Below are 121896 nucleotides of genomic sequence, written 5' to 3'. Positions count from 1 at the left end.
GAGTACTTCTTGGGGCCTGGGCTTTGCTATCATTCTACCCTCAGTAGAGGCAGAGAAGAATAAATACACACACTGTTACGTTAATAATAATTATCTCATGTCCATTATTTAAGATAAGGAATCTCTTAATGTCAGCAACTTAGTTAGTGTTAGGCATACAAAAAAGAGATGAGGATGGAGAAAAGACGCTTGTCTGACATAGTAAAAGGCAATTTATATCTTTTCTAGAGTTATAGATGCCATTTTGAATATAGTTATTCATGATGACCAACTCGTTTAGGATTAAAGGGTATATTCCACAGGGGACATTAAACGTTTAATGTTCAAATCTCTTTAAAAGAACTTTTACAGGCAGTTTCACAAGGACATTATTCATGGCTGCAAAAGGAAAAAGAAAAAGACAAGATTTTTTTTTTTTGGTAAATGTTTTCAGCCTTGGCTTTATCTAAAAAGTTTCTTTCTACATGGATGTACTGTTGAGAAGTTTTGTTTCTGTACCTGCATCAGTAGCTCTTTCCTCTCTTAGCTTCCTTTTTCAAGGCACAGGCACGGAAACATTTTGTTTAGAACTGAGGAAGAAAGTTCAGGGCCTAACAAAACCTAACACTTAATAAAGGAATATGGAAAATAACAGATTTTAAAAAGAAGGGACGGCAAACCATATGATACTTTGCTTCTACAACAGTTACAGATTTCTTGAGGTTAAAGCAAAGAAGCAAGAGAATTCTTCTGGGTGTTTGCATAAGAGTTGAATAGTATAGATACATATAATGGACTTACGTATTAAGAGTAAAAAAAAAAACCCTGCAGTATAGAAAAACTTGCAGTTCCAGAGCTTTGTTTAAGGAAAACCACTTAGACAATTTAGTATGAAGTGAAAGTCTAAGCTCATTAGCGTTGAAGTAGGGCATGTCAAGTGTCCTGCGGGTTTTGGTGCACCGAATACATCTATTAGAATTAATACAATGGATTCTAACGATATTACTATTATTTACATCATCATCACCATAACCATCAAATATTTATTGAATGCCCAGAGTGAGTAGAGTATACTTAACAACACTATTTTACACTGAAGTTGGCTCCTGGGAACTTCAACTTAAAAAATTAAAAGCAACCAGGAAGTCTCCAACAGAGCGAGAGGCAGGGGCCGCTGGGCAGAGGACACTGGGAAATACCGAAAAGCGCGTGTTCATAAAAGAAGGCCGGGAAGGAAAGACAGTCTTTTGTAGAGAAGAACATCTAATCTGCAGAGGACCCTGCTCTACACGGCAGCTCCTGTCCTTCTCCATCCATGCCTGGACCCCTTTGCTGAGTGCCTTGGGAGCCTGTAAGAGCACCAAGGAAGAAGTTTTAGAGGGTTCAACTTAAAGAGAGGGGGAGGAAATCACTGAATGACAGGAAAGGTTTTGAGGAGATGGAGTCTCCTCACCTTTCAAGGGTCAACTTGAAAGGTGAGGGTCAACTCACCTTTCAAGAAGCTTTTTCCTCCTGCGTCTCTTTCATTTCATTTTGTTCTATTGACTCACATGCTTGTCACTCATGTAATCTCAAATGAAAACAAAACAAACTAGAACAAAATCCATCCCCAGGAAACAGTAGTGCAGGGTCTGGGGAAGTCCAGCCAGCTGGTTCTCAAGGGCTCTGATGTGAACCCTTAAGTGGCACTTACCCTGGTAACACCAGCCGCACTCAATGTCTTGCTCTCACTTTTGTAAGACTAGAAACCCAATTTCTGTGGCATCAGGAGTAGTTCTGTTACAAACAGACACACACAATTCAGCTCACGTATCTCATTTCAGCTGCGCCTTATGGGCATTGCACAGGGGAAATGGAGGTGTCAGATAGTTACTTGGTAACTGGGAATCAGAATAAAGAGAATTAGCTGATATACTGTGAAGCATTTCTACCCAATTAGTGATAGCTTTACTAAGGGCATCCCAATGCTCAGGTCTGGACTGCCCGTACCCTCCCCTCTGGGTGGCATTTGAATGGATATTGTCCACTCCTGGCTCTTGGGACTGGTTGTCCTGTTCTTTGCTACGTGTGACTGATTTCTTTCTGCTAACGAACGTTTTTACCATCCAGGACCCAGTAATCACCTAATACTGCAAAGGTAACCTGATAAACTACAGAATGCCCAGTTAAATTTGAATTTCAGATAAACAATAATTTTTAGCATGAGAATGTCCCAAACATTGAGTTGAGATTTTCTATTTTCATTTACTAAATCTGGTGACCCCCAACTAAACCTGCCTTCCTGAGCCTCTGTGCTTACCGTGATTGTAGTTTTTGGGTGTTTCCAACCTCCCCGATGCACGCACACAGTTTCTTGCTTTACCCGTAAAAGGCTGGTAGCTTTCACTACGTGTGGATTTACTGATATGGCTTACTTTTAAAGCACAACTGTCCTCGATTTACAATTTGGGTGGCGCAGTGTGGCGGAGTGGGTCTCATCGTCATTGCCCCGTACTGGCAGTAGCTGTTGAGACAAACGGCACTAATCAGAGTTGCTTAAAGCGATACAAACCATTTTGGGAAGGATAAAGGACTAGTATAAAGGAGCTCAAGTGAGATCACTTTACTTTTACTGCATAGCTAAAATAATGTGGATTGAGGAAAACAGATATAGGAATTCTGTTATGGGAGAAGGGTAATTTTGGGGAACGAAAAACTTTGTGTGTAAGGCAGGTGTGGGTAGTAGTCGAGTTCTGTAGTGGGGACCTCCAGGGTCACAGGTCTCTAAGAAGGAAGACACCAGGACGTTGTGGGGGTCTCATAACGAGAGGGAAAGGGATGTCAAAGAAACTTGGAATATTGCGTGTGGGAGCTGGAATTCTTTCCTCCTGCTGTCGTCTACTCTATTTGTTCCTCTGGCCCAACCTCACTGATCAGTTTTTTTTTATTAGTGCTGCTATTTGCTTTCATTTGTGTCAAATAGACCCAATTTTGTGGTCTAGCTAGGAATCTCACCATACTACTGAACATTGCTTTTACGAGATGTGGTCCGAGTTTCAAACAGCTGACATACAGATAAAATGTTGAAACACCTCTGCTCAGGCTGGGTGTGGCTTTCTCACCTGGTGGGTATTCAGTCCAGGTAGACCCACTGGTCACAGTACAATGCCTGACACTGTATTAAGTTGAATATGCATCATAAACAGATCTTACAGATACAATTCAGTTCAATCACATTCCATTCAGCAACTACTTGTTGACGCCCTTTCTAGAAATACAAAGGTAATATGCTCTAAAGATGGCTGGAATAGGTCACAGTGCACAGTTGTGCACTCTGTTAGGTGTGGGGGTTAAAGGTGAAGGAGAGCTTTCCCTGACTTCCAGGTGTTTACAAGTAACTATGAAACAGGACTGAGGACGCTATTAAAAAGAAGGGAGTTACTAAGTACAAGAGATAATGTACGTGGAAAATGCTTTGCAAATATGAAAATCCGTGGGGCTTGTTCGGGAATGGCGACCAGGTCACTGACAACCCTTTTTACCTGCAATGAGGGGTGATAGAAAAGGAACACAGTCCTGAGAGATTGAGAATGGAGGTCATGAATAACCTGTGGCCTCATTAGCTGTAAGACCTTGGGCAAGTTCCGCAGCCTTACGCCTCATCTTTCTCCCCTGATAAATGGGGAGAAATCTACCCAAATCTACCTTTCAGAGTTATTGGGTAGATTATGCAAGTAATGAGTGAAGCAAGCACCTAGCATTGTGCCCGGCAGGAGTAAAGGGTTCAATAAACCCTACGTCTTATTAGCACTTATTTCCAACTTTTCTGGGTGATCGAAAGGGAACACCTGTGTAGGGCTACTTTACAGGGTCTTATTTCGGGGCGCGCTACACCGTACAAATGCCACAAGTAACGCCCTTTAGCTTCTGACTTGCGCCCTTTTGCCCTAACCAAGGACCAGAGAAATTTGGGCTCTTCTAGCGAAAACTGAGCCTGGTTTCTTCTTCGTAGACTCTGAGGGAAAGCTGTCTTTGAAGCCCAGTCTTCAAACAAGGGCAGCAGGGCAGGGGGTCTCGGGACGGGTCTCAGGGGCAGGGTCCAGAGCAGGACCCACCCCCGCCCCTGGGTCCTAGAAGCTGGAGCACAAGCGGGGGAGTGGGAGACAAGGAGCGTGGGGCGACCGCATCGGGTGTCAGTGGCAGCGGAGCCTGGGCGGGCACATCATCCGTCCAATCCCCAGCCGTAACCTCGGCCTCATGAATAAGCAACAAAGCGAAGCTCCCTCCCCCTGGCAACCCAGACCGTGGAGCGGGCCGCCACCGCTGCAGGGGCCGCCGCGGGGATGCTGAGCGCGGGCGCCGCCGCTCTCCCGGCGCTGCTCTGCTGAAGGCGCACAGGTGAGGACGGGCCCGGCTCCGGCCACTCGGGCGGCTGCGGCTGCAGACCCGGGGCTGGGGAAGAGACGGAGTCGGAGGTGCGGGCGGCGCGGGGTGGACGCGGGACTGTGCAGTCCGGGAAGCGCGGCAGCCAGGGGCGCGCCAGGCGTGCGCCCTGCGCGCCCGTCGCCGAAAGAACAGGGGCAGCCCCGGGCGCGCTGGACGCGGCGCGCAGGCCTTGGAGGACTCGCCGCACTCTGCGCTCCAGCTCAGCCTCCGGGCTCCGCACCAGCGAGCGGGCCTTTGTGCTGGCGGAGCTTGCTGGGCTGGCTGCTTTTGTGTGGGCTTTCCTTTCTTCTCGCTCTCCCCTCCCAGCCTCACAGCAGTGATAGAGAAGTTCCCGAAGACCGCGATTTGCGCCTTTCGCAGCATCGATCGCGATGTTCCCTATGCCAAACAGCGCCCAGCAGCTGTGGAGCGAGTGGAGGCTGCGGTGGCCACCGAGATGTTTTGTTACTTTGCAGGAAACAAACAGCTGAGTGCCTGGCGCAGAGATGTCTCTGAACCTCCTTACTCAGACCCTGGCCAGTCCCCCAGGGCGCGGCAGGAGGACGCTCCTTGGAAAGGTCACTTAATTGGAAAGAGGGCCTGCGGATTAGGCGCGGAGGTCAGGCTCTGCCTGAGACTAGATGGGTTGTTGCGAGGTGCTGCCCGGAGGTGCCCAGATGTCTCCTGTGCGTCCTGGTCGCTGACAGACCCTGACCTGTGTAGATTGTGGACACGTAGAGTCCTGGCTGGTGAGGAAGCAACCAAAGACTGTTAAAAGTAGTTCTTAAAGATGAGGAATCTGCCCCCCCCAAGTTGATCCCAAGGGTGTCCTAGGACCTTGAAACCTCTTTTCAGGGCAGAGCTGTGGTGGAGGAGAGGAGGGAGGCTGCTTTGAAGTATCTGCTTTCATTGTTTGGAAGTTGCAGTTTGAACCTTAAGGGGGAGAGGAAGTGATTCACAAAACCCTCCATAGAGCTCTGAGCGATTTCTTCTATAGGGAGCAAAACGTGTGGCCAAAATTTGCATGCCTCCCCCTCCTTTTTGAGTATCCCCCCACCACACGTGATGCTCTTGGGCTCCAAGGAGTTTCCTTTAAGCCGAGAGCCTACAGAGCCACAAACCGGCTTGCTCCCTTGCCGTCAGAACCCTACTGTCCTTCTACTGGAAGAAACTCAAAACCGGGGTGAGGTTTCATAGGATCAGAACATTGCTAATTACTTTTATACACAGAAATCTAAGGGTAGACTTACTTTTATGAATAAGGCAGAGTTGTTATATTTGTCCTAAGAATGAACCAAGCACTTAGGCAGCAGCCTTGATATTGATTGCTTTTTTAAAAACACTTATTTTTCAGAGAGAGGGGAAGAAAGGGAGGGAGAGAAACATCAATATGTGGTTGTCTCCTGCATGTCCCCCACTGGGGACCTGGCCTGAAACCCAGGCATGTGCCCTGACCGGGAACCGAACCAGCGACCCTTTGGTTTGAAGGTTGGCACCCAGTCCACTGAGCCACACCAGCCAGGGCGATATTGATTGCTTTTATTCACAGAAGTCCCAAGTCTCAAGGAGTCCGATGTGACTGCAGCAACAGAGTTAATTAGGGAGATGTGGATTTATCTTTATTTTCATAGGGAGCTTCTTACCATTGTATTCTGGCATTTTATGCTAAACTTTTCGATATCATACTGTGGCATTACAGATATGGTTTGGAGCTAAATATAAGTATAGAATCAAAAGGAGGAAGGTGGGCTTACCTGTTTCTACTCTTCAACCAAAGATGTAGTTCACTGTTGATTTGCAGATGCTTGCCTGAAAAGTTGCATGTGGGATTTTAGTTGTGTTTGTTTAGTCTCACAGCATGGAAGCCAACTTGTTCCGAGGGAACCTGGGCTTAATCTCTATAAAATGAAAACTCATTCCCTAATTAAGGTCTGTGGTCAATCCTGTTTTTCCCTATTGTGTATTGTGTTTTCTTCGTGGTTATAAGAAAATTGTCTGAATCAAGTTTCAGCTTGAAATGTTAGGTCTTATGATTATTCCTTGAAATATCTACTTGGGGATGATTCTCCATCACTTTGTCTACATGAGAAGCTGGAAGGGGGAGGCTCTGGGAAAAGAGCTGGAGGAGAAAAAGGGTGTTATGGATGTTTTAGACTGCTCACATTTCTGTAGTTTGAAAGGAATGCATGTCAGGATCACAATAATATGTCTTAAATTGTATGGTACTTAAACCTTTTTCTTCAAACCATTTCAGGACTAGTATCACCTTCTGGTTTCTCTTCCACCTTTTGAAGAAAATAGAATGAGCATTATTATCTCCATTTTGCAACAAGGAAACCAAATTTCAGTGATTTTGCCCAAGGTAGAGCTGGAACTTCAAACCAGTGTTTTAATCTTCAAGTCTAGCTTCTTTTATTAGGGATAGGATGATGCACCAGGGGTGATAAACACGGACATCTTCATTTATCTACAGCACTAAATTGTGGAGACTTAAAGCCGTGGGCTCCATATGTAGAAAGAACAGTTTTGGTTTGCAGGGATGGTAAAACCCTGGGCAGGTATTAATAGTTGCCAGAGTAACCATCTAAATCCAGCCCTACTTATTCTCTTCCCTGTCAGCACTGATGCCGCTTTCCTCCTGGGGGACGACCGTGCTTTTCTTTGTGGTCAGTCTATTCTCCCTCCCTCCTCTGTGGTCTAGCACGCTGCTGAAAGGATCATCTGTCACGCCAGCCACTTACTTTACAGTGAAAAATGACGGGGACCAGATGATCTTGAAGCCAATATATCAGGCCACTAACAGCTGTCGGTAGCACAGTGCATCAGAAACGGGGTACCTCGGTGCTGGGTGCCACAGTCGGGTTAATAGGGTCAGAGCCTTGATGAGCTCAGCTCTAGGCAAATGAAATAGCATTGGCAATGAGGGCCTTCAGGATTAAAACAAGAAAAGATAGGACCCTGACAAATCAATCACTGAGGACTAGGAAAAACACAAAAGGGAAAGATGATAAAGATACAGACAAAGAGGGGAGTTTCCTTTTCCCTTCATCAACCACAGAAGCACTAATTGGATTTTTAAAGGTGAGATGGTAACAGGGAAGCCAGCCGACCTGAAGCTCTGAGACTTGTCACTTGTTACGCTGATTTATTTGTTTAAATGAAATAAATACGGAAAGCCTAAAATATAGCAGAGGTGAGAATACAGAAGTTATTAGTGTTATTCAAATGATACGTTGGCTAAGTCGCCCAAACTGGTTCTGTGATGAACACAACATGCAATTAGACATTGATAGACCGTGAAATGTCATCGAAAATTGTACAATATAAAATGGAGACGCTGCACATTCTTAAATGGTTATTTATATTCACATCGTGCCAGCAAATATTTATGGAGCACCTCCTCTATGTGCCTACCACTATTAACAAGTATATGGCAAACAGAGGGAGCTAAAAGATCAGTGTGTGTGCACATAGAACGTAACCTTATTTAAGGTGACCGCGCTTACAGGCATGATTATTGTACTAGAGAAGCTGGGAGAAGGTGGGAAGAGGATGAGTGAGGCAATTTTGTGACGGCAGTTGGTAAACAGGACGTGACCTGGGGGCCCAGGGTTGGGACACCTAGGGTAGGGAACAAGGAGGGAGCTCTGACTAGTGCAGTGTCATGAGCAAAACTTAGGAATCTGCAATGAGGATGACACAGAAGAGGGCAATATATCCTGCTGGTAGTGGTGTCTGTGCTGGGCACCAGTGCCGTGGGGTTGCATTACAGATATGGAATTTGGCAACCGCGCGTTTGGGAGCGTTAAGTTATGTTTTGGGAAAACAGAAGGATGTGGTGGCAAAGGCAGGGAACTTGAAGTCTTAACAGAATTTACAAGGTCAGAAATAGACACGATCCTACAGGCAAGTTGTTATCCTCTATAAGCCTGTGGTTTTCTCCTCTAACAAAGAAGTGAAGATAATGGTAATACCTATGTCATTAGGTCACTGTTAGGGTTAAATAGGACAAGTTACATAAGGCACTTACAACACTTGGTACCTGGGATTCTGGTACCTGGTACCAGATGGTAGTCTTTAAAAAAATTGACTATTGTAATTTTTAGTCTTAAGAATAAACCATCTGGATTGTATAAAATGGGTTGGAGAAGAGACAGTCCGAAAAAGATAATCAACTAAAAGTCAGTTAAAATATTAACAATTCATTGAAGTGAAAGGAAGGGATAATTCCAAGAGATATTGTGAGGAAAGAATCCACAGAGGTTGTGAATCTGAAATGTAGAGGAGGGAAGAGTTCAAGGTGAAAACCAGCTGCAGGTGAAGAAGACGGTATGTTTAAGGCGGCATCCAAGTGACTTCCAGTAGACAGTGAAAATCTAAGATTAGGCAGCTTCCTGAAACCCCACACTAGCTTCTTCTGGTATTTATGTTTATCCCAGGGGAAAAAATATCAGCCAGATTGTCAGCAGTTGTTTTTTTTTGGCAAACTCTATAGCCCTCCCATATCTTGAATACTCTCAAGGTAATGCTCACGTTCCTTATATATTGTACCTGGAACCCAATTTACTTTGGAAATAGTAGCCTCTTCATTGCGGAGGACGTTTTAACACGCTGGTCCCCTGTGTGTGTGCACTTGGGTAATACACTGAACAATAGTAGTATACATACACTTCAGTTGAAAAAATAATGACGAGGAGTTAAAAAAACTGAGTCTAACAAGATGGCTAAGAGTTTTTTTTTTTAATGTTGTCATTCATTTGTCTTTGAAACATGCATATGCCTAGAATGCCTAGACAAAGAAACAGATCCTGGACTGCATCTATTTAAGACTGTCAAAGATAATGCTTGATAGGACGACTTATCTGCCCGCTAGTGAAAGAAATGCAGTCAAGCTGCTAGAGGACTGCCCAGCCATTAGGATACCTTGATAGCACACAATGGACCAAGTGCGACTGACTTGCTCTGGAAGGGATGCTTTTTAAGCGATTAGAAGCGAATATCCACGCTCTGCAATTTGGTTAGCTTATGTATCTGAATTACTTGATCAGGATTTAGTGAAGGGAAAGCAGCATCCAAAGTCACGGCGTGAAGGAAAAGTTAGAGGAATCTTCGTTTGTTTATGAACTATTCCAATGATTGAGTTAGTTTAAGAGACTTGAGACGCAGAAGTCTAATAAGCGGCGAAGTCTCCCGCTCCCTCTTCCTCTCCCAGCGAAGTGAGCAGAGGCATTCGTCTGTTTGTTCAGCCAATATTTACTGAGCATTTCCTCTGTGCCAGGCACTTGCCAGGGAGAGGGTGGTTATTTAAGTTTAGAAATATTGTCACTGCATTGACAACGGACGGCCTTTTCTTATATATGGTCTAATGTCATGCATCTCCCAGTGCTGGGGGGTGGGGTGTCTCCAAGCTCGTGGGAGTGGCCTTGGGAACCTGTACAGTGCTTTGAAAAGACTGAGAGAGACCTGGAACTTGAAGGTCATCTACCAATTTATCTGAGTGGCAAACACGCCCTGCTGCCGTGACCGGCTGTCTTTTCTGCTTCTTTGGAAGTTCAGACATCATTTTGAATAGGAGAGAAGGAGCATATGGCTGCAACACAGACACGGGATAGGCTCGTAGCGCACCCCCCCTTTCCTGTCATAATTGGATTTAGAAAGCAGGTGGCCGACACTTAGTTACAGAAGGAAAGTCTTTTAGAGCCCGGGCAGAATTCCTTTCACACCAGTGTCCTGAAGCTCAAGATCTAGGTACAAATGCAACTTTCAACAAAAACTCTGCTGGGAAAGGCTGTTGAGATTATATTAAATCGTTATGGTTTGTGCCCTCTCATCTGGTTGGATCATAAAATTCTCTTGGTCCACATGACTCTGGAATATATTAAATAAAATGTGGAGCATTTGTTTAATCAGTTGGGTGCCTTGCCTGTTTGATGGCAAAATTGTGAGAAAATATTGTATTTTAAGTAGTACAGATAAAGCATAAAAACAGAATCATGGAGGAAGAAGGGATTTCAGAGATGATTTTAAGTCCTCCTATTATCAAAGGAGACACTGAAGCCATTTGCCCCGTCACTCAGCAAGTTTTAACAATGGTAAAGCTAGGATTCAGGAATCATTGTTCACACTTTAAACAAATTTTATTTTATTGTTTATGCTATTCCAATTGTCCCAGTTTTTCTCCCTTTGCCCCCGACTCCCTCAGGCCATGCCCACACCGTTGTCCATGTTCATGGGTCGTGCATACGTATCCGTTGGCCACTATATTCCCTGTGCATCTCCACGGGTTTCAGGAACCACCCGTCTGTTACTAGTGCATGACCCTCTGAATTTTACTGCCACCAGGATGGCCTGGTTTTCTTTCTTCAGGTTGTTATCCAGAAGTATAAGATCTTGTAGCTTAAGCTTTTAGGTCACACCCTGCATCTCCTGGAAAAACGTATTTGTTCAGTAAAGGACAGCTCTCTGAACTGTCAGAAATGAACCAGAGATCAGTAGCTTTTATGTATCTTCCACTATAGAGGGTTTCGTAGTTCAACTTCTCTGCAGAAATCTGAACGTGTCGTGTCATCAACCGTGAGCACGCATGCTTTCCGGCTGCCGCATAGTTTTGCATTAACCAAGGAAAATAGAGGTGACAGGGCAGCTGTTGGTGCTGGATCTGGTACCCGGCTATGAACTGGGATGCGTTCTGGCTCGTCTGTGATGGTAACTAATGTCCAGATCGCTGATATGCCTTGGCTCATGCAATTTCCTCCTTGTCAAGTATATTTCCCATATTCTCTCCTTCTAAAACAATGCTAGCTACCTGTATGAAATTTAATATTTAAATAAAATTGGTTCAAACCTTCATCCTACACATGAGAAAATCTAACATCTCTCTCATGATCTCTGAGGACTCCTGGCAGGGGGCAGGCGGGGGCTCGTATTTCTGCTAGTCACCTCTGGTTCCACGTTCTCCTGCTGCTCAGTTTGTGGCCTCTCACGTGCTGTTGCTCCTCCACACTTGGCACTGCGACCCTTCATGACATCAGCCCATTGCTGAATGTTTCCCAAACTACTGTGGATTCGAGCTTTTAGGTAACAAATTACCTCCCAACTTGGTGGCAGTGAATGTTTATGATTTCATCGCATTTCTGTGCAATAGGAATTTGGGAATAGCTCAACTGGGTGGTTCTGCCTCAAGGTGTTTTAAGAAGCCGGAGTCAGGGTGTCAGCTGGGGCAGTAGTTGTCTGAAGGCTGGAGCGGGGCTGGAGGATCTGCCTCAACCCCGGTTCCTTCCCGCGGTGCTGGGAGCTCGGCAAGATGCCTCAGCTCTGAATTCCTGGATTCCTCTTTCCTTGGGTAGAAAAATTCAGCCTTTTTTTTTCTTCAGCAGCTACCTAGGGCCAAGGACTTGACTTTCACTCTGTCTCAAAGGGATCTGGAGGACTAGATGAGATAAAAATGTGAAAGCTTTGAACATCCTAAAGGAGAAAGGCCTTATGAAAATGCAGATTTTTACACTTTATGTGCACGCATCACATGCTTAAACCAGACAGTTGAATGATTAGACATGAAAGAAAGAAAAGGTATAACTTTTATAAAGATAAGTTTTTTATTTTAGAATTTTCCTTTCTAGGTGGTTTGATGTCCTGGAAAATCTGCTGCATCTGAGAAATTTCTGATGGTGGGAAAAGGAAGGGCCTTACTTAGCCAAATAGATAATAAGAACTAAAACCCTTAAGTTTTGGGTAAAATGATCAATTTTGATATAGTTTTAATAGTGATGAGAGTGTGCGTAGTTCTTTAAAAAATGCAATGAAGCCTAATATTACAATAACGTGTATTCAGTAAAAACCACTAATTTAAAATGTGTTTTGGTTCTCTTGAAATGTTGTTTCTTTTAATAAATACTTGCATTAATTCTTTTAACTTTTCTAATCCCATTTTGAACATGAAGGTTTCACTTATAATTTTTATGTTTGATGCAGAGAAAAGAAATAAGTTAAGCATTTTAAAGACAACTTAATTGAAAATAATTTATATATATTTTAAAAGTTTTGAATATTTCAGTATTCAGTATCTTATGATGACAGATCTTATGATGACACTTAATAGTTTTTAAATATACTTAAAAAATAAATTATACTTAAAAGGTTTTTTGAATGTAATGTAAGTAAATGCTGTCTTGGCCATTCTGCAGTCATTTAACTACATGACTATTAGAGGAATTTGGGGAGAATATTGCAAATGTGACTTTAAGGGTAGTTTATTTCAGGTAGGTATTTAGGAAACAATGAAGTGAGTACTTGAACTATGTGTGCCTTTGTCTAGAGAGCATCGAGTTAAATCAGCTGCAGAATTCAGCAGGGAGAAATGAACCGGGTTATCCCTGTCTCAAAGGTACAAGGAAATAGAACGGTTCTCTTTTACGTACCATTTCTGAGCATGAAGTCAGGAAGATTCTTTTACTCACGGTTTAATTCAAAGGGAGCTTATTTACAAAATATATTTGTATGACAGTGTGACGTGCTTTGCTTTTCTACAGGACTCGGTTACCGCCTTCGTCAGCATTGCCATTTTGTGTGCACCTTTCCCTTCCACTATGAGGAGACCAGCCGTGTTGCACGTCTGTCTGGCTTTCTGTGGCCTTCTGCTTCTCCACTGCGCCGCGCGCTGTTTGGCCTTCCCCAAAATGGAAAGAAGGGAGGCAACACGTGTTAATGAAAAAGGAGTGCCATCTGAGAAGATAAACGTGAATGACCTAGAAAATGACTCCATCACTTCCAAGGGCACTTTCCAACCAGTGGTCTCCGAAGACCCAGTGATAGTGTTAGCGGGACCATCAGCAGTGCCCTTAGGTAAAGCATCCACTACGAACAAAGACACCCCTTCTGCAGGCGCTGGGCTCCTGCAGCCTAATAGCCTTGGTATCGAGGCTACTACTGAGCCAGTGGTCCGAGCAGGGGAAGAAGCGTTTGGTTCCAGCCAGCTGGAGAGAATGCCTCCTGAAACCCTGCTTTCCAAGGCCATGGTAACCAACCCTGTCACAGCCACTGCCTCTCGGAATATCGATGAGGAGGAACCATTTGGTAGCACCAACATTCAGCCCATTGTAGAAGGGACCACAAAAGCAACACGAGGTTTTTTGAAGTATGTGGATAGTCAGTTGTTTACAACAGCAAGTCAGGGAAGCATTAGTCTGGGATATTCATCTTCATCCTATGTGAACACTAACCAGAAACTAACCGCCGATCCAAGGACTGAGAAATTTGAAGCAGACACAGATCCTAGGACAACTTCTTTTCCTGGTGCTGAGCCCGTAGCAGGCACAGAGCCTGGAAGCCGCACGTCTGATAGGGAGAAGCCTTCGCAGATGACAGCTGATAATACCCAGGCTACTGCTACCAGGCACGGGCTTGCCATCTCCGAGTATACCCTGAGTGTCAAGCTGGAGACTGACAGCCTGCCGGGGGCTCCAGAAGTCACAGTGAGTGTCAGCACAGCTGTTCCAGCTGCCTCTGCCCCGAGTGATGAGTGGGATGACACCAAATTAGAGAGTGTGAGCCAGATAAAGACCCCAAAGCTGGGAGACCGCACAGAGCCTCAGATGGGAATGGGAAGGTCTCCGACAGCCCAAGTAACCGATAGTGGCGTGGAAGGCATGGAAGGCGTGGAAGGCGTGGAAAGGGATGAACCTCTCACAGAAGCGGCACATACGGGGCTTGGGCTGCCCGAAGGGGAAACACACAAGGGGACAACCCTGCTCACAGCCCAAGGGGATGGGAGACCATCCACCTTCACTGGTCATGTTTCCTTTACTCCCACAAGTCCGATGGAAGATACGAAAGCCTCTGCTGTCAACCTGTTTCCAAACACTGCAGACTTCGTGGAATCCACCAAGGAACACAGTGCCATGTTTTTCTTAGAGACCACTGTTGCCATCTCGGAACGTGAGTCTGAGGCTCATCAACCACTGAGAAATACATTTAAAGGTAAAAGAAACAAAGCAAGCTTTCTTTAGTTTGCAATGCTTTAATTTGGTTTTATTATTTTCAAAAATTGAAATATAATTGACATATAACATTGTATGGGTTTCAGGTGTTGTTTTGTTTTTTTAAAGTGACAATTCGTAAGTCACTTATCTGTGTCACCTCCTGCCTCCATGGGAACCTGCCGCAGGGTGGGCGGGAGTGGGAGTCCTGCCCCAGGCGTCACAGGATGCTAGGGCGCCCCTGGAGGAAGGTGGGCCTAACATGCTCCAAGCTTTCTATCCGGATGGGTTTTCTATAGTTTCCTGGTGGCCACAATGGAAACTAACAATCCTCAGAACTGGAAATCTGGGAATCCTAATCCCCAAGCAATGTGTCAATTTCCTTCCTTAAAACATCGGGGTCTTGTGAGAATCTGAAATGACCCCATGTGTTGTCCTGGCTGGTGGCCACACGTGTGTGGGATTTGGTGCCCACCTCCATCTGCCATGCCAAGGTTTCGTGAAACAGGAGAGCAGCCATTCCCCCTGGGGTGTGATACTCAGTGGGGAGGTGGGGAGGAGGTGCTGGCGGGAGGATAAAATATCTGGCCTCCTTCCCCATGGGCCCTCGCCTGGTGCTTGTTATCAGTTATCCAAGAACAACAACGACAAAGAAAATCTGCCCAGACAGCTGGGAAGAATCGTTAGAACCAAATAGATTACTGATAACCACTGTATCTGAAGGAACTGTATTTTGTGCATTTTAAGGACATTTTTAGAAAGTACTGTAATTCTTTCATTGAGAGGCTATGGATGGAGACAGATGAACTCCTTTTGTTATTTGCATTAAAATTACTTTGGGTCTGCTCAAAAAAATAAGTCATCTAAATTTTAATGGCAAGCAAAATTAAATTAAAATACATTTTAAATAAATATTACATCGAAATATAACTCCTGCCTATAGACCAGTGGTATTTAACTGCGAACAGTGTGTGTCCCTCACCTCATCCTTGAGCAGTGTTTAGAGACATTTTTGGTTGTCGCCACTGAGAGGAGCTACCACTGGCATCCAGGGGGAGAGGCCAAGGCCACTGCCAAAGACACTGCAACGCACAGGGCAGCCTCTCAACCACCGAGGTCTGTCTGAGCCACAATGTCAACTGTGCTTAGAAACCCTCACATAGAGTTACTATTTTTTCAAACATCTTATTATGAAAACATGTAAGTAAGTATATACATTAGCTGTATGTTTAAGTGGTATAATAAACAATGTAAGATACTTATTTACATATGGTTGTAAAAAATACTCCTATCCCTGATATTTCGTACCAAAAAGCTTTAGGTAAATACTTATCTCATAGTATTGGTCATGTAAGGTTTCTGACTTTGTTTACCAAAGAGAAGTTCATCTATAAATAAAAGCGGGGGAAACCAATACAGAAAAACCTTCTCTGCTGTCTTGATTCTGCACTTTATGCTTCCTCTTGGCCTTTACATCTATGAATGTTGTGAGCTGACAAGGCTTACATTTGTTGCTGATGGATAATATTTTTCTTTTATTACGTGTGTTTGGTTAGATGACAGCTGTGGAGGAAGAGACAGTGCATATGCTCATTCTGAACTGTTTTGGAACCCACACAGCTTGCTACTTCTGCTAAGTAGATTAATTAATAGAAAAATATCAAATTAGTAATATGTTTTATAAAGTGTCATTGGGATTGAATTAAAGTGATAAAAGATTGAATTTAACATGTCCAGTTCATTCTTTAAGGACTGAAAGACCTAGTATAATGTAACTCTTCATAGAAGCTTCCAGAAAAATTTTTATAAGTTGGTTTTTAAGTTCTGTGGAGAGAGTTGGGTTCACATGACCATGAAGATATTGGATGTGACAGAACAAGAAGTTTACTTCAATTCTCTGTGACACCTGAGATATTCCGGGAGCATGAAGTCACAGAGTTCCAGATTATTCATTGCGCAATCGAATCCACGATTTTCATGTAATAGACTTACTTTAGCTTCTATTAATAAAGCCTGAAAAGTAAAGTGAGTTTGGTAATTGTCTGATGATTATTTTGATTATTGAATATGCTCCAAACATAGTTTTAGTTGCCTCACTTAAATAGTCTTTTAACAGGCAACTACTTTTTATTTCTAGAATATAGCATCATATCTGGCGCCTAATAGGTGCTCAATAAAAACTGGTTCAATGGATGAGTAAATGAAGGTAGAGAACTTTTCAGACTGGAATTATCCTATCTGACTGCCTGCATTGTCCAAATTAATCGAACAGCTTCTATGTGTTCTTCATAGAGGGAGGAACAGTTAAATAATTCCTTTCACTTTAATTTTTTGTGCCATAGTGTTAAAAAGAATGTGAAAAATTAAGATGATTGACAATAGCAGTTAGAGAGTAGCCAAAAAGATTTCTACCCATTTTCTGGTGGGTATAAGTATTTTTCAGAAGTAAGCAATTCATGCCAATCACTTTAGATCCTAGGGACTACTTCAGGATATACAATGATTTCTTGGTGTTTGGGGTATTATCAACAGATGAGTGAATTATCAGTCTCCTAAATTTATTTATTTTTAAAGAGAGGAGAAGGGAGGAAGAGAGAGATAGAGAAACATTGATTGGTTGCCACTCACACGCCCCCAACTGGGGGACCAAGCCCGCAACCCAGGCATGTGTCCTGACTGGGAATCAAACCTGTGACCTTTTGATTTGCAGGCTGGTGCTCAGTCCACTGAGCTGCACCAGCCAGGGAAGTTAACCAGTCTTCTGATTCAGCTTGTTCTTCAGCTGGTTCAGTTGAAGACCAGGTTTTAAAAGTAGTCTATAATAATTACCATATTTTATGCCTATAAGAAGTAGAAAAAATGAGAAATGTACAGAAACTTTGGACGTTATTTTCTTTTTTAAAGTTTATTTATTTGCTTTTAGAGAGAGGGGAAATGAGGGAGAAAGAGAGGGAGAGATAAATCAGTGCATAGTTGCCTCTCACACTCCCCTAACTGGGGACCTGGCCGGCAACCCAGGCGTGTGCCCCGACTGGGAATCAGACTGGTGACCGTTGGTTCTCAGGCTGGCACTCAATCCACTGAGCCACACCAGCCAGGGCTGAATGTTATTTTAAAAATTCCCATTACTCTTTCTGCTTCTTACTCTTCTTTCTCTAACAGCAGTCAGTTCTTCAAAGTACTATGTCATTTTGATATTTCTTCTTCTTTCATGAAACTGTGAGCATAGATAACATTTATTTTTACATATTTGTCCTCAAAAGTGTTCATTATGCTTTCAAAAATTAGGGCAACATAAAGAATGCTTACTGCTTAAAATAATACAACTATACATTACTATCTTTTTGTGGCAGAACATTGTCTTAGGTGCTGGAGATATAAAAAGGGCAGTGATTCCTGACTCTCAAAAGAGTTACGATCTCATTGGAGAAAGAAAAAAGAAACTAAAACTTAAACCATGGTACCAAGTGCAAATATGAAGCCTATGTAAGACCTTACTGTAACTCACATTGTCTTTTTACTAGGTATCCATCAAATGTAAAAATCTCTTCAATTCAAAAGAAAAAATAATCCGAGCTGAAGGGGTACCAAGAAAAGGAATTGTTCATATTGAAAAACATACAAACATAAAAAGTACCACAATGTCACTAATAAAAACTTAGGAAAATCTTTTCAGCTCTTCCTAGAATATGACCTTTTCATTGCATGACGTACTGAGCTTGCTAATAAGCTGTGGACCTAGAATTAGTATTTAAAAAAGAGAGGTAACAGGGTCTTCTAGAAATGAAGTTTTGAGAGTGGCTCAGTTTTTAAAATTTGCAGCATAGTTCCTCCCTAAAAAGGGGGCAAATATTGACCATTATAAATAATCTTTAGTAATTTATTTGAGGGGATTGTCATGTAAAGAAAGGGACCTTGGACAGACACATTTTCCCCATGGGTCTGTTTCATTCTCTTTCATGATCTAAAGGCAAATGCAAATCTACAGATTGTTCCTTGAGCAATGGCAGAGTGTCCTTCTTTCTCACAGCTGAGGAATATTTCATTGTGCATGCATGTGTATATAAACAGCTTCTTTAGCCATTCATCCGTCGGCTGGCATCGGCAGCCCCATGGCTGTGAGCACTGACTATATAGGCTGATGCAGGTTCCTTAGCTTCTTTAAACGTAAGTTGTTTTTAAAACAGGTAATAATAGCTGATATTTATTAAATACTTACCAAGTACCGGGCATGCTCCAAGGGTTTTACATGTGTTATGTAATTTAATCTTTGTAACATCTCTTATGTCAACAACTTTAATAGTATCTTTTGTGAGAAAGATACTCTTATTTACACTTTCCAGCTGAGGAAACTCAAGTCCCAGAGATGTTAAGTAATTTTTTCGTGGTCACACAGCTCCTAGGTGACTGAGTCAGAATTCAGACCCAGGCAAATTAGCTCTTGAACCTGCATTCTCGACCACTGTGATGGATGGCTTCCATGAATGGTATTAGTACTTACTTCCCCTTATTACATGTGGAAGGAGAAAATAAGATAATATCCATCTTGTACGAAGCTTCTTGTGTGTTCGGCCTGTAATGGAAACTCTGTAAATATTAGTTATTAGAATTATTATCCCTTTAATTCAAAACGCTAACTTTCAAAAATGCCAATGTGAAAATTTCTGCTTGTAACTTAGTTCTGTATAATTTGTTTCTTAGCAAACTGATTATGTTGATGTTCATTAAAGGGAGCTCAGCTGTTGATCTTCCTGTTTTGTTTAGATTTTATCTTATGTTTATTTTATAGTAGCTTTTTAATCGCTGTCTTAGATTGAATTACTACTCTTGAATGCAGCAATGCTGAGAACATTTCTTTACTGGTATTTTGTTTCTAAGTGATCCCTTTACCTTCCCATTCCCTGAAATAGCTTTCTGATTTTTTCTTCAATTTATGAATTACATAGTGACTTCTTAAAGCATAGGAACTTGACTTATTTTAAACTGTTGTCTCTCTTTTTTTAAGACACCATTACTCAAGAGATGACGACAGCTGCTCAAGAGGCAGAAGCCACTTTATCATTGGTGACACCAGAGCAGCAGGTTCCCACCCTCCAGGTTACCCGAGAACACGGCGAGGCTGCAGAAGAAAAAGGGTCCCCTTCTGCCACGTCTGATGTTCTGGGTGTCACTCAGCTGTCGAGAAGATGGGAGACTCTGGCCACTACAGTTTCACCAACAGCCGCACCTCTGTCTTTCGAAGTTACTCCCATCGTGGAAGGTCTGTAAGGGAGGGAATTGGACTCAGTGTTATGGGGGTGGGTCTTTTCTGTGTATGGATAAGAATAGAATGAGAGGCAGATGGCCCTGTCACCAGGGCACACACACACCCCTCCTCTGGAGAGTGAACAGCAAAGGTAAGCGAATTCTTCCTTGGAGATGTCACACAGTCTCAAAGAATGACGGGTTGGTGCCTAAGAAGAAACTCCTGGTGTCTCATCTCAGGGACGGGAGAAGGCCAGACCTCACCTATTGAGACCTCTGTCCTAGTCGGACAACTCCGGCTGCTAGGGGTGAGGTGACCAGAGCGAAGACACGGGCATGAATCCCAGCTCTGGCCCTCACTACTGTTGTGGCCTCCAGTAAGTGTCTTAATGTCTCCAAGCTGGGTTGTTCATCTCCAAATGATGCCCATCTGTCTTACAGGTTATTTTAAGTGTTTAAAATAATGTGTACAAATTGCTTTCTATATCGGAGGCCCTTAGATGCTCTGATATCGTACAGATAGTGAAGTCTTCAAATCGGGGTGATCATCAGCATGACAAAAACTATTGTCAATAACCTTTAACTTTTGTAACTTTTATTTATTTTTTAAAGACTTTATTTATTTAATTTAGAGAAGGGGAAGGAAGGGAGAAAGAAAGGAAGAGAAACATCAATGTGTGATTGCCTATTGTGCTCCCCCTACTGGGGACCTGGCCTGCAACCCAGGCATGTGTCCTGACTGGGAATCAAACCGGCAACGCTTTGCTTCACAGGCCCGTGCTCAATCCACTGAGCTACACCAGTTAGGGCTAATGGAATTATTTTTAACAATGTAATAAGCACCTTCTAATCCTGCTCCCCCCAAATACCCCAAGGGCCTTGTCAGTAACCTGCATGGAACCCAGGACCCTTCTCATCTCAACCTCTTCCTCCCGACTGTTAGCAGCATCCTCAGTCACCTGGTGTTCATCATCTCCTTGACTTCCCTTTCTTTTAGTTTTATTGCATTGATATTTGCTCCTAAAATCATACATTTAAAAATGTTAGTTGACTTTTAACTTTATAAAAGTGTTATTGTCCTGTATAAGTGGTATAGCCTTTTTTAGGACTTACTTGTTTTTCCTTAATATTTCATGGCTAAGATTTATTTACTCTAGCTCTTTTGTTTTGACTGTTTTTAATTCTCCATTAAATAGTGTGAAAATACATCACAGTTTCTTCATTCAGTCTTCATCCAGTCTCTCTGAGTGATTTGCATTTGGGTCATTCAGGCTTGGTCATTGCCATAAGTATTCTTTTTCACATCCTCTGTTGTGTGTGTGTAGGAGTCTCTCCTGGGTGTGACCCTGGGAACTGAATTGCTGGGACATAGTGTATATGAATTTTCGACTTTAGGAGGCAGCGCCTAACTGTTTTCCAAGGCTGATTGCACTGATTTATAATCTTGACAGCAATATATGAGGGACTCAGTGAATCCATAACCTGGGAGCTTTTAAAAATATTTTCTCAGGTGTCACCACTCAAGAGGTTCTGATTCAGTAAGTTGGGATATGTGGAAAGCATGAAATTACCATTAAAAAATTACCTCAGAAGGTTCTGATGATCAACCAGGCTCGCAAAATACCACCCTGGAGATTTGGGAAGACCTGGGGCTCAATTTGGCTGCTTCAAACTTAAGTATATTCCTGACACAGATCTAGGTTCTTACTCTGTGACCTGACTTTTTAAAAGTCATCGTTAGCATATGCTTTAATAAATTTTTGTTAAAATTTCTATCTTTGGTAATAAGTGAAATAAAATCCTGAAACATCCATAACATTGCCAATAGGATAAATGGGAAGTTAAAATTTAGAAACAAAGATCTGATGTGAGACAATATCTTTCCCTACAAGATAAAGCGTTTGCTTTGGGTGGCTGGGCTGATGCAGGGCAGGGAGGAGCACTGGTCTAAGAGTCATTAATGATTTCTTGCTTGAAAAATAAAAGCACAAGTACACATTTCCCCTGGTGATCATCCTTGCGTCAAGTCCTGTCTCTTGCGTTTGGCAGACCTAAAGGACACAGTCACAGGGCCCAAGGAGGAGTGGATCACACCAGTTTTTGGCTCTCCAGTGACACCCCCTGGAATAACGGAGGAGGCACCCAGCGTTTCTCCAGCGCTTTCTGATTCCGAGGCGTCCTCTGAGAGAAGAAGCCTTGTTCCATCCATCGGCTTTGTTAATACAGCTGCCCCGTATGGCCTGGACCAGCTCGAATCTGAAGGTACCTGTGCTTTAAAGGGAATCTCTCCTAGGACTGGTTGAATGTGTCACTGAGCAAATGTTCTTTTGAGAAAAGATTAAGAGTAGATTCAATCTGCAGAATAGGTCAGGGGTCAGAAAACTGTGGCTCAGCCAGATCTGGCCAGCCATCTGTCTTTGTGTGGCCTGTAGGCTGAGGACGGGCTTTGCATTTTTAAGTGATTGGAAAAAAATCAAAAGAAGGATATTTCGTGACATGGAAAAGTTATACAAAATTGAAATGTCAATGTTCCTAAAGAAAGCTGTATGGGAACACAGCCACACACGCTCATTTATGTCGTGTCTGTGGCTACATTTGTGCCAGCGCAGCAACTGAATAGTCAGGACAGACTAAATGCCCACAGAACCTAAAATATTTACAGTTCGGCCCTTTCCTGAAAAAGCTTGCTGACTCCTGGCCTATGTCATTTGTTTTCAACTACACTTGAACTTTAGAATCATCTTGGGGAGCTTTAAAAACCCTAATGCGTGAGTCCTTCTCCCCGTGATTCTGATTTATTTGGTGGGGGATGGGATCTGGCATGAACATTGTAAGAGTGCTCAAGATGAGTTCAATATGCAGGCTGGATTGAGAATACTGGTTACATGGAGAACTGGAGTTTCCCCACCAGAATTTCTTGGGTGGAAGTTTTAATGTGGATTGTATTTTCACAGCACTGTTCTGGTTGTTCGAGTTGGGTTATTCTCTTCTTGTTCATCACATCTCTGGGTTAGGATGTTTTGCTATTTGGAAACAGGCCATCTCCTCACCTGTTAAGACTGAGAAATCCAGGCCGATTTATACTTTCCAAGACATGGGCTTTGAGCATGAAAAGGATGCTTGGAGCACAGCTGCCCAAACAGGGAGACTGGACATATGGCAAAAGGCCATTTAGTTCATCAGCATTTGGCAGGTGAATGACTCCTGGCTGGAGGGGCAGGACATCCAGAGATTTGTAGTGCCGAGTTTCTCAAGCTAATCTGGGAGATGGGGAAGCTTTCAGGCACTAAAATAGCCACGTGCTTGGTGTGGTGAGGACACGGGATGGGCTCCTATTTTATATTTCATCTATTCTGCAGTAGGGAAGAGGGTTCGGCAGACTGTATTACAGACTTTCATTGTTGTTTTCTGACAGAGAAATGGGACATTTTACGAGTAGTGCAGAAAATTCCATAGGAGAATTGTGGTTTAAGAAATGGATCAAAGCCAGCTCAGAAGCTAACAGCTCTTGCACTTCACACTAAGATAAAAATCATGTGACTTTTGAGCTCGTATTAACTGCATGCTCTCAGTACCATCTGGAAAAATCAGGTTTCCCCACATTAACCTGAATTAGAGATGACAGCTTTACCCAGCAGGGCTCATTAAGTCAGAGAAAAATATATTTATGAATAATCTATACTTGTGAAACTGCAAAAGTTTTCTAAATTTAGTAGGTGATGACAGTTGTATCGAAATATGTGAGAAATTTCTTAACTTGCCTAAGACACCCTGGAGTAAGTTTTTCTATACAATTCAATTTCGACTTTCTTTTGAGAATATATTTTGTCAGTTTTTGATCTAAATTATGATCCTTGTCAAGGCTTACAAATGACAGTTTTTTGGTTTGAAAATATTCTTTCTACTATGTTGTTGGGTTTAAGATTTTGAATGAGCACACCTTTTCTCCTAAATACTAGGGAGTAGGATTTATCTTTAATTAGAATACATTAATAATTTCACAGTCAGTTTTATGCTGGTCTATCTAATCCTCTGAAAACTAAAGTGACTACACTGGTTTGAACTTGGAAACCTACTAGATTTCTGGATGCAGTGGAGGCCTCCACTTCCTCACGTTTTTCCATCTTGCCCAGGAATGTAAGTGCAGCTTGCGTCTTTGACGGGGGGAAGCATTTTAATTCCACCGTAGGATTATACCCACAGGAAGGTAATTTATTCTTACCTAGAACCGTGTGCTGTGCTATGTCAAGATAGCTCCCTTTTAAGTTTTAATCTCTGTGACGTGTTAACAAATGACATACAGTTCTCTAGTGTCAGATCTGTGTTTATTTAATTACATTATCGAACTCCTCGCATGTTATTTTGATACCTTCCCACTAGGGGCCAGGAGCAGGTCTCCAGAGTGCGCTGTTTTTCTCAATGGGGTGTGGACAAGTGACCTGCCCTTGTTAGACACCAGATACCCAAGGAGTGAGAACCTTTGTGGAAAGTTCTGAATACTTATTTTTTAAGAGATAACTAGTGGCCCCAAAGAGCCTGAAATTGTATCTACTTGGCACGCTGTCTTCTTGTTGCCTCCTTTGCGTCTCTACGATATAATGACTAAGGGAGTGTGTCAGTTTCCTAGGCTGCCGTAACGAGGCACCGTGAACCGGGTGACTTAAAACAGAAATTTATTCTCTTGAAGCTTTAGAGCCTAGAATCCAATCAAGGTGTAGGCCGGTGGGGCTCCCTCCAAAGCCTCTGGGGGAATATCAACCCTTGCCTCTTCCAGCTGGTGGCCTCAGGCATTTCTCGGTTTGTGGAACCGTAACTATAATTTGTCTTTCCCTTCATGTGGCCATCTTCCCTGCCTGTGTCTCTGGGCCCAAATTTCCCTTGTCTTATAAGGACACCAGCCATTAGATTAAGACTAACCTCAATAACTTCATCTTAACTTGATTACATATGCCAATGCCCTATTTCTAAATAAGGTTGTATTCACAAGTACCATGGTGTGGGGCTTGAACATATTTTTGGGGGGTGGTGGGGGTCAGAATTTAAAACATAACAGGGGTTTTCCAGCTGGCTGTGCAGACAGCTGTGCTTGGCCTCTGGGACACCCACCTGAGAGGTGTGCACTGGTGGAGGGGAGAAGTTTTGCTGTGTTTTACATTCTCAGTCACGGAAGAAAGCCTGCCTCAGTAAGTGCACTGTGCCCTGTGGGTATTTCGGTGTCTTTGACATTGTCAGCAAAAACATAGTCTACTTTATGAAGTCTGGGATAGTGGTTTATCTGTCACCTTGCCTGATACCCTTTACTTCTCTGTATATTTTTTTAATAAATAAATGTTTTCAGGGTGATAAAAATGCATTGTACTTATCTCAGACATGACTGTGCTAGGGCTGTATTTAGCATGTTTGAAATATAAACATGACACATGTGTTCTCATTTTTTATTCAAAATAGGATAATGGCAAGTTACATATACACATATAACTAACTACCTAAATAAATTTTTGGACATGACCTCTGTATAGATTGATATCCTTTTTTGTTGAATATTAATGTCTTTTTCTGTTCCAAAATGGTAAAGTAAAATTTCTAATTACTTATGAGTGGTACTGGCATAAAAATAGACATATAGATCAGTGGAACAGAATAGAGCGCCCAGAAATAAACTTATGGTTTTATAGTCAGTTAATATTTGACAGAAGAGGCAAAAACATACAATGGAGTAAAGACAGTCTATTCGATAAATGGTGTTGGGAAAATTGGTCAGATAAATGCAAAAAAATGAAACTAGACCACCAACTTACATCCTATACAAGAATAAACTCAAAATGGATTGAAGACTAAAATGTTAGACTCAAAACCATAAAAGTCCCAGAAGAAAACAGGCAGTAAAATCTCAGACATTTATCATAGCAATATTTCTTTTGATATATGTCCTCAGGCAAGGGAAACAAAATGCAAAAAAATAAATGAATGGACTACATTAAACTGAAAAGGTTTTATACAGCAAAGGAAACTATCAATGAAGGCAACCCACTGAATGGGAGAATACAGCTGATGAGGGGTAAATATCCAAAGTTTATAGAGCTTATAAAACTCAACACCCCCTAAAAAACCCAATTAAAAAATGGGCAAAGGACCTGAATACACAGTTCTCCAAAGAGGACATACAGATAGCCATCAGACTCTTGAAAAGATGTTCAATGCCACTAATTAATAGAAAAAATGCAAATTAAAACCACAGTGATGAGATATCACCTGACACCTGTCAGAATGGCCATCATCAATAAATCAACAAGCAGCAAGTGCTAGCGACGAGGTGAAGAAAAGGAACCCCTGTGCACTGTAGGTGGGAATGCAGATTGGTGCAGCTGCTGTGCAAAACAGTATGGAGTTTCCTCAAATAATTGATGGTGCCACTGCTTTATGACCCAGTGATTTCGTTTCTGGGACTATATCCAAAGAAACTTTAAACACTAATTTGAAAGAATATATATATCCTTGTGTTCATTGCAGCATTATTAACAATTGCCAGGATTTGAAAGCAGCTCAAGGGTCCATGAGTAGATGAGTAAATAAAAAAAGCTGTGGTACATTTACACAGTGGAATACTAGTCAGCTGTAAAAAAACCCCCACGAAAATCTTACCCTTTGCAACACATGAATGGACCTGGAGAGCATTGTGCTAAGTGAAATAAGCCAGTCAGAGAAAGACAAATACCATATGGTCTCTCTCATATGTGGGATCTAATGAACAAAATAAACAACAAATGAAATGGAAACAGACTCATAGATACAGAGAACAGACTGACAGCTGTCAGAAGGGAGGGGATTTGGGGGACAGGGTGAAAAATGTGAAGAGATTGAGAAAAAACAAACAACCTCATAGACACAGTTGCAGTACGGTGATTGTCAGAGGGAAAGGGGAGTGTGGGGAGGAAGGCGGGTAAAGGGGATATAAACGGTGTTAGAAGGAGACTTGACTTTGGGTAGTGAACACATAATAAAATATACAGATGATGTATTACAGAATTGCATACCTGAAACCTATATAGTTTTATTAACCAATGTCACTCCAGTAAATTCAATTTTTAAAAAAAGAATAGTTTTTAGTAACAGAAGCGGCTGTTTTTAGTGTAGTAGAGGCAACCAGGTACCTGGCCTCGAGCTAACAAATACCTCATTTATAGGAAGCTGCACCACCTCTGTGAGAGGGGTGTTCAGAATCTCAGGCAAAAGGGTTGGTTCTGAGTGGCTCATCTGGGCTCACACCCCAGGGCTGAGAATCCCTGTGAGCACTGGTCCAGGCAGGGCTTTCCACACGTGGTTTTACGCAGCTGTTGAAGTAAACATGTAGCTTGCAACTGTATTGTGGACTGTGGAGATTTCAAAGACATTTTAGATGTTTGCAGACAGTTAAGCCTTTTTTAAGACATGATTTTTTATTTATTAATTTGTTAAAATATGTTTTATTGATTATGCTATTACAGTTTTCCTACTTTCCCCCCATTACCTCCCCTCCATCCTGCACCCCCCTTAGTTCATGTCCATGGGCTGTACATATAAATTCTTTGAGTTCTCTGTTTCCTATACCTTTCTTAACCTCTCCCCATCTATTTTATGCCCACTAATTATGCTTCTTATTCCCTGTACCTCCCCCCATTCCTCCCCTCCCCCTCCTCACTGAAACCCCTCCCTGTGATCTCCATTTCTCTGATTCTGTTCCTGTTCTAGTTGTTTGCTTAGTTTTTGTTTTTGTTGTTTTTCTTTTTTTAGGTTCAGTTGTTGATAGGTGTGAGTTTGTTGGCATTTTACTATTCATAGTTTTTGATCTTCTTTTTCTTCATTAAGTCCCTTTAACATTTCATATAATAAGGGCTTGGTGATGATGAACTCCTTTAACTTGACCTTATCTGGGAAGCACTTTGTCTGCCCTTCCATTCTAAAGTATAGGTCTGCCCGATGGAGTAATCTTGCATGTAGGTCCTTGCCTTTCATGACTTGGAATACTTCTTTCCAGTCCCTTCTTGCCTGCAAGGTTTCTTTTAAGAAATCACCTGATAGCCTAGTGGAAGCTCCTTTGTAGGTAACTGTCTCCTTTTCTCTTGTTGCTTTTAAGATTCTCTTTTTATCTTTAATCTTGGGTAACTTAATGATGATATGCCTTGTTGTGTTCCTCTTTGCGTCCACCTTCTTTGGGACTCTCTGGGCTTCCTGGACTTCCTGGAAGTCTATTTCCTTCACCAGATTGGCAAGTTTTCCTTCATTATTTGTTCAAATAAGTTTTCAATTTCTTGCTGCTGTTCTCCTTCTGGCACCCCTATATTCAGATATTGGAATGTTTCGGGTTGTCCCAGAGGTTTGTGAGACTCTCTCCATTTTTTTTGAATTCTTGTTTCTTCATTCTGTTCCAGTTGGATGTTTCTTTCTTTCTTTTTTTCCAAATCATTGCTTTGAGTCCTGGTTTCCTTCCTATCACTGTTGGTTCCCTGAACATTTTGGTTTATTTCACTTTGGGTATCCTTTATTTGTTCTTTCATTTTTCAACCAAGCTCAATCAGTTCTGTGAGCATTTTGATGACCAGAGCTCTATATTTTCCATCAGATAGGTTGGCTACCTCCTCATCACTTAGCTCTCTTTTTGGAGTTTTGCTCTGTTCTTTCATTTCTGCCATATTTATTTGTCTTGGCACTCTTGTTAAATTGTAAGGGGGTGGGGCCTTAGGTATTCACCTGCGCAGGACAACCCTCTTTGCTGCATTGTGGAGCTAAGACATGATTTTAAAAATATACTGATAGATATAATTCTTTTATTGGCATAAACATGATAATTTTATTTCATTGGAGTATAAATAATTACAAACCCTAACAATGTAGGAAATAATATGAGGATATTATCAAGTTCACTTTCTCAGGCTGTATTCATAACCATGAAGTTGTTTTTGCATTGACATGTAATTGCATATATATCCCCAGAGGAAAAGATTGGAAGCAAAACATAATGCCTCAACTTGAATGGTCTTATAAAATTTTAAAAATGTTCACAGCTAGAGACATTAAGTTTGTCCCAAAAGATTTACGTTGATTCTGTCTGCATTTATTAGTGCCTTTCCTTTTCCAGCCATTCTGCCTCCTTCTACATTGTTTAAAACCTGCAAACAAAGTATTCTACAGAAATTTCTTTCATAAAGACAGCATAAGGAACTTCCAAAGGTTTAGCGTGAGAAGGAGATTTTCTAGGTGGGCAGAGGCCCTGCTCCCTGTGGATTTTCTCAAGGTATCTGCTGCACATCCTCTGAGTCCCACTTCCTACTAAAACTCTACCTGAAACATAAATGAAAACCCTTTCACTTGTTTCAGCTGAAATCAGTACAGAATTCAAAGTTACTTGGCTTAAACCTAAGGGAACAACAAAGCAATAAAATCAAGAAAATAAAAGAAACATCAAATGAATTAGACTCAAAAGATACAAATCCCTCTCTGACCTTACCTTAGCTAACAAGCTCCCAGGGCGCCCATGCCCTGATCCATTCCATGCTCTGAGAAAGTTTTTTATATTCTATACCCGAAACACTGGAACAATTTTTCAGGCGCTGTGCCGGGCTTTCTGGCTTGTCAGTGCTTGGTTTGTTTTCAGTACAGAGGGTCACGTATTTTCTCCTCCCCACCCTGCCTCCACATGGGAGAGCCAAGGTCAAGAGGTAAATTTCCTCCAGGGTCCCTCACTGAGCAGGGGACCTCCAACCCCCATACATGCCTCTGTACTGATTTCCCTGTTGAAGGACACATCTTCAATCCCTAGGCAATCGACAGCCAGAAGACTTCATGATTGACACCGTGTGTCAATACATCCTGCCTGCCAAAGGAAATCCCATTTCTGTTAAAACCGAGGTGTGATCCATGTCTAGGCAATATAGGAGATACAGCTGCATGATAATGGGATCATTCTGTCAGTCTATAGCAAACAATACCAAGAGCTACACTACTCTGTAAACAGAGGGCCATGAAGTTAAAGTTAAAAGGACGGGAAGGGGAAACAGACAGTTCAGCTCACACTCATTCTCCTTTATGAAGCCTCTGAGACCACCCAGCTCACACTGATGAGCTGTATAGGTAGTGGGAAATAGCTCTGAAAAAAGAGAAAAAAAGGAAGATAGGCCCTGGCTGGTGTAGCTCAGTGGATTGAGCACAGGCCTGCGAACAACACGATCACGGTTCAATTCCCAGTCAGGGCACATGCCTGGGTTGCAGGCCAGTTCCCAGCAGGGGACTTGCGAGAGGCAACCATACATTGATGTTTCTCTCCTTCTCTCCTTCCCTTCCCCTCTGAAGATAAATAAATAAAATCTTTTTTAAAAAAAGGAAGATAGCTCTGGCTGTGGTTCCAAATGGACATAACTGAGTTTGAGTTAGCTCCACGACAAATAAGCAATGTGATCTTGATGAAATCATGTAATTTCTTTAGACTTCAGTTTTTCCTTCTGTGTAAAGCAGGAATATTGTGTGAGAATAAGGTGACATCTTGCATAGTAAATACATGCATGGCATGGGGTAAATACATAATAAATATGAATATTTTGCATCATCTACCAATTAAAATTATGTATCATTTATGTACTACTATGTATTTATTGTTTTTAAAATTACCTGTTACCAGCCTTTAATTTCTGGGTAAAAGCAAAAGGAAAAAACTATTGGATTTTGATTTTCCGAAGAGAAAGGAATAAAAAAATAGTTGCCTGCCAAGGGCTGCTTTTTCCAAATGGTGATGGAGTTTAGTGCTCACCTTCCACTCCTCCAGCCTCTGCTGGCTCCGCTGAAGTTGTGTTTTCATCCTCTAACTTCTTTTTCTTCTTTGCTTTTCGTTCTGTGTTAAACTGAGTGATCTCTTTGTTTTCCTCTGTGATGTACTTTAGCAGTGAATTACTCCTCTTGGCTAAGAGCTTCACATCGTCTGTGTTCATTGTGCTGCTTTTTTTGAACATCCTGTGGGTGGGAGAATCTCTGCTGCTCCTCTGCCTCCCCTCCCCCCCTTGTAACAGAGGCCCTTTCAGGCAGGTGTGCGCTTGGCAAAGAGGGAGTTGGGTTAATTGTTAGAATGAAATATTCACAACTTCTCCATGCAGCTGTGAGTCGGGGGCTAGGTGGATAATGCAGGTAAGCAAAGAAGAAGTTACCTAAGACACTTGGGAGTGCTGAGTGTGATGCAACAGAGAGCACACACTCCCTCTGGTCCAGGCGTCTGCCATTGGCATTGTTGCCAGGAGGAGAAAGTGAGCTCAGTGATGCCAGATCGCAGATTTTTTCCAAGAGCAGCTGAAAAATCTGATTTCTACGTGAAATATTCTGATTTTTAAAGTGTTGGGAATGACTTCAAGTGTTTGCTGATCATTTCTATTTTTTAAAAACTTGTTGATTTAAGAGAGAGAAAAATATTGATTTGTTGTTACATTCATTTATGCATTTATTGAATGTGCCCTGACCAGGGATCAAATCCACAACCTTGGCTATTGGGATGATGTTCCAACCAACTAAGCTATCTGGCTAGGGCCTGCCTATCATTTCTTTTGATGAACATGCCCACCCAAAACAGATCTGTCTTCCCAAGCCATTGACCTTCAGTGTGTGCTCCCAACTGAATTTTCCAAAACCTCCTGAAGGGCAGAGTCATATCTTTCTGCCTTGTGTCCACAGTGGTCTGTAGGTGCCTGGTGCCGGGTGAAAGGTGATCAGTGATGGAGTGCATGGTTTTAGGGCCATTACCTTGTTTAACTGATGTGCTTCCTATTTGACTTGCCCTGTTTGTTGTTATTATTTTAAATCCAGTCTTATGTAGGGCCCCGAGCTGAGCACTTTTTATGTCACTGCAGTGGTGGTTCCCAGTCACATTCTGATAGAAATTCAGTGGAAATTAGCTTGGTTGGTTGCACGAAAATTATTTTCTTTCTTTCTTTTTTGGAATCCATACCAAACCTCTGCATTCAGGCAGGTAAGATAAGTCCATAAACTCAAGTAATTTTTTTATCCTCGCCTGAGGACATTTTTTCATTGTTTCTTTTAGAGAGAGAGGAAGGGAGACCGAGAAATATTGATGTGAGAGAGAAACATTGATTGGTTGCTCCCAGACTGGGGATTGAACCTACAACCTAGGCGTGTGCCCTGATGGGGAACTGGACCTGAAATCTTTCAGTTACAAGACAACACTCTAACCCCCTGAGCCACACCAATCAGGGCTAAGTGATTTTTCAAACCTTTGGGAAGCGAGAGTGTGAAGGAGGGAAAGAGGGAAAGGTGGACAGAGGGAGACCCTCGTCTGGAGGCATTATTGGAGTTAATTTGCACAAAGGTCATTTCTCCTTGTGGGGCCAGCCCCTCGCCCCAGTGTGACTAAAGTGGGTAGATCTTCCTTTAAAAAGTCGATATTATACTCATTTGAAGCATTACATAATATAAATTAAAACTTATCTTGGAGCCCTTACAGGAATTACTACTTATTTTGAAGATGAAGATAATTAAAGTGCTGTCTAGTTTATTTCTGTTCTATCAGCATATATTGAGGGCCTTATTTTGTGTAAGACACAGTGATTCTGGGAGGTGGGGGCCCCAAAATAACACAGCACCTCTGGCTTCCAGGAGCTAAATGCACACAGGTATGATTAAACAAACACGTTTCCACGAATTGACATGTACATCTCATTTTGGATTAGTTCAGTCATGTTTGAAAGTTTGAAAGGGAAATCTAATGGGATGGGAGTAATAGACAGAACACTGTACTTGAAAAATAATTAATTAAATAAATAAATTTTTAAAAATGAAAAAAAGAAAGGGAAATCTATGTTCATACATAGTTTTGAAAAATTGATAATGAACCTAACCAACCTACAGTTTATCTTTTGAGTATATGTGGGTTTTTATATACACATTCTGTATATGTTTGCTTAAAGCAAATATTCCTTTAAGACTGCTAAATTATTGAAGGGGAAGGCTTTATTTTGCATGGTTCAGAATTTATGGGTACAATATTAGTATAGCTTCTGTATTTCTCTTTATAGCACCCTTGAGGAATAGGATAGTATTGCTGTAGTCTTACTTTCCAGAGGGAAATACATGAAAGGCTGTCATCTGAAACCAAAGTGAGTTGTTTAATGAACAGGAGTTAGACTCTGGAACTTATAATTATTGCTCTAGGGCTGACTCCATTAAGAATGCAATTTAGTTTGGGGTAGGATTTATAGGAGATACTGGAGAGCACCGATTATTTGCAGCCAAGGCCGAACAGTGATAATGTCATGACCAGGAAATGCGAGGGCTGTCATGTACGCCGACTGATCTTTCTCACTCGCTAACCAGATAGAGGAGATGATGTTATCAATACCAGAATCCTCTAATCTAATGGGAGTAATATTAAACAAAGTGAGAAAATATTTAAACATCTATCTGAAACGTGCGTTGAATCTAAAAGATTTTGCTATGTGTATAAACTGTTTGAAGTGAACAAATTATCTTGTCACAGCTTTGTTTTCTCATGCAGGTACCTTTTCAATATTGTTAAGGTTAGAATGGAGGAAGTTTCTAATTATTATATTTATTACTATAGAGTTCATGGGAAGTTTAGGCTTTAGTAAGAAGTTCTCATAAAATTTGTATCTGTTAATATTGAGGGTTTTAAAAAACCACTGTGAGGAGGCATATAAAAAAGATAAATGAATAAGTTAACAGAAATGTTTAAAGCAGAATTTTTAATGAACAAGAACATTTGAGATTTTTATTTAATTTTACAATGCACCCCAGATTACAGATGCTCTTATGAGTGTTTGAAATTGGAGAATTCGAAAGTGGAGCTTGAAAAGCCAGTAAGAGCTCTTACTCAACTTTTTGGACACACTCCAAATGGAGAAGACTTGGCTGCTTTTGAGAGCATGCTACTGGGATTTCAGCTTCTGATGAAGGCTCTGAAGGGTCCTGCTGTAGCAAAATGATTAGATCTTGGGTAAAACAAATGCTTTGATGCATGACTGAGATTGCATGTGGTCAGAAAAATCTCCAAGAAGTGTACTTTTCAGCTTGACTCACATCACATGCGAGTGGAAAGCCGAGGAGTGCGCTCTAAGCAATAAGCGCCTGGGAATGTGAAGACGCTGGAGGACAGACAGCAGTCCCAGGAGTACACGGGGACGAGCAGCAGGAAGAGGGAATGAATGGATGGAAATCCCCACACTAAGCCTGGGTCTTTAAAAGGGGATAGAGTAGTTCCAGGTTTGTATCACCACCTGACTCCCTACTGAAGCAAATGTTAAGCCCTCTTTGGAAAAAAATATGCCCAACCGAGACCCATAGGTTTCCCACAGGTTAAAACCACGCAGATAGAAGCTTGTTATAAAAGGTCAACAAACAGCCACAACCGAGAGTCAGCAGAAAAGACCAACAACTGACCGTCCTGCTCCTTACCTAGAGCCTTAGATACGAAAACTATCAACACAGAATGCAAAATATCATGTATAAAAGGTTTAAAGAAATAAAAGATGAAATGACAAAAATGAGCAAGTAGTAAGAGGCTAATGAAAATGATCTAGCAGATTTTTAAAAAGCACCAAATAAAATGTGAAAATATAATCACTGGGCAAAAACCTTTGATAATAAAATGGTTAAATATGCAATGAGAGAGTGACCTGGAAGGTCAATAAAGAACCAGTAAAGGGACAAATTGCTATGTCAGTAATGACAGTAAATAAAAGGGGACTGAATGCGACTGTGGTTTTTTTGTAGATGTTTTTATCCACTTGAGGAAGCCTGCTCCTTTTCCTAGCTTGCTAAAATTTGGCTTTTGGTTATAAATGGATACCGGAGTTTTTTAAATGCTTTCATTGAATATACTTTACTGCACTTACGGAGATGCTGACATGGTTTTTCTGTAGATATGGTGAATTACAGTGATGGATTTTCAAATGACGAAGTCACTGTGTCTCTGGGATAAGCCCAGCTGGTCATGCTACATAATCTTTTTCATGCATTGAATTTAATTTGCTGAAATTTTCAAACAAAATAGAATTTAAGAAATGCATTCATGGATGTATATAAAATACTGTACCCAACTGTTAGAGAATACACATTATCTTCAAGTGCCATTGAATATTTACATGACATTGAATATTTATAACTGACTCTGTACTAGTCCATCAAGTGATCTTGATGAATTTCAAAGAACTGATACATGCAGGCCACCTTCCCTGATGGCTGTTCAATTCCATTAGAAATTAAAAAGAAAAAAGAAAAATTGTACCATACCTTTAAAAATTAAAAAAAAACACACTTCTAAATAACTTATGGCTCAAAGAAAAAAAAAACACCATGGAAAATAAAAATAATTAGGACTGAATCATAGTGAACTATTATATCAAACATTGTAATGAGATATTTAAAGGTATGCTATTTAGCCTTTAAAGCTTTTATTAGGAAAGAATAAAGCCTGAAAATTTAAGGAAGTAAACGGCTCCACCCTAAGCTATAAAAACAAAAGAACCCAAAGAAAATAGAAGGAGTGAAACAATAAAAATAAGATTTTATTATTTTATTTTTCCATTTCATTAATTCATAACAAGTTTACTAACTTTTTGTGAAATTTGTGTGGAAGAGCAAAAGCCCCCCAAATAGCCAGTGTGCCGCTAAAGAAGGATAAATTGGAGGAGGGGGCACTGGCCCGACCAGATATTTACACTTATGGAGTCTCACTCTTCCTGTCTGCGTTCAAGCTGTGTGGCCGTGGGCAGAAAGAACGGAAGTGACTGGTGGAGCCGCGCAGGGAGCAGTGAGGCAGGCACACTCCCCGGGTGTCCCTGATGTGCAATGGAGGTGGCAGTGCAGGGCAGAGGGCATGCAGTTTGTTTCCATAATAGTCTGGGACAGTTGGTTGTCCATATGGAAAATGCAGTCGAATCTATGGAATGTAACATGATACACAAAAATCAGTTCCATATGGTTTAAAAACAGTTGTAAAAGGTGAAACTTAAACATTGGAGAAAAATGATGGAGATTCTTTCTGAACTAATGATACAGAAGGATTTGAACATTTCTGACACAAAATTGCCTACCAGAAAAGAAAATATTGATAAATTCAGCTATATCAAAACTAAAGAGTTATAAACAGATTTGAGAAAGCCAGTGAAAATACAACTTCTAAAACTAGAGACGATACTGGTAATGCATGTATTAACTGATAAAGGATCAGTGTCTAGAATAGAAAGAATTCTGAAAACAAAAGTCAATAGGAAATGACAGACAACCCAAAAGTAAAAGGAGCAAACATATGAATAGACATTTTACTGAGATACACAAACATATGATTAAGATACTCAACTTCATAAGTAATTAGGGGAATGCAAATTACATCTCTGGTGACATATTTATATACACTGGATTAAAAATAATAACATTTGACAACACCACAGGTTGGCGAGGATGTGGAGCTAAGGATTTTTAGACATTATTTAGAGCATCAAACACTTAACCTAGCAGTTACACTTGTAGAAATACACCCTAGAGAAACCTGTGAATAGACACATTAGAAATCATGTATCAGAGTATATAGCAGCCCTATGCATAACAGGAAAAAACTGGCAACAACCAAATAACCTAAAGGTTTATTGACGGGAAGATGAGTAAATGAATAGCAACATATTTGCATAACGGAATACCATAAATCAGAGTGCAATAAACAAATCAGTGTTTTGTATGAGATGTGTGAAACGTAAAACTATAAATCCAAAAGAAAAAGAAGCCCCAGAAAATAACATCCAGTAATTTTTTATGGCACTAAAAGGGAGAAGTTGGATAAGATGACAGAGGAATGTGCAAGTCGATGCAATAGTTTTAACAATATTACAATTCTTAAGTTAAATGGTGAGTTTTCCAGGATTCTTTTCGGTGTTAAGCTTAGTAATAAATATTATATATCTTTTCTTATATTTATATTATATAATATCACATGGTAAAAATGTGAAAGCAGAGAGGGTATCATTTGGGCAAAGATTGACAGATGAGGGGGTGAGCCATGTGAATATCTAGGGGAAAAATGTTATAGGCAGAGGGAATAGCCATTGTGAAGGACTCAAGATGACTGGCCTGGAATGGTCCTGTTTGTGGAAAAGCAAGGAGTTCTTTTTACCAAGTCACAAATGTAACAAGTTAATCCTTGTCCCCGAAGGACTGAGGACCGTGGATTCTCATTGCCTTCATCTCGTGACTGCCCTGCTTCTCCAGAATGATCTCTCATGCTGGCTGCACATATGCGCTTTCAAGGCTAGGCAGACACTGAGAAACAATCTGGGAGCCCTCTGTTGGACCAGACTGTCAGCTGACCTGAAGGTGGTCCCATTGTATGTGAAAGATTCAAGCTTCCCCTGACTTCTCCAGGTGTTAAGAAACCCAACCTCCTGCTCAGTTTTAGTCCTTGGTAGTGTAGCTCCAACAGGAATAGGGGCGAGAGCCAGAGGTTGAGTTTTAGGACTTCTGGTCAAGATGGAAGCATACGTAGACATGGTGCACCTCCTCATACAACCACAAAAAGAAGTACAGCTAACTTCAAACACAAAAAACACCCAGAACTGCTAGAAAATCGAATTGTATGGAAGTCTGAAAACCAAGGATTTAAAGAAGCCACATTCATCCAGACGGGTAGGAGGGAGATGTGGAGTGGGGATGGAGAGGATGCGGTGTGTTGTGGAGAGGTGGTGATGGCAGTGGTGGAACGGGTGGTCCCACATTCGCATGTGGTAGATAAAAATCGGGAGGGATACTGTGGACATGAGCAATCCCAGCCCCAGGCCAGATCCCACAGCCCAGGATTCCAGTGTCAGGAAGATAAAGCCTCATAACTTCTGACTGTAAAAACCAGTGGGGGTCGGGGCAGTGGAAGAAACTGCCAGTTTCTCTGGAGAGTCCATTTAAAGGGCCCACATGGACACAAACCCACCCACTCTGGGAATCACCACCAGGGCAACAGATGGAAGGGTGCTGTCACATACAGGAAGTAGGTGAAGTGACTGGAAGTGGGGCGAGGGCCAGGGAAACCTCCAGAAGCCAGGCAGTGGCACTGTCCCCTCTCTGATCCCTTTCCCCACACAGAGCCACAAAATGGTGACGTCGGTTGGCCATGGCAAATACCTATGGCTCTGCCCCTTGAACTCCACAGGTGTGCTAAGGCAGGGAGTTGAAGCAGCTCTACCCAAAAAACAGAAACAAACACAGGAGGCTGCCACATTGAGGAGACAAAGAAACATGGCCCAAAAGAGGGAACACAACAACCCCCCCCTCCAAAAGAACTAAATTAGATGGAGATAAACAATCTATCAGATTCAGTTCAAAACACTGGTAATCAGGATGCTCAAAGAACTCACTGAGTATAGCAAAAACATATGGGAAGAAATGAAGTTTACACTAAGTGAAATAAAGAAAAATGCACAAGAAACCAACAGTTAAGGGAAGGAAGCCAGGACTTAAGTCAACAATTTGGAGTATAAGGAAAAAAATAAACATTTGACCAGAACAGAAAGAAGAAACAAGAATTTTAAAAAATGAGGAGACTATAAGACAACTCTGGGACATCTCCAAAAGGGCTAACATGTGAATCATAGGGGTGCCAGAAGGAGAAGAAAAAGAGCAAGAAATGGAAACTTATTTGAAAAAACAACGAAAGAAAACTTCCCTAATTTGGCGAAGGAAATAGACATACAAGTCCAGGAAGCACAGAGAGTTCCAAACAAGTTGGACCCAAAGAGAACCACATCAAGACACATTATAATGAAAATGCCAAAGGTTAAAGATAAAGAGAGACTCTTAAAAGCAGCAAGAGAGAAGCAGACAATCACCTACAAAGGAGTTCCCATAAGGCTATCAGCTGATCTCTCAAGAGAAACTTTGCAGGCAAGGAGGGACTGGCAAGAAGTATTGAAAGTGATTAAAAAAAAAAAAAAGCAAGGACCTACAACCAAGATTACTCTATCCAGCAAAGCTATCATTTAGAATGGAAGGGCAGATAAAGTCAAGTTAAAGGAGTTTATCATCACCAAGCCCTTGTTATATGAAATGTTAAAGGGACTTATCTAAGAAAAAGAAGATCAAAACTGTGAACGTTAAAATGATAACAAACTCACAACTATCAACAACTGAGTGTAAAAAACAAAAAACAAAAACAAACTAAAATACCAGAACAGGAACAGAATCATAGATAGGAAGATCATTTGGATGGTTATTAGTTGGGAGGGGGAAGTGGGTAATGGGGGAAAAGCTACAGGGAAGAAGCACAAGCGGTAGGTACAAAATAGACAGGGGGAGGTTAAGAACAGTATAGGAAATGGAGAAGCCAAAGAATTTATACGCACAACCCATGGACGTGAACTAAGGGGCACACTGCTGGAGGGAAGTGGATTACCGGGTGGAGGTGGGCAAAGGGGGAAAATGGGGCAACTGTGATAACACAATCAATAAAATATCTCAATGTAAGGTAAAAAAGTAAAATAAAAGACTGATTTTAAAAAATGTAAAAGCACTTAGCCAGAAGGGATATTTAAGATTTTAGAAATGTAACAAGAGCCTATAAAAGCCAAATCCACTTACCCTTGCAGGTTGCTGAGCTTTGTGTCCAGCAAACTCCTGGGATTCCTCCACCCCTTATGATCCCAGAGAGCCATCTGCTGGAGAATCCCTTCATGGCCTCAAAACAGGTTTAATTTTTTCTTCTCTGGCATTCAAGTCTTGTGCCCAATTTGATGCCCAAGTTTTAAAAAAATCTGGAAAATAAAAGCAGTGCCACTTCCAATGCTTCAGTCACTCTTTATGTGGGAAACCGTTTTTGCTCCACTGGCTTTTGTTTGTATTGGTACAGTCATGCCTCGGTACTCGTCAGCTTCGGAACTAGCCAAACCCCGTACATGTCGCATGTTGTTGAGGAAAAAATTTTCAGCACTGGGCATTTGCTCGGGACTTGTTGCACTTGCTAAAACTAGTATGAGTCATGACGCTGCCCTGAAAGAGAAAACTCCTTATCGTTTGGTACCTGTCGGTTTCGGTGCTCTCCATGAGTTCCGGAACAAATTACCACGAGCACCGAGGTGCCACTTGTACCACTTGTACAAGGTTCCTAAGAAAACGCGTTCCCACAAATGCTGCTTCTTCAGAGCGATGCCGCGGGGCTGTGTCAGAGCCAGTCCCTTCAGAGGGACGGCGGGAGAGAGACTAAAGCGTGCTCAGCCTCTGCCCAGAGAAGCCACCCTGCCTCTTTTCATGCTATCCTTCCTCTTCTTCCTGTGCTTTAATTTATTTACCTTAAAGTGAATTTGAAACTTTGTTAAGGAAAGAAAAGGGCCACTCAAAAGAGAGGTTTGATGCTTACAACCAGGGAATGAATAAGCAAAAGACAGGGATTCAAATTAATCACTGCAGTTCTAAAGAGACAGAGGGTAGGCGAGCTCCTTCTGGTCAGTCAAGGATAGAATGGACAGGTTATGATGGGGAACACGTATTGCTGCCGGGGTTCCTCCAGCCCCCGCTGTTGAGATGACAGGGTCTCAACCAGCGGTTTCCCTTTGACTCATCAGTAATACTGTGGGGATGCTAGCTATGTGTCTATCTTCTGGAAATCTAAACATATCTAAACTGTGTTAAGAATGGGAAGAGAAAAACCGAGCATCTTCGGTGGGCACTGCCTATTAAATGGCTGATGCCCATTTTACAATGTGATGATTTGATACATGTTGATATTACAAAATGATTGCCACAATAAGGTTTGGGAAGAGAAAAACCGAGCATTTTCGGTGGGCGCTGCCTATTAAATGGCTGATGCCCATTTTACAATGTGATGATTTGATACATGTTGATATTACAAAATGATTGCCACAATAAGGTTAGGTAAGTTCCATCTCTTTACATAATTACTTTTTTTGTGCTAATGACATTTAAGATAAACTCTCTTCACAACTTTCAAGTATATAATACGGTGTTGTTAACTGCAGCCACCGTGTTGTACGTTAGGACCCTCCCCCGCCCCCCGTTCTTCTTTTCTTACTGCTGAGAGTTTGTACCCCTTGCCTAGTCACTCGTTACAGGGGAAGGGAAAGAGAGAAATATCAATGTATGGTCGCTTTTCGTGAGTCCCCGGCTGGGAACTGGCCTGCAACCCAGGCATGTGCCCTGACTGGGAATCGAACCGCCGTCGTGTGGTTCGCAGGCCCACGCTCAATCCACTGAGCTACACCAGCCAGGGCCGCCCCCCCCCCCCCCTTTAAGTTTATGCGGGCACATCCTCAATGGGCCCGCGGGGCTGCCTGGCAGTCCCACCACATATTCCCGGGAAAGTCACTCACCCGTTTCTCAAGAGGACTGTTTCACACTTTCCCCTCTTGCCTAAAATCACCAATACTTCTCTTTCCCTTTTCAGCTTTTTAAAAATTTGACTGAGCAAATAAAAGAAATATGAAGATAACTTTCACCTACTCCGCGGAGTCCGCGGGGGCCCTCGGCCCCTCCCCCCGCGCGCACCTGAGCCCGCCGCCGCGGAGGAGGCACCGGAGCAGCCGGCGCCCCGGCTCCCATCCGCTGCAGCAGGAGCAAAGCTGCCAGCCTGGGAGAGCGGCCCCTGTGTGCCAGGCTTAGTTCCGAATACCTTGTGTGTTAACTGACGTAAGCCTCACCACAGCCCCGTGAGGTCGGAGCCATACCGGTTTTACAGGCCGCATCCTGTAACCTGTCCGGAGTCGGCGCACGTGCGTGACCGCGGTGCGGTACCTCGGCTCGCAGGACACTCCCCCTGCAGCTGCCTCCCCTTCCGCGTCCTCAGTTTCCTCCTCGCTCCCAGGTCTTCCGTCCACTGACAAGCGCATTCTAATGTCTTCTATGTTAACAACCTACCCTTGACCTCCTATCTCCCTTCAGCTGACCCCTAGCGGCCCTCCCTTTTTCAAATTTCTCATGAGAGTTATATTTGCTCTGCCCACTAACGTCTTTTCTAATTTTCTTTTCATCCATTCCAGTCCTGCTTTTGTCCCTTCCATTTCACGGAAACAACTTTTGTCAAGGTCACTAGTGACCTCCGAAATGTCAAAGGCAGAGGTCATGTCCATGCCAGACGGACATTCTCAGTTTCTCACTCAACCCCTCAGAGCTGCTTCATTCACTGGGCTCCCTCAAACCCGTATGCCTGGCTCTCGCTCCCCTGCGCCAGTGTCTTCCCGTCTCCTTTGCTGGGTCTCCCTCTACCGGCCAACTTCTAAAGGTGCGATTGCCCAGGACTTGGGCGGGGCCCCTTCTCTGTATCCCCACACTCTCTCTCACTCTCTTGGGGATCTCAGTCCGTCTGAAGGCTTGAATTATTATCATCAATTGTAAATTGATGACGCCTAGATTGTTGTCTGTAGCTTTGACCTTCCTCAGGCTGCCAACACTTTCATGTGGATGTCATAGGCATATCCATCACCCGAGTATTGTCTCCAATAAAATTCTTGATTTTGCTTTTTATCCTTTAGTTCCATTTTCGGGAAAGTGGGATTTTCCTCCCACACTCCACATTGTAATCATTGGCAGGGCTCTGCCTACGATTTACATCCCAGATCAGACCTCCTCTCCCCTCATCCAGGACGATGGCCGCACCCCAGCACCATCCTCTGTGCCCTAGGTTTTGAAACAGCCTCCAAAACGGATCTCCCGACTTGGTCTCTTGCTGTGATGTAGCCTGTTTTCCACCCTGCAGCTAGAATCATTTATTATAAATATGTCAGATCTGGGCTCTGCCTACCTCTTCCTCCTCATTTCCTAAGATGCTGTCTGCCCGCCCTCCCCCGCCCCCCCTCCCCCCCCCTTTCCCGTTCTTTGACTACAACATGGACTCATCTGCCTCCAGGCGTTTGTCCTTCCTGTTGCCTCTGTTTCCCACTGCTGGGAATGCTCTTCTTAAATTGACCACAATTAAGCAAGAGAGTTAATTATTTTGGTATGATTTCTGTTCAGACTTTCCCTTATCAGAAAAGCGTTGCTTGATTTCCCCATCGGAAATAGCAGCACCTGGCGTTTTCCCTCTGTTTGCCAGTTTTAATCACCGTATGATTTGTATCGTATTATCTGTCTGTCTTTTTGCTTGTCGCCTTGAGTGGCCTATCAGCTCCATGAAGGCAAAGACACTATTGCTCTATCTCTAGTGCTTGGAACTAGGTGCTGAATAAATATTGGTTGCATTTTTGGAATAGTGGCAAGTATTAGCCCTACAAAGTTATAGGATGAGAATGAAGAAGATTGGGTGTAATATCTTTTTGAAAGTAATAATAACTTGTAAATTATAGATGAAAAAGGGTATGTGTGAAGAAAATTGTCTCGAAGCAGCAAAGGAGAGTTTCAGAATTCCTCAGTGGCTGCAGGGGTCCATTCGTGGTGAGGGCGGGGCCTCACAGGAGTCTTAGAAAACTAAAATTGGTGAAACTAAATGAAATTGGGGATCTCACATTCCCTAAACGTGCTCTGCTTGGAGCATCGAAAGTCACAAATTGTGAATTTAACTCTTATGATGAGAGTAATGAAAATGATTTTTGCAACCCTTTTGAGTTGGGCTAGAACGTTGATATACCTAATTGTTTGCAGCGCCTTGGGTTGCTCCTCCCCCTGTAAAGAGAAGTGTCAGAGTGGACTTATGTCCCTCTCGACTTCACGTGGTTGTGAGTTCTGCTCACTGATGCAGGAGGATGAAAAGAAAATTGTGCTAACCTAAGGAATTCTCTTACTCATCGTTATGAGATATAAGGGGATTTACTCTCTTTAAATTCTGTTATTATTTCAGTGTGCTTTTCAAAGGATAAATCTTTAATGACCTCCAGAAAATGGGAAGGAGTTCTTTCCTACCCGTGTGCATATATATACAACTAAGAAAAATTCATGTTACCTGAACTTTGACTCCAAATAAACATGCTACATAATGATTATCTGACATAACTGTGATTTTAAAAGTTTCAAATGTAGGTGAGTGCTGGGTACACATAGTAGATAAGTGCAAAAAAGGCTGTGGTACATTTACACAATGAAATACTCCTCGGGTGTGAAAAAGAAGGAAATCTTACCCTTTGCAAAAGCATGGGTGGACCTGGAGAGTATTATGCTAAGTGAAATGAACCAGTCAAAGAAAGACAAATATTATGTGGTTTCACTTATATATAGAATCTAATGAACAAAATAAACTAAAAAAGTAGACACAATTGAGTTTTGGCCTGCAAACCAAAGAAACAGACTCATGGATGCAGAGAACAGACTGGCAGCTGTCAGAGGGGAGGGGTTTGTGGAGCTGGGTAAAATAGGTGAGGGGATTGAGCAGAAAGAACCCCTCACAGTGTGGTGATTACCAGAAGGCAAGGGGCATAGGGGAGGCAGAAGAGAGTGAAGGGAAGGTAGATGGTGATGGAAGGAGACCTGACTTTGGATAGTGAGTGCACAACATGATATGCAGATGATGTATTATAGAACTGTACACCTGAAACCTATCTAATTTTGTTAACTAACGTCACCCCATTAAATTCAATTAAAAATTTTTTTTAAATAGTGGGGACAAAATTCCACAAAACTCACATTGTCCAATTTGGCTATAAAATTTGTTTTAAAAGGCATGATTTACATGGTTATTTTGTAGTGTTTGGTTCATTTTATAAGATTCCTCTGCCATCGCTAGATTTCTTCATGTTTCTCATTGATTTCTTTTTATCCAGAGGGAGAAGAAGATGAGGATGAAGAGGATGAGGAGGAGGAAGATGAAGAAGAGGAAGATGAGGAAGAAGATGAAGAAGATAAATATGCAGAGCCCCTGGGTGAGAGCTTGGAGGATGACGCCGAGCCGCGTGGTTTTACTCTCCCTGGCATCACATCCCAGGAACCTGGCTTAGAGCCGGAAAATGTGGACCTTCTGGAGGGAGCCACCTACCAGGTGCCAGACACCCTCAAGTGGGAACAGCAGAACCAGGGCCTGGGTAAGAGCCATGAGTGCTTCCCTTCCCTTCCTCCCTCCCTCCCTTTTACTTTTCTAAGGTGACACTGATTATGGAGCAAAGTGGATGTTCTGTTTATGTTTATGGATGTTTCATTTAGGAGAAAGTTATCAGTTTTTTCTTCAATACGTTTGTATCAAGTGCACTTAAATAACCAGGCTCCAGTCTCCAGCTGCCTGCTGAGAGCATGGTCACCTCATCTTTGGAAGGAATTCCCTCTTCTTTCCCCGCTGGAGGAAAGAAAGCTATGGGCTTTGGGAAGACTTCCAAATGCAGAGGAAATGTGCGTAATGAGTATGCTTAACAAGTGGTGTGAGTGGTCTGGAATCAGAAAACAAGTGCATTTTGTCATCCTTTGTCCGTTTAGAATTTGCTCCTGAGGGGAGATTCTAGTCTGATGACTTGTCTGGTCATTCTCGTGGTTGCATTCCATTGTCAAATGCAGTCCCAGTTCAACAGGCAGCGCCCAGACTACCCCATGTCCACTCTCTCTCGTGCACGGCCCTCATTTCCCGTAGAGACTTGGTGGGTGCGGGCTGACCCTGACTCGGTGTCTCCTCCCTGTCGGCAGGGAGCTCCCCTGTCTGTCTCTTGGTTTTTTCGGAAGAGATGCTATCAAGCTCTCGGTGATTCCTTGAGGCCTCACTCTTTTGACCTGAGGTCAGGTGATATGTTCTCCATAGAAACCCCCCTCTCCAAATTCCCCTGCTCTTTAACAGGTAGGTCCATTTATAATCTTCAGTGTAGCAGAAGTTAGGTTTAAGAGTCATATCCCTGGTTTGGGGGGATTTCAGTGAAAACGTGGATTTTGGTCTGGGATCTCATTCTGGAATATCATACTAGTGTGTCTTGGTGCCTGATTGAAACTTTTAATTTATAATCCTGTTACAGCAGATTTCTTTTTAAAAAAATATTTCTATTTATTTATCTTTAGAGGGGAAGGGAAGGAGAGAGGGAGAGAAATATCAATGTATGGTTGCCTCTGGTGTGTCCCCTGCTGGGAACTGGCCTGCAACCCAGGCATGTGCCCTGATGGGGAGTCGAACTGCGATCATCTTGTTTGCAGGCCGGCGCTCAATCCACTGAGCTACACCAGCCAGGGCTACAGCAGATTTCTTAAAGATAGCTCTCTTCTCCCATGAAAAGTTTTTTTTTAGATCAGTGGTAAGAAAGTATGAGTACATTAGAATGAGCATGGAATGGAAACATCACAGTGTCTGCTTATCACAGGATTGGGTCGTTTAAACCAAGCCCTTTTCTTTAAGCTCAAACAGGAATTGGTAAAACCTTTAAAGGCTTGCGGTCTAAGGAAGAATTCTTGTGACAATCTGCACAGCTAAAGAAACATGAATGAGAATGTTTAAAGCCATTTTTTTTCTCCTTTATAGAAGTCTTTGATGAACGGTCTTTTAGATTTGGTTAATCAGTTTTTTCTAACCAACCAGTTTTGCACCTACCACATTCCTGGAACTGTGTGTGGCATTTGGAACACAGAGAAAAACAAGGCAGTGCCTTTTCTTGACTTGAGCAGAGCCCACTTCATAAAGGCCTCAGCGCAGGGAGGGTTTCAGCACTAAGTGTGGGCTGTAGGAGGGCAGAGTGCAGATGCAGAAGGGGGTTATTGTATGAGCTTGGAGTGTGCAGAGCTGGCCCTTGGAGGCTGTGTAGGTAGGAGATAGCCTGCAGGGGAAGGAGGAGCCCAAAGGCACTGGGGGGGATGGAAGCATGGCACGTAGGGACGGCATGTCACATATTTGCTTTATGTCAGATTTGTTATTATTATAATAATTGACCATTTCTCTAAACGTCTCTTACTGTTTAATGTCACTTCTTTTCCTGAAAAATTCATTTTTTCCACACAGCGTTAGCATTATGGGTTTCCTGGGAACCAAAACAAGGAACACATCTTGCAAGCTGTTCTTTTTCCCATTGTGGGAAGGCCATGGTTGAGTTGTGTTTGGGACTGAAATTGTATTAGCTCATCAAATTTTCCTTCAAGTGTCAAGAGTATCTCTTCATAAATCAAAGCCAGTGACAACTTCTGGATCAATATTAATTAACACGGTTTCCTAAATACTCTCAGATTAGATGGAATGAAGGAAAACCTCCCCTTTTTGTGATAAATTTTATGGTAGGTAGAATAACAGCCCCCCAAAGGTGTCTATATCCTAGTCCTTGGAATCAGTTACTGTGTTTACCTTACAGGGCAAAAAGGACTTTGCTGATGTGATTAAGTTAAGGATCTTGAGATGAGGACTTTATCCTGGATGATCTAGGTGGGCCCAGTATAGTCACAAGAGTCCTTAAAAAGGGGAGGTAGGAAGGTCAGAGTCAGAGAAGGGGATGTGATGGTAGGCAGAGGTCAGAGAGATGTGGCCACGAGCCAAGGAGTGCTGGTAGCCTCCCCAAACTGGAAAAGGCCAGGAGGTGGATTCTTTCCTTGAGCCTCTAGAAGGAACGCAACCCTGCTGACAGCTTGATTTCAGCCCCTCAAGACCTGTTTCAGATTTTGACCTGCAGAACTGTAAGGCAATGAACTTGTCACTGTGAATCACTAAGTTTGTGGTAATTTGTTACAGCAGAAATGAGAAACCAATACAGCTTCAATGAGTGTTTCATAAGTAGCATCATTTTAGAGAGTAGAATTGCATGGCAGCTGTAGTCAGAGTGTGAACATTGTAAAATTAAGTAATTTTTCTGTAATGAATCATTAAAAATGCAAACATTGAGATCCTTTAAAAAGCAAACCTATTTAGTATAATAACACTTCAATTTGCTATCTTCTTTATTCCTATTTTTAAGTGGGTTATTTTTATAGATTGTCACATTTTATTTTATAATATGGATAGTATTCTAAAGCAAATGCTAACATTCATATAAACTGAAGAGTGGACAGATTGAAGTGGGTAGATGGAATTGACTAAAAATAATGCAAACTCTTTGAATAGATTATAGTCTCGTTTCCTGTGAAGAGCAGAAAACTTAGATGACTTTCTAAGACAAAGTGGTAGATTCATGGACTGAAATTTTCATAGTCACATGCACATTGCCTCTAATGCTTTGGAAAGACACAGCTCAGCTTCTTGTCTGTGGAATGAACTGTCTTGTCAGGACAGAGAGAATCAGGAGTGGAAGTTCCGTGTTATAGGTGAGGTGGACTGATTGATTGGTAAAATGCCAGTACCGTACAAAAAGCTTTTTATTCACATGTGCAGAATCAATTTCTTTTCTGACCTAATAAGTTCATTTTCAGATTTACTGGCAAGAACCTGTACAAAGAACATATGCTTGACCCACATCACTTTTTATCCTGTTACTATGATAAATTACACGTTTACCTTTTTTGAAGTATAGAATCAACATCACCAAAGTTGACTCAACATACCATTTTACTGTTTAAATGTTTCCAGTGTAATTCATACCTGGAGAGTCTTTCCTTTTGGGTATTCTACAACTGTTAGGAGGCCTTGAGCTACAAGGAGCAGAAACCTTAACTTAAATTGGTTGAAAGAGTAAGGAAAAGCATTTCCTCTCAAAGCGAGAAGTCCAGATGTAGAGCTCCTGTGTTGTTGTCTGCTCCCGTGCGCTAACTTTGCCTCCAGGCTGGCCTCTTTCTACAGGGCTGGGCAACAGTAGGTTTACGGTTGTTTGTGTGGAAAATAATACTAATTAATAAACAATGAGCCCTGGCTGGTGTAGCTCAGTGAATTGAGCTCGGGCCTTTGAACCACACGATCGTGGTTCGATTCCCAGTCAGGGCACACACCTGGGTTGCAGGCCAGTTCCTGGTTCCTGGCAAGGGACACACGAGAGGCAACCATACATTGATATCTCTCTCCCTCTCTCCTTCCCCTCCTCTCTAAAGATAAATAAATAAAATATTTAAAAAAATAAATAAACAATGACACGAGAGTAAACTATGTTTCGTGTACACACAAATGTAAAGCTCCTTTTGCCCCACCCTGCAGTGATGATGTCACCCCCAGATAAGACACTACCCAGGGAAAGAAGACTGTCAGAATCTCTTCATCGTGTTTCTTTCTCAAGAGAGAGGAGGCTTTCTCAGAATTCCTCAGTGGAATTCTTCTTGCTTCTAATTGGCCAGGATGAGGTCACATGGAAATGACATTAGGTCATTTCTAAACAAACGCTGGCAAAGGGAATTTGATCACAGCATTGGCCGAGTTGGTGGGGCGGGTTTCAATCAGCATGCCTGTTGCCCATGATTTCTGTGTTTTTCTGTTTTCTTCTCTTATAGATGATACTTATGCATGCCTCTTCTATCCCCTAGGAATCCTATGAGCAATCCTGTGAAATGGATGTCTTTATTTTAAGTATGTTTGGAGATCGTGAATTCAGGGTTAGGGTCGGAGGGTGGCATTGTTCCCTTTTTTTCCTCAGGGAGAGACTACATTTGGACACTTTACAGATTGATGTTCTGAATGAATAACTTTTCCAAAAGCCATCAAGTAGTTAAGTACAGAATTATCATAGCTGCCTTTATTCTTTTTCAAAAGCCTGCATCTAACATTGGGATGAACTCTTAATTTAGAAAGTAAAATATTTTTCTCTGAAGTCTTTAAAAAACCTGATAAATATTCAATTGATGGCCCAAGGATGTTTGTGGAAAGCAAAAGAATGAAGAGCTCCCATGTATCTATTTTTTAAATCACACATTCATTGAGTACCTACCAGTGTGTGCTGTATGTTGTGGAAATACCGTGAGGCTGACCTGTACAGAGGTAAATTCCCACGGGGCAGAGTGTGGCCCATGGATGTGTGAGGTCAGGGGCCAAGCAAGTCCCCGGGAAGGAACTGAACCATCACTTATAACCAGGGGTTGCTTTGAGTGAGCAGCCCTCTATTAGGTGTGACTTCAGGGGTGCTTTGCCTAGTCCCCTAATATTATTACTCTTCCTGCCTTAACATGGTGCCTGCTTTTCAATATCAGAGGCTTCTTTGGATTGAGATAAGGCCATATTCAAAGATACATCCTTGAGATGTATCTTGAGAAGGCCTTAGAAAAATACAGATCTGCTAATAACCCACTAAGATATTGTTTATATATTATTATTAATTTATCAGATTCATTAGCTGGTGATTTAACTAATAATTTTAAGATTAAAGGGAGGAACTCAAGAGAAATGTGCTTTTGAATCGGTAGGAAGGTAGGATGAACTGCAGGCAAATGGTGCGCTGGTTGGGCCTTACGGAGACCGAGCACTTGACTGTGAGAAAGTCAGACTCTTAGCTCTAAAATGCGTCAGCTCTTTTCTTTCTCCTCCTCCTTCTTCTTAGTCTTTTAAAATACCATGTAACTAAGACTGAACTCTTAAATACAGTGCAACATGGGTGGTGGCAGTTAAAACCCACCCAGAAAACCAAAAGCGAAAACAAACAAAAAAGAGATGCTCTTCAGAGAGATAGCGGGAACTGTGAGACTTCAAAGAACTTTTCATTGCAACAAACGGCGGTGTATTTTGATGTATAACATATTAAGCTATGGATTAAAAGGTTGTTCAGGGCTAATGGAATGAAATATATATGAATGTATAGGAGAGGAGGGAATAAACCCTAATCCAATGTATGAACACGAAGGGAGTGGCAGATTGGCTAAAGCCTCCAGACCAGTGGTTCTCAGTCTTGGTGGCCCATTGGAGTCACCTAGAGAGCTATCGAAAGTACTGATGCTTGGGTTCTGCCCTAGAGGACAACTGTCCTAGACTGAAGCCACTGGTTGTTCCCTGGCATGAGGCAGCTTTTGTTTATGCAGGAGGTGGAGAAAGAGAATTTTAAGAAGTGTTTATATCTTCTATGAATCCCCAGTAGCAAAGATTTACATTGCTTTTCATAATCTTTGTATATTGGGTTAATGTGTCTTAAAAATATTAGCTTTTTATAGTCACATAGAGATTGAATTCAAAGTCAATATACACACTTTCATTTCCCCAGAAAGTCTACATTCACTGGGTTCCTTCTGGTCCCTAGAAGGCACCCTGGGTTTCTGGATTTGAGGATAATGCCATGTACTCTTTCTTTGGAAAGAATTCAATTATTTTTCTTAGGCAGGAGGAGCAGAAGATTCGGGTGCAGACCTCCTTTTTCATGCAGGCAAAATACCCTGGCATTGCAGTTTAAATGAGAGGTTGTGGTCCCTGCCTTTCGTTGCCGTGTGAGGATGAGTGTATAAGGGAAGTTAGGTCTGCAGAGAAGAGTGCTTTCCAAGTCCAAGATATTATTTTGTCACAGATCTTTCCATTTGAGCCATTGCTTGCTTGCAGATTTGTAGTAGCTGGAAATTTCTAAGGGAGAAAAATCTGTCTATATGCCTGTGGTGAAAGATATTGATCCTGTTATATTTTCAATATTTTTGTCAGAAGTCTTAAATTTTTTATATCGTGAAGTAGGTTATAAATAGCATAAATGCATAAATATAAATACACTTCCTTCCTACTGCTCATTTCCAACTGTGCTTGCAGGTGTGTACTGAGGATCACAAATACAGAAACTTATTTGAAGCAAAAGACAAAAAGCGATCTGGCCATGCCTAAAGAATATCAGGCGCTGGCCTAAAACACTTTATTTATTTATTTATTTATTTTATAAATTCTTTTTTTAAGATTTTATTTATTTATTTTATCTTTAGAGGGGAAGGAGAGAGGGAGAGAAACATCAATGTATGGTTGCCTTTTGTGCGTCCCCTGCTGGGAGTTGGCCTGCAGGGAACTGGACTACAACCTAGGCATGTGCCCTGACTGGAAATCGAACCGCGATCCTCTGGTTCGCAGGCCCGAGCTCAATCCACTGAGGTACACCAGGCAGGGCTAAAACACTTTATTTTTTATTGTATTTTATTTATTATGCTATGACAGTTGTCCTGATTTTTCCCCTTGCCCCTCTCCAACCAGCACCAACCCTACTCCCTCAGGCAATCCTCCCACCGTTGCTCGTGTCCACAGGTCATGTGTATAAGTTCTTCCACTACCCCATTTCCTATACTGCACTTTACATCCCCGTGGCTGTTCTGTAACTACCTATTTGTACTTTTAAATCCCTTCACCACTTCACCCATTACCACACACCCCCTCCAATCTGGAAACCGTCAAAACCGTCAAACTGTCAAACTGTCAATACTCTCAGTATTCATGGTTCTGTCTCTGTTCTTTTTTGCTTAGTTCGGTTTTTAGATTTAAGTGTTGATACCTATGTATTTATCACCATTTTATTGTTCATAGTTTTGGTCTTTTTCTTTTTCTTAAATAAGTCTCTTTAACATTTCATACAACAATGGTTTGGTGATGAACTCCTTTCGTTTTTTTCTTGTCAGGGAAACTTTTTATCTGCCCTTTGATTTTAAATGATAGTTTTGCTGGTTAGAGCAATCGGTCTTACAGGAACTCCCTCAGGTAACTAACTGCTTTTCTGTTGCTGCTTCTAAGATTCTCTCTTTATCTTTAACCTTTGGCATTTTAATTATGATATGTCTTGGAGTGGGCCTCTTTGTATCTTGTTGTTTGGGACTCTCTGTGCCACACTCTCTCACAGAGAGAGTCCAGGACTCTCTCTTCCTGGACTTGTATGTCTATTTTCTTCACCATGTTAGGGGAATTCTCCTTCATTATGTTTTCAAATAGATTCCAGTTTCTTGCTCTTTCTCTTTTCCTTCTAGCACTCCTATGATGCAAATGTGGTAGTGCTTGAAGTAGTTCCAGGGGCTGCTTACACTATCCTTAATATTTGGATTCTTTTTTCTTTTTGTTCTGATTGATGTTTTTGCTTACTTATGTTCCAAATCATTGATTTGATTCTCACTTCACCCACTCTGCTGTTGTTTTCCTGTAAATTGTTCTTTGTTTCACGTAGTGTATCCTTTGTTTTGACTGGATCTTTTCTATGCTGTTGAGGTTCACACTAAGTTCCTTGAGCAACTTTATAACCATTGCTCTGATCTCTACATCTGACGGGCTGCTTACCTCCACTTTGTCTAGTTCTTTTTCTGGAGTTTTGATCTGTTCTTTCATTTGGGCCGTGTTTCCCTGTCTCCTCATTTTGGCAGCCTCCCTGTGTTTGTTTCTGTGTATTAGGTAGAGCTGCTGTGACTCCCTGTCTTGGTAGAGTGGCCTAATGTAGTCAGTGTCCTAGCCTCCTCTATCACCCAAGCTGGGTTCTCGAAGTGCATCCTTTGTGTGAGCTGAATACATGCTTCTCTTGTTGAGCCTTGATTTCTGTTGGCAGGTCAATGGGAAGGATTTACCCAGGCCAGTTAGCTACAAGGACTGGCTGTGACCACTCACTACCAACCTCTGCCCTCCATGGAGAATCAGTGGTGTAGGGGCAGGGTGGTGGTGCTCCGATATGGTCTGTAGCTGTCCACTGGGTGCCCAGGCCCTGGGGGTCCCTGTGTGGTGCAAGCCAAGGTTGGCCCCCACTTGTGTTTTGCTCTGGGCCACCCCGTCTGAGCTATACAACAATCTGAGATGACTGCTCCTTGTGCTGGACTTGGAGATTCCCAGGTGAAGCCAAGCTGTGAATCCAGGCTGGTTGGTGCCAGTGCTGGGCCTTAGGTCCCTTAGCAAGAGGAATTGGGGCTGGAGACTCACAGAGGCTGGCTGTTGCTTGTTGGAGAGGATTTAGAAATGTGTGAAGCTAAGACCAGCCATTCATGTGGGAAAGCAGCTTGGTTTGGCTTATAAGTTGGGGGGAACCGAAGCCCAGGATCTCTAGGGTGTGGCAAACAGTATTAGCCATGTTGATGGAGTCTTAGATATGGCACCTGCCCGCCAGCTTTGTGGATCGGTGTGAGGAGGGTTGTGAAAAGGAACAATCACCTCTGCTCACCTTTCCGTCTGGGAAAAGGTTGCCCCCCAGCTCTCACCTTGATTCCAGATACTTCAGTTTCTCCCTGTGTGCTACCGGTGCCTTTTAAACTGCTAGTTGGGGCTGGAGCTCAAAGAGAGTGAATCTGATTAAGTCCATGTTTGGGCTCTTTAAAGGGAACTGCTTGGGACTCTAGAATTTTCTTCCACCACCTCAATCCCACTGGTTTTTGCAGCCAGAAGTTATGGGGGCTTATCTTCCTGGCATTAGCGTCCTGGGCTGGGGGGCCTGGTATGGGACTGGGACTCCTCACTCTTGAGATATTTTTCCTGAATTTTTATTTATTACATGTAGATGTGGGACCAGCCTATTCCACATCTCTGCCTCTCCTACCAGTCTGAATGGATGTGGTTTCTTTAATTCCATGTTGTTAGACCTCCATTCAACTTGATTTCTGACAGTTCTGAATGGTGGTTGTTCTGTATTTTAGTCGTAATTTTGATGTGGTTGAATGAGGGAGCATACCAGGTTTATCCCTGCCACCATCTTGACCAGAAGTCTTTAAAAACACTTTAATGTACTCTGTTTCTTTTCTTTTTTTTTGTTTAATCCCTTCACCTTTTCCACCTAGCCCCCCAAACCCTCTTCTCTGATATCTGTCAGTCTGTTCTCTGTATCTATGAGTTTGTTTCTACTTCGTTTATTAGATTCCATATATAAGTGAAATCATAAGGTATTTGTCTTTCTGTGACTGGGCTATTTCACTTAGCATAATACTCTCCAGGTCCATCCATGTTGTTGCAAAAGGTAAGATTTCTTTCTTTCACAGGGCTGAGTAGTAAGTACCACAGGTTTTTCATCCGCTCATCTGCTGATGGGCACTTGCTTCCAGATCTGAGCTATTTGTAAATAACGCTGCAATGATCTGAACGTAGGGTGCATATACTCTTTTTAATTCATGTTTTGTGTTTCTTCTGTGTTTTTTCATTTTGATATTTATGACACTTCTGATGAACAGTTCTGTATTTTGGGTGCAGTCAAATTTCGTGTTCCTTCGACATAGGAATTGTTAACTTTGGAAAAGGGAAGGACTGATGACCTGGATGATTTTATGTGTTTTAAAGACTGACACGTACTGATTTCCCACAGCTGTTTGTTGGCCTTTTGTATCAGGAATCTCAGGCAGACAGAACTGAGGCTTCAGAAATTCGTTAATTTCAAGAACATAAGCGGAACTTCGGTCTAATTCTCACTCTCTCTCCCCCACCCGCATACACACACCATTTACTTTTTCCCAAGTCCGTTATGGAAGACTGCAAATTCCCTTTTTCTCCTTATAATTTTTCTTTTGAGAAAATGAGTGAGAAGTCAAGTCTAAGTTCAAACACTAATGAGGGAAATCCATAAAATAGTAGAGAGTGTATCTGCAGCATAGTGGCCGCTACGATTTTGTGTGATTTTGTATGTGCGGAGCATGCAGCCAGCTCCCTCAGGCACACAGCCTCCTTGGGGAGTTCCTGTGTGGAGGGGGGGAAATCAGCCTTGGGTGTTAAAAAAACCCCTTTGCCCCAGCTGGGCGTCCCAGTACTGCAGTAGCCAGTTCTAGTGATTGACGAGAACTGCCAACCTCTCAAGCTGGCCTCCAAGGATTGGCGGTGAAAAGTAAAAAAACACAATGCAGCAGGAGTGAAGGAGGGATTAAATAGCAAAAGGAGGCATCAGAGATTTGGGTCAGGTAACTTGGGGATTCAACAGTTCATTTAAAATGTATTTGTCTCTTTTATACACCTACCACTGATATATTCCAGGATCTCCAGGATCTGTCTGGGGTCTGTGTTCCCATTCGTTTTTCCCAGGTGCTCTGTCCAAGGCCTGTGCCTTCTTCATTGGGCCATAGTCACTGTCACCAGAATGTGCATTTCTGCAGAAATACGTCTGTCACACCAAGCTCTTGCTGAAGCCTTTCCTAGTAACCCTAACTCGTACTGACTCCTTCCTGGGGAAAGTGCTCCAGCAGTTATTGTCCGTATTGCTCAATTGCTGTTCACTGTGCTCTCTCGCTTTGCTTATTACTTTCTTGAACCCCCACAGCCTCTAGCACACAGCACTGAGTGCTGTTGGTTACTTAAAAGGGGCTCTCTTCCAGCTGGTAGCCATTCTGGGCCTGAAACTGTCCAGCCCAGTTGGGAGGAGGGATGGGGAGGCTTTATTGCACTTTGCCGGTTAAACAGTAGTCCCTTATCTAACTATGCTGCAATGTGTGATAGAGTCAGGTTTGTAAATGGAGTCCGTGCCATTGATGGGGGAAATGCTAAATAATCAGGTACCCAGGGCTCTCCATGATGCTTGTAACTAACATGATACCACATGGCAGGTAGCACTTCATCTGATCTTAACTTTCTGATTCTCTCTCCTTAACCCAGATTTACATCTACGAATTCTTTAGTAGTGAACAAGTTATAGCATGCCTTCAGGTCATAAGTCATAGATAGTATTCTCAGGCTATGTTTTCTGGAACATCATCTAATATTTTATTTTATTCTTCAGCTTTATTGAGATATAATGTATAACATTGTATAAGTTGAAGGTGTACAATGTATTGATTTGACACACTTACATTGCAAAATGATTACCCCCATAGCATTAGCTAACACCTGCATCATGTCATATAATTGCCATTTCTTTTTTGTGGCAAGCAATCTAACATCTCAGAGTGACCCTTGAATGATCCTACACTGTAGAACTCACCAGGCCTTGGAAATGTTGGGCCACCTACCTTTGTAATCCTTAGCATCTGGATCAGGTGGGAGTCAGATGATCGTATTCTTACACTGATCGATCATTTAAAAGTTTTCCAAGTAGTTAACTAGATGATTTAATAGAGATCAGGCCTTTGATAGATTCTATTAAAGAGTAAAAACAGCCATAGCATCACCTAGATGCAAGAGAGAAGTTTATTAATCCTGATTCTCTCTGCTACTGGATTTTGCTGTCCTAAATCAGAGAATTGTATCTCACTCTTGTATCTCACATTTGGCTGCTGCGCAATTCAAACTATAATAGGTGGAAGGGGGTGGAGGAGAATGGGTGAAGAGGTGCAAGGATTGAGACATACGGATAGGTAGTTATAGAATAGCCACGGGGATGTACAGTACAGTATAGGAAATGGGGTAGCCACAGAGCTTATATGCATGACCCATGGACATGAACAGTGATGGGGGTTTGCCCGAGGGAGTGGGGGTGCTGGGTGGAAGGGGGCAAAGGGGAAAAATTAGGACAACTATAATAGCATAATTAATAAAATATAATTTAAAACGGTAATACAGTATTTTAAATATTTTAGAGTTCTGGCTTGAAAAAAATTCTTTTTTCTTGTCTTTAATGCCATGTAGGAGGTCCTAGATATTGGGTTCTTGCATCAAAGGTTCACTAAAAACAATTTGAATTTGTTGATTAGAGAATATTCTTCTGGAACCCTAAACCCAAATATTCATCTCCAAAGGGTTCATCTTTATTTCTTTTAATGATCTGTTGAGATAGTAGACTTAAAGCTTTCTAGAAGCTAACACGCTTATATGTATCTTCATAATTAAATTATGTTGACTTAGAGAGTTGAAAATAAATTCCCGTTTCCTTCACTAGGAATGAATTTCTTGTGTGAAAATCCAGCAGTCACTTTTCCTTTGGAGAGCGAGAAAAGGAGTCTTGGAACTGAGCCAGAAATAATCTCTGCATCGGCTACAGTTAATACAAACCTTAATAAGGCACATGACATCTGAGGAGAATGTTATGAACTAATTTCTTTGTCATCAAAATGCACTGGGGGGCTCAGCTGGGGAATTATTAACACGTGAAATCATCTAGCAGGTTCTCTGAGAATTAAACCAGAAGAAATACTGAGAGAGCTGGGAAGGTTTTCAGACAAGAAGAAACTAAGTGTAAATTGTCCTCTTTGAAGAACACAGAGGAAAGTAAGCAAAGATGATGTTTAAAAGCCTCTAATTATTTTAACACAAAATTGAGAAATCAGTGAAAAACAGTGTCTTTACCTCTTGATTTGAAGTTAGATGATGCTAAATTCAGGTTACTTAATTCGATTACTGAGAATGATGTTGGTGCTCCTGTAGTAAGAATCTGGAACATTTGAAGTCTGCCAACGTTTATTTGTCTTACTTAATCTGGATCAAAGAAAGAATGACAACTTTCGCATTTCAGAAACTAGAGCAGTTAAGTGATTTTTCCTCCCACCTGCAACTGAGGCTGTAGGAGAAGGATGTTCCAGCCTCAGAGCCAAGCTTAGTGACCAGATGAGGCTGAAGGCAGCCTGTGAACCTGTTCATTCATTTCAGCATTTTAGAATTAATGACCACAGGGTTCTGCTTTGCTAACTCAGGACTTTCCGCTTTTCTGTTGCACAGAAAGATTCTTTCACAGAACCTGGTACAAAATAGAGATATGTGTTCAACAGGGGTTCCAGTTTCAATTCGTGTGAAGAATCTTCAAAGTAAACTTTGCAAACATGCACACCACCAAGACCCAGGGAAGGAATCCAAAATGGAGGCGTGCTCCCAGCTAAGGGAATTTTGATTTACACCTTCCCTCTTTTCCTGCAGGGCTGAAACCTTCCTGAAATAATGGGTTTTAATCTCAAGCTGCTCCTCTTGAAAGAGAACAACAACTATTTGGGACAAGATGGATTTGGTGACACCTTGGGGATAAATACCCAGAGTAATGTTGGACACTTCCACCTGCCTCGGGTGTGCTGTGAAATCAGCCTTAGACACCTGGTGAACTCCCACGGGGCGGGGGGGGGGGTTGCTTATCACAAGCCTGATAAACTATCTCAGGACCCGAGGGACCAAGGCCTAGGGCTTCCCATCCCCTGCTGTGTTGGAAACTGATGGGTAATGGAGACTGTGCACATAAAGATAAGGTGAGAAGCTGTTGCCAGGGAGGCCTTGCTATTAGGGCTGAGCCACAGAAACCACAGAGAGACAGAAAGACAACCGAGGTACTTAGTCCACTGATGAACAGGAGGTGGGGGCAAACCGTGGGGAAATCCTGATGCAGGGAAGTTCATTTTCAGTGGAATCTTTTCTTCCTCCTTCTCCCTGGTCCTCATCCTCATCATCCTCACTTTCGCTCTTCCTTTGAGCCCTGGAGGCCCCACCTAGGGTCACCTGGCATTCAATGAGGCTCCAGTCTTCTCTTACCCTCTCACTGTATCGGTACATTCTTTCTTTAAGACCTTGGTTTAACAAGACTTTTTGAGGGGCCACAGATAATTCATAGTTGTTAAAAGATACATTTTCAAAGAAAATATCATCTTGATTTTCATTCAGACATAAAATGAATGTATGTCAAAGATTTTAAAAAACCCACTGATTAGTAAAGGACCCGGGCAGATGTCACAGCTAGTTCAAAGGAGGGATCAAAGGATTGCAAATTCAGCCTGTTCAAGTGAATTGACAAATGGAGGCGGGACTGACTCTTTCCCAGGAGTGAGGGTGGTCCCTCCACTGGACAGTCAATCTGTTTGTTTAGAGAAGAATCAGTTACCTGCTATTTAAAGAGCTTTAATAGAATCAAGTAATTCTAAGAGGCTCCAGCATTCCATTGGAAGGATAACGGATCATCTCTTCATCACTCCAGTTAAAATTTTTTCTTACATAACAATGTAAGAATACCTTGTAACCCTACTTTGTTTGCAAGCATTTACATCGGGAAAGAATTCTTGTTTTCTAGAAGAACTGAGTGGTGGACTTTGGATAAGTGGGATTGTATCTGTCAGGGAAAGGCAGTTGCTGTGACAAACAACCCCAGTGTTGGTGGCTTCGCACAGTCGATTTGTACTAGTCCTCCTCATAGCTTCCACTGCCACGCAGTTACACTTCCCCCGTGTATCTCCATCGTCTTCGTGGGCCTAAGCAACCTTACTGGATCCTCTGCATCCAGCTAGAGGCAAGAAGAAGGGAACTTAGGGAGGTGGCTCAGAACTCCTCAGGCTGGAATGGACTCATTTTCCTTGCTCAGATTCTGGTGGTGAGAACCAGTTACCTGACCCCCACCTGGGTGGAAGGTGGAGCAGGTGGTGGTAAATTCAGCTAAACTGAAGCAAAACCAGCGTGGCGAGCACTTTGCATTTTTCAGAGGCCTGCTTCCCGATGCACTCACCTAAAGAAGATAAACCCCAGAGAGCCGTTTGCTATTTATAAATTATTGCTAGATCATTAGTGATGGGCAGAACACACTGTCTGCTCTCCAGGAGCATATGAGTCATGAAAAGAAAAATCTATAATGTGAGGTGAGATGTGTCTGATGCTGCGGGGAAAAGAACTAAACAAACAATAGCTCTGAAAGTACCGAAGGGTGAAACAGTAATGTCAACCAAGGTCAACCATAGAAAGCATTTGAGACAACATGCAGGATGGCTGTGGTAGAATATTCTCGGCAGCCTAGAATTTGGAGGCAGGGGGTCCTGAATTCAAGCCTTCACTTTACCACCAATGACCTGACCCTGGATGAGTTTTAACTTGAGTTTCAGTTTCCCTAACTCTAAAAAAGGCGTAACAACTCTTAGCTCATAGGGTTGTTGTAACATTGCACGAGCAGGTATCGATTATATATATATAATCAAGTGAAATAGAAGCTCGCTTATATGAGACTTCAAAGGTTGGGTTGATTTCACTAAGCTCGGAAGGGCAGTGGGCCTGGTAAGTAAGGTTTCTAATTTCTAGTCCATTTCTTACTAGTTCCTCAAGGAGTTTTTGTGTCTGTTTGTTTTAACGCACTGGGAATTCCCAATATTTGAGAAAAGGGGATCCACCACCAAAAACAAATTTGAAAATCTAGATGTTCTTGAGGGTGCAATGGCTGAACTACTTAAAAATCTGACAAGGATTTCTAGTGGCTTTTGCTGATTCATTCTTTCCAACATGACCCAGTGGTTGCCCACCCAATATACAACTGAGCTCTTGGGTTTGACCAGTGTAGAATGAGGGTATTTAAAGTGATCACCTTAGAGACAACACAAAGAATTGGTTACAGCTTCTTTACTGTTAAGACATTACTTCTTCAAGCTATAGATGAAATTTCTGTGTCTTTTCTACATTTTTGTCTCTAAGGTTTTTTCCAGATTAATAATTTATTTTAATTTTCAGAACACATAGGATGATGATAGAATTCTGGTAAGAAAAAACGAATCATAACAAGGCTAGCTGGATATTTTAGCATAAAGGCAGTAGTAAGTGGCCTTAAGATATGAACTTGAAAATTGAGTGTTTTGTTCTACTTGGTAGCCTTGTGCAGGTTTATTTTCAAGTTCTCTGTACCATGAAAGTCTTAATAATTTTAAGCAGATGAGCATAATCCGTAGGAAAAAGCAAGTGCAGTGCTTCTTGAACATTAACGTGCGTATGCGTCACCTGATAAAGTGTGGGTTCTGACTCAGCCGGTCTGGCGTGGGGTGCTAGACGCAGCCATTGTACAAAGTGCCCGGGAGACGCCGATGCTGCCGGTCTGTGGGCCACACTGAGGGGCCAGGGGCCAGCGGAGTACTTTTTGTGTGGGAAATTGAAGAGGCCTCACTGAGGAGATTAAGGGGTCCAGAATGTGGTTTCTAAAAAGGAGTTAGAATTTTAGGGTGTCTGCCTTTATTAAAGCTGCGGCTGGGCGGCCCTCCCTACCTCCCCTTAAGGGCAGAAATCCCTTAGACCCTTAGACTAGCTAGTTTTGGCCTTGTTAAAAGTTTTCATTTGTGTTATGTTATATTTTTTACTCTTAATGATCGTGACAAGGGCATTTCATCTCTCTCTGCCTTCGTGCCTTCCAAAGCCGAACCACCTGGCCGCTAACCGCTGCGGGGGAGTGATGAGGGCGCCCCCCGCCTCTCGCCACTAGTCTGTCTAAGCTCACTGCTAAATCTTCTTACCATCAACCCAGCTACTCAGACACATCGTTTCCATGATTGTTATCTGTGCTCACAAGAATAAATTGAAGGTCCAGTTCCTATATCCAGTAAGTGACAGAGCCAGGCATTAAGTCTACATCAATTTGGTTGTAAAGATGCTGCTCTTAATATGCATAGGAAACGACATCTCTCTCACGGTTTTGTGAGCCTTTTCAATGCCCTACTGGAGCCGGCTTGTACTGAACTGCAAGGACTGGTTGTTAAAGTTTCAGGAATTTTGTAAGCCCTTAAAAAGATCAAACTATATACACTTAAATTTTAATGAATCATTTAAAAAATACAGGTAAACATCCTGAAAACGCTTCACTTCCTAATTGTTTTACTTCTGTCTGTGCTCTCGAGGCTGTTTACGCTGACCGTGTCTGTGCGGAGGGGACGGTAGCGGGCGGTGGTGTCCCCACGTGCATCTTTCCCACCCGTGTGCACTGTGGTGTCCTGTGGGCGGTGCCAGTTTGGCTCTGGTGGGACTGCTCACACCTCACAAATGGATAAAGGCTGCACATCGGGGCTTGAAGTATTGTGCTGTTGATTAGCTAGATGTCCAGTGATGGAAAAAATGTTAATAATGCAGAATAAACTTTTAAAAAGTGCGCTGTGCCTAGTGCCAAAGTTGAGAGCAGCTTCAGTCTTGTAAACATAGTTCATATTGAAGTGAGGAACAGTTGGCCAGTAAATGACACACATCAGGTTTAACGGCAGTAAATTTGTTGGGAGAAGAGTTACTGGGATGGGATGCAACTCCATCTGACCAATCATAGAGGAACTGTGCCGGCAGGTTAGTTACAGGTAGAAAAGTTGGCAGAAACCAATGAAAGCATTCCGTGAGATCCAGTTGGCTGTATGGGATCCACCATTAAAAATATTATGTCTGTAACTGTCTTTAATAGATTGTGTGCTACATATCCTTTATATCAGTAAAATTTATAACAAACACACACACACACCCCTTTCTTTTCTCAGTGGAGCTGGTCATGAAGCATTTACACCACCATCCGTGCTTGCTGGGTCCTCTGTAGAGCTGAAGACCATTACAAACACGCTACTGTGGTGTTCTTTCACAGCCTTCCCTTCTCCAGGAGGAATATCTGTCATTCATTTACCTTCCTCTATAGGTTTTATTTTCCAGATTTCCTCTGACCAGTCTGGGATTGGGCAGGAACCTTTCTCTACCTGAGGTGTGAGGAACAGGGCACATGGCAGTATTCCAGAAAGGAGAGGGTCCCTGCCAGGTAGGGTGGCAGACCGGCCTCCCAGAGGGCCCAGGACGGTGTCGGGAATGAACACGGACCTAGCAGTCAGGAGACCTCCTGAGTCATCACCTCCGTTACCTCATCTTAGGTAAAAGTTTGAATTAAGGTGAATTCAAGAGTTCTCTACTATCTTAAATTCTGCATTTCTATAGCTGCTTCTTGAACTTATGTTAAGTATTGTGCTTCTTGGTTTATCAAGGTACGTGCAAGTATAATAGAATCTCCTCAATGATTCAGTTAGAAGGTTTAAGAAATAATACTTCCTTAAATTTGGATGACTGTCTTAAAGTTTACTAAACATTTTAACATATATTTACCTTGTTTGTCCTAAAAATAAGATAAGCAGGGAGTTGTTAATGGCCCCATTTTATTGCTGAGAAACCTGAGGCACAAGGTAGTTCATAACTTATTCCAAGTGCATAGCCAGTTGGCAGATAAAGTAGGTCCAGGGCTTCCAGGTCATTTTCTTCATTTCCAGTGGCCTTTTGCTTCAATCACTTATGGAAAATCTCACTGAGCTGGTGGTATTCGTCACATCATCATGTGTCTTCTCAGCCCAAGTTGAGAATAAGTCTGTCTAAAGGTAGACTGCAGCTTTAAAAAGTCTCTTTAAAAAAGCTCTAATGAAACCAATACATCCATCCTTCCTGATACTCAAGGAGGTGAGGAGAAGTGACCGTGCAGTGCTTGCTGGGGTACCCCTTGCTTGGAAACTCCCAGCCTGAATGTGCGTGCTGCACCAGTGTGGGCGCCAGTCACAGAATGACCTGCTGCGGGGACAACAGCTGGGGGGTGGGTGGCATTCAACTTTTTACTTTATTTTGGGCAATACACATAGCCCTGTGTAAGATTTGGAATTTTGTAAGCACTTGAGTGTGCAGCTTGGGGCGTGTTCCTCTGTGGTCACAAGCTATCCTGCCTCCAGTATTGTTTATGCTTCTCACAGCCTAACCAGCAGATTGGCGTCAGTGATGAGCTAACACAGTGACTTCTTACGTGAACAAGGGGCACTAGAGAAATAGGACTATATTGTTTTTGCAAAATGGCAAAAGCCTGCTTTCCTTTACTCTTCTGGGTTTCTGATCCTGCCCCCCCCCCCCATTCACTTAGTTTGGAGCTGCCACATTTCTTGGGGGAAAATCCCTAAAGAGGTGAGAATTTCTCAAAGTGAAATATAAACATAGGCACGGTATTCAGATAAAGGGGAGCTATGCTAATGATGCATTTCCTCCAGCGAGGTGCTTACTGTGCTGTGGTTACTCCTTTCCCTCATTCGTCAGGGCTCCAATGAGGGGTATTGTAGCCCAGAGTTCCTATTGAGGGCTCTGTCCCTAATTTGCTGCCAGATATATCACTGAAACAGGAAGCCAGGGTTTCCGTCTGTGACATGGAGATAGCCGTCTGTAAGCATCATTATGCAGGGTGACAGGTGACTCCTGAGTGCTCTGGAGTTTAGTCTCAAGACACCACCTGCAATCAGCAAGTGCAAAGATGGAGCTTCCTCCAACTCAGCAGTAGATGTCGCTGCAGTCAACTAAAACCCAGGAAAGCTGTGGCCAAGAGGATTCTATTAGAGGAAAAAGGAAAGGAACATAGTAGCTATTAAACTTAACTGAGCACCCATGTTTTTCCCCACCCCAAACTCAAATCTTTTATATATTCTACTATTTATTATTTTCAGTAACTTATGTTATTGTATGGACAAGGCTCTTAGGGAAAAAGTTGATTTAGCAAATCATTCCATTTCATCTTGCATTCATTGACCCATTTGTTCATTTGAGAAATACTTACCGGCCACCTACAAAGTGTGAGATACTGTTCAGGCTCTGGGCTCATAATGATGAACAGTACAGATAGTCCAACTTCAGGGAGCTTCCTGTCTGGTCAGAAACACAGGCAACTAAAGAGAAAATAGCACAAAAAAAAAAAAAAAAAAAAAAGAGGAAGAAGAAGAGGAAGAGGAGGAGGAGGAAGAAGGAGAAGGAGAAGGAGAAATAATTACAGCCCCGAGAGGTTGGTGTAATCACAGGGCATGTGCTAGATGAGGTAGAATCCGGTGACCAGGGGTCCTGGCCGAGTCAAGGGGTCAGGGATGGTCTCTGGGGTAAAATGATGTTTCAGAAGGTGCGCAGACCATCTGTCAAGTCACAAGTGGGGAAGCCCGTGTCTGGATTTCTTCACTCCATTTAAGTTTCTCATGGGTCCAATGATTTAAGTTATCCAAGATAACTTAAATTCCTTCACTCCATGTAAGTTATCTCAAGGGAGGTAAATGATGGTTCAATTTATCTCCTTTGTCATTAGCACCATTTAATAATGTNGAGGAGGAGGAAGAAGGAGAAGGAGAAGGAGGAATAATTACAGCCCCGAGAGGTTGGTGTAATCACAGGGCATGTGCTAGATGAGGTAGAATCCCGTGACCAGGGGTCCTGGCCGAGTCGAGGGGTCAGGGATGGTCTCTGGGGTAAAATGATGTTTCAGAAGGTGCGCAGACCATCTGTCAAGTCACAAATGGGGGAGCCCGTGTCTGGATTTCTTCACTCCATTTAAGTTTCTCATGGGTCCAATGATTTAAGTTATCCAAGATAACTTAAATTCCTTCACTCCATGTAAGTTATCTCAAGGGAGGTAAATGATGGTTCAATTTATCTCCTTTGTCATTAGCACCATTTAATAATGTAAAAAGAGCCCTGACCTGAGGTGGCTCAGCTGATTGGGCATCACTCTGCAAAACGAAGCATTGCCCGTTGGGTTCTTGGTAGGGGCACGCGGCTGGGTTGCCGGTTCTGTCCCCAGCTGTGGCACGTGCAAGAGGCAACCAGTTGATGTTTCTCTCCCTCTCTTTCTCCCTGCCCCCTCTCTAAAAATAAATAAGTAAAATATTTATAAAATAAAGTGTATAAAGAATACTTTCCTTCCCAAGTTTACTTAGATAATTTGGAAGATCTGAAAGATTAACCACGGTTTAGATAACCACCACTACTTCTCACATGAGATACTGAAAACCGTTTAAATGTCTTTTTTTATATGTCAGGTACTTTGACAAATACGCTTGAATATTTTATTAGTGTGTAATGTGTGGAAGATAAAATTGAATATTGAAGCAGTCTGTCTTTTCTTATTTCCACTTTCACTCCTCATTGGGGTTTTGGATTAAAGGAAAAGCTTCGTTTTCCCTCCGAATGTTGACGTTGACCTCAGACACGATGGGGGTCCACTTTGGTGACAGTCTGGTTGGAGGGAAGGACTGGTCATGCAGGAGATAGCCGACATTTTAAACAAATAACGAAGAATAAAATATTGGCAAGGGACATGAAGTCATTCTGCTCAGTATTTGCTGTACCTTCGGCGACTCATGAATTACAGTTTGAAACTCTAAATTCAACTTTTCAAGAGTCCCAAATATTGATTTTTGGATGATTAAAAACAAGTTAGTAAATCCGAATGCCTCCTTTTTAGGAGCCTTAAAAATTGTATTGTAAAGAGAGCGGAAATGTCTTCTGATGAATCAGTTACAACTTTTCTTGCCTCCTTTTCAGTTAAGAAATTACAAAAAGAAGTTTATTTAAAACAGCCTTGTGGTCCGTACTCATCTGTATTTCATTCAGCCAAAAAACGTTTATCTGTCACATTACGAAAATTGTGGCTCCAAGCTTAGCATGACTATTTATTGACATTTCCAAATATTTTCCTTAGCATAAAGAAAATAAGTGTTACAACGTACCAGATTATGAAACAAATCGCCAAGAGTTCAACATTCAGGATAATGAAAGGGATAGTTGTGCACTATTTCTTTTAATTTGCATACGAGTCCCCTCTTCCAGTCCCATGCCTGGGAGGTTGAAGTGTTTGATGCTGTCTTAATTTGGGAAAGAGGATGCATTGTAATGTCATGGGAGGAACCCTGGGGAAACTTCTTACATTGCTCTGGCTTTGCTTCTAGTGTATGGGGTGGTCTTGGGTAACTCTCTTAATGGCTCTGAATCTTAGTTTTTTCCCATATGTAATGGGGCCTTGGATGGATCCAAGGTCACTTGTATTTTCCTCTGTGCTCACGTCCAGCATATCTTCTTTTTCACTTTAAAGAAGGGGTGACCCAGCCCCCCGCCAACTCTAACCCCTCCTCTTGCGATCTGGGTCTTCCCAACCTCTTCCTCTTTGTGGAGCTGAGAGGGGCACCAAGCCTTTGGGAATACTCACTCGTCTAAGTTAGAAATCTGAGTGTCATCTCTCGTTCCTCTCCCTGTTTCACTCAGTTCCCACGTCCAGTCAGGCTCCAAGTCCCATTATTCTCTTTCCTAAGTGCCCGCTGAACTCGCCCTTCCTGGCCTTCCCGCTTTCCTTAGGCCAGCACCATCGCTTGCTCAGACTGTTGCAGGAGCCTCTGCAATGACTTCCTCTCTTTCGGTCTCTTCCACTTCCAGTCCACTCTCTACACTGTTTTCAGCGATACCGTTCTAAAGCACAAATCTGATTATGTGGGTTGAGTAGCAGCAACCCCACTGGATGAATATTTATATTGTGGGAGGGTGTTATGCCAGGTTCTGAGAGAGACAATTTGAATAAAATGGTATAGTCCCATTTACATTAAAGCCTTGTGTTGGCTACCTGATTTACCTATGGGATAAAATGAGTTTCCTCTGCGAATGTGCACAAGACTGCACATTTTGGCCTCAAATCTGCCTTCGTGAAACTTCTTCTACCTCTTTTCTTGCTGGTTGTGTGCTTCACATCCCTGCATACCAAACTCTTCTCAAACTGAGCACACAGTGTTCTTTGATGTTTCTAAGATTTTGCATGGCCAGGTTTCTCTGTCTGGAATTTCCTTTCCCACGTCTCCCCTGTATGTCTATAGAATGCCTAATCGTTCTGCAATACTTGATGCAAATGCCATCTTACTTGGGAGAATTTTTCATGAGTTCATTGCTTCCTTGTTTAGAGCTCTATAGCCCGTTGCTCATGGTGTTACATTGTATTTAATGTCTGTCTTCCTTAAGAGATTGTGAACTCCTTGAAGTTACGGTGTCATGCCTTCCTCGTCTTTGTATTCCCTATGGCCTGTGATAGTTATAGCATGTTTTAGCAGCACAGGGAGTGGTTACTGATTGGCTAAAATAAACGAGTGAATTGTGTGCACGTACACGGAGGGGTGGAAGTGATTACTACAGTATTTCTCATCTCGGCGCAAATGTTGGTAACTGTGGAAAGCAGAAACTTGGAAGATACAACTGGCTTGCTAATCTTCCAAGTGCGGCTTTGGTGCCCGCAGGCATGTTCTGATCTGATGGCCAGGGAATCTTTGAACCAGATCTTTAGAGTCCTCTCTAGGCTCTGAGACTTCATAACTTAATTCTGGCTACGTCACGTCGGATCCCAGAGCTGGAATGCTTTTCCTTACAACAGTTGTGCCTGCTACCTGAGTTGACAGGGGTAGTTTTATTCTTCTCTCCGGCCCTTCTTGTTAGTTCACTGAACTCAACCTCTGTGTCTTTCAATGACAAATCGTTAGGCGCATTCCCGAATGAACTGGTTGTCAGGTGGGGATCATTAAGGCTGGTGAAATGTCTCAGTGTCAGCTGAGCAGGGCAGATACGATGCGGTATCATCACGGCAGGCCTGGTGACGTGGTGTTCCGAGAAGTGCAGAATGTCTTTCAAGACTGCGACGTACCTGCGGTGAAGGCAATGACTCTAGTCAGTGAGTAGCAATCAATAGGTAAAGCTTAAGGTGGGAACATTAATGCTTCCTTTAGTGCGAAAGCATCAGCAACTCGAAGTTTCTCTTGGGGGGTGTGGTGCACGGATAGTCCACCACATCGTTTCTAAAGTTGATTTCTGTAATCGATTTGCAGACATATCCATTTTCAGGGATGTGAATAATGAAAAGAACTAAAAGCTTTTTATAAGATCTCTTTTCAGAGTCTGTCTGCTTCATATTCTCGCTTCCTTTTAGTCCTCTAGCATTATGTCGTGTCTATTATTATCCTGAAAAGAAAGATCTTTCAGGCCACTTAAACGATGTTTCAAATACATATGGTCTGTTAGAATTCAGAAAAACCCAGCACTTTTCAGAGAGAAATGTGACGCTCTTTTTCACGTATTATTTCTGTTTTTTCTTTACTCGAAGTGAAATTTCAGCTTCTCGTGGGACTTCTTATTTTACATATTTTCATAACGTCATAATTTTTGCAGATAATGACTTCTCATGTTCTAAAACCATCTGCTTGGATGTAAGGTGAGGGTTAATGTCAGTTCATTTCCCTCGTTTTTGTTTGTTGATTATGACTGGGAAGCAGTAGATGTTCAAAGAGGCGTTTCTGGATGAAATATGTAATCCTGACACTGTGAGCAGGAACAGCTGGGCAGGCTTCTTGCCCTGCCCCCTGCCAGACACAGCCTTTGGTCACAGACGCCCCCGAGGGCCGGAGGAGGGGGCAGACCTTGTGCTGCCTGTCCTCAGGTGCCTTTTTGGGCCATGCTGACTCCTTACACAAGTGGTCGGGAGTCCCTGTTTTCTGGTCTCCACCCTTCCTCTTCGTCATTGTCCCACCAGGGCCTCCAGCTTCGCCCTGTGGTCTCGACTGGGAGCTTCACAATCAGAGACTTCACATTCACGGTTGTCCCTCGCTTACCTCGCTGATAGATCCTCAGCAAATTTTTATTGAATGAAGGAAGTTTTTAGACGGAAACATCAACCCAGACAAATATAATTGGCATTACGTTGGTGCCAGAGGCCAGATGGCCCTCTTCCTACTGGGAGAAGATGGAAGGCACAAAGGAGGTAAAAAGAAAGGAAACGCGGAATGACCTTTTTACCCAGTGTGCTGGTGAGCTACCTTTATCACATGTATTTCTGTTATGAACACAGAACGTGTTCATTGCAGAAACTCTGAAGTTGCGGAAACATGGAAGGGAAACTCACCTATATTTTAACCATCCAAACACTGTGGTTAACTCACATCACATTATTTTTTCATCTTGTTTCTTTGCACAGGTTTTTGGTTTGTTAATATGGTTGTGGTTGTTCTATCTGGAACAGTGTTAGCAATAAAAAATAAAGTTAAAAAATAAAAAAGAAGGAAAGGAGACCTGTCCTGTGACATTTCAGAAGTGTTTGAAGGCGGTAGGGAAATTCACTCACAATCCCTCTCCTCAGAGGAGACCAATGGCCTGTTACCTTCCAGACTTTTTCTGTGCATTTTTCCCATCATTGACATTATGGTTTTTCTATTTGATGTCACTGCATTCTACATTAGTAGATTAGTCAGGTAAAATGTATATGCTTAAACTGGTAGTAGCTATGTTTATTTGTGATTGTCTTTCCTTTGATTCTAATACCAATGGTTTTTGCATGTTACTGCTTCTACAATCATGCATAAATATTGCAGTCAATNTACAAGTGGTCGGGAGTCCCTGTTTTCTGGTCTCCACCCTTCCTCTTCATCATTGTCCCACCAGGGCCTCCAGCTTCGCCCTGTGGTCTCGACTGGGAGCTTCAGAATCAGAGACTTTTCACATTCACGGTTGTCCCTCGCTTACCTCGCTGATAGATCCTCAGCAAATTTTTATTGAATGAAGGAAGTTTTTAGAGGGAAACATCAACCCAGACAAATATAATTGGCATTACGTTGGTGCCAGAGGCCAGATGACCCTCTTCCTCCTGGGAGAAGATGGAAGGCACAAAGGAGGTAAAAGGAAAGGAAACGCGGAATGACCTTTTTACCCAGTGTGCTGGTAAGCTACCTTTATCACATGTATTTCTGTTATGAACACAGAACGTGTTCATTGCAGAAACTCTGAAGTTGCAGAAACATGGAAGGGAAACTCACCTATATTTTAACCATCCAAACACTGTGGTTAACTCACATCACATTATTTTTTCATCTTGTTTCTTTGCACAGGTTTTTGGGTTGTTAATATGGTTGTGGTTGTTCTATCTGGAACAGTGTTAGCAATAAAAAATAAAGTTAAAAAATAAAAAAGAAGGAAAGGAGACCTGTCCTGTGACATTTCAGAAGTGTTTGAAGGCGGTAGGGAAATTCACTCACAATCCCTCTCCTCAGAGGAGACCAATGGCCTGTTACCTTCCAGACTTTTTCTGTGCATTTTTCCCATCATTGACATTATGGTTTTTCTATTTGATGTCACTGCATTCTACATTAGTAGATTAGTCAGGTAAAATGTATATGCTTAAACTGGTAGTAGCTATGTTTATTTGTGATTGTCTTTCCTTTGATTCTAATACCAATGGTTTTTGCATGTTACTGCTTCTACAATCATGCATAAATATTGCAGTCAATGTGTATTTTTAATGCCATTGGTAAATTTTATAACCACTGACCTCTTAGGGTCCATGAATATAGTATATGGAAACAGTATGTACTACAGTTAACTTTTGATTTTTCCTCAAAATAAAGTGACCAGACGGATCTTCCTTTATGGTTCCAAAGCTATTTCTCTGAACATTTCTCTCCCCTTCAGAGCCTCTGCGTTTCTGGATCTCCCTGTTTACTCTTTTTTACACTAAATATCTTTAATGCAATAAAATTCATGTAACATAAAATAACCATTAACTATTTTAAAATATACAATTCAGTAGCTTTTGATATAGTCACAGTGTTGTGCCAGCATCACCTCTGTTTAGTTCTGAGACATTGTCTTCACCCCAGAAGGAACCCGGCCCATGAGGCTGTCACCCCTTTCTCCCTCCCTCTAGCCCACTAGATTGCATCTGTCTCCCTGAATTTACCTGTTTTGGATTTCCTGTTCACTCTGGAAGGTAACTATGAAGAAAGTGTTTAGGTTTTTTTCCCCTGGCACATGGAGGCAGAATGAGTGACAAGTATGACTGTGACATGTTAGAACATGTTTATACATGCTGAGATACTGTATACACATATGTATATGTGTCTCATATACTAGTATGCATATACAGTGCATGTATATGCATATAAAGTACAGTATGCATACTAGGATATGCATACTACTATCTCAGCATATCTGTATGCATACTGTTGGCAGTCATAGAATTGTTCTGGGAGTTTCTAAAAATTAGCAGGTATTTCACGTGAGGGAAATAAGCAATGCCTCCAACGTGCTGAGAAAGCTTATGGAGGCTAAGTAGTGCAAGGAGCACAGCACTGCTTAGCTAGGGCTTCTGCTTAGGCATCTCAGATTTAAGGTATCAGCTGGGGCCGTGATCCCCTCTCCAGGCCAGACTGGAGGAGTGTCGGCCTCCAAGCTCATGTGGTTCTCAGCAGAATTCAGTTTCTGGCTGGTGGTAGGACTGAGAGCTCCCGGACTTGTTGGCCTCCCGGACTGAGGGTGCCCTCAGTTTCTTGCCTCGTGGGCCTCATCCTGGGCAGCTCACAACATAACAGCTTGCTTCGTCGGAGGCAACAAGAGAGAAAGTTTGTGGGCAAGAAAGACATTACGGTCTTATGTAACATGGTCGCAGAAGTGACATTTCATCCCCTTTGCCATATTATTGGTTAGGAGCGAATCACAGGTTCTGCCCACACTCAAGATGAGTCTCGGGACACTCAAGGACACAGGTATTAGGTGGTGGGAATACCATGGAGCCCTACTGTTACATAAATGGGTCTTCCAGTCACTCACGTCTGCCTGCAGGGCTGGCTCGTTTCTGGCCCCAGGTGAAGAGTAAATTAGGGGAGGAAAGAGGCTCGTTCTCAAGGACAACGTGGGCACGAGGAGAAGCTCTGTGGAGAGCGTGCTGTGTACTTGCAGTGATGCATAGAAACCATGACTCACCATTTGTTTTGATCTCTCAAGGGAAACTTGGAAAAACAGTCCCTGAGGAAGATAATAAACGGTGATGATGGCTGGTGGGCTCTGCCTGAGCATCTGAAATGACTTGTCTCCTGGAGCCTTGAGGCTTCAGGCAACAGAATGGCTGCAGCCACACAGTGAGAAAAACTGGATAGATTCTCCTAAGTCAATGGCATTTTTCCCTAAGAATTCATCCTCAAAGCCCATGTCAGCCAGACATATTTTGGGGGATTCTGAAACGGCAGAATGGCTGTCTCTGATGCGTGTGGAGTGAACTATGTTTGGGCTGGCAGCATGTGTTTTGTGAAACAGTTTTTGACCACGAATGACATTACCCGGCTTGATTAACAGTATCATCCATTCGATTTTGCTCTGAATTACTCTTGAATCTTTCAAAAATCAATGACACCTGGCACAACATCATGGACATGGCAGGCGCTAAACAACAATTTGCTAAATTGATGAGTACAAAACACTTCCCGCAAATCTGGCGGTAATCATAGGAAAGCAGCCTTTCCAAAGTTTCGAGTGATAACTGATATTATTGAAACAAATGGTGGCTTTTGAGTGGTATATTTGAATAGAGCAACATCCATTTGTATAAATAGTTGTATGTTTGCTTTAAAAGCATTCTTGCCTGTTGGTCATGCTAATGTCTTCTGCCTCAGCTGGGACTTGTCCTGCTTGGCTTCCAGGACTGTAGTGAACGCAGTGGCTGTGAATGTAAAGAGAAAAGATAGTGAGAATCAGAGGTGTCTCAAGGCCTCAGAAACTGTTTGACAGCTACCACCTGCTCATTCTTTATAGGTGTTTTTAGTTAGAGATTTTTTAAATTTCCAGGCGTAGGATACTGTGCAAAGCTGGCCAGGAAGAAATGGGTAGTAAACATTTTGGGAAAAGTTAATGAATGCATAAATGTTATGTGTACCGATTCGTTTATATGATGACTAATTCTGTACTGGAATTGCTTAAGGCAGAATTTCAATGCTAATATTTTGGGTGTTGGATCAGCCTGTTACACTGTGGTTATTGCTAATTCTGGGTTACACATGTGTGGATTACCTGCGCTGACCGTCTTCTTTCCTTTTGCCAATTAAGGTGTTTCCAGGCTACTCCTTGGACTCCTGCTTGCATTTGATATAAACCGAGGGATTGCAAACTATGTTTTTAAATTGCCTAAGAAAAATAGCAATAAAAAAATTCCAGCCAGGCGGCAAGTTTCTGTTTGTCAGTTTTAGTGCTGACACGACTTCTCGCCTTTGTCAGTCTGCGTGGTTGAGTTCCCCGTGCCGCCTGGCGTGGGCACTGACTCCTCTTTCCTATTGATCGGGCAGACGTGAGCTGGCGGACAGGCAGGTGGGTGCGACAGGACGGCCAGAGTGTCCTGGCAGATGCTGTGAGGCTGTGCCCTTCGCCAACTCATCGAATCACAGCAGAATATTGAAAATGATATGCCAAGCATGACACACTTTTCTTGGGATGCAAATAATTAGATTTTCTGCTCATCTGTAAAGAACCAGAACCTGTCTACCCTCTTTAATAAAATGTTATTTTTAAAGAGTAAGTAGATCATCTTTCTCATCTTTATCTTTAAAAACACTTTCCTTGAGCCCATGGCTCCTGCTGTGGGTTGCGTTGTACCTTCCCCAGCCCCAAATATGTTGAAGTCCTAACCCCCAGGACCTGCAACTGTGGCCTTTTTGAAAATAAGGTCTTTGTGGAGTTAATCAAATTAAGATGAGATGAGTAGGATGAGCCTTAAGCCAGTGTCCTGATGTCCCTGTAAGAAAAGGGACATTTGGACGCCGACACAGACACACAAGGTGAGTGTCCCGTGAAGACAGAGATACACAGACACAGAGGTAAGGGGCCGTGAGGGGACTGGGGCAGGGGTGGAGTGGTGCTGCCACAGGCCGAGGAACATCTGGGGTCACCAGAGGCTGGTGGAGGCAGGGAAGGGTCCTCCCTTAGAGTCTCTGGAGGGAGCATGGCCCTGTCAGTACCTTGATTTTGGACTTGTAGCCTCCAGCACTGAGAGAGAGGTTTCTGTTGTTTTAAGCCTCCCAGCATGTGGTGCTTTGCTGTGGCAGCCCCAGGAAACCGCATACACCCCTTCAGGTCCCCACTCTCTTTTCCTCCTTCTCTCCTCAGCCCACCTGCTCACTGGCTAGATCACACCACCCCACTGAAAACTGCTCTTGCCAGGGTCTTCAGGGACCTCCCGGAGGGGCTAAGCCTGCAGACCATGGGGCCTGCTTGCCTGGGTTCAAGTGCAGACTCCATTCTCTGTTAGCCATATCAACTTTGGCAAATTATTTAACCTTTCTGTGTCTTAGTTTGTGTTTATCAGTAAAAGGATTCTATCCCTGGGTGGGGGAGGGCGGGCTGTTGTGAGGCTTGAAAGAATTGAAACAGGTAAGCATTTGGTGTAGTTCCTGGCACAGAGCTAGCACTTAATGTCCACCCACTTCTGTTAAAATCATTTCCCACATATGTTGTCCCTTGTCACTTCTTAGGTTGTCTTTCTGGGGCATTGGATTCTGCTGGCTGCTTCCTTCTCCATGGCCCCTGTGTTCCTCAGCCCTCTGGTTATCCTCTGCCCTCTGGCTGCTCCTTTGAGGAGGCGTCCCCTAGAAAAGCACTGTAGCTAGTGGACAGAGCTCACACGCTGGGATTGAGCCGATCTGGGCTCAATTCTCAGTTTGTACTTAGTAAGTGAGTGATTTTGGACAAGTTCACCCGCACTCAGTGTTTTTTGGATAAAATGGAAGATAGTTTGTGCTCCCTGGACTTTTCTAAGGAGTAAGTGAGATGATATAAGCGTAGGGCCCGATATAAAGCTGGGTTCTGACCTTTGCCCCATCCTCTGCAGCGCTAAGGGAGGTCATTTAACTGGGGTGAACTGTGACCGGTAGCCCTGGACCTTTTGGAGTGCAGCTAGATCCACGAAATGTGTTTAAGGAGCCAGGAAAAGTCCTGTCTGATGGGAACTTCAGTCGTGTTTGATGTTTCACTCTCGCTAGTCTCTGCATTCTGTTCTTACTAGGTCACACGGCTTCGAGTTCTCCTGTAGTTCTTAGAAACATCCTCTTTTTGAAGAAACCAGACCCTGGCTGTGGAGAGGATAGCAAGGGAACCAGGCATGACGTCTGATGGAAATCAACAGTTTCAGTCCCGACTTCAGCAATGATGGGTTCTAAGGCCTCCACCACCGAGGGCAGCTGAGCAAGGCAGAGGGAAATCTGGGAGTGGTTTGTGTGAGCTGTTATGCAGGGATGGCTGTCACCAGTAGGACGTGGGCTAGAGGCATGAGAATTGGATTCTGATGGGTTGGGTCCCAAGGCAATCCTGGGAGGAAGGCCTGGCACAGACCAGGCAGGATTTCAGAGCCTGGCCTGGGAGCTGGCGCTTAGGGAATGCCTCTGGTCCTAGACTGGGCGATGGAATGGAACTGAGGATCTGGATGCTTTGGACTGAGCCTGCGCAGGGATAGGGAGTAAGGGCTGCAAGGGACGGCTAGACTCCTCTCTAAGCCTGTCCGAGGCCAGGCTAGTCATTCAGGAACCTCACAGGGTTGGAGTGCAATGTAGAATCTGGAATGTGAATTAATTTAAGCCTCACCTAGTGGGGCTTAAGGGCTGAGGAGAGACTGTTGGCCCAGGCTGCCTCTGTCACTGTGACCTCAGGAACTGAGGTAGGCCCAGGCTGCTTCAGTGGTCCCGGCTGAGAAGACCTGGAGAGGGAGAGACACGAGAAATAAAGCTAAAGGACACCTGAGTCATTACTGCTTGGACCATTAGGTAAGCACAGAGGAAGTTTGGGAATCTGGAAACTGCACACACTCTTCTCTTCGTGCATACTCAGTGCATACTCTGTGAAAAGCCCCAAGCCGGCCTGACGCCCTGGAGATAGCTTTCCCCCTGGTCTGGATGGCTGTGAAGACAGTGGTGTTTTGCAGGCAGAGAAGTATTTTGTAAATATTCTGACTTAGAAATGCTCCTTGTGGTTGATTTATTTTTGTATCTCTTGCTACAGATTCACCGGGGAGTTCTACTGGAATCGTGTACAAAATCAATGTCACAATTTCCAGTTTTTCCTTGTTTGCAATATCTGAATCCAAGGCTCCCAAGTGCTGCCGTTTCTAGTGATCAAACCAGTTTTGGAGGACTGCTGGTTACTAAGAGTTAAAGATTTTTCAAATCTTTATTTTCCTACCAGACCATGGCCAGTCTTTGCTGATGGTAGTCAATTTATCTGTCAGAATTAGGACAATCTTGCCTTCCACGAGTTCATGGAGTTAGAATAAAGAGGCAAATGAGTGTGGTGGGGGTACAAAGCCAAGAAAAAGCTCTTCTCTATTAGTGACAAAGACTTACCAAGGAACAACAGCAAAGCTGACTCATTAACGCTGCTTTTACTAGCCAGTATAGGGGACTCGAGAGGTGAATGACTGTCTCTTTGTGCAGGCAGCCAAGTGAAGGAGAGTAAAATATAGCTCAGGAAGAGCTGAAGATGCAACTGTGAGCATATAAAGTACGATTTAAAAATGAATCCAGTATTGATTAAAATAGACTGTAATCTATTTTATGAAGACGTCGAAAGTATTTTTCCTTTTTGCAGATTCTAGGACAGTTTTGTGTTTTAGTTTGTCTGCATTCTCACTTTGTTTTCTGTGTGTTAGCAACATGGCTTAAAACCCTAAACATCCTCCTGACCCGTCTTGTCGCTTAGCTTTTCGGTTGTTTGGAATCTGGAGCTGTGGTCCTGAGGGAGTCCACCAGTCTCTTTAAAAGTACCAGGGAACTCGCATATAACGCAGTGTCTGGGGTTTTATATTATGCACACAGTGAAGGATGCTACCTTTGGAAAGATAAATCAGAATATAAAATTTTTCTTATGTATTAGTAACTGTGGCTCATATTCTGTAGACTCCAGCTGGTCCTTAATTCCCCACAAATGCCATACACAGCAAGAGTTATTGCTTCAGAGCACTTCCAGTGGTATATTTTGGGAGAGTGATGTGGTGTGAATGGGTGTTTACAGGGCACTTTCAAGATGATTAGTGTTCTAAATATGGATTGAGTCATTTCCAGGAGTCCATTTGGAACCTTATCTGTGGCAGCCATTGAAGACATATTTTGACTCTCCAGTCCCTGAATCTTGGGTATGCATACTTAATGTAAATGGCTGGTGGTAAATGTTTTAACCCACAATTAGAGCTCACTTCGTGATGAGATTTACATCCTTGCCACGTCTCTTCTGAAATCTTTCTCCTTCTCTCTTCAGTGATCTCGCTGTCTAGGTTTGGGCCAAGTGTTTGGCAAAGTGGCCTAGCCTCTGACAGTCGGCAGATTCATCAAGAATGTGACCTCCTGGATTTCTATGTCCCCTGGGAAACACGAAACACCAGACAGCCCATTTGAGTAGTCGATGCAGCCTTCTGTTGCTGAGACTCTCAGCCTGCGCCTGTGCTCCTGCGGCTCTCTTGCTGCCCAGTTGGTGTCCGCAGACCCTTCTCTAAGTGTCTGGAGGACGGGTTGTGTGCGCCACTTTAGAACGTTCACTCTTTCTACTTCTTGCCACCACTTTCCACAGCGTGTAAAGGTTCCAAGATGGGAATCGGTCAATTCTCTCACGAGTCCTTAGGGCGTATTCCTGACTCTCCTCAGTTCTTCTCCGGACATGGTGCTCCTGCGCTTGTTTCTGTAGTTTTACCACTCCCCAAGCAAGGCTGTCGTGAAAACCAGTGGTGGGAAAGACCTAGCTTTTCTATATTTTTCACTCAGGGACAGTGATTAGTGATGTCTTCCTCTGCTAAAGAAATAGAAAAAGGGCCACAGCCGACAACACTCTGAAATTCCATGCATTTGGGTTCGTGGGTGCACTGCGGTTGCTTTGTGTGGCTTGTTTCAACTTTCAGGCCGTGCAGTTCCTTCAGAGCAACACAGACCCTTCTCTCACAACCCGTATTTCTCTAGCAAGGTTTTCTGCTTGGTTCAGATTTGAGAGTAATAGGGTTGCTGTGGTGGTGGTAGTGAGTAGATGACAGCTGCGTTTTGTATCTTTGCTGCAGACTGTGAGAGCCATTTCCTTAAAGATCACCTGGTTCTGGTAGCACATTTTACCCCAGAGGACACTTAGGCTCTGAGAGGCTAAATCGCTCTGACAGAGTTATAATGTAGGGAGACCCCCAGATCTCTTGTGTCTTAGTTCAGGGCTTCTGGTCACCAGGACAAGCTGCCACACGAATTTCAATCACTTGATCCCTGTCCGTCAAAATAAAAAAGTGCAGTGGCTTTAGAGTCAGTCATCCTTAGTTTGAATTCAACTCAACATTACCTAGTTATAGACTTTGTTGATTCATGCCTCTAAGCCTCATTTTTTTTCATGTGTGTAAATTGAAGATAATAAGGGCACCAAGCTCATAGGGTTGTTGTGAGGGTTGCTTACTCTAATGTGCATGTACGTTGTTTAACGAATCGTCTGCTTACCTGATCCGTTTGCCCAATAAAATGTCTCCTGATGTCTCCATCCATGGATACCAGACGCTCAGCTGGGTAGGACAAGGAGTTCATGGAAAGTGCTGCCGCTTATGAGAGTAGGAAAGCACCAGATTTCTTACTACAGCTCTTATACAATTCCATTTGACCTCTCTTTGGTTATATAATACTGGCGATAAGTTATATTGGTTAGGGCAAGCCTGGGCTGTTATAACAAAGAGACTCCAAAATAAACTCAGTGGCTCACTGAGGAGGGGAGTTTATTTCTTTCTTACACAAAAGTCCTAAGTAAGCAGTTCAGGTTGGTAGGTGGCTCTGCTCCATGGGTGATTCCGGGATGCAGGTTCCTTCTGAAGGTGCTGCTCTGACATCCACGGGGGCATTGTTGATATTGGGGCTGCAGAAGGTGGAGAAGGGAAGGGAGGTGTGACAGAGGTACATCTGGGGCTCAAAGTGACATATGTCACTTCCACTGACTTCATTGGCAACAACTCAGTCACAGCGCCACCTCTCTAAATGCAAAAGAATAGAAAACTAGGGCCTCTGGGCAGCATGTACCCAGAAATGGTCCTGTTGCTATGAAACGAGAAACTGGATTCTGTGGACACCTAGCAGACATTGTCTCAGAGCTCCGTTTCAGAAAGCCAACATTGATGAGGACTGTGTGGAATGGGACAGCGGGCCTGGTTACTCACTCTAGTTTACCAAGAGACTTGCAGTATGACCTTGGCCAAAGCGCCTCACTCCTTGCCCCTCAGTTTCCTTAGCATGAAGGAAGACCTGGGACTGATGAGTTCCGGGGTTCCTTGCAGCGATGGGAAGCCCCCTTGACTCCCTCATCTCACAGGCTGTCTCTCTCCCCCTGAAGCATCTCTTGTGCATCTGGTGGCACGCAAGTCATGCAGTTCTATTATGAGCTTTTATTCCACTTCCCGAAACTGTGAGCTTTGGAGAGGAACAAGTGCATCTTTCTGCCCCCACGGCACTTTGCAGCTATCAGAAGACCAAAAAATATTTAGGGGTTGGTTGATTTGTTGGTTGATAGATGTGAATCACTCGGAGCTCACTGGAAGAAGGGACTATGGATCCAAAGTACTGCAGAACGGTTTTCTTCAGGAGTGAAGCGGAGCTGAGAGTAACCTTGAAGGCCCTGTGCTCACATGTTGTGACTCTGTGGCTCGGCAGCTCTTCAGTTGGGCGGAGTCCCGTTTTTGTTCTCCCTAGTGTCATTCCATCTAGAGGTTCTGTTAGCAACAAGTGGAACTTCTGGATGCATGATTTTACCTCCTCCAGTAGCTTCTGCAAGGCTTTAGTACATATTAAACTTAGAAAAAACATTCTCACTTCTATGAGTAGAGCTATCTTTTTAAACCCTTTAGTGTTTCAGGCAAAGGGCTGTGTATCACAGATGATTAACAGGCAGGGCCATTGCTTCTAAGGGTGCGACCCAGGCAAGCCTGTCCATCACAGTGCTAGCCAGCTGAAGTTCGTGTGAAGCCTTCAGTCTGTCGCCGAGGAGCAAGCTGGACACTGCTGTGGGGCTCTGAGAATCCTTCGTTCTTCCTGGGTTGGTGAAGATTCCACGTACAAATCCAGACTCTGGCAGAGGACCAAATTCTGCCTGACCTTGCGGATCAGGTTGAAGGTTTGGGATTTTACACTGTGGATAGTGGGGTGCAGTAGGAAAGTTCTAATGTGCTGTTTGAATTTTGAAGGCGTCACTCTGACTGCAGGATGTCTCCCAAGGAATGCTACGTGAACAGTGGAAATGGAGTCGAGGAGGAGCAAGAACAGATACAGGGACACCAGTGAGGAGCTTGTCACAACAGACTGGACAAGAGGACAGGTGGCTTTTATTGGGACAGAGAGAAAGTAAATGGATTTAAGAGTAATTTAAGAAGTAGAATCAGAAGGTCTTGATGGTGATTTGATCTTGGGAGGAAGAGAAGGCAAGAGTTGAAGGTGACTTAGGTTTCTGGCTGACGCGGTTGGGTGGGTCATGGTGTCGTTACTGAGATGGGAAAGACTACAGCAGGGTAGGGGAGGGGAAGAGCAGGGTGGAGAGGGGAAGAGATTGGCACTTGAGTTCTGTGTACATGAGAGACACGTACAGCAGAGCTGTGTCTTGGAGAAGAGGCTGAATTGGAGCGATTCATTTTGCAGTGATCGGTTTGGGCTGGTAACTGATGCCATGCCCTGGAAGAGGACCCTGGGAAAGTTTAATAATTCAAAGGGGAGACAGAGTGGGCCAATGCCTCACAGGAGGCTGAGGAGGAGCAATCAGGGACGAGAGAAGCATGGTGTCACAGAAGACGAAGAAAGGGACCGTTTCAACATAGGGGAGTGCTTGACAGAGGGAATGTGGCAGAGAGGCAAGCAAACAGCTGTTCTGAAAATGCTTTGACCAAAGCCCTGAAGGCAAGACGCAGTTCAAATCGAGCATCTGTAGAATGCCCCCATGAACCTTGCGTGTCCCCAGCTTCCTCTTCTGTAAAATGGGGTAGCAGTAGAGTTGTTCTGAGAACTTTATGACATGCTTGCAAAATACTTAGCACAGCACTGGTGCCTAGTAGGTGTACGGTAAATGTTAGCTAATGTAATAACGAGCAATGGAATATGGTCCCCATTGGACTTGCTTGGACTGAACTGGGTGTGCATAAAGCAGCCAAGAGCTCTGCTCCAGCCCGTGCGGCTTGGCGAAGGGCCTGTATGTGCCCTCCTCTTTCCTTTTTACTGCATCTGCAGGATTAGACCGTGGTGCACTGACGGGTGTATTTGCCTTGCTGTGGGAAAATCAAAGCCCAGAGGTGAAAGCCGTCTGGAAAGTGCTCCCCTTGCAGCCGGCAGTTCAAAGGTGGGTGCTGTGCTGTGGGACCTGAGGTGAGCGCTGCAGAGGAATTAGTGGGAAGTCCAGGTTTGGGTTAGTTACTGCGATTCTCTGCGTGAGAACCTAGATGGACACAAACCCTTCACCGAATCTGCCTCCGGGTAGAATCACTCACTCTTCAAGCCACAGGGGTGGTGAATCGTAAGGGGAATCAACTAGGGACTCAGGATCAGAATTCAGTAGTTGGGGCTTGAAAAAAACAAACCCAAGCCAACCAGCGTTGCTCTTTTTCTGAGCCGGGGTGGAAATGCCTGTGTCGTTGGGAGGACGCACTTACTACGGGGCACCCTCATGTCAGCATTGCCATCTTTGAAAACCTTCCAAGGGAAGCGAGTCTCTCCCTGAGTTTCTGTAGTAAATGCCTTTGTTTGTTATTTGTGACAGACATCGTTGCCGTCATGGGGACCTAACCACGTGCCTTATGTTAATTCTCATGAGGTCTTTCCTATGAGACGTACATTTTCTGAAGGCAGGACTGGGCCCTGATCATCCCTGCGTGCGTCCTCCAGCAAGCTCTGTGTCACAGAAGCAGCTTAATGAATCGCTGAACAGAGTGAACACAGAGAACCTGTGTGGGCTCGTCAGGTTCAAAACATTCGGTTCTTCTGTTCTGCATCTTCGTTCCTACTTTGTAACCTAAAATAGATGCTGCCTCTGATGCCAAATCATCATACCTAAAATTTAGTGCTGACAGACTGGGAGAGAGACGCTTTGGGGAAAAAGTGAAACGGGAGTATCTAAGATGAGCATTTTTTATAGTTCAGAAATAAGTATACCTTTTCACAGAGAAAGATCACCTATTCTCTATGGCACAGTCTTCTTTGATTTGGATTAAGTTTTTTTTTGTCCCTGTCATTAGTGAGGCTTAGTGCTATTTTGATGAAAAGTCCAGTGGCTTGCCTTTCTTATTTCTGAAGTAGAAGGTTTAACTGTGGGGCGCACAGCCCGACCACTGTCTCTCTCCTCACTCGGGGTCAGTCACTTAAGAAGATTAGTTTCCTCTGCTTCCCTGCCTCTAGCTTTCCCACATTGTCATCCTCATGTTTCTCCTCTTGCTTGTATTCTATTTTTGTTTAGTTTTTCTTGTTTCTAGTATTTTCCACGTATTTTGTTGTTGTTCCCTTTAAAAATGGTTCCTCTATTAGAAAAAGTGCCCAGATGTGTCCAGAAGCAGATGGGCATAAAGCACTGGCTGTCAAGGCGAACGCTCGGCTAATTTGGAGGGCAGGGTTAGCCACGGTGATCAGTAATGCAAGGATGTATTTTATCATCACCACACAAACTCCATTGTCCTTTTAGGTGGCTTCCTATTAATTAAGTCCAGATAAGCTTTCAAAAATCAGACCATTCCTCGGAGTAACACAACCATTTAATCTTCATGCTTCATATCTGATTGAGTCCATAACAGCTTGGTGTCACTTGCTGTCCTATTTTTAGAATGTGAGAAGTAAGTATTAGTTAGCAAAGTTCAGATGACAACACAGAAGATACAATTGCCTTTGAGGCAGGTTTTTTGGTTTTTCCTGTTGTGAGATTTTGTGATTTTAACTCTCCAGAGACGCCAGTATCAGGCACCCTTACCTCTCTTGTGAGGTGACGTGTGTAGGTTCACACTCAGTTCGCTTGGGTTCCTTTTTTGCGGAATTCTTGTTTTTCCCTCAGGATTCTATTGAAGCTAAATTGGCAACTTCAACAGCTACACATGTTTTTCTTTTCTGCTTGGAGAATATGTCTAAGCTCTGCCTCACTCTGCTTCAGACCTGCTCACTCATCTGGTTTCCTTGGTTTCTGTCCTATTGATTTCTACCTGGATTTTTCCACCTTTCCTAGATTTTCTGGATGGGTGGGTATGTGGGTGGTTTGCCTGGCTTTTTGACTTGGTGAGTCCCTAGGGCCCCCCTTTTCCTATCTCTGTGCCATGCAACCTCCTGCCCCTCACCCAGGTTCCTCATTACTACAACTCATGCCGGCCTGGATCCATGGCCTCCGAGTCCCACTTGTTGGGAGCAGAGAGAAGCCCAGCTCCACCATCAATCTTGGAATGAGAATACCTCACTTGAAAAGTAATTGCAGTGGTGAAGAGCACAGGCTCTGGAGCCAGACTCCCTGGGTTCAAACCCCAGGTCCACCACTTATGAGCTGTGTGATCTTGGGCAAATTACCTACCCTCTCTTGCCCAGTTTTCTCATCTGCACAATGGAGCTAATGGTCATATCTACCTTTCATGGTTCATATGAGAAGTAAACAAGTAGTCCATACAATGAGCTTATAACAGTGTGTTTGCTATATAGTAAGCTTGGCTGGTCCAATGGTAGTGGATTATCAGAACTCAACTGAAGTTAGTGTCGCTGTATAGTAAACACGGTGTAGGGGTAACTAAGAAATTGAAGCCCACATTCACTGAATTCTGTCTGACGTTGCCCCAAAGGAAGGCAGATGGATTAGACAAAGGTCTATCAACAGGAGTTTGTTCCACAAGTTTTCCATGAGAAATTCTAAGTCCTGTGCTCACATTTGGATGAAAATATAAAGGTATTTTAGATGATTTGGATGACTCTGCATAGCTGGGCAAGCCATGGGGTTGGGCAGCCTGCGTTGGCGCCATGTTGGCGATCACATTCTCCTGCAGCAGAGGCTGTGACACTGAGACAGGCCGTGGGAAGGCAGTTCTGGCCGTGGCCCTTGGAGGGCAGAGCAGTGGGAGTGCAGTTCCTGGCGGCACGTGTGGAGTTCCTGAGCCCGCCAGGCAGTCGGGTCAGCTCCGGCGCAGTCGGTGCAGTAGCCACACACAGTCTCTAGGTCGGGGGTGTCCGTTTAGAGTCTACTGAGATTCCATTTAATTTTTTAATTCATTTTGGTTTTCTAGTCATGTGAAAGAGCTATCAGAACTAAAGGTTTTTACCTAGGTTTAGGGTTGTATTTTAAAGTAAAATTAAAATAAAAATAATTTATTAGTGCTAGAGCAAGGCTGTCAAACTCATTTTCACCGGGGACCACATCAGCCTCATGGTTGCCTTCAAAGGGCCGAAATAATTTTAGGATTGTGTAAATGTAACTACTCCTTAATTGTTAAGGAGTTGAAATTACATTTGGCCCTTTGAAGGCAATCGGGAGGCTGATGTGGCCCCCGGTGAAAATGAGTTTGACACCTCTGAGCCAGAGGATCCTGAGACATTTTGTCTTGTAAAAGGGATCTGTGCATATGTAGCTATGTGGCACTTGGTGACGGGATGCACCGAGAGCTGCATCGTGAGGTGGTTTCTTCACTGCGAGACCGCAGAGTGCACTGGCCCAAACCCACATGGTGTAACTCACGGCTCAGCTGGGCTGGGTGGCACAGCCTGTTGCTCCTAGGCCGCAAGCCTGTACACATGTTGTTGTACTGAGTGCTGTAGGCAGTCAGAACACAGTGGTAAGTGTCTGTGTGTTTCAACATATCTAAGCATAGGAAAGGTACAGTAAAAATATGGTGTCGAATATAAAAATCGGTGTACCTGTGTAGGGCACGTACCATGAATGGAGCGTGCGGGCCTGGCAGTTGCTCTGGGTGAGTCGGTGAGTGAGTGGTGAGTGAATGAGTGGTGAGTGAATGAGTGGTGAGTGAATGGGTACTGTAATGTCCTCGGCCTGCTATAACTACTGTAGACTTTATAAATACTGTATACTTAAGCTACTCTAAATTCATAAAAAATGTTCTTCAATAATAAATTAATTTAGCTTACTGTGCCTTTATATGTTGTAATCTTTTTGATTTTTAAAAGTTTTAAACTCATAATAATACAGCTTAAAAAACACACTGTATATCTCTACAACAATATTTTCTTTCTTTATATCCTTATTCTATAAGCTTGTTCCTATTTTAAAAACTTTTTATTGTTTTTACTTTTAAACTTTTTGTGAAAAACTAAGTCACAGACACACACATTAGTCTAGCCTTATACAGGGTCAGAATCATCAATATCGCTGTCTTCCACTTCCACATATCTTTTATTTTTTAAAGATTTTATTTATTTTATTCTTTAGAGAGAGGGGAAGAGAGGGAGAGAGAGAAGGAAGGAAACATCAGTTCGTTGCCCCTCTGCCCACCTGGGGACCTGGCCCTCAACCCAGGCATGCGCCCTGATGGGGGATGGAACTGGGGACTTTTAGGTTTTTGGGACGATGCCCGACCCACAGAGACACACCGGTCAGGGCTCCACCTCCACATCTTGTCCCCCGGGAAGGTCTTCAGGGGCAGTAACCCCCGTGGACCTGCCATCTCCTCTGATAACAATGCTTTCTTCTGGAAAACCTCCTGTAGGACCCGCCTCTGAAGGTCTCCTTGAGGACTTGTCACTCCCATTTCAAGTGTCACTCATATGTCCATGGTGGTTTGCTTGATTTGTGTCTTTTTTTTTCAATCATTGATTTGCTTATAACCAGGTAATATACCTCAAACCTCCTTCTCTGTTAATGGCAGCCATGACTTTGCTGGATAATAGGAATTTTTTAGCTCCATTGTAACCTTATGGGACCATTGTCATATATGTGGTCCATCACTGACAAAATGTCAGGCTTTCTAAAACTTGAGAAAGACTAGACCACTCTATGGTTCCCAAATGCCAGTTCACAAATCGTGCTAGTCTGGAGATTTAAAAAAATTCCTTGGGGAACTTGTTAGAAACACATATTCCTGGGCTGTGTCCTGGAGCGGCTGAACTGAGCCTGGGGCAAATTTAAAAGTAACTTGATAATGGAACTTAAATATAATGGTTTCTTTAGCATTTTATATTTTTTAATTTATTCATTTTAATAAACATTTAACATTATTTCAAGAAGGGGTCCATAGTCTTCATCTGACTGAGGGTCCATGGCACAAAAATGGTTAAGAAGCCCTCCTACAGGTAGTATTCAGTAGGACCATATTAAACGCATTAGCTCAATTACCCTTTACCTGGCTCCAAATGTGTAAACCTGGCACCAGTCCTCACAAGAGTATATTGTCATGGAAGATGAGTCATTAATTCAACAGTGAGGATCCCCATGTGTCCGGCTCTGTGTGTTGCTGGCGCTGCATCAGTTAGCAAGACAGACACAGTCTCTACCTCAGAGAGTTTTCTCGGCTAACAGGACAGCCACTCATTACATAAGAACATTCATGGTTGTATTACCATGTGGCAGGTGAGGCTCTCAGTGCCCCAGGAGAGGGACCTAGTGTCGGGGGTCAGAACAGACTTCCCTGTAACGTACCCTAGAGTGTGACTAGGAGTAACTTGGGAGAGTAGGAGGTGGAGGCAGAAGTTAGAGTGAGCGCAAAGGTTTGGAGGAGACGTGCACTTAGCTGGCTCTATGAACAGAAATCACCCAACCTTGTGAGCCAGGTGAAGAAGCTTAGACTTTTTCCTGAAGGCAATAGGAAGCTTTAAAGGGGTTTTAAGCAGGGATTGGCTTTCAAAAATGTAGCTTGGGAGGCTCTTGTGGTACTAAGATGAAGAATGACCACAGCTTCCTCTGAAAACAATGCCAAGGAAGAATGTCCAAGTTATTGTTTGATTGCTTTCTGGCTCTGTGTGAATGACTGGGTCTTGACTTTCAATTTGTTAGTCTGTCATAAACTGCATTAAAATTTTGGAAGTATTATTCTTAGAGTTAAGGTGTTCACCATAGTGGCTGTAGTTCTCTCTGAAGTTTATCACAGATGCTTCTGTGTGAACATGAAACCTCTCACATAAGTCTTTGGACCATATTTCTCTATAACGTTGGACCATGGAGGAAGTGGATGTTATCTGGTTAGGTTCTCTTAGCATACATTTTTACCTAGCATTGATGGCCTTTAGACTCCTACACTGTGAAGAAAATAAACTTATTATTAATAATGTAGATCGCTATTTTGCATTTAAATGAAGGCTCACTGGCTGTTTCTTCATAAGTAACTCATAAATGGGTTCAACGCTTTTTTGTCAGTAGGTAAAAACAAATCATTTTGGTTGATGGCTAATTCAAGGCCATGCACAGTTAGACAATTCACAAAAGTGTTTGCATGGAAATGAGTCTTTGGGATAATCAGATTTTATTTCTAGTCTAATCGATGCTCAGAGCTTTGGGATTTAATTATGTCTGCTGAAAAGATACAATTCAATTCCTCTTCCTCTTTTTAAAACATAACTGCAGTCTTCATTTTAATTCGTGAGTACACAAGGCTTTCTAGATATTTTCTGACACAGTACTTGGTACCTATTAGATACTCAAAAGATGTTGGATTCTTCTTCTAATTGAATGGACACGTATCAAATAAGAAATCTAAGTAAGACTTTGTTTCTGGTTCCTCTGCCTCTTGCCTAGTGGTAGACCTTATGCATTTTCTGATTACTACAGACAAATAATCTAAGTGGGAACTTTTATATTTTGTATTTTTTAATAAAAGGGGACTCTTATTTTCTAGTCATTCAGGCAGGCTGACTTGGGTGTTTGCTCTAACTGGGAGTGTAGCAGGTGGCTCTGTGTGAATGACTGGGTCTTGGCTTTCAATTTGTTAGTCTATCATTAACTGCATTAAAATTTTGGAAGCCTCTTTCTTAGACTTAAGGTGCTCACCACAGTAGCTGTAGTTCTCTTTGAAGTCTATTGCAGATGCTTTTGTGGGAACATCACAGGTGGAGTCTGAGGCACAATGAGTTGAGTTTGTCTGGGTGGAATACGAATCCCATCCTTTTCCTCTTCTATGGTGCCTCCAACTTCCAGGAGGGTTCACATGGTACCCCATCTTCTATCATTTAGCATGATGTTTTCAAGATTTATTTATGTTGTAGCAAGTATCAGTATTTCATTCCTTTGATGGCTTAGTAATATTCCGTTGTATGTACTTGTATATATATATATGCCGCATTCTTTTATCCATTCATTAGTTTTGGACATTTGGGTTGTTTCCACCTTTTGGCTATTGTGAAGAGTGCTATAATGAACATTAGGGGGCAAATATTTGTTTGAGGACCTGCTTTCAATTCTTTGGGGTACATATACCTAAGAGTGGAATTATGGGGTCACATGGTAATTTTATGTCTAATTTTTTGAGGACTGCCAAATTGTTTTCCACGCTGACTGCACATTTTACATTTCTACCAGCAATGTATGAGGGTTCCGGTTTCTCCATATCTTTGCGAGCACTTGTTATTCTCTACATTTTCCCTGTTGTTATGGCCTTCCTGGTATATGTGAAGTGGTGTCTCACTGTGGCTTTTTAAATTTTTGTAAATTAAATTAAATTTTAAGTAATACTTTCTTGATTATGCTATTAGAGTTTTTCCAGTTTCCCCCCCTTTCTCCCCCACTCCCTCAGGCAGTCCCCAACTATTGTTCATGTCCATGGGTCATGCATGTAATTTCTTTGGCTACTCCATTTCCTATGCTGTACTTTACATTTGTATGGCTATTCTATAACTACCTATTTGTACTTCTTAATCCCCTCACCTCTTCACCCATTCCCCTATACACCACTGCAATCTGGCAACCATCGAAGTGCTCTCTGTATCCATGTTTCCATTTCTGTTCTTCTTGTTTGCTCAGTTTATTTTTTAGACCCAGTTGTTGACAGGTATGTATTTATTGCCATTTTATTATTTATTGTTTTGATCTTATTTTTCTTAAGTAAGTCTTTTTGACATTTCATACAATAATGATTTGGTGATGATGAACTCCTTTAGTTTTTTTCTTGTCTGGAAAGCTCTTTATCTGCCCTTCAATTCTAAATGATAGCTTTGCTGGGTAGAGTAGTCTTGGCTGTAGGTTTCTGCTTTTCAGGACTTTGAATATTTCTTGCCAGTCCCTTCTAGTCTGCAAAGTTTTTTGAAAAATCAGCTGACAGTCTTGCTTCTAAGATTCTCTCTTTATCTTTAACCTTTGGCGTTTTAATTATGATGTGTCTTGGAGTGGGCCTCTTTGCATCATCTTGTTTGGGACTCTGTGCTTCCTGGATTTGCGTGTCTATTTCCTTCACCAGATTAGGAAAGTTTTCTTTCATTATTTTTTCAAACAGAATTGCCATTTCTTGTTCTTTCTCTTCTCCTTCTGGCACCGCGTGATGCAAATGTTGGAACTTTTGAAGTTATCCCAGAGGCTGCTTATACTATGCTCATTTTTTTGGATTCTTTTTTCTTCTTGTCCCAATGTGTTGTTTGTTCCTTCCTTATGTTCTATATCATTGTTTTGCTTCTCAGCTTTATTCACTCTACTGTTATTTCCCTGTAAGTTGTTCTTTATTTTAATTAGTGTATACTTTGTTTCTGAATGGACCTTTTTTATGCTATTGAGGTCCTCACTAAGTTCCTTGAGCATCCTTATAACCAGTGTTTTGAACTCTGCATCTGATAGATTGCTTATCTCCATTTTGTTTAGCTCTTTTTCTGGAGTTTTGATCTATTCTTGCATTTGGGCCGTGTTTCTTCATCTCCTTATTTTGGGGGCCTCCCTGTGCTTGTCTCTATATATTAGATAAAGCTGCTGTGACTCCCTGACTTGATATCATGGCCTAACATAGTAGGTATCCTATAGGGTCCAGTGGCACATCCTCTCAATCACCCAAGCTGGATACTGAAGATGTAACCTTCCTGTGGACTGAGTATACCTTCCCCTTGTAGTTGAGCCTTGGTTGCTGTTGGCAGGTCAATGGGAGAGATTTATTCAGGCAAGAATTGGCTGTGACCACTGACCACCAACCTCCACCCTTTGAGGAGGATCAGCCATGCAGGGGCAAGATGGTGGTGCTCTGATGTGGTCTGTAGTTGTCCATTGGGTGGTGTCTGGGCTCTGGGGTTTCCCAGGTACTGCAGGCCAAGGTCAGTGTCCACCTGTGTTTTACCTGGAGCCACCCTGCCTGAACTATAAAGCAATTTGAGATGGCTGCTACTTTTGCTGGGCTTGGAGATTCCCAGGTGAAGCCAAGCTGTGACTCTAGGCTGGCTGCTCCTAGTGCTGTGCCTGGGGCAACTTAGCAGAAAGTATGGAGGTTGGGGGGGGGTGGTCTCTGGGGCCAGCTCTTGCTTGTTGGAATAATTTAGGAAGTTGTGAAGCATGAGCCTAGACCAGCCATTCATATGGAAAAGCTACTGTTAACAGTTGTAAGTTGGGTGGGATAGAGCCTCAGGGGATCTCTAAGGTGGGGCAAAGTCAGGTTGATAGAGTCTCAGCCATGGCACTCACCTGTAGGCTCTGTGACTCTGCTTTTCACACCGTTCTGTTTGGGAGACAGCTGTCCCCCAGCTCTTGCCTTGAAGCCAGCCACTTTTATTTCTTCCTGTATGCTACTGGTGCCTTTCAAGCTGCGGTCCTGTGCTGGAGCTCAGAGAGAGTGAGTCTGAGTAAGTTCATGTGTGGGTTCTTTAAGAGGAACTCCTTGGGACTCCAGAGGTCTCTTTCACCAACTCAATTCCTACTTGTTTTTATAGCCAGAAGTTATGAGAACTTACCTGCACGGGTCCCCTGGGCTCGGGGGAGCTGGCATGGGGTGCCTGGTGTGGGGCTGGGACTCCTTGCTCCCAAGGTATTCCTTTCAAATTTTTATCCACCTCACATGGATATGGGACCAGTCCGTTCTGTCTCTTCACCTCTCCTACCAGTCTGGATGGATGTGGTTTCTTTAGTTCCGTAGCTGTCAGACTTCCATTCAACTCAGTTCCTGCTGGTTCTGAGTGATGGTTGTTCTCTAATTTGGTTGTAATTTTAATGTAGTTGTGTGAGGAGGTGATACATATTTACCTGTGCCAGCATCTTGACTGGAAGCTTCACTATGGTTTTGATGTATTTCCCAAATAATTAATGATAATCAGCATCCTTTCGTGTGCTGTTGACTATTTGTATACTTGCTGCCGCATAGATGAACCTCTGAAACTGTATGCTAAGTGAAAGAAGCCAGACACAAAAGGTCCCATATTGTGCACCTTCGCTTATATACAATATCCAGAATAGGTAAGTCTATGGACACAGAAAGCACATTAGTGGGTGCCAGGGGATAGAGAGAGGGAAGAATAGAGAGTGACCGCTTAATGGGTAGAGGGTTTCCTTTTGGGGTGATCAAACATTTTGGAAGGAGATAGAGGTGATGGTTATAAAACATTGTGTGTGCCAGATGTTACTGAATTGTAACTTTAAAGTAGCCATTTTTAGTTTATGTAAATTTTGCCTCAATAAATTAAAAAAAAAAACAAACCCCAAAGCCCTAGTTAGAAGTTGAGTCTACATTTCCAGTTCTTGCAGCGTGGTGGACTGAGTGTGGATTTCCACCTCCTGCTACAGAGAAATTGTGCATAAATTAAAACAAAATTTAAAATATGCAACTGAGCTTGAAAGGAAAGCTGTTGTTTTTGAAGGTGGCAACTTGAGACCCAACAAATCGCTTCCTTAGCTGAGGCTGAGATGTCTTTGGGGAACACTGGACCCCATATAGACACTGGGGTGAGGGGTAGAGTTCAATACCAACATGGGACCAGGAGACATAGCTTTGGGCTGGTTCAGGGCATGGAGTGGGAACTTCCCTGCATGAGAATGCAGTCTGGAGGAGCTTCCCTTCCACCCTGTGAGGCAGGGTCTAAAAAATAATTCCCACAAACCAGGGAAACAGCAAGGGAACATCTTTCTTCCTGGGGCTCTGAGTGGGAGAGAAAAAGTCATTGAAACCTCAGGCCTGCCTTACTTACAAAGAACCCACAACTCAGAAATTAACATACAACCCTGTTTGGGGTGGCAAAACCCTTGGTGGGCTCAGCACAAGCAAACACAAAACTGCTCATCTGCAGGGACCCTTCTACAGTGCAGGGGGGGCACAGGTTTCTTGGTGAAAAACAGACTTCACTGAAAAATAAGTTCACATAAAAAATCACAGATCACACACAGGAGGGTTAGCATCTCATGAACCTGGCAAAATATAAGAATAGGGGCATTGAGATTGGCTCTACTACCTTAATAGAAAGATTCCTCATGTAAGTGAACAGCTGGTCCCAGGGAGCACGTGCAAAGTTTGCCTAAATAATTTAAAGGGGGAAAAGGTGGAGACTGAGATTGTCAAGTAGCCGCCCAGTAGTGATGTGGGGAGTCATTCAGATTTTCTTCCCTGAGGATCAAGGGCTCAGGGAGACTTTCCTTTGAGGTGATCCATTTAGATGGCAGAGAAGCTCTGCCTTTGAATATTAACTATGTTACTCAGGTGTTTTTAACCAGAGATTTGCCTGAATTTCTCTTGGGAGTGCTGCTATCTGCCCATTATTTATTATGAGGAGTGGCACATTATGAATTGGTGAAAGGAATTTTGGAAGGAACCCCTGAAACTGCCATGGATACCACTTTGGGACTCACTCAGCTCTTCACTTCTAGTTGACTTTGTCAGTTGGCTGAGCCATGACCCCAGGGAAGTCGGTTTCATGTGGATTGTGTAGAGTCACGTCAGAAGGTTTCGATAAAGGACATCAGTGAACTTGGGACTTCAGGATTACTTCACTGACAGCCATCTTCTCTTTACCTCACCCTACAATTAAGCCATGACTTTCATCCGTGGAAGCCCCCAAATTTATATAAATGAGAGGGGTGTACAGTGACCTTGCCTTAAAGCTTAAGTGGTCTATAATTTTTCATAAAATTTATAATGGATGACTACAGGAAGGGCCGATGGACTTTATGGTTGTTGAAGCCTCACATATACCTTGAGATGGCAAATTGTAGATTCAGTGGATCTAGGAAGCAACACATGCAAACTTGACTTTGCACTGGAAGCCTGATGATACTGCAGGGGAGGAAACAGTAAACTTTGCATTAAAAATAAAATCTGAATACCAAACAATTTTCTTTTTCACCAATGGGTTGAAAGTTGGGTAGTGCAAATATGAAGAGAGACCTGTGATGGTGAGTTAGGATGAATTTCACGTGTGGAGGTGATGCTGCTGAGTACAAAACCAAAGACCAGAAACCTGTGCTCAGCAGAATTTTTGAGGCTGTCTTAGGCAAAACACAGTGGCTTTTTTGTTGTGTTTTTTTTTTTCTTGCCATCAGGCATAGAGAAGGAACATAGACAACTTGTTTTCTTCTCCAGTGAGCAATGTTGGGTCTTATGGTTCTCTTTTTGGGAGAAGTAAGAAACACACACTTTTTCATTTATACACCTTGTATTTCCATATGGTTGAAGTTTATAATGGCCTTCTCATCACTAGGAGTGGTAACCATAGGGTGCATGGTTTATCAGCACTCAGCAATAGTGAATGACACTGGCAAGATGTGCAGTTGATCATAAGATCTGCTGTTTGCATCTTGCCAGTAAGTATCCAGCATCATTCTTAGCTTGCAGTTAACTAAAGGCATTCTTAATATTACTTGAAAGTTGAGGTTAGGGTGTCTGAGTTTTTGGTACTCTTCTCTGTGAATATTAGTGCAGGGCCTTCAGAATTAATTGCTTCTTAGATGCACAGTTACTGTTCACTTAGCCTTATGCAGAGAAGTAGGTCATTCTATTCATTGGGAACTTGCTGTTCTGTAATTATGTGAAGAGCAAATGATTGTAGATGGGGTTTCTGTGTGATTTGAAAGCAGGTAAATTTAGCATCATTAAAGAATAATCCGTAACTGGAAAAATTCAAGGTTCTTTAAAAAACATGCAGACAATATTTAAAACTTGGTAAGTTTTATTATTCTTAAATGTATTATGTAAGTTGGATAACAGCTTTGTCTGTTTCTTGGGCTAGGAGAGGCACTTATGGTTAAATAAAAAAGAAGAATAAAATAACTGATCTCCATTTATTTATTAATACTCTAGAAATATTATAGTTAAAATTTACATATGCTTTGAGCAAAAGACTGTGTTCTGACATTTAATTTTTTATTTAAGTGGAACATCCATTTCTCTTTTCACTGATTAAAATAAAAATCAAGTTTCTTACATTATTAGAGATATAAATGATGTTGAAAATTTGATTATTAAAGAGATATTTCTAAACTTTTAAAAGTTGAATGTGAGCTAAGTGGAATGAGCTATGAAATACATCTTATACAATGCTATATGGAAAATGTGTATTTTGTAAATTCAGGTAGCCTAACGTCCTTCAGTTAGAATTAACTTGGATAAATGGAGATGGCATCTGCCTTGAACTTGACCAGCTTACCTGTCTTCCTTGCCCCTTCTTTTTGTTTTAAGAGTTTGTTTTAATGTACCAAATAAATAAAATTGGTATGGTGAAGGATAGGCTCGCCTAGGTGGTAGCAGGATTAGACTGGTGTCTTAGCTTGGATTTTCCTTACAAGCAGAGCCTTAATCTGGATTGGTGTGCAAGAAGTTTTTAGGGGGCGAATTAAGCCAGGAAGCATGATGAGGGAATGAGGAAGTGAGCGGAGAGCCAGTGTAGGGGGTGTTCCTGAGTGGGATGCTGTGTGGAACACACCTCAAGGGTGGGGAAAATTGGGAGAACTTACCTGATGTGGTGAGCAGAATAATGCTTCCCCCTCCCCACAAAGATGCCTCTGTCTTAATCTACAGGGCCTGTGAATACATTAGCTTACAAAAGGAGAACTTTGCAGATTGAATTAAGGACCTAGAGATGAGGGAGATTATCACAAGGTTCCTTATGAAAGAGAAGTAGACAGGTTAGAGTCAGAGAAGAAAAATATGACAAAGGCAGCAGAGCTTAGAGAGAGAAAAGATTTGAAGTGCTATGCTTTTGTCTTTAAGTAAAGAGGAAGAGACCATGAGCTAAGGAATGCAGGCAGCCTCTGGAACCTGGAAAAGGCAAGGGAACAGATTCTCCGCAGGGCCTGCAGGAGCAACCAGCCCTGATGACACCTTGACTTTAGTCTGTGAGACTGATTTTGGACTTCTGACCTCCAGAAAACAAGATAACAAAATTGTCTTGTTTTAAGCCATTAAATTTGCAATAACAGCTACAGGAAACTAATATAACTGCCAACTTGTGGCTCTCTTGATTTGAGGATGGCTTCTAGGGTAGTATTTCCTTGGTGCTTCGGGCCCCACATGTAGGACACCTTCAGGCCTGTACGGGAAGGGAGTGGTCTGCAGGGCACCTCTGCAGTGGGCCAGTGGATTTGGCTGTGCCTGGAAAAAGGACTTGATCAGTGGAAACTGGAAATAGCCTCATAAACACTTGGAACTATTGGTTTGATTTGAATCAACAGTGTAGGTTCCTAAGTCCCTCTGACCATTCCTTTCTGTCTCTTCTGCCTGATATTTAACTGTTGGAGTTCTTTGGCATTATGGCTTTGGTCTTGTCCAGCCTCACTCTCTGATGGTTAATTTTATGCGTCCACTTGACTGGGCCTTGTGCTGCCCACATTAATGGTCAAACATAATTCTGAGTGGGTGTAAGAGTGTTTCTAGATGAGATTAACATTTGGTGAGGAGACTGACTAAAGCAGATTGCTCTTCCTAATGTGAGTGGCCCTCATCCAGCCAGTTGAAGGTCTAAATACAGCCAAAAGGCAGACACTCCCGTGAGTAAGGGAGAATTCCTCCTGCCTGACTCATGGGTTTTTATTTCCCATCTTTGAACTTGAAACATCAGTTGTTCCTGAGTCTTGAACCTGCAGTTTTTGGACTACAACTACCTTCCATCAATATGTGGCAATTCCCAAACATTGGTTTTCAGCCTGAGTTTCTCCATATCCAATTTTTAAAAAATCCTCACCTAAAGATATGTTTATTGATTTTGAGAGAGAGAGAGAGAGAAACATTGATCACTTGCCTCCTCTATGTGCTTCAACGGGGGATTGAACCCTCACCCTAGGTATGTGCCCTGACTAGGATTAAACCCATGACCGTTTGGTGTATGGGATGATGCTCCAACAAACTAAGCCTCCTGGCCAGGGCTCTATGTCCAAATTTTTAACTGCCAACAACCATATCCAAATGAATATTGCATAAATATTTTAAATTCCATGTAGTCGGAGTAAACCTCATTATTATCCCCCTAGGTATTTGCTCCTCCCTCTGTATTCTATCTTTTTTGTAGCGTCACCATACACTGCAATCCCATACACAGTATCTTCAGTATTGCTCATTCTGAGTTTTAAATTTCTCCCTAGGATTTTTGCCACTTAGAGCTATTGTTGCCTAATGGAAAGCAACCCTGGCACGTACAACTGAGTCAAAGAAAATCCTTGAGCTAAGATGGAACTAAAAGATCTAGTTTATTTGTCAACAAAGACACACACATACACAGGGAGGGTGAGAGGTAAGAAAGATGCACATACAGAGAACAGAACCATACAGATACACCACAGAGTCTGGGAGAAAGAATAAAAATGGGAGAGAAAGAGACACAAACCCTTTATCCTACCATCTGTAAGTAGTCAGCTGGCCCCAGCTCACCTCCTGCAGGATCCACATTCCTGCTCTCACCTCTCTTGTTTTACTCCTTATAGGATACCCAGACTATCCCCTAACTCCAAACATCTTGCTTCACCGTTTGGAGTTCACTTTGTGTTCTAGTAAAGTGACTTTTCTGTTCCATCTCGCACTCTCTTGGTGTTTACACTGTTATTTGTCATCTACTTCCCCGAGGCCTGATGGCCTAAGCTTTTGCTCATTCATATTAGGTCCCTACACCTTCTACTGACACAATGTAGAGCAGAATGTCTGGCCTCTACAATATATATATTTGTTGAACTGAATGAATGAATTGGAAGCATTCTCTTGCTTGAATTTAACTTTATGCCACGGGCTTAGTTGAGACATGTTAACACAATATGCAAATTTCACTTGTCCATCTTTCTCCCCTCCTGTCCCAGATTTCTTATTTTTGGTTTTCTGTTTCTCCATACCAAGGACTTTACTAGACACTTTACACATATTATTTATAATCTTCACCACAATCTGTAAGGCAGATTTTACCATCTTCATTTCACATATGAGGAAACAGTGTCCAAGAGCCTTGCTGATTTCTCCAAAGTCAATGAATCAAGAGTTGACTTCACTTCTCCATGGAACCATTCTTAGAATCACTAATCTTTGGCTTCATGCTTGAGGTTTCTGCACTTTCCTCTTTTGCCCTTTCCGTCACTCTGATCTTATTCTGTTTGATCATTGCTGTCTCTGCCTACGTACCAGTTGAGACAGAAAAAGTGATGAGGGAAGTGCAAACTTGAGAGGTCTTTCAAGGTCTTGACATGAGAGATGGAAGCTGTGGACTCACGGAAAAAGAAGAGCCAGGGATTGTTCCACATTTTCAACCCGAGAGCAAAAGAGTGGTGGTGTAACACAGAGGAAGTTGGGAAGTCTTCTTCCTGTAGGTCCTTAAATCAGGTAATGGTTGGAGTTCCAGTGACTCTATTTCCTGGTTAACCATGGGCAAGTCTCTTAGTTTGTTTGAGTCTTAGTTTCTTTATCCTTTTCCTAAGCATCATCTTACCTGACTCTCATGTTTGTCGTTGGTTTGCTAATCAATTGGTGCAATACAGTTGAACGTGCTTTATGAGGAAGTAAGGCTGTGTGCATGTGTTAGCCGTTATCACTCTCATTGGGTATATGATTACTAAAGTTAAATTGTAAATGGAGACACCAATTTTGGGTAAAGTATATCTATGCCAGGGGTCAGCAAACTGTGGCCCATGGTCCAAACCTGGCCAGCTTCCTGTTCTTGTATGGCTTATTAGCAAGGAATGTTGTTTATGTTTTAGTGTGGTTGAAAAAAATCAAAAGATTTAACAGGAACCTAAACAACGAAACAAACAAGCAAGCAAAATATAACCAATGACACTGAAATAGAGAACAGGCTGACAGTGACCAGAGGGGAGAGGGGAGGGAATTCCAAGGGAAAAGGGGAAGGATTTACAGGAACAAGTATAAAGGACACATGGGCAAAAGCTAAGGGGGGGTGGAAATGGGAGGGAGGTGGGGAGCACTGGCGGGGGGTGGGCTGGGATGGGAGTAAAAAACAGAAAACTGTACTTGAACAACAATTAAATACATAAATTTTTAAAAAAGGAAAAAAATTTGTGACAGACAAAAGTTACTTGAAATTCAGTGTCGTTGTCCATAAATAAAGTTTGTTGGAACATGGTCGAACGCACTTATTTGTGTACTGCCTGTGGCTGCCTTCTCACTGCAGCAGCCGAGTTGTGACAGAGATTGTGTGGCCTGCAAAGCCTAAAATATTTTGGGCTCTTTCCAAGAAAAGCGTGCCAAGGCCTGGCCTACGCCTTTGGGGAGCCATTTTTGGGCCTGCCAGTCTGTGTCCTGCCTTCCTATCTGTTGAAGTTCCTGGAAAGGAAAGGAAATTTAAGGAAATCTTGAGAGTTTTTTTGAAACAAATTTATTTTGCTTGACAATACATGTAAAACGAGGATGTATTTGTCTATTTCCTCATTTTCGATGCTTTTAAAAATGAATTTTCACTCAGTTTTATAACTTCAAAAGTCAGGTAAGGATAAAAAACTCCACCCCTAACTTCAAACCACCCTTTACATGGCCATTCTAATGCATGTTGTCATTTTGATTGGTGCTTCCTTCTATTCTCGGCACACGTATTTCCAAATGGGTGTAATAATGGTCTATGAACTACTTCATAGCTGATGTAGTCCTTTCCAGTTGCCTTTTATAAGTATTACTTAATTATTGCTTTTATTTTTTCACAGCGGTATATTGTGATGGAATGGCACACTTTGTGAGCTACATAGATTTCAGAAGTACTTCCTGTTCTCTTGCCTTTGGTCCAATTTTCCTTCAAATATAAAAGCAGATGCTTCTCTTTGGAGCCAGGGCTGGGCGGCCCTGGCCTCCCCATTGCCACTCCCTGCCTTTCTCTGCTCTGGCACTGATTCAAGTGCAGAATTCTCATTGAGCTTAAAACCTGAGAGCGAGGAGTACAGCTCAGGAGAAAATGTCAGATAAAAAATGAACTTGATATTTTAAAGGTGATTTCCTCCCTCCTTCCCCAGCCCTCCTCGCAAGGCTTTTAATAGTAATAAAAAGTACATTTAGCACACCGAAGTATTCTCTGTTCCTCTAACAAAAATATGAAGTGTATGTTTGTGCTGTCTGATTTTTTAAAAATAAATGAGAATTAAAAATAAGACTATTCTGTCCTTATCTGAATACTGTTTACTATTTTATTGTATTTTATGCAATAGGTATCAAGCTAACTTAATACCATGAAATGTATTATCAAATTAACATAATGAAATAGAAGTAAAATGATGGTTGTTTAAATTTTATTCTCTTATTTTCCGTAGTGAGAAGCTGGATGGAAAAACTAAAAGATAAGGTAAGAGAAGTATCTTCTGCCTTCAGATTTGTATTACAGGGCATGGCTCTGGCAAATATAAGATCTTCAGAATAATGGAGCTTTGGTTCATTATTCTGATTTTGGTAATCTATGCAAAGATCCAGGGTCCAGCAAGAAAGGTGTTCCCTTTAAGTTCCTTCTTGTGTAACACTCTTGGAAGCACCATTCATTCTTACGGTGACATCTGATGATGAAGCATAACCAAAGTTGCCTTAAGAATTAATGGTGATTCCAGATAGCATTGGAAAAGACCTAGAAAAGGCCCACCAATCTATTTATTGGCTCCATGATGCCTTTGTTAGAAAAGTCGAAATGCTGAAGAAGCCCAAGTTTGAACCGGGAAAACTCATGGAGCTTCGTGGTGAAGGCAGCAGTTCTGGAAAAAGCTGCTGGGGATGAGACAGGTGGTAAAACTGAACAAGCTGATGCATGTGAGCTCCCGGTTCAAGAATCTGTTTAAAATTCAGACACTTAATGGTGACAAATAAAAAAATCCTACTCATGATTTTTAAAAAAGGAGAATAAATGATGCTCCAGAGTTCGTATCACCAGAAGTGTCATGACACATCAAAGTGGAGTTTCTTCTGTGGAATTTCAGAATTGTAATCCCATTCTATGGGGCATTTCTTGTCCCGATGCAAGGCTCTTTTAAGCCTGATCTTCCTGTGTGAGGAAGAAATACCTTGCAGTTTGGAAGGCCTTGATTCTTCTGACCCATGGATGGACTTGATTTGAGAATAAAAGTTCGAGATGGAACGGGCACCCTTAAACTGTAGTGGGGGTGGGATAGAAACACCTGAACACCCGAGCACTTGCTTTAGACTCAATTTTATGTAGCCTATCACAGGGCCACTGCTTACTGAGTGACAATGGGCTGGCCTGCCTGGAATGGCCGGCTGTAGGAACGTATTTTCCTCTCTTGCTTTAATTCTGCCATGTACTTAGTGATTGACAATATTAACTTTCAGGTTCATATTTTTCATTTTCTTTTGATTTTCAGCGGTGTCCAAGTTTTCATTTTTGGTTACTTTGTAATTTTAAATTGGAATTACTCATGAAAATATTGATGACATTTTTGAACTCCTTGCTGAAGCCTGTGTCGGATTCCATTACTATAACCCAGCTCAGATTTAACTGGGGGGTTTAGTTAAATGAAAACCCTTTCAATTGCCAGACACTGAGTTAGTTCAGATTCACCTGTCTTAGAATATGCTCCTGCTCATGGTAGTCCATATATTTTTTATTTTGGGGGGGGTCAGTTTTCTCCTTATTTTAATGATGAATATTTATAGTGTTTTGCTACAGCGCAATGTTAAAGAGTGAAGGAACAGATCTAATTGTGATTACCATTACAAATTATGTTAAGTCTCCTCGCTATTATTTTTCTGCTTTTCAGTAAAATTTAGCAAATGTGCTTGTGGAGAATGAGACTAATATTTGTGTTTATAAATGTTAGAAGGAATGTTGAAAGATTTTAAGCCTCCTGAGGTTAGTAGAGGCCGTTTTGCTGCCTGTGATACACGCTCCAGCTGTTCAGGGAGGTCTGATCAGACGGGCTGAACGAGACTTGGGGGGAAGAAAGGCTCGGAAGTTTAGACATGGATATATTTACATTGGTAATGCTTCTTGGTATTATTCAGGGAAAACTATGATGCAATGAGAAGCAAATAGGCTCTGGCAGTTTAATTTAAGAATCCATATGTCATTGTTTCCATAGAGAATATTCTGCGTTATAAGAATGGACAAAAATAGACTCAAAAACAAGTTTTGCTATGTTTTGAAGTTGAATATTGCAAAATTTACGTGTGTGTGTGTGTGTGTGTGTGTGTCTGGCACTCCATTAAAACAACCTGTGCAGGTTTTCTATCCTGTCTTATCTTCCATGTGCACTTTAGTTTTCTAGATTATATTGAAAGTTTTCAGCCCTCTATTCATTTTCTTTCAAAGTGTGTTTTCAGCTATGTCTTAATTTTTAAAAACTGGAGAAAAAATTGTTGAGACTCCCACCATGGTTGACTTCTTTAATACCTTATATCTTCATATTTTGACTCTTTTTTGGAGGGACTCACTCTCACCTTTCTCATATCTCTCCTCTCCTGTGAGTGAAATATTATACTTGATACATACCTTCATGTATGTATACATACATATAATATGTATATCTTCTTACTTCCTTTCCTATCTCTCTTCATCTAGCTAGTTATCACCTATAAAATCTTGTTAGTCATTATCTTCAGAAACTATTTGAGAACAAAACTATTTTGTTTTTGATGAAAGTCACAGAATAGCTTAGAAATGAAAACTAAACTACATATTTAACCTGGGTTAAATATGTCCTCTTTAGCCAATCCAGGATTAAACTTCTTGGTTTAGCTTCATTTAATCATTCCCAATATTGGTTTTCCTGTTAGTTAGCTGGTATCTAGACAGGTTTATGTTTTTTTAAAGTTCTGAATTATTTCTTTTGTTGTTATTATTTAGTTTTTCTGCATTAGTTGGTAGTAAGATCATCTGTGATTGACAGACAACCACTAATGACAATGGCTTAACCCAGATAGAAGTTTGTGTCTTATTTATGAGTCTGGAGGTAGCAGTCAAGGGTTAATTGGGGAGCAACACTACTCAAGAAGGTGCTCAGGCTCCTTCTATTTGATGCTCCACCATCTGTGACCTTCATTTTCAAGGTCACCTCACGGTCCTGATTGACAGTTTCAACTTAGCTAGGTCCATATTCTAGCCAGAAGGAAGGAGGAAAAGGGAAAGTTAAGACATGCCTTCCCTTTTGAAAGGGAGGGTAAAGGTACTCTGTCATTCTTAGAGGGGAGGACAGAGTAAAGGCCCTCCTCTCTTCTTACAGAATGTGTCCTGGAAGTTCTATTGCTCTAGAAGGAGGGACAAATGGATATTGATGGACAGCTCCTATCCTATTTCCATCATTAACCTTCGTCTTGGTTAATGTCCAAGTTGGTGGTGCTTGTTAGGCAAATCCTAACTTGGCTACCTATTGATATATTTTTTAACATGTAAATTGCTTCCCCAAACTGAAGATGTATAAAAATTTTAGTTATGCAGTAAAGGCCAGCTCTGTTGTTATCACCAAGACCATCCATTCTATTTCTTTGAGCTCTTAGGAAATTATCCAGAAAATGGGAGCCCCAGACTAGACTTCGTAGCAGTGATTCTCATGTGGGGTCTGGATCGGCAGCATCAGCATCACCTGGACGCTTGTTGGAAATGCAAAGTTTCAGGTCCCCCTGAGTCAGAGACTCTGGGAATGGCGCCCAACAATCTGTGTTTTAACCAGTCCTGAAGGTGATCCTGAGACATCCTCAAGTTTGAGAACCACTGTTGCAGAGAACTCATAAGGGCACTGCTTAAATTTAGCAGATTCCAGCCAGTACAGCGTATCATTTGGTTTTCTTAATAGCTTTCTTGAAAACAGATGTTTCTGAACAAATACACTGTCCTAAGGAAGGACACTGTTCTCCTAAAGGTAAAACAAAACAAATGAAAAACAAACACAAACCAACTGTATCTAGTGCTATTTTGGCTTACAATCTATTCAAAAACTTCAGACTGTTTATCTGGAAATAATTTCAAATTTATAGGAAAGTTACAACAACAAGACTACTACAAAGAATCCTTATACTCTTACTCAGATGTGCTTGTGTTTAACATTTTACCTTGGTTGCTTTATCATTCTCTGGTGCTGCCTCCTGCTCTGGCTCTTTCTGAACCATTTGAAGAAAACGTGCATGCACCATGGTGCTCTTGGGAGTGTTCTGGTAGCAAGCACGGTACAGTTATCAGCTTGAGTACAGTTGACATTAATGAAATACTTGTATCTAATCTGGTGTCCATATTTCACTTTTTTTAACAAGCCCAAAGTGTTCTTTCTAAAAGAAAGTGTTCTCCTTTAGAATTTAGTCTAGGGTCATGTCACACATTTAGTTGCTATGATTCTTTATTTTTCTCTAATCTGAAAGATATTTTTCTATAGTCATCTTTTGTCTGTCACGGCCGTGACATGTTTTAAGAATATAGTTATAAAGTTTTTTAAGCCTTAAGTAGATCAGGGAGAACTTTAGAAAAAGTTTGGGTCCATGCAAAGCTTAGTGATTTGTTGAATAATGACTGGGCTTTGTTTCTCTAGGAAAAAACTTCTCAGTATGTTGGTGAACAATGCCATTGTTCTCAAATTAATGGGAACATTTCTATATTCTGCCCTAACTGAAGACTCCAGCAGGCAGAACCTGTGAGGGAGCCAGCTATGCAGAAGACGGTGCATTTCTGTAAGGTCTTGTCTGTTCCTTTCCTTTCCTTCTAAAAATGTTGGGAAAGCGTCACAGGCTGCATATTTCAGCACTTTTTAGAAAACTTTTGTTCTCTTTCCTTCTCTGTTCTTGGCTTATTCTGAAAGTTAGGAGAAATTGTGCAACATTAGAAATTTGAGAATAGCCAAACAAATGAATAGACTCATAGTTCCCCATTAAAACAATGCCTATCCAAAGTACTCGTTCCAGCTTCAGATTGTCCAATGTTTATGTATTTTCTCTGGGTAGGCTTCAAGAAAGGGCCTTCTCAGCCAGCAAGCCAGCGTCATGTTCCCCCATGAAAGGGGACTGGTTAGGTCATACTCCTCTTGCCCTTAGGTGTCTTATTGGCCAAGATGCAGGGAGAACCCTTCATGTGATGGCCTTACCTTGAGCTTGGATGGGTCCAAAGCTACTTACCCAAGGCCAGGGGTATGTGCAGATCATGTTTCTTTCTTAGGACTGAGGTATCCATAGTAACAACTTGGGGACATGGAGACATGTATGGGCTTGATACCTCCATGAACTTCTGGAGGTACCAATGTTATGGGCAGCGATCTTTATGCCCCTCTCTGCCATTTCGTTTCTTTGGAGTTGAGGACACTCAGAATTCCTCCCAGCCCCCAACTTTGGTCTTGTCCCCCGGGCAGATTGTCCCTTACATATAAATTAATCCATCTACTCTATATACACAGTTTCTCCCCATCCTTGTCTTTTCTTCTGCTGCAACGTCTCACATCCTTCCTCTTTCCTTTCCAGGTTCTTCTCTTCCCTGTGATTTCCAGCAGCCCTTACCTTTCACTGGCTTACAAGCGCATCCCTCTTTCCTTTCTTACTGCAGTGCCGCTCAGATTGCGCAGAGCAGACCACCAGTGTCAAGGCTCCCCCCTTGCCGCCAAGAAACACTGTATTCCAGAAGGCACTCACCCCACCCCCACCTCACCCTGGAGCTTGACTCAGCCCAACACTTCCAATTGATAGCATTTTAATAGTTCTGGCATTGTGCAAAGCTTACTTCATCAATCTTTAATACAAATTATATTTCTGTCATCCAAACCTGATGTTGACAAATGTGCATAATGAAATGGCTGGAGGTGCCACCAGGTCTGGGTGATTTATGGTAATGCTTCTAAGTATTGGAAATATCCCAAAATAGTCATCATGCCTCTCTCTCTTTGTCCTCTCCCCCAACAAAGTAACTTTCTTCTAGATGCTGTTTTATTTTATAAGGAAGCAGATGGGAGAATTCGCAGCATCTAAAAACCTGCCCCCATCCAGCAGAAATGAGGAACCCAAGATGGTGGTCTGTTGAGTCCTAATGCGAGTTTCCTGTTCTCTGCAGGCTGGCTACATGTCCGGGATGCTGGTGCCTGTTGGGGTGGGGATAGCCGGGGCCTTGTTCATCCTGGGAGCACTCTACAGCCTTAAGGTGATGAATCGCAGAAGGAGAAATGGCTTCAAAAGGCACAAAAGAAAGGTATGGCATGAACAACAGAAAAACCTCCTCAGTTGCAGAACATTCCTTGCTTTTCTAATTTGCTTATTAAAACACACAAGGCTTAATGATGCATGAGTGGTCTGGATGTGCCCAGTGGTTGGGGATGAGCTGCGCTGGCTGCTGCCCTGGCTTTGTTCACTCATCATTGTGTCTTTTAAAGGGGGCCTGTTCCTCCTCTTCGCTCTGCAGCAGAAGGAATTTTAATGCTTTTCTCTTTTGTTTCTCCAGCAGAGAGAATTCAACAGCATGCAAGACCGAGTAATGCTCTTAGCTGACAGCTCTGAAGATGAGTTTTGAATTGGACCGGAATTTAATTGGGACAGTCAACCATGTTATTATTTTATTTTTTATTTGGGGGATAAAAACGAACAACATCCTGCCACATCACTGCTGTCAGGCCACCTGTCTCATCCTCTGCTGGGTAGTAGGTTTTTCTTGCACTGAGCAGAAAAGGCATGCTGTCTACTAAATGTAATATGCAGTGTTTGTTTTAATTCTGTAGTGAGTATTCCACAACCACGGGCTACAGCTCATAGATATGCAGCATATGTGTTGTTCAGTAGGAGTTGCTAGGTTAGGTAGAGTAAATATTTTGTATTTTTCCACAGTATCTTTTCCTTGGTTTAGATTACCTGCGCTGGGTGTCGCCGTTATTGCTACCAAGGCATGCTTATCTTTGAACTAGAAATCTTAACAAAGAATAACCTGTGATGACTGCACTCTACCTACTTGAAACCATAGGCTTGTGGGCCATGGTACATAACCCATTTGCATCAAAACTAGCAGCAACTTGAAATGAAATCTTTTTTTGTCAAAAAAAATCTTTCAGCTCTGAGGATTATGTGTAGATTTGTATGTATCTTGCATTACGTGTTTCAGTCTCCCACTTTTATTATTTCTCTCTTTCTGGCTTATTCTTCTTCTTGGAAAGGAAAAAAATGCACCCAAGTAATGCATTAAATTGACTCTCAGTTTTAATGTGCGTTTAGTTTCTTAAGTGGTGTGACTGAGCCCAACAGAACAATCAACAGATTCTTACTCGCTTATCATTGAGGTGCACTTTTGGTGCACCACCGGACTTTGTCAAGAAGAAATGAGGGAGAAATCAAGAAGAACACAAGGGTGGGGGAGCTCCCAGGGCGCTTGTCTCCACCACCGGGCTCCGTGCTTGCACGGCCTCTGTCCCGAGTGACACAGAGCGCTGCTTTTCTATACCTGCGGTCTTGGCCATAGAATGATTGGGCTGCTCTTGGTCCGTATTTGACTTCATTATGAAAGCAGACATTTTCTGAGAGAAGCAGGCTCAGCGGCTAGAGTCTTGGTATACAACAAAGCTTTTGAGAAACCAGCCTCTGTCAAGGTAACTCACTTCAGGATGTCAGACTCTGTCAGATAATTTTTTATTCCCCTTGCAATGTAATTCCTTGCCCTATCGTTTGACTCTGGGTATTGGGGACTTCTGGTAAGTCAAGTTTTGGATTAAGAGTAGGCTCATTTCCATGGAAGAATAGAGGTCGTTAACAACACTGTCCATAGTGTATTCTCCTCCAGAGGACGTGTTCACATTTATTAGAGCCTGTTCTACTACATTTAAAGTGAGTCACATAGCTGCTCCTCTTAGCTACTATGCGAGGTGGGGCACACATTTTTATTCTCCCATTCCGCTGAAGACAGAACTGAAGCAGAGGAATGTAATGATTGTGCAGGGTTATATCCAGGAAGAATCAGGACTAGAACCCAGTGGGACTCAAAACCATGCACCCCCATCTTCTGTTCAGTCCCTTTCCACATACTTGGAAGGAAGCAGTGACATTTTAAAGCCCTTCTTTAAAACCAGGGTTCTAAGGAAATGTGCGTGGTCAAGGAGCATTTCATAGGAGAATCTGCCTTTGGTAGGTGAGCGAAGCCTTACTAGTTTCTCTCTTACCCGCAAAAGTGCTCTCCTTTCTCAGCCCAGCTACTTCTTTTACAGTTAAATACATTTAAGTATCACCTCTAGGGAACTAATAGATAAATCTGTCCAGAAACCTCTCTTGAATGACAGCTGGCTTACAAGAATGATTTCATCAAATAATTTAAATTCTTTTCATTACAAGATGTAAGCAAATGTATGAAATTGATCAAGAGAAATGAAAGGCTCTGTGCAGTCAAGTGGAAATTAGACGTTGACACAAAAGCTCAAGGTCAGGTTTAAAAATAGAACCCAGAACCATGACACACTAGATAATTTGTAATTTCATGAGTAGTGACATCCTCATACTGCATAAGGTATGTTTTCCTTTTCTAAAAGCAGCCCTTTGCTGTACTAAATTTAGGAGGAGGCAAGTATGATGTGACATCATTGTCATTTATTCTTGACAAGCTGTGTATAGAGGACACGGTATAGGCCACTTCATTTAGCAGCACATTGGTGATATTAATGCCCCAGGCTACTCTTACTCTGCAGTCTTAACTAGATCATGCCTGGGTTGAACCTCGAACTATAGTATAATAAAGTCACAAATAATATATTTTAATTTTTCCAGAGGGCTGTGCATTTAGGCCCAAGTGAAAATGTCTCTAGTCCTTTCTGGGACAGGTGACAGTTTAAAGAAAGAGTTCACTTAGATAACAGATTTCTGTGTATACCTTTTTAAGCATCTGGGTTGAATGGAAGATTTTGTGGATGGTTCAACTGGTTTGTTTATTCGGGCCATTTCCTTTGCTGCCAGTGGCTGTGGAGCAGTGATTCTCATCAGAGGGTTCAGTTTATTTAACAGCATCAGAAAAGACTGTCCCGTCTTTAACAAGACCTGAGACGAGGCTGCTGCCGCCAGAGGAGGTGCTGGGCAGCGTTGTCCAGATTAAAGGTAGTAAATCAGGCACTTATTTCAGGTTTACCTAAAATAAATGATTCATATGCTCATATTTGCACACTAAAAATAAAGAGTCAGCTCTTTTTGCTAACAACTAAGCTTAAAACATTTAACAGAGAAACAAACAGAGCTGTTTGGAGAAGGGGGGTGACAGCTGCAGCTTCCCCTGTGACCTGGACGTACTCTGTCAGTACGGCCAGGGCTCCCCTGCAGGCCCAGGGACTGTGGCATCCTCACAGGGTGGGCAGTGTTTCCCAAACTTGGACAGATCACCAGCGACACTTGTTAAACGTCCAGATCCCAAGGCCCTGCCCCAGACCCACTGAATCAGACTCTTCGGGAGAGAAGCTGGGGAACCTCTCCACTGGGGCAGGTTTGGGTGCACAGGGGAACATCTATCCAGGGAACAACTTCTGTATTCAAGAGGGAAGAGAGAGCAGACTCTTGGGGGAAAGACACTAATTGGCTATCCAAGGAATTACATCCACCATAGTGGACAAAGGAAAAAGGATGGAAACTTCTAGAAAAAAAAGAGTAGAATGCTGGAATGGAGAGAAAAAGCTGCCTCCTGTGCCCTTGATGCCTTTTTTCTCCAATTAGAAGACAGTACCCTTCTTTTAAACCTCTGAAGTTTTTCCTCTCTCATAAACTGTTTCTTTCAGTAGCTGCTAGCTTAATTTATACGCACTATTTGGAGTTAATTAGTATCGCAGGGAAACATTCCCTTAGCAATGTGTTAGCCTTGGCTTCAGCTCAGAAGCTTCCCCAGAGACAGTCTTCCAGAAACATTTTCTTAAAGTACCCATATCTCTTACATAGCCAACAAAGTTGAGGGGAAATTTTTAAGCCACTGTTCCAGAACACATTTCAAGTAGTTTTAGCATGGTCATTCAAAGCTGGATATTTCATTTTTTAAAGCTAGGACTTAAAAGTCAAACATTATAGAACTATCAGAAAATAACACGGAGCAATATAGAGTCTTCTGAATGCCTGCTGCTTCTCTCCGTGTGCCTCCAGCTGCCTTCTTCACGTGGAAGTGTTACAGAACAGCATGGCGGGGGGCAATGTATGGCCCACCCAGGGATGCCCAAAACTGTTACAGAACAACAGGGCCCCCCCAAGGACGGTATACTAATACCGTCCGGACCACCTACTGGGCTCATCTGTCCACCCCCAGAGGAAAGACATCTCTCAATGCCAGAGATTTGTGAAAAGGAAAGAAAAGGTTTATTTAAGGCTATACAGACTTGAAGTAGTGACCTAACGTCTTTATTAAAATATCAAAGTCCTTTAGGATAACCACAGATGCCCACAGTGCTCCCTTCTCCCCCTGCCCTAATTCAGGCTACTGTAACTCAGGAAAAGAGCACACGTCCATGTTTCCAGGCCGCTGGCACCGTCAGCTGTGCCGCCATCCAGGCAGGATCTCTAATTACTCCAAAGCCATGTGGCACCTTCTCATGGTCCACTGGCAAAGAGTTCTTTCACCCTTTTTCCTGGCAAAGTCTCTCCTGCTTCCCAGGCCACGCAGCCAAAGGGAGCACCCCAAAGCCAAGTGGTCCTCTTCTAACAGAGCTGCAGGGGTCCACACTCTGGCCAAAACTGCATGGTTCTTTCCTCCACCAGAGCTGCAGAGGGGATAGCGTTGCCACTCTGGCAAAGCTGAGTGGCGATTCTCTGCTAAAGCCACTTGGTGATTCTCTCTACCCCCAGCTGCGGGGGTCCCCACTCTGTCCAAAAGCACGTGGCTCTCTCTCTCTGCATTGCCATAGCTGTGTGGTTCCCTCTCCTTAAAAGGCTGCAGTGTTTGGGTTTAAATCCCTGTGGCCAGTCTTCCTTTGCAGCCCCATTTCCGACTCCTCCTACAATCAGCCGCACTTGCCAGCATTCCTCTTATTCCCAGTTTACTGGGCTGCCATGGTGAGTCTGGGCAGGTGTGGCTGATGTCCTGGAGCCAATCTTCTCCTAGCTGCAGGCTGCAGGCGCTGTAACTCAGAGTACCTGCCCCCAGTTACATCTTGGGTGGAAGTCACTTCCATCCCCCTGGCTCAGAGCATGGCCACAGCTATTTAACATATCTATGCAGGCAGTTAACAGTTATAGATATGTCAAATTACCACACCAGAGGTTAGCTGCAAAGCCTTTGCAGTACAAAACAGCTCTCAATGGCCCTGCTCCATTTGTCCCTTCTCCAACTCACACCTGTGAGGGGGAAGGGGTGAGGACATCTTACTATTTCCTGGACACCTTGAGTTCTGGACTCCATTCCAAATCCCTTTTTGGGGCCCCTCTCTTAGCTGCACCCTGTTACAGAAGTGCAAACGAAACCCCTAACCGGGGGAAGAGCATCAAGTCATCCACAAGCATTGGGATTTCTGTGGATACTCTAGACAGTGTTCCTACCAGCCGCCCCCAAACACCAGCTTTTGGAAACAAGATACACAGAGTAAGGCAAACGAAGCTTTACAGTTATTTGTGTGGAGAATAATACAATAATTAATACAAGCAACTGTAAACCTAGTTCTGGCCCACCCCTGCGAACTTGGCACAAGATTTGATCATGTGATCTTTTGGCTAGATAGGCTCAGTTATATCTCCAGGAAAATCTGCAAGAGGGAGGATGACCACTGAAGAAAAAGACTGTTTTTTTAGGGTATGTGAAAGTGGAGTTACAAGAAAGAAATACGAGTAGAAGATGGGAAAAAAATAGTCACATTACAAGGCAGATGTGAAAATGGTACCAAATATTAGAAAGTGTCAGGGGAGGGCAGAGTTCTGAATGGAACAATGTGTGGGAAAATGATAAAGAAAACAAGAGAAGAATGCAAACAGGGGAGGGCCATGAAGCTCTGCAAGTCTCTTTGTGTCCAGCCTCTTCGTCAGAGAACGTTCCCTACACCAGGCAGAATGCCCGGGGTGGGAGGGGATTGAAGTCCAAGAAAGATGAGGTGAAAGGAGCCTGGGTGCTGCCAATGAACTTCAGCTCAGAGTTCAGATGACAATACCCATTTTTAGGAGTAGCGAATAATTTGAAAACCGAGTAGCAGTGCCCTTACTTGTATATTGAACACCTCCTCCCGGTGACACACACACATCCATTTTAGGAGGAAGCTATGAAACTGTTAAGCTGCGGATGGACTGAGGAGAGACATCTAATTATTTGCTTTTGTAATTACCAGCTTTGGCTGCCCATGTAGCTGGGGATGTAATTCTGTGGCTTAAGTTCTACATGCAGAAAAAACAATCAGCAATTATTTCATAAGCTGCTGTTTGTTAAAAATGCATTGGGATTACCGCATTTTGGGAATACTGCAGGAAACCATTCTGCGTGGCATGGGCCCAGCCCCCAGTGGCAAACATTTGCTGCGAAGTAACTTCCTAAAATCCATGCTAACCCTTCCAAGGATGAGTGTAATGGGTTCAACCACTTTTGCCTTTTCATTTGCAAATATCCCTCTTCTGTGATGTGACTAGCGGCATTGGCTCTTTTGTTTTCTGTAAAAGGTAACCACCTAAAGCAACCTGTGCATAGTAAATGAGGATGATAATGTAATGTGCCAGGAAACCCAATAAAGGTCAGTCACCGTGAGGGCGGCGGCTTTTGCTCCCCTTGAGAGAAAAGCTATGCTGTCCCTTTTCCCCCACCGGATTTGGTAGTCCGTGTGACTGTCTCATTTCATTCGTAATGACCCCGAGGACACTGTGTCCGCATCAGCCAACTCCCTATTAACTAGCCCAAAGTTCTACTAAATGTATGTAGGATAAAAGACAGGAGTCAAGGAAAGAGGAAGGAAAAAAAAGAAGGAAGGAAGGAAGGAAAAAAATTTCCCTTGGGAACAGCAATGAAAGTACAAAAACACATTATATGCTTCCTTTTTCTAGTTTGCTTAAAAACACAAAGTAATTTTGGATTAAAAAAAAACCCAACCCTCTTAAATCTTCCACTTAGTAAAGCAAAGATCTACTTTCCTTCCTCTAAAGGCAGCAGGAACAGTAATACAGGTGATAGTCATTAATAATTTGTAGCGTAAATTCTCACCCTAAGATTGCAGCCTCCAGTTCTGGAGTTCAAGTCTGATTTTGCGGAAAGGCGTAACCCTTTGTGAAATGAACATGGAGAAACTGACGGGTGGAAGCAAAAGAATGAACAGCAGGGGGGAACCTTTTTCTTTTTAGAGCTCACTGAGGGTGGGGAGAGAGCGCAAGCGGCACCGAAGGCCGAGGGAGAGCTCACTTGGATTATTTTATCATGTTTAGGGTGGAGGGCGTTTGTTCTGGAAACTGCGAGTTTATTAACCTGTGTCCTATGCCTATCAATATTTTCTTTCTAAATCACAGAGAAATGAAGGAAGAGACCAATAGCATTGGAAACTTCCGTGCCATGCAGCATAGCCATGGAGTTGTGTAGTTTCAGACTTCTTTCATGACCAGACAGACCAAATATATACCTAGGGAAGTGCAAGTACGGTCTCCCAAACACGCAGAGATGTTTGGATATCAGATGATTCCAGGCTTTTCTCTTCCACAAAGGAATTTTAATATAAAACCCTCTAGGGATCAGCTTCCCTTATTTTGTTCTTTGTGTAAGAGATAAAAGAAAGGAGAAATCCGAAGTGGTTTTGTAATTGAACTGATCAAACCCCGAAGGTCTGTCTCAAGGGGAATGAGGACGGCTAGAGATTGTTCCTTTGGTAAGCCAAGAGCTGTGTGATGTTATCACTTCCTATCGGGTCAGTATTTATCGAATGTCTTTCATGTGTCTGGCAGTGTGGTGAGAATTGGGGTGGTCAAGGAAAACAAGACACAGTCCATGGTCAGAGTTTATGGAATAGTGGTTGAGGGATTAAATGGGCCATTTTATCACAGGGACATGGTGGGGTCCAGAAAAGGAACATCTAACCTTGCCAAGACTGGGGATGTTTCTCCAGAGCCGGTAACATCCAACCTGTGGCCAGAGGATGAGTAGAGGTTACTCAGGTAAAGGGCAGGATGGGGTAAGTGTTTCAGCTGGGGGGACCACATGCCGATGCCAGTAGTGAGAGATCATGAAAAGTTCAGTAGTTAAGTATGGATGGAGTGCTGGGTACCCTAGCAGAGTTAGGGTTGGGGGCGGGGTTGGTGAAAGTATGCAATGTGAAATACGAGGCTGATTCTGAAGGATCTTCTAGGTCACGCCAAGGAATCAGGACTTTGTTTTGGAAGGGTATCATGCTGAGACGTGATATGATCAGGGCTGAGTTCATGGGAGGACTGGATGGCACGGTTCAAGTAGGATCAGGGACACGCTGAGAGGTGACCATCACCTGGACCAAGGCTGCGGACGTGAGCCTGGAGGGGGAGGATGGTGTCTGGAGGTTTTCAGGGCAGGAGAGCAACAGGACTTGGGGCCTGGTTGGGTGTGGCGATGAGGGAAAAGGTCGTGGTTCAAGCTGGCCGGGGCTGTGATGTTACCGAACAAAGGGTCCGAGGTGGGGGCAATACTTGGCCCACCCAGGGATGCCAAAAACTGCTACAGAAAACAGAGGCCCCTCCCAAGGACGATACACTAATATCTATAGGGCTCTTCTGTCCGCCGCCAATTGGAAAGACATCTCTCAATGCCAGAGATTTGTGAAAAGGAAACAAAATGTTTATTTAATGCTATTCAGGCCTAATGCCTTCCTTAAAATATTAAAGTCTTTAAGGGTATACACCTACACACACACACACAGCGCTCCCTTCTCCCACTGTCCCAACTCCGGGTACCGTAAATCAGGAAAAGAGCACACGTCCGTTTTTCAGGTCGCTGGCACTGTGAGCTGTGTCGTCTGTCTGTCCAGGCAGGATCTCCAATTAATCCAAAGTCATGTGGCACCTTTCACTGGCAAGAGTTCTTTGTACCAAGTCCTAGTCAAAGTCTCTCCTGGTTTCCAGGCCAACCGAAAGCATGCGTCTTTCTTCTTCACCTGGCCGCAGGGATCTCCATTCTGGCAAAGCTGCGTGGTTTTCCCTTTCACCTGGCCAAGAGGGGGGTCTGCACTCTGCTGAAACCGTGTGGCTCTCCCTCCTAATGGCTACAGGGGTCTACATCTTTCTAAATAGCGTGGCTCTCCCCCTCATCTGGCCAAGAGGGGGTCCTCACTCTGCTAAAGCCACATGGCTCTTTCGCAGGCACTCTCTCCGAGAAGCAGCTCCCCATTCTCAATTCCAGCCTGGTTCCCAGCCACTCTGCTAAAGCCACATGGCTCTCAAGCAGGCACTCTCTCCGAGAAGCAGCTCCCAATTTCAGCCTGGGTTCTTCCACCACCCTCTTCTCCCTGGCCCAAAAACTTGGCCACAGCTTTTTAACATATCTATGAAACCAGTTAAAGGTTATAGATATGTTAAATGCCATTCCAGAGGTTAGCTACAAAACTGTTGCTATGCAAAACAGCTCTCAATGGCCCTGCTCCATTCATCCCTTCCCCCAACTGACACCTGTGGGGCGGGGTGAGGACATCTCAATATTTCCTCCAATATTCCTGTACACCTTGAGTTCTGGACACCATTCCAAATCTTTTCTGGGCCCCCCCTTGGCTGCACCCTGTATCAGTGACTCTCTTGATTTATAAAGATTCGTCGGAGATATCCTTCTTGACATGAGAACCAAAGCTCAGAGTCTAGTTTTTCTTTTCATTTTTTAAAAATGAGATAATTTATTATTCTTAAAAACCAATTTTATACATTTTATACCTATGGAACGGCTTTCTAATACTATTATCCAGTTTATTGAGATATAATTGACATACAGCTCTATAAAATTTGAAGTATGTAGCATAACGACTTGACATACATGTATTTATTGTACAACAAATACCCTAATAAGTATAGTTAACATCCATTTCCTCATATAGTTAAATTTTTTTGTGATGAGAATTTTTAGGATCTCTCTTAGCAATTTTCATATATACCACACAGCAGTCTTAACTATAGTTGTCCATTACATCCCCAGCACTTATTTATCTTGCAGCTGGAAGTTTGGGTCTTTTAATTGCCTCCATCCAATTTCTTCTCCCCCGAACCCCCAAGATATAAATTTGTTTTTCTTGAAAACAAATCCAAGGAGCTTCTCTCAAGCCTGGCCCGCGTGAGTTTGAGCTTGGGGCAGGGCTGGGTGTGCAGCCTGGAGACCCATGAGAAGTGCAGGCCCCACGCCCAAGGGCTCAGTGGTCTCTGTGACATTCCGACCGTTGTCATGGACAATCCTAGAGCAGTTTATCTTCCTTAGCGTATGAACTCTAAAGCAAGTTTCCTGTGGTTGCCATACCAACAGGAGCCGGATTCTGGAGGGCTCAGGGCAGCAGCGTGGGACTGAGGATGTGCAGAGAAGCATAAGAAGAAAATAATTACCACTTCAGTTCCACCCCCAGAGATAACCAGTGGTAACCTTTTGGTCTATATCTTTCTAATTATTTTTTCTGCATATTTATGACCATATTTATACATACATATATATACACACACATGCACACTTATTTTTACATAACATCAGGATTAAAATTCGCATGCTATCTTGTTACCTCCCTGTAGCTACAATTAATGGCTGTTTCAAAACAATAAAGAGAAGAAAAAGAGCTTGTGAAAATTCTGAAGTTATATTTAAATGAACAAGCTGTTTTATTCTCATAAAGATTTATTTGCTGTTTGATTGTCTATGATGGCCCAATTACCTCAGGACGCTTTCATCTGATGCAAGTGGAAACATCGCTGGAAGAAGGCTCTCCGTAAACACAAAGCCTGTGGGCAGATGTCATATTCTTGTTATGGAATTACTTACATTAGAGAATACTTTCTTCTCTTTGTCTTTGCCACCAAAGCAAAGATTGCAAGCTTTTATAATTGGACAATAAGACTGAAAAACTGAGTGTAAATAACAGGTGGTATTGTGAGAAATATCGGGAAAGAATATACTTTACAGGAGCGATCTAAATTGATTAGAGGCTTGTTCGGGTCAATTCTTTTCAGTCTCATTAGTTTCTTTGTGTCATTTATTGTAGCATGTACCTCTTTTCTATGTTCGATTGCACTGGCTAAAGTTAAATAAGCAAACGTTCCATGTAACGTCCATTGTTTTCTTCTCTCAGTCACTGTTAAAAAGGGGAATTGCAGCTTTTCACGCCCTGTTTCGGGCCGTCTCCACAGGGCCTTCTCCAGTCAGCCTCCCTCCATCTCTTTTACCTCCAAAGGGTCTGCCAATGAAATGGGTGCAGCCAAGGAGTAGGATTTGTCTCACCAAATGATGTTTTTTTGGAATAAAAGAGAGAAACAATCCTATCTTTTATTCCAACCACTGCAGCAGTAATTGGTTCCTCACAGGCATCCACCAGGTCCCGCAGGACCACCCTCCAGCGCCTTGTTTCTGGCACGCACTGCCTACCTCTGCTTCTCTCCCTGGTTTGCTCTGGTGACCATCCTGGTGTGGGCTGGGCACTCATATTTGTCCAGCCTGGAAGTGCAGGGGAACCAACCTGCCAGGTCTTAGCCAGTGGGGATGGAAGCTGATGGATAGGTGTACCCACCATTTGTAGCTTATGGGGCCCGTTCTCACATTCATCATTACATGAGGCTCCTCAGAATGTTCCTTAGGATGGAGCCCTCCTGGCTGACCATTACAATGCGCCTTGAAAACTGATCCTTGTCTTGGCTTTCTTCCTTCTTTGTTTCACCTCCCCCTGTCTGCCAGACTTTGTTTCAGGCTCTGCTTTCAGGGGCCCCAGGCTGTAAGAGCTGGGACTGGAATTTTGGAGTGGAATCACTGGTCAGAGGTCATGGGACCCTACTATTGGTGGTAGGTGGAGTGGTGATACCTGGCCAGCAGCGTTTCATTTACTTTTATCTGTGGTGGGTTGGAATAAGGTATAGGCAGCAGGCAAAGTATTAGGTAGCTCTGGTCCTTGAACAGCATGGGCATTATGGTAATTTTAAGGATTGAGTTAGATGGTGTTTTTAGACTGTTTTGGAAGGCTTGAAAAAAAGTGAAGAAAATGACTGTCTCGGGTCAGTCAATTATCAACACAAGGAATGTTGTGAAAGCCAGAGATGTCTCTGTGGTGGTGTTTCAGGAGGCTCTCATCTGCTTCTTGTGCTGAAATTCTGATACTCAAGATCACCCTCAAAACAAGAAACCTAGACCAGCCAAGATGCTGGCCAGGGGTGAGCCAGGTCTAAATGGGTGATGGAGGAGGAATATGAAGAATGTCATTACAGTCTTGGGATCAGCTGCAACAGCAGCAACTGTTTTTTGCAGAGCTTATGGCTGGCCTCCAGCTTGAAGGGGACTATGCTAAGATAAATTTAAAGGTGGGGGGCACCGCAAGTGCAAAAATGGATTGCACCAGTCACCTCTTGTGCAACACCCCAGATCTTCTTGCGCATGCCACTTCGGGGGTCACCAGTGCTGTGCAGGGTCAATCAGCTTTGCACAGGCATAGCCTGACGGAGATGAACCCTGTGCTGTCCCCCTCTCATTTCTCAGGGTGGAGAGCGCTGAGGTCACACCACGGGCACCAGATCAGTGCTGAGGCACACCCAACACCCGACTATGAGCTGGGTGACATCTGTGGGGCCACTGTTACCAGTGGGATGACAGTTGATGGGTAAATGCTTCCCTCTTCCTCTCTCAGGCAGACAGTTTCAAGTTGCAATTTATAGGGCTTTTCAGAAATCGGATGGGGTGGGAGCTGGTCGCCTGTCACAGTGGCCAACCTGATCGTTCATCCTCAATAATCCTTTCCCTCCTTCCTCTTCATCCCCCATCTTATACTCCTGTTCCCCGAGATCACATTTTCAAGCAAACGGTTGCCTTTCCCTCAGGTTCTGTTGTTGGGAGAACCCAGACTGAGGCAGTGAGAGAGAGAGAAGATAAATTGGGGTACAAAGCAAGGGCAGTAACTGATCTGGTGTTAAACTGCAAGAATACATATTTCAGAATATCTAAGTCCAGTTTAGCATGATGATATCTCTAATAATGACAATGACACATTTAGGCCACAGGCTTCCTTGTTAGAAACTCTGTTACCAGAGGATATAGCAATTTTAGAGCTGAAAGGGTTGTTGGATCTACTGGCCTCTCTTTTCTCGGTCGTTGGTGGCCTTATGTGGTGCTTTACCCAATGTGGACAGCAATGTACAATGTGGGTTCCTGAGTCAGACTGCCAGATTCTTAATCCCAGCCTCATCACTTTTACCTGTGCTGACTTGACCAAGAAATTCAGTTTCTGCCTTAGCCAGGATCCTGGCAGGAAAGAGGTGGTACACTCACAGAATTTAGCTGAAGAGAGTTTAACAAACGGATTCTTTTCAGAGGTACAGAAAGGTTATGTTTAACCAGTGAGGGATGGTGAAGTACCCAGGAACTAACACCAGGGGAAGCCATCAGCACCTGCAGAGAAAAGAAGCAACAGAGTTACGGGTGGGGGCTGGGGGTCGGGTGGGGGGATCCCTTCCCCTGGTTTCCCATTTTGAGCCAGTTCCTGCCATTGGCCCAGATCAATGGCAGCACCCTGTTGGTTCAAACACAGAGACCAGTCTCCCGGGGACACAGAGTGGCACAGAGAAGGGAACAGAATGAATGTGGAGAGTCAGACTCAGGATCACCAGCTCAGCTTTAATAAGCCTTGATGTTTCAGCTGTCAAATGGGGATATTAAGAGCAATGACACTCACCTCATAGGGTTGTTGTCAATATTAAGTGAGATGGTGCATGTGGAGCTCGGGGTGCAGAGCACATGCTGTCCTGTTGGCAGCTATTATCGTCATGTCAAAGGTGATCCCTGGGGGGCAGAAAGGACACTTCTTTTGTGGACTGCAACCCTGATTCCAGGAGCTGCCACCCACCGGGTCAAGAAGGCTCCTTGTTGCAGAATAACCCAGGTAGGCTTGTGTCTGGTGGCAGATGTAGATGCCTGGCTCCGTCTGGGGAGTAAACAGGCTGAGTTGGGGGAGGGGATGCGGCTTTCTCTCCTCCCTCACTCCTCCTTTTAGTCTTGTTGATATTCACTGTGTCAAACTAGATAAAAGCTTAAGCTGTCCGATGGAGGTGACCGACTTTATTTATTGACTCAAATTCTCTGGAGCGAGCCGTCCCAGGGATGGGGATAGATAATCTCTTTCCTTCCTGGAGGAATGGCAAATTGGTGTGTTCATGGGGAGCCTGGGACAGGCCAAACGCACAGATTCAGGCAGCTGTGGCTTTGATCTGCCCTGCTCGGTTTTTCTCACATTCCCTTTGTGTTGATAAGGGGACCTTCCCCCTACCCCCACCGCCCCCAGAACTTGGCCCAGCCAATCACAGCACCTTACTCTTAGAACTGAATTGATTCAGGGGACTAGAGGTGACAGCTTGCTCTTTAAATAAATAACTTCTCCGACCCTTCCAGATCCAGGGAGCCTGGAAGTTAAAATGAACAACTGAAAAAGAAACTCTTAGTCTAAACTCCGAAATGATCAACCGCAGGTCTCCTATTTCCCTAGGCACAATGTCAGCACATTCATTAAGCGTGCAGGCTTTGGAGCCCAAAGGCCTGTTTTCCAGTCCTGGGTCTTCACTGGTGCTGTGGGCAAGTTTCTAACCTAAGGTCCCTTTTCCTCACCTGCGAAGTGGGGACAATTGTCGTGCCTTCTTACCCGAAGCTCAGCAACTGGCAGCAGTGCAGGAGTAAAGGTAGATGGAGCAGGGAGGGCGTGCGTCCTAGGGAGAGAGTAAGATCATGCAAGGCATTGCTTAGCACAGTCCCTGTGCGCAGAAAGCTCTTGACTACGTTAGCTCTTGTTTATCATCTCTGTATTTGTGGAACCCAAACTGCACAGGCATCTGTTGCGGCGCAGGGAGGCGTTCCCAGCCCACAGACTCCTGTGTGTTGGTGCACATGGAGAAGGTCACAGTTTCTGCGGCTCCTTCTCACCCGCCAAAGAGAGACCCGGCCAGCGTTCAGAGAGTGACTGTAGTTCGACTCAAGATAGAGCGAGAATAAAAAAACATACTTGTCAAAGTCTGCAGGATTCAGCCCGAGAAAGTTCTGCCTGATTAAACCTGTCTCCCAACATGAGCCAAAGTCGTGGCTCTGCCTGAGCACCCAAAGGAAATAGATCAAGGAAGCTCAGTCCTTCCCCCGCGGTGTCACGGCCCCGAGAGGGACACGAGAAGCTCTGATTGGTAGCAGTGGGGTGAGGTCTGTGTCTGCACACACTGGGCAAGCTCTGGTTGTGTTACTATCGCAGTCAAGAGGTCTCCCTGAGACCCAGCTCTACCCTCTGGCTCTCCCGGGGATAGGAGTGACGCTCCTGCCTCTGAGCCGTGGCCCAGGAGGGCTCGTGAGCATCAGCTGTAAGGCCTGTCCCTGCTGCGTGAATGAGATTCTTCTCCTCCTGAAGTGCCTGGTCCTAATGAGTGCATAATTCAGTTGAAATTTTCTTAATGGTATAGCTGCTATAACAGGAAAAAGGAAATAGAGAAAGCCACCTTAGCCAACACCACCACTCCTGTAATGGATATTTCTCTTTCTCTTGTTCCTGTCTGGTCTTTGGCCATATGACTGCATGGTTATTATATAGCTGAAACCATTGCAGAAATTCCCTGCGGAATTTTTACTTCACTAAGCTTTGGAAATAATACATGTAGGCTTTTTGTTCTCCATATTAAGAAAAAACGTCAAGTCCATTGCTAGACCCCACTGCTATACTCCTCATCTCAATGATGAGAAAATGTAAAAAGGAACCTGTATATTTTTAGCAGGAGGTGCTTCACAGATCGGCATTTCTATAATTTTAGAAATTGCTATTTTGTTTCATGTAGAAAATTTGATTTTACTCCCTTGCACTCAGTCTTCTTGCTCTTTGCCTTTCCCAGAAATTGGCACGCAGAAGCTTCCAATCTAAATATCAGCTTCTGTTGTCTTATCAAGCATCGACCTGCCCTGGAAACGCATGCTGCCGCGGTGTACTCCAGCCCGTCTCTCCCACAGAGAAAAGGCTCAGAGATGCATCCGGATTTGGGAATCAGGGCCGCCCTGCGGCAGGGGCAGTGATCCCTAGCAGTAGCGGTTGTGCCCGCTGTCGTGCCGGGGGGATGTCGGGTCTCTGGAGAAAGGACAGGGGCCCTAGGGTGACAGGCCCTCAGACAGAGGTGGACTCTTGGACAAAGGCAGGCGGGCGAAG

General features: G+C 43.0%; 1 protein-coding gene across 1 annotated transcript; it reads left to right on the top strand.

Annotated features, from left to right (window-relative positions):
- Window positions 1–4260: 4260 nt before the first annotated feature.
- Window positions 4261–106674, top strand: ARMH4 (armadillo like helical domain containing 4). The gene is made up of 8 exons (XM_037054390.1): window positions 4261–4356; window positions 12912–14358; window positions 19363–19617; window positions 21651–21863; window positions 44327–44584; window positions 100006–100037; window positions 105714–105848; window positions 106098–106674. The coding sequence occupies exons 2-8, from the start codon at window positions 12969–12971 to the stop codon at window positions 106164–106166; spliced, it is 2352 nt and encodes a 783-aa protein (XP_036910285.1). The 5' UTR covers window positions 4261–4356; window positions 12912–12968; the 3' UTR covers window positions 106167–106674.
- The last annotated feature ends 15222 nt before the right edge of the window (window positions 106675–121896 follow it).

This window comes from Sturnira hondurensis, unplaced genomic scaffold, assembly GCF_014824575.4.
Source record: "Sturnira hondurensis isolate 20B ecotype Veracruz unplaced genomic scaffold, ASM1482457v3 Scaffold0008196, whole genome shotgun sequence".
Lineage (NCBI taxonomy): Eukaryota > Metazoa > Chordata > Mammalia > Chiroptera > Phyllostomidae > Sturnira > Sturnira hondurensis.
Note: the sequence above shows the minus strand (reverse complement) of the source record. Positions and strands in the feature narration are given on the sequence as shown.

Coding starts and splice junctions, on each gene's coding strand:
- ARMH4 (XM_037054390.1), top strand. CDS start 12,969: ATGAGGAGACCAGCCGTGTTGCACGTCTGTCTGGCTTTCTGTGGCCTT. Junction 19,618..21,650: donor AGTTACTCCCATCGTGGAAG/GTCTGTAAGGGA, acceptor TGCGTTTGGCAG/ACCTAAAGGACACAGTCACA. Junction 105,849..106,097: donor TCAAAAGGCACAAAAGAAAG/GTATGGCATGAA, acceptor TTGTTTCTCCAG/CAGAGAGAATTCAACAGCAT.